Genomic DNA, 144,179 nt, shown 5'->3' on the forward strand with positions numbered 1-144,179 from the left:
GATTAGCGTGGCTAGTTGTTGTGCATAGTGCCACAGGCGTTAGGTGGCGCTGGCAGAGCAAGGAAGAGGAACAAGTTTTGGCTGGAGAAACGTGAAAATAAACATGAAACACTTTTGTCTAATTTGGAAACAATTCAAATATAATGTTGTGTTTTCCACAATGTGTTTGTCTATGAGGCGAATGCATTGTGGCTCAATGGAGCAGTGTCTGTAGCAACCAATTCTCTTGACCTACATCTACACCTTTATAACTTAGTCTGTTGGATGGTTGGGGCATCACACAAGATCTGTTGACCGTCTTTCTCTATACCTATCTTTGGACTTGTACCAATACATTCAGATTACTCCATTTTTTGTCACGCACTCAATTTGTCGTATTGTGGGGAGGGGGGACCAACCGAAATATTCTTGACCCATGGGTGCCTTGCTACTCTACTGGCTCTCTCTCTATATAGTACATTCCCGATACCACTCTACTTATGACACACACGTTTTAAGGAAATGACGATATCTGGTCAACAAGATTGGATAGTGGCGCTAGTACACCACCTAAAAGTCTCAGGAATCTATTTATCTGCATTCATTTTATTGGAAGAGTACTTTTGTTTCTACGATACAACGACAAGTTGTATCGATAGATAGGAGAGTATCGATATGTGTGTGTGTGTATGATAGTGTGTGTATGTATGTGTAAAGCAAAAGTCTTGCATGATAGGGAAAAAAATGACGTCGTTTTCCTCTGAAGTATCCAGAAGGCGTATGGGGTACACTTATATTATTATTTCAAAGACTCTCCAAAACTGATTTGTTTAAGGATGTTCTTTTGGTTGATGTTTCGTTGAATAGACCACACACAAAATGTTCTATTTTCGTTCTGATGTTTGTTATTATCGTTTTCTATTACCACATCAAATCTAAGCTTGAGGTTCTGGCGACCAAGAGAAATCCAACAATCATGTCTAAATAGTTCACTCCTCGTCCCTCTGACGACAATCTAATCGAATCGATCCGAGACAAGAAATGATTTGCAGCGCTATTAAGTGACTAAAAAGCTTTACCTTTGGGAGCAGTTACACGTCTGGATATTATTCTTCAGACATACGCAAAAGAATAAAATTACCATTAGAGTAAGAATCGCTTTTAAGTCGTGGCCAAACGTTAAAGTATTTGGATCAAAATAAACACGGAGTAGGTCTCGATACAATGCAAGAATACAATGCAGCATGACACAAATAGTTTTCTGCATTTAAATTTGTACTTTGTTATATATAAACAAAATTTCCTAAACATGAATTTTATCACTCCCAGGGCTGTTCAGTCAGGGATCTGACCTCTCTTAATAACAATCATGCAAGCTTTAGAAGCAATATACACCAACCTAATCAAATCTTTAAAAACACTACGGTGTTAACTAAGAACAATGTCTGGAATATTATTTCCTTTTTTATTTCTGTATTTCATCATCTTGTTAATTAGTTTTGAAATTTTTCTCAGTGTCACATTGAAAACTTTCTCGGCGTTTTCGTCACGACAAAAATAACTACAAACACAATGAACAGGATAATTACTAAACATGAGGCATTAATTAGGATTTTAAAAGGAACACTCTATTCCTCGTGTATTATCATCTAGCAATCAAAGGTAATGACCTACTCACCATTTTTGTGTCAAGATCTTGTGCACTTTAAGAAGAATCAATACTTCGCATAACAAGTTCCTCTTCCAGTGCTTGACTTTGATGGCATCCCCAATGGTCTTGTGTTTATGTAAACGTTATAATCCTACTCATGGAAATGTCTGTAACAAGAGGCAAGGTAAAGGAAATGTTACTACAAGAAACGTTCCGTAACAGTTTTGCATTCTATGCATTGCCTACCCTGCATTGCCTACCCTGCATTGCCTACTTATTTTACATTGAACGTCGTCAAAGAGGCAAGAATCTGATTGTACCCACTCACAATTTGGTCCGTTGACAGATTTTAGTTAGTGGAGGCCCTGGTCATGATTTATAAGGAGATGCCTTCCCTCTTTCAGCTTCAGGATCTATGCATTTACATAATATTAATAAATCTAAAAGCATGTGATCTATGTTTTATTAAAGAAATCATGAAATCTACTATTAAATTTCATCTTTAAAAAAATAATTTTCTTTTATTTTGTAATAAGATTACAAGGAGAGTTTGTGTTATCACACAAACTCGAGAACCATATAGATCTAGAATACTGGGAATACTTAAGCCAGGTTGTTTTGATTGATATAAATGATATCTAGTTCTGCATTATTTGCTATCAGAGTAATTGCCGACATTCATTAAGGGACCAGGCCAACTATTATGACCTCGATTGTCACAAACATGCTTTCTTCTAACACATATATAGGAACCTTTAAATATCGCTTAAAATAAAGGGTAAAAATATGTATAATCAATCTGTGTTACCAGCTTTATTTGATAGAAATACATGTTTGCTGTTAACTGTTAGTAACTGACACACCAGAAGACATGCACATACATATAATATATATATATATATATATATATATAACGACATACATTTATAACTGTATATTGACAAAGGATAAAATCGTTTGCATAGATGTCACCAAAAATACACTATACACTCTTTGATAATATAAATATAGTATCCTTTACATTTAAGTATATTTTTAAAAGATGTGAAAATTATATAAAAAAAAAAGACAATAATTAGACGTTGTATTGAAACTTTGCAGGCCACATAAGAAATGATAAACGTGAAAGATGGACAGAAGTACTGCACAAAACCAATAGCTGCTTTTCCTTTTTCGAAGATTGCTAATAAAAGTAATAGCCTAAACTCTACATGTTACAATATCTCATATAATAATGAGAAGCTAGAATTCTTGCGTTCATTAAACCAGTTTGTATTTATGCTTTTTCTGGTTACTGAAGTATAAATATGGTTTATCCTATGTGGGGTTAACAGGGGTAATCACCTAAGGCACTTCTCCTGCTGTTTCTTTTGACACCTTCAGACTATTATGCAAGTACGCGAGGTCTTTGCCACGCAATACGATGAAGATGTGATGAATTAATTTCAAAACGGTTCCCCTTTTCTAGGACTTGTTATTCGATCCTGTTTAAACTTTCAAGCTTATATAGAACTACCAATGACCAAGACAGCTTTTAGCATGATATTTTACAGTTCATGTTAGGCCCCACATAAGACACTCACCCAGCGCACTGCCAAGGCCGTCTCAGATCCTTCTTAGCACTTGTTTTGACAGGCCATTACAGATGGCCGCTATCTTCTGAGTAATCAAGCCAGAACAAGAGAACAATTGCAAGACAAGCAAAGTCTCAGCGCTGTTAAACCTGCTATTACCAGTCGATCATGATCTCCGTCACAATCTTCTATCCCGAAGCTTCTCAAATGATAGACCCTTCACTATTATTGACAGTGATTATTTGTCTTGTAGTTTGTGGAAACAGTTTCTTTATGCCATGATATTTTACTTGGTGGCTGATGCATGCAACTTCTGTGCTGATCCAAAAATCGTGGCTCTTGTCATTTCATTGGTTTACCATTTTGAAAAGATTGAGAACCGTTCCTAGGACTGATCAATCAAACACCACGATTTTTTTTTACCGCCCCCTGTTTCTCAGTTCAACGAGTCAAGGACAAGGTTAAAGAGAATTTCATTATATGAGTTGTCATTGAGTCTCTAGAGCTACCAAGTCAATCGTTTTTGTTTTATTTAACCTTGAGGACGGGCGAGTTTCTGAGAACAGATTTCTGTAGTGCTACAAAGTCAAAAATTCTTTTCTTTCAGTGCTTTACTAGTCACAGATTTTATAAATCAGTGCTTTTCTATTGGCAGATTATATATTTCTTTGCTTTTCTAGTCACAGATTTTATATTTCATTGCTTTTCTAGTCATAGATTTTATATTTCTTTGCTTTTCTAGTCACAGATTTTATATTTCATTGCTTTTCTAGTCACAGATTCTTATTTTAAATGCTTTTCTAGTAATAGATTCATATTTTCATTGCTTCCAAAACTTATCCGAAATAGGCCCACTGAATAGATATGTGCTCTGTAGATTACATAGGAATAATGTTAATTCCATAATAAATGTTATACAAAAAATATTTAGAAAAGTTATTCAACAAATCTTTAAAAAAAAAAGAAAAAGATTTTCCTTATAGCTTTATTCCAAGGTAGGATGTTTGCAATTGCTTAATTGGGGGGGGGGGGAATTAATAAATAAATTTCCAAAACTTCGATGCGCTTTATAAATTTTGCATAACCGAAATAAAAGGTAAATCCCTTTATGAGAAACGATATAGTCACTAAATGTACGTCCCCTTCTACAGGTACTGCAAGCTACTAGTAATGTACTAAATAGTTAGGCACTGTGTCTTGTGCAGATTAATCAAATGGAGGTAGTCGACGCTGATATATGATGTCAAAAGTACTTATATACTTCATGAAGGGAACTGTCGAATGTCGTATTATCCATCTACTTCAGTTACTAAAGCCAAACTTATTTTGTGGCTCCCAAAAGTCTTCTGTTCACTTCGTAAATCTGAGTTTTTTTAAAAGTACTTTTATTCAAGACAGAACTTCGTAAATTATGGATCCGGGAACCTGGACAACTGATCTCAAAAACGGCTCTAACGATTTTCCTAGACATTTCACAGTTCATGTATATTACCGAGAAAAGAATTACTAGCTAGTTGGCCACTTATTTTCTCTCTTGGCTATTTTAGTCCTATTGGAAATTTACTGTTGTTTCTCAAAATGTAAACATGTTGTTTATGGTTTTGACAATTAAAACAATCTTTATTTATAGAAACGGATTCAATTATTGTGTTTATTTTCTAAAGAGATATAAAGTGAATGTCTCAATTTAACACAAAAACAAACAAACAGTAAATTTTAAAATCCATTTCATTCCATTAATTCTTTTTTTTTCTTCACTAACCTTGAAATAAACATTTAGATGGCGTGGCGGCGACACTTCTTAAGTTAACATCTTTATGTAGCAGGAATAAAATAATGTTAATTTTCGTTTCATTTTGTCTAAAACCGTTTTAAGCGTGAACTACTAGATATGGAAAAACGCGCTGCTGCTCTCAAATAAAACTTGGAGAACTGAATTCACTACAGACAATTCCAAACAGTAAAACTAATGATAAGACACGGTACTAGAAACCTAAAATGTATTTTTAGCTTTTGTGGCTGCTCACTGCGTAGTGTTAAAATTGTTTTAGTTTTTAAAATGTGTTTCTTCTTTTACAAAGCGTCCCTTTTTTATGTCCCGAAAAAGAGTCCAACTTGATGGCCGTGTGGCCTACGCTTTTATTGATCGACACGAGGGTATGGGATTGAATCCTATTCCCATCAACCTTTACCTCTTTTACATCCTGCAAGAAGAATGACAAAGGAAAGCAGTACTATTCTTTACTCACAAACAATACAGTACAATCGAAAACTTGAAGAAGATTGATCTTAATGCTCTCTTTTTAATCTGAGTGTGATAGTTGGCGAGTGCCAAAGTCCAGGTTCAAGGGTCAGACGTGGTGGCTGAGTTATAAAGCGTTTGGTTTACGAACCAAGTATCAAGGTCGAATCCAGTTGAAAACTTGGAATTTGAACCTCGGAGTATTAGGACACACCTCAATTCCCCTGTCTCTAATGGTCTGGGGAAGTAAAGGTCATTGTACTTTGTGTTGGCCACATGACACCCTCGTTTACCGTCGGCCTAAGACGCCCTAAGTCATAGATGAGCTTTACATCGACCGCCCTCATAGATCGTAAGGTCTACAGGGGGATCTTAAAAAGAGTTTATTTTCATTGAACAATCTTTAACAAATGTCAACAATTAGTAAAACATAACAATGTCTTGCTTTCAAAACGTCATTATTTAAGTCCTACTATAAATTAGGTTACATGTAATATTTCAAGAGGATTTTATTGAACGAACTATCTCATTAACTAACAGCTGTTGTTGTTTTTTTTTAATGAGTTGAAAATAACTAAAATGTCAATTATACTGTTTGTTATCGACTCCGAAGTTTATGGAGTTGAGTATCTCACATAACGGATGTAATAAATAAATAGTTAGATTCTTAGAAGTTGCGACAAATCGGGGATTTCTTTAGTGACGCGACGGTTCTTTAAAATCTCAAAACGGAAATAGATGGAAGACACAATAACGGACAGCACAGACCTCATGTAGTAGTGCTTAGGAAAGGAGGTGTTTGTGTTTTTTTTCTAGATCTGACGACGACGACTGTGTCCTTATTTTGTTAAGAAACAATTATATTATTTCAAATCTTATTCTATTTATTCTGTTGTAAGTGTTATTTATGCATTGGACTCGCAGCTAAATATATTTAAAACTAACAACATTTTAAATCACAGCAGACTCACAGTCTTCCAAACAGAATTGACAATACCTCTTAACACTACGCATGGCTATGATTTGCTCATTTAAAATGTAAGCTATATATTAAATCTATTTGACTAATACATTATTTTATTTCGTTGAATCGAATTTCAAACAATTGTAACTTTTAGCTGATATCAACTCGCTCTTTCAGTGGGTCTAGTCAAAATACTTTATTTCTCCCACTTCCTCTTGTTAAGTTGAAACTGCACAATTAATCATTGTCAATGACAACACTTAAACCAATCAAAAAATTAAAATTTAAGATTTAATTAGTTAATCAATTAGTCGTAATTAATTTATTTTGTTTTATATGGAGATATGGCAGCAATTGAACGGTGCTCTCCTCCCAAAGTACGAAGGGAACTCTTGTCAATATACAAGATAGCAGACGCATAAAAGCTACAAAACAAGGGGATTAACTTACGTAATTGTGTACAGTTCTGATAGATTCAAAATAATTGATGGTTTTTAAAATAGTATTTTTTTTTAAATTCAGCTTGTATTTTTTTTTTCGAAAACACTGCATGCATGGTTAAAAAAAAATGAACCATCACATAAAATCAATAAAATTTAATACTGTCGAGAGACATCTAGGCCTACATTAAAACTTTACAAACAATCGTTTACATCTTGTTCAAAGAAAATCCCTAGATAGATACACTACTTCGGCAATATGGAAATAATGTGGTAGGGGAAAAAGGAGATCGTAAACTTGAGCGATACCCAGCCCTAATAAGCTGCCTTCTCAGAAGACAGTTGACTCTAGATTGGACTACAAATTGAGTCTACTGGCTTTGGATTCGCCACTGATAAATGGTTAGAGATACTGGTCAGTAAGAAACGGCAAAGTACATTCTTGACACTCCTTCCCCGGTTCATTCTTGAATTGTCGAGATGACATATCAACAGGATGTCATTTTTCCTTGTCCGAATCCGCCCTGGCGCCCCGGACTGAACTGCGTGTTTTACAAGCTCTAATGCTATAAGAAGCCTGGCTATTTGACAGACTATAGTGATTGGACTACTGATTGGAAAAGATATAATCAATCACTCCTTTGTTGATTATTTTAGGTTTTTGGTTTGGAAAGAATTGTTAACCTCTTTTTATTTGATATACGCATTCTGACCAATTCTCAAAATGAACATTTTGGGATTTGTGATTGTAACACCAAGTGAATTGTATCAATATGACTTTGTACACAATTTCTTAAACTGACTTATAGATATTGTAAAACTTGACTCAAACTGACATTTTTACATCTGTATTGTACTTCTATTCAAACTCGCCCTTAGATCTATACATTAGTTTAAGTTTTTTGTTGTTTTTTTAAATTCGTTTTTGAGAAAAAAAAACTCAATATGGAAATATCTGTAAACGTTTAAATATAAGACTGCGTCAGAACTAGAGTCATAAAAAATAACATGTGTGATCGGAAAGCAGAGTAGTTAATATTGTCTGAAGCAGATGTCTACATTCTTGCCACATAAACCTTGCCCTGAATCCAAATGTGTTGGATAAACTCGGCAACAATACGTTTAAGACATGATAACTTATTACAAAGCTTATATCAACTCACTCTGTCTGTCTGTCTGGTACTTTTTTTTTTTTTTTGCAAATCTTGGCGGATAGAAGTAGATCGATCATTTTATACTTTCTCAATGCGTTCAGAGCAAAACGATCAATCTCCAGACATACATTTACAAAGCAATAACCAGTCTTATTCCAAGATGATTTTAAAAATGTACATTCTCAGATACAAATAATAAATCATAAACTCCTCAAAGAAATAAGGCTAATTACGTTTGTTAGAGTCTCCGGTGTGACCAGACGTAATGATACAAACTTATTGAGGCGTGTTACTTACTTGTAGTACATTTTTATAGGAAAACAACAGGAAAATAAAAACAGTGGAAAGATGTAGGAATAAGTTTACATTAGCGTTAACCCACACCCACACAACAAAGTATTATTGCAAGCGTCTTGAGACAAAGGTAAAATGTACAAAAATTGAGACAAAGGAAAAATGTATATACATAAAGCCAGGCACAATAAGATCATCACACCAAATCCAGACACATAAAAATCATCACACCAAATCCAGAAACATAAAAATCATCACACCAAATCCAGACACATAAAAATCATCACACCAAATCCAGATACATAAAAATCATCACACCAAATCCAGACACATAAAAATCATCACACCAAATCCAGACACATAAAAATCATCACACCAAATCCAGACACATAAAAATCATCACACCAAATCCAGACACATAAAAATCATCACACCAAATCCAGACACATAAAAATCATCACACCAAATCCAGAAACATAAAAATCATTACACCAAATCCAGACACATAAAAGTCATCACACCAAAGCAAGATACACAAAGATCATTACACCAAATCAAGACACACGAAGATTATCACTTAAAACGCAAGACACACAAAGATCTTCATACCAAATCCAGACAAACAAAGTTCATCACACCGAAATCCCGATATACAAAGATCACCACTTAAAACGTCTAAAACACAAAAATCAGACTCACAAAGATCATCATAATAAAGCCAAAAACACAAAGATTATCCCACAAAAAGCCAGACATACATAGATCATCAAACCACAAGTCAGACACACAAAGATCATCATATCAAAAAAATCAAGCCCACTAAAGTTCAGCAAATATAAAAATATGGCGCACACAGATCGTCAGGCCAAAAGTATGACAGTCAAAGAGTATTGTATTAAAAAACACACAAAAATAATCACATCAAAATTCAGTCACAAAAATCAGAACATCAAAAGGCAGACTCAAAGATCAGCACATCCAAAGTCAAGCTCACCAACATTATCAGAACAAAAGCCAGACACACAAAGATCATTAAAATACAAGGGAAGACACACACAAATCATCGCATTGGAAGACGGGATGGTGCTACTACGTGAAATCACAAACAGACACACACAGACCAGCTCACCAAATAAAGTCCAAAAATTGTTGGACCTACTATAGTATCTGTCGTTGCCTTATAGGACTATCACCAACTTGCAGTTCTATTTCGACTAGCCAGAGGTTCTAGAGCAATATGGTCCCTTTTATTAGTTACATTACATCAGAGAGCACCTAGACGCTATTGTTACTCGGCCGCTGTCAGATATTGACAACTCCCATTAGAGACGACTGGTATTAATGTCCCTGTATTCACCAAGGTTCACCGTGTCCCTTCTTTTCTTTCTGCCATGTATTTCTCTGATATTGATGCAAATCTCTCTCTCTCTCTCTCTCTCTCTCTCTCTCTCATGCTTTTTACACTTCAGTTAGGATAAATACATTGTTAAAGTTGTAATATTGTAGAAAAAAACACACGAAAAACATTTTTAAAAAAATAATGTAAAATAAACAAACTTAAACGAAGTGTAATTGTATCAATTTGTTTGGATAAGTCATCGAATTGAATTTGTAATAGATCTAGACCAACAACACTAAATGTACCAATATTTTTGTAATAGATCTAGACCAACAACACTAAATGTACCAATATTTTTGTAATAGATCTAGACCAACAACACTAAATGTACCAATATTTTTGTAATAGATCTAGACCAACAACACTAAATGTACCAATATTTTTGTAATAGATCAGGACCAACAACACTAAATGTACCAATATTTTTGTAATGCGCTATTTCATTCTTTTAGCTTTCTCAATAGCCTAGGATCCTATCACCTATGATCCTATCACCTATGATCCTATCACCTATGATCCTATCACCTATGATCCTATCACCTATGATCCTATCACCTATGATCCTATCACCTATGATCCTATCACCTATGATCCTATCACCTATGATCCTATCACCTAGGATCCTATCACCTAGGATCCTATCGCCTATGATCCTATCACCTATGATCCTATCACCTATGATCCTATCACCTATGATCCTATCACCTATGATCCTATCACCTATGATCCTATCGCCTATGATCCTATCGCCTATGATCCTATCACTTATCTTCACAAGTTGCAAAAATGCGGTGGGGTGGGGGGGGGGGAGAAAGGGCATATCAGGGTGAATTTCAAGTAATCGGTTTTTAAAAGCATTTTTTAAAAAAAGGGAACGACCTGAATTCGAACTCATGGCTCACACGTCCTCAAGCCGACATCTAACCACTCTGCTAGTGAGTTGCTTATGACTTTAGAAGATTCCATAGTTATGTATTGTTTGTTTCAAACTTACTTTAAAGCGGCGACCTATGAATCGGACTAATTTAGCGTATACCACCACTTCAGTCAAATACAAATTCTTTCCCTTGTTTGAAATACTACACAAAATGATAATTTATCAAAAGTAAATTTACTTATTGGTCATATTTTTAAATTGATTCTTGTTTAGTCAGGTCAAAGAAATAGTTGTGCAAAATTTCAACTTGATCCGAGATTGGGTGTCTGGGAAATAACGTGTACAAACTATTTAACAGACAGACAGACAGAAAGAATGAGTTAATATACGCTTTATAAAAAAGACATATTTCACTATATTGATGAAAGAAGGAGAGGAGGTAACTGCATTAGGTAGATAACATTCATTATTTCCCTTTGTGTTGTTTATAGATCTTATTTAATGCGATAAAAACATTTGTGGCGAATAAATATAAAAAAAAATTTAAAAAAAATATATATATATATAGATATAGATAGATAGATAGATAGATAGATAGATAGATAGATAGATAGATAGATAGATAGATAGATAGATAGATAGATAGATAGATAGATAGATAGATAGATAGATATTGACAAAGACAAAAGTGTCCTGCCTATGTCCCTATCTATGTATTTTATTCTCACCACTCCCATACCAACATTTGACCAGCTCCTACACTTAGGTTTTCAAACTCAAAGTACCATACTCAGCTACTCTTAAAATGATCTGATCCACGCCCCTGTGCCGTGCAGTCCGTCAGTAAACACAGAGGTCTAACTCCGAGACTCAGGGGACCATTAACTGGCTTAGTTTTAATCAATTCTAGGGTGTCGGTGTGAGCAATGCAATGTTGGTCTGGCTCTTCCCTGTGACACGAGAGCGCCATTAGACAACTGTTGTTACATGGTCAGGTCAATAGGTACCTATAATTAATACAACAGTAACTTTAAAAGAGAATATAACTCAAGTCTGAGTCTTACTTCATCAATCTCCCTTTTTGATTAAAAAATAATGTCATATAAATGTTTTGTTATGTTGAATTATTTTATTGCCAAGTATTTCAAACTGAATACATTTCTGGGTGCATTACTACTAAACACATCGATGGACTCACTACTGGACACGTTAGTAGAAACACTTCTGGACATAATATTGAACACTTTTGTGAACGCAGTACTAGACACACAGCTTGACAGACTGATAGACAAACTATTTAACTATTGGGTACATTACTAAATACACTATTGGTCACAGCACTGGACACACTTCTGGACACATTGTTAGACAAACTATTGGACACACTACTAAACACATTGCTGGACAATAGTGGACTCATTGCTGTACTCAATACTGAATATACTATTGCGAGCACTAGTCAATACATTTCTTGTCACATCACTGGACACACTACTGGAAACACTATTGGACACACTACTGGGCTCACTACTTGGCACACTCCTGGACATAGCGCATGTAAATCTTTATCTGCTGAATGCTTGAGAGAGATTTGTACAAAGTTTATATCAAGTCACGTTATTTCTCCCACACCCATTCTCGGATCAAGTTGAAACTTTGCACAATTATTCGTTGGCATCGACATGACATGAATCAATAAAATCAAGGTTACAAAGACAGTTTGTGTGGAAACACAAACTCAAAATCGGCCCCCAAAGTGGTCTACACTTCTAGAGTCTTCACCAGGATTCGAACACGGGACTTCTGGTTCCAAGTGCTTTACCACTCAGCCACAGCATTTTCATACATATATTTAGCGTACACTTATATTTTTTAAAATAATAATAATTAACCTTATTCATGCATTCAAAATTAATAACATGTAACATGTAATAAAGAGAAACTAAAAAAGATTTATTTCTTACAAAATTAGATAAATTGGCAACACGAAAAAAAAAATTCTTGACCTATTTTAGTTTGGTAGTGAGCTAGCTAGAAATGACTTGAAAGACTTGGAGTAGGTCTACTTGGACCAGAGAATCCCCCCTCAAAATAAAAATTAATATCTCCATTGTCATTTGTCATACAAACTAGACATAGATCTAGCTAGATCTAGACCTAGTTTAAGATCTAAATCTAGATTCAAGATCAAAGTCTAGATCTAGAACTAGATCTAAGTCTAGACCTAGAAATAGATCTAAGTGTAGTCTAGAATGGTATAGAATCTACAATATCTAGCATGGGCGTAGCCAGAATTTTTTTGCGGGGGGAGGTGGATTTTTTTCTCTCCCCGCCGACCCCCCCCCTCCCACCGAGAAAAAAAATGTATTTATGTGTGTGTCTGTACATAATCTTTATTACATTCTGACCCTTCATTCTTTCGGTAGACGTTTATTGTGCCCTAGAATAGTTTCTTCCATGAGTTAGTGGGAAAATTGTAGATTACCGACATTACTAGCAATGGGGTCTGAGGGAGCGCTAGGAGCTCCTCCAGCGCGGGGCGAAGCCCCGCCGCCAAGCACTATTTCTGGTATTGAAAGCCAACAAAATGCATATTCTGAGGTATCTAAACTGCATTTTCCCTGCTATTAAAAAGTTTTATTTCAAAAACCTAATGTGCTATTCTTACTGACTTAGACCCTCCCGCGCCGTTCGGAGCATTTGACGTTAAGCTGTTTCCATAAAAATCTGTCACTGGTAATGCCTCTTCCCACCTACCATGAGGACCTCCATGAATAAGTGGCGTCAAGTTGTACTAGGATATCATGGCAACTCTTCTTATGCGTAATTCATTTTGTCGGAGAACATACACACCTCATGCGTCGCTCTCTCACAATCTTACTAAGGGGTCGACTCCCAGTTCGGCATAGGATTTCCTTGATTTAGACCCGATCTCTATAACTGACTCCTAAAATCTGTCAGCCATCTTTGTTGAGCCACATTTAGTGTTTTTCAATTTCGGCAGATGACTATTCATTGCAGTTTATTAATGGAGCCCTGCCACTTGTAAAAAATGTGTAACCTCTTATGAATACGCTCTTGGAATTATCGAAAAGAGAAGTTTTATCGTCAAAATCATCTGTTGGCAGTTTTCCACCTCAAAATGCTCTGTAGGGGGATCTTAAACTCAAAACCATCTGGAGGGGTTTTAAACTTTTAAGAAAGCCATCTGTAGAAGAGGGGTTTAAACTCAAAACCCCCAAATGGATTGGCTACGCTCAAATAATTTTAGTGTGTAATTTGCTTTTTTTTATATTGAAGAGGTATTTTTAGCATCAAACCCCTATAAATGGGGGTTTAAACTCAAAACCCCCTTTCGGCAACGCTCATAACATTTTGAGTGCGTAATTTGCTTTTTTTCTTACACTGAAGATTTATTTTTTAGCCTCAAACCTCCCTGCCGGGGGGGGGGGTTAAATTCAAAACCCCTTTGGCTACGCTCATAGATTTTAGAGTGAGTAATTTGCTTTTATTATATTGAAGAGGTACTTTTTAGCTTCAAACTCCACTGGAGAAGAGTTTAAACTCAAAACCCCTTTTGACTATACTCATAACATTCTGAGTGTATAATTTGCTTTGTTTTTATTATTAAAGAGGTATTTTTTTTAACTTCAAACCCCGCTGAAATGGGGTTTAAACTCAAAACTGAGTCAAAACCCATTTAGCTACGCTCATAACATTTTGAGTGCGTAATTAGCTTTTTATGTATATTGAATAGGGGGTTTATCGTAAATTTTAGAGGGGGTTTTAAAATCAAAATCTCCCTTAACTGTGCTCGTGGAATTAGGGGATTTTCGTTTGCATTTTTTTTTTGTTTTGTTTTATAGAAGTGGGGGAGTTACTGCAAAAACGCCAGGTAGGGGGTTTAAAACTCAAAACTCCTGGAAGGGGGTTTAAACTCAAAACCCCTGGTAGGGGTTTTTAAACTCAAAACCCCTTTGGTTGTGCTGGGGCAAGTGATGGTTTAGTATTAAAATCTAACTTAAAATAAACAAAATCAAAGCAAAAAATCAATCGCAAGGATTTCATTTGGGGGGGGGGTAAACCCCAACCCCTCCCCCCGGCTACGCCCATGAGATTAACTAGATTAGAACTCGTATAAATTTACACGTTTAATTTTAAAATTACTAGACCTAAGCCAATGTTATGATCATGAGTAGTAGGCCTTTTGTTACCGGGTATGCCATTAGGCCTACTAGTGGTGTACTATGCTGTTCGTATCCGATACTATTGTTTACATAATAAATAAATCTGCACCCCCTAGGCTGTCAGAAGATAAGTTATTGCCTTAATAATTCAAATTCTGTTCAAATTATTAATACGTTTATTATAAATATATATAGATCTGGGCTCTATTTAGTATTAGTTAGTCTGTGAAGAGTAGGTCCCTATAATGAGGATATGTCAAAAGTAGTTCGTTATGTTTTAAACTTATAACTAAAACGAAGTTCGTATCAAAGCTCTTTTTTAAAACAACATTATAATTAGTATTCTATTCAATGAGTTAGTTAATAAATGGAAAATATATTTTATAATGAACCATTGACACTTTTTACCATTGTGACTTTAGATGCAATTTTTTTTGTACCAATGCGCGCATCTATGAATAAAGCTTGAGTTATTAATGAAGAAGTCCATGACCTTTTAAAAAAAAGTTACCTCCCCTAAGGTTTTTCATTGAAATGTGGTGTAATTTTTTGAAAAATCTGCTTGCATATATAAATTTAAAAATTTGATGGTTCACTTTCGGAAAAAAGTAGCCGTTGCATCAGAACTTTGAAGGGTCTTAAATATCATGATGTCTGATTTTCATTTTCTTTTCTTGTTTCTGAGATATAAACGGGAGGGACTGACGGCAGACGGACAGACACGCCACACAAAACTAATAGCGTCTTTTCCCCTTTCGGGGGCCGCTAAAAAGCAATTAATCAATTAATTAATTACTGATAATTATTTTTAAAGTGTGATATCAACATGGGGAGTTAATCCTTCAGTATTCACATGTATGGCTAAATACATAGGGTTTTGTCCTCGAATACAATTGCACTCGTTATTTCTCCCACTTTCATTCTCGGAACAAGTTGAAATTTTATTATTAATTATTTTGTTTGATATAAAAAGGGATATAAGTTCTATATTATTGAGAAATATAAGTATACGAGTTCTTTCCCTTAGATCAGCTTTGTTGTTGCTTTTTTTTTAAGTTTGAATCTTTACTTAATAATGCTCTTTGTTCACAAATGTAGCAGTTTCAGGAACATGAAGAGTTCCAAATGAATAAAAAAAATTCCTACTGGAGAACGTCTATCGCAAAAGACTCTCTTTTCCCTGTTTATGATTGTGTTCTAGAATAATCAATACTATTTGTGCATACTTTACATTCAATGTAGAATCAAACAGTAAGAGTTTCCGGAAGAATAGTTGTGAAAAAGGTTCTTAGCACCGCGTAATCCTACTTCCGTTGACGCCTCTGTGCATTGGTCTACACTAATCTACATTCAATATCTTTGTCATAGAGTGCTGGTGTACGATAGTCAGTGGAGGATAGTTGTATAGCCAACTAACAGGGATTCATTCTTCGGTGTTGTAGACACGTGTGACCTTTATAAACTTCAAATATTAGGCTAACTTTTCTAATGGCGGCTGTTATAGACAACTTTTTTCTTCTTCTTCTGTTTTAGACTTCGTGAACAGCAAGTTATATATATATATATATATATTGTTATGACCCTATTGGCGGCGCAAAAGGGTTAACTATAGGCTCAGCTGACACACACGTAAATCACTCAGGTCAGCGGGGCCATGGACAAGGGACAGTACTACGATTACACGATTACACGCAAATATGATCAATGTTATGGTCATGTGATCGAAAGCCTGCGTGTACGAGGACACAGTGTGTAGGAAAGCGGCAGTTCAAGACCGGAGAGCGTCGAGACCGGGACTGTTAGTCGGCCATGAAGTCGGTCCTGGTTGAGTCCTCATGTGTTGATGTACAAGTCCAGAAAGAGACACAGTAGAGTTTTGTACGGTGATGTACAGAGTGACATTTTAGTTGTTGATGTGTTTGATGCCAATTGTCTAGTATTGGCTGTTATCTACTTATTCACTCATTATTAAAGTTACCAGATTATTTGGAGCCTTGTTGTCAAGTTCTTGTTGATGTGTTGTGTTGTGTCTAACAGTGTTTACAGAAGGCCTGATTTGGAGAGAGAGAATCGTAACAATATATATATATATATATATATATATATATATATATATATATATATATATATATATATATATATATATATATATATATATATATCAAACACATACACATTTAGGTTTAAATATCTTAGGCTGTTGCTTGCCCTTGAGCAAGCAAATAAAACAGATTTATAGCCCCTAAGCCCACGGTGTTATCTATTGCATATAAAAACGTCTGTGGCATACCTGAAGGCGGTCTAGCGTTACGTCAGGTGGACACAAGGCACTCTTTTAGATCATTTCTTAAGACACCAGTGAGAAACGATCTGTATTTCTTAGTTCAAATATGTCAACGTAATAAAGTATAGACATATATAGTACAGTTTAGAGGTGCTGAAACTACTTCCCGCGGGTTGAATGAGGCCCCAGATACTGTGCTTTCAAGTCACAGGAAATGTCTGCCCACAGTGCACAATGAAGCTACAGTGGTCAGGTTCAATGAGACTCATAAGATAGTGTGCTGGGATGAAGCCTGTGCGAGATATATCGAGAATGTGTATGCTTCCCTCCCCACAGGCCAAAAAGAAAGGCCGAACAATACTAACATTGTAGTAGATCTTCTCATTTTTTAAAGAGACTAACTTACAAATAAACAAAACCACTTTTATCTTTGTACATGAAAGTTATTCCAGCAGGTCAACAAACTTTATAACGACCGTCCAAAGATAGGCTTACATATAGGCTTACAGATAGGCTGACATATAGACTGACAGATAGGCTTACAGACTACAGATAGGCTGACAGGCTTACAGATAGGCTTTCAGATAGACATACACATAGGTTTACAGATAGGATAACAGCTATATATTTATCTTTAGTGCAAAAATGTTACTATCAACTTTATTTTACCTGTATGGAGAAACGTCAATGGCATATGTCGCAGTATAGAGGCTGAGAAAGGCGATTTTTAGCTCTGTTCATTCTTGTATAAACAAACATAACAGACATTATTCTGTGAGACCTTGGCTGCTCCCATGTTTGGAGGAAACCACAGTATAAAAAAGATCATAGAAGTTGTGATTTCGGACATAACTGTGAAGTAGGGACTGGGGAGGAGGAGGAGGTAGTAGGGGGTAGAAGGCTGAGTTTGACACTACTGGGTCTCTCAGAGAACGTGCCTTGAATCTTTGCTTCTTTCTTATGACAGATTTAGTATTAAGTAAAGTCAAGGAGATCGTGAGTCTCGGGTTCGAATCTGATTCTACACTACTAAAGAAACGGTGAAAAGCAGCTGGCGGAAACCGCCAAGAAAGGGGAGACCTGAAGCTTCTTCCGTCTAACTTTCCTCTATTACAAGATCACTGTCCACCAGTGGCACCGTACGGTTAATAAAATATAAAAGAGAGAGAGAGAGAGAACGACCTCATTTTGTCTTCATCATAAAAGAGCAATATAGTGCGACTCAATCCTCCCCATCTCATCAACCCCCCCCCCCTTTTTTTTTTGCATTATTTCTCCCCCCCCCCTTTTTTTTGTTTAGAGATTCTGGGCCAATCCCTAAAATCATAAACTGAAGATGTCTGAGAAAAAAATGTCTTCAAAAGCACTTACAGGTCTGTGTTAGTAAAGTAGAACAGAGATAAACAGACTGATGACAGCACTCACTGGTCAGTGACCAGCAGGATTAGTTTCACCTAGTTGTTGATACGGTACCAAGGTTTAAGACCGTTAAGTCATTGCAAGGGCAATCGCTTCCATCAACTTTACTAAAAGGTGGCCAGTGACTAAGGTTTTGGATTTAACTTGACCAAAGTATTTCCAAGTCAATAAGTACAGTGAAGTAACAGGCTACTTCTTTACCTTTTTCAGAAAGGGTTTAAAAGACACGGTTTATATATACATCAATGACATCCCTCATTTCTGCTGTCTGCTGTTTCCACTTATAGGCGTCATCGGATTTAATGTTCTGGTTAGCGCTATATAGAATAACTGACCGAGTATAGCTAAATTTATTCTGTTTAACTGATATTTAACTGTAAGAAAACAAAATCACTTCTCTTATAAAAGTGACCTTGAAATAGGAAGACAATTTTAATATTTACATTGCGCTAATCCAGTGTTTCCAAACATTTTTTTCCTTAACAGAACACTTTGCGCATTCTGAGTATTTAGCGGAACACTTCGCGCATTCTGAGTATTTAGCGGAACACTTTGCGCATTCTGAGTATTTAGCGGAACACTTCGCGCATTCTGAGTATTTAGCGGAACACTTTGCGCATTCTGAGTATTTAGCGGAACACTTTGCGCATTCTGAGTATTTAGCGGAACACTTTGCTTATTATTTATTAGAAGGGTTAATTACTTCACGTGGCTGCCTACTAGTTAGTTATTCCAGTAGTTCATGGAACACCTATTCAGGCCTGGCGGAACACTAGGGTTCTGCGGAACACAGTTTGAGAAACACTGCGCTAATCTAAAGCAAGACTTGATACTTCTTTTTCCTACTATTTGACATAATTGTTTTATAACTCATAATGCCAGTTCTACTCTCTTGAGTAGGGCTCTATGTAGGCACCAGCCTTGATTATATATTTCAACAGTCTTAGAATTAGACTTACGCTAGTAGGGCAGTTTGGGAGAGTTTTTGAAATAAATAGACAACCCAAACAATGTCAAGGACGCAACATTGAAAGGTCACTGCTACCAACTAAAAAGTTAAAATGAGTTTGTTCAACAAGCAAAAGAGTTCAGAAAATATATTTTAGAATGCTCAATAATACACACAATTCTCGTAAATCTTTTCAAATACATCTCCAATGGCATATAGTCCCATGTGTTCATTAGCGCGCTCTTTGTCTGCTGTGTGCATGTGTCGGTGTGTGCGTGTGTTAGTGTGTGCGTGTGTCGTGTTCCTCCGTCAATCCATCTACATTATTTATTACATCTCACTCTCGGGCGGCGGCACAGGGAGTGACCCCTGGTCACTTGATTGATACAACCATTGGACTGGGGAGAGATGGACGAGAGATAGAAACAGGGGACTGAATGGGATTGTGGGAGTGGGATTTGACGTCGCCTCCCTACCAATATGATAATCTCCCCTGCGAGATAAAACCAGAGATTGAGAAGAGATATATTGTCCCAGGACCAAAATTAATTGTGTATTTGTTTTGTTTAGAACAGCGCTCTGTTCATTGATTGATATGTTCCTAGTGGATAGAAAAGTGACAAGTTTATGGAAGTAATGTGCACTTTAAAATAGAGTCGACAAATGTAAATCCTTTGCAATGTCCGGTAAATTGTCTATTAACGTAAAGTAAAATTCCCCTTTCAGACGTTGTGTTCTATAGGGTGGATGATGTAAAGGTCATTTGTTTCTGTGAACTACGGTTAACGAGGGTGTCATGTGGCCAGCACAACGACCAACCACCTTTGCTTTTCCCCAACTAATGTCAGCTGGTTGAACTCAGAGGCGCCCAAAGATCCCGAAATTAAAAATCCCAGTCTTCACCAGGATTGTCTATTGGTTCTATATATTTATATTCACTCTAAATGTATTGGTTTAATCCAGGCTCCACATTTAAATGCTTACTATTACCCAACACTTTCGTCATGTTCCCATTCAACAATTTGAATCCTTTATTTTGACAACCTATCGTTATCCTATCGGGCTTTAGTTTCGCACATCAACTCAACGCTCTGCATACTAGTGAACACACAGAGATGATGACATTCATTCCATGCGAGACTAGTTTATATAGAGACAGTTGATGCTAGTCTTGAGGTAACACCTAAAACGTTAATGACTTAGAATGGACCGTTCCCATTCTGAATTAAAACATTATATTGTAGCTTCTAAAGTTGACTTGGTCTAGGTGAGGGTTTAGTTATTTAAATCTTGTGTATGTCTAGTTCGTCTGTTGGGCAATACGAACATAACACTAGTATTAGCATACGTGCACACACATACACATGCAATCTTTTGATCATCAACAATTCAGCAGACTCATTTTGGACATTTTACACACACTTATCATTAATGTATCAACTATCATTGTATCAATTATTAATTTTAACTTTATGCAGAAAAGAAAAGGAGTATTAAGAAGTATGTAAATATTACCGGATATGACGTCACCTCGAAGACATGACAAGGTTGTTTGTAGTTTGTTTTGTTTGAAACGTTTGTGGTGTTCCTTTAGAATACAAGCTTAATACATTGTAGGCGGCGGGGGATTGTGGCGAGCGCGGTGAGATCCGAGGAATATCGAAATTCCAAACGACAGTCCAGAGCGCATATCATTCGACCAGGCAGCCATCCCATAACGTATAACACTCTCATTTTTTTTTATTAAAAAGTTAAAGCTCGCAGAGAATAAAAAATAACTTATTTCAACAGAGAGAGAGAGAGAGGGAGGGAGAGAAAGAGCTAAAAGAACAGAAAGAGTGCGAGACAGAGAGATAGAGTCAAAGAAAGAGAAAGAGACATAGAGAGAAAACAGACAAAAAGAGAGTGAAACATAGAGAAAAACGGAGACATAGTTAAAAGAGAAGGAGGAAGAGAAAGGAGGACATGGAAAGTATGTCAGAGAGAAAAAGAGAGAAAGACTGGAATGAAAAGAAAGAAACATTCATGCGGTATACTGTGAACGCTTTTCCATGTAATATATTAGTTTGATTTGCCTTATTTCAAATGTTAATATAGCACACATTTCATTGAAACTCTTTCCAAGCTCAACCAAATCTATTTTCATTGGTAAATATGCGACGTCATTAGAAGACAAAACAAAGGGGGAAAACTCATTTTTCTTAAGTCAAAATAGGAACAGACGACAAAGAAATTCTTAAGAAAGAAACCGGAAGTCCTTTTAGAGTTGAAGGCGACAGAAACTTCAAACGTTGACGCTCAGTACTAATCACTTTAGACTCAAAACTTTTAAAGGTTTTCTCCACTTTCTTCTTCTCTCTCTCTCTCTCTCTCTCTCTCTCTCTCTCTCTGTGTCTGACTCTCTCTCTTCATTTCTATTGTTCTGTTACTTCTTGCTCTCCACCTCTCTCTCCCCATCTTTCAAACTCATTAACTCTCTCTTGATAATTCTATTTCCCTCATTAAGACTAATGACATCAGCAATATAGTGAACGCAAGTCTTTGTTCAGCTTTAACTTAAGTTCCTTAGTTCCTTGTATTTTTATTTTGACGCAGCTAGTGCCGCTGAAACAGAGCAATGAATGCGGGTTTTAGTCTATAAACACATTTTTTTTTGTTTTTCAAATTGCGTTATTTCTATTTAAAATGCTATTACGTTTCTCTCCACCTCTCTCTGACATTGAGGTGATGGTAAACGTGACTGAACAATGATTTTGATATTTGAAGTACAGTTCGACTACAACATTACAGTAACATAAACTTTAACATTAGATTTGTAAACACTTTCAACTTTGACACTATCCGAAAGGAAAACTAAACGCTTTATTATAAAAACACGTAATTCTTCTTCCGTTCTAGATAGACATGTGCGCACCACGTGATGCAAAGTTGTGTAAAATCATTCAGTGAAGTCAGTCTACATGTTTGTCTTTCTGAACACTCCTTAACTCTTTATCTCCGTCATTTGTTTCCACGTTCTGACAGAATAGTTCTTTTTTCACATTTTTACATTCTACCCTGTTATGATAAAACTTCAATAACATTTTTGTTTTCAATAAAAAAAAAACGTTACTTTTTGGTCTAGAATTTTAGGAGAATGCATACTCTTTTTATAAAACACAAAACTAAAGTTTATAGAAATCAAAAATTGATTTAATTTAATGGCGTCAAATCAACGATGGTATCGTCAATTAGGAGAGAAAGAGTTAAAACTTTTAGACAGAATTTATATTCCATTCATTTCAATGTACACCCTTTATAGAGTCGAGTTTAAAAGTATTGCGTTGAATTTACAAACTAAAATTACAAGTACAGATAGACAACAAAAAAATCTTTATAGATATTTTGTATTTTCAAACTATATAGAGATAAGATTGGTTTGTAAAATGTTTGACATGTTTCGGATGTTCCTTCAGAGTTAAAGATTATCTTTATCCTAGCCCCAACCTCCCGCAGGACGACGGGGAAGGCATCAGGCAAGGTGTGAACCTGAGACCATTGAAACAACCGAACGACAGTCCAGCGCGCATACCGCACGACCAGGCAGCCAATCAAACACTGGATTGAATTGACACACTCTATAGAGATAAGACTAAAGATACCATATTGAATAATTAAGTCTAGAGAAGTTAAATTACAACACAGTGTCGAATTAAAAGCCTGGAGAAACAAACATGGGTATATAAGGAGACAATTGTTGAGGAACAAAATATTTGAAATACACTACCTTTGTGAATAGTGTATAAGCCATTGTGAGTGACGTGGTGACCATTCTAGAAGATATAGAGTTCATTGTTATCCATCCTTCGTCTGTAAGTCCCCACAGTCAATTATGTTCACTGTGCCACCGGCATTATTTCATTGCTATTCAACATAATTAGATTTAATTTTAAATTTGGCAAAGAAACTTTATTTCAAATAAATTTTCGATATCAACAAGTGAAATGACTTGCGGAAACTCACACAAAACATTTCTTTGGCACCTCAAACGTCGCCAACTTTTTGAGTTAGCTTCTTTTTGGTAATGTGTTTTTAATACTTGTATTCTCTATGCTCGTCCAAGGGCTAGAATCACAACCAGTATGTAGGGGAGACAATTCTGGCACTGACTGGTCCGTGGGCTATCTTGACGTGGTATTTACATGGCGCGGAGATGCCATTGGCGGAGAAAGGGGGTGGGGACGGGTCAGCGTAATGAAAACAAATGTGAAGGGACAGGCAGACGGGAGTAGATGAGTACACTCGATTGTGCCTCGATGTCTGTGTGGTAGCTGCAAGTTCCGCGGGGTTAGCATTCAACATTATTAAAAGGACAATACTTCAACTTAAAGTCACTTAGCTAAAGCTTTTATTATACATTTCAAACACAACTATCTTTCAATTATTTAAAAACTAAAATTACAGTTACAGAGAAAAAGCGATACGAAAAAATTGAAAGATCACTGTAGGCAGACTGTAGGCTGACTGTAGGCAGACTGTAGGCAGACTGTAGGCAGACTGTAGGCTGACTGTAGGCAGACTGTAGGCAGACTGTAGGCAGACTGTAGGCTGACTGTAGGCAGACTGTAGGCAGACTGTATGCAGACTGTAGGGAAACTGTAGGCAGACTGTAGGCTGACTGTAGGCTGACTGTTGGCAGACTGTAGGCAGACTGTAGGCAGACTGTAGGAAGACTGTAGGCTGACTGTAGGCTGACTGTAGGCAGACTGTAGGCAGACTGTAGGCAGACTGTAGGCTGACTGTAGGCAGACTGTAGGCAGACTGTAGGCTGACTGTAGGCAGACTGTAGGCTGACTGTAGGCAGACTGTAGGCAGACTGTATGCAGACTGTAGGCAGACTGTAGGCAGACTGTAGGCAGACTGTAGGCAGACTGTAGGCAGACTGTAGGCAGACTGTAGGCAGACTGTAGGCTGACTGTAGGCAGACTGTAGGCTGACTGTAGGCAGACTGTGGGCAGACTGTAGGCAGACTGTAGGCTGACTGTAGGCAGGCTGTAGGCAGACTGTAGGCAGACTGTAGCCAAAAGAGAATACAAATTATTTTGTGCTGCAAGCGAGAAGCTTAGAAATTTGATTTGACAAACTTGCAGAATATCATAGACAAAGTTTTTTAACATTTCTTATGCCATGTGAAAGTGCTACAGCGTCTGGTGATTACAGATGTCCAGCATTTGACCGCAGCTCTGTATCAAGGATTGGCCTCTTTAGTCACATGACAAGTTGCAAAGGGTACAAAATATATCTCTAGAGGTATATAATGCCACAGATATTCTGTACACAAGATTCACAGGTACAGCTGGCTGTTTGTAACTATTCGACCCAAGTCAAAGGTATATGACAGAGTAATTAAAGCATCATTTACAAAAAAAAAAAAAAGCTGTATTGAGTTATACTGTGAAGAGACTGTCTTTACAATGTTTTTTCTTTACCTCGCTCTTCTTTCAATGACCAGTAAGAACAGCGTCTCTGCTTTACAAACTGAGGGAATGAAAAGGTTGTCTTTTCACTTGATATGCTGCTAAGAACTATTGACTGGGGAAAGTGGACAGCTATAGCTGTAGGCTCCTTTAATATGTAATTCAAAGATCATTGAATACGTTGGATTAGGGCAATTTAAAGTACTCTTGAATGATTTATTAAACTTTCTCGTATAATTTTTTTTTAGTGTATTTCTTTTCTTTAGTAACAAAAAAAATGTAAGTACAAAAAAGTGCCTGTTGCTATGGATTCTTTGAGCTGCGTCGTTTTAGACTTCATTTTGTTTTTTTACTTGAGCACATAGAAACAAAAAAAGACGAAATAGTCACAAATACGCAGCATTTACATCTCACATACTTCCATACCATGACGCCACACACAAACACTACACACAGACGCCACACAGAGACACCCAATACCAGTGCCGGAGTTAGGCCACTGCAACCTATGCGAACGCAGTGGGCCCCGCATTTTCATAGGCCCCGCGCTAATTGTATGTGTAAATTATTAAATTAAACAATTTTATAGCTTATAACAGATTTCGCGCGGCCTCCTGATTTACCAGGAGCTTCTGGAAATCTCTTAAAAATTGCAAAATATACGAAAAGGTTATGGAAATCTACGGAAATTATTAAAATCTTTTTAAAACTCATAAAAGTTCATGAAATATATATACAAAACTGCCATTTTGGGGTGTCATTCAATATGGAAAACGCCAATCCTACACGCAACTAAAAACGGAATTATACAAAACCTGTAACAGTGGAATCAGTTGAAAGAAGCTTCTCATGCCTCAAACTAATGAAGAATTATCTGAGGTCAACAATTCTCGAAGATAGATTGAAACATTTGGTAATTCTTGCTACTGAGAGTGATCTATATAGGAAACAGATTTTTTATGATATACTGTATGACTTCGCTAAACGCAAGTCTCGTAAAGTAATTCTGTACGTAGTAAAGAATGATTTCACAAACACTACGAACACACCATATTTCCATATGACACACACATTTATTGAAATCACTTGTTTTCTACTTGGCAGTCCAAATTTCAATTAAAAATTATCCTTACCATGATTATTGCCTGACTAGAATTGGTCATCCGAAATGGACTTTAATCAAAACCTAACAAACGTTGGGAAAAATATGGGTTAGGGTTTCTGTCTGTCTCTCTAACTCTCTCTAATCCTAACCCTAACCCTGACTAAATGCATGACGCGTAGGACGTAATCATCTTCTTTTTTGAAGTAACGTCTGTATTATATAAGATAAGATAAGATAAAAAATATTACATTAAGAAACCTATTCCCGATAAAATGTCTGCTCTCCCCTCCGTGGCAGTACAAGGTAGCATGCGTTGCTTAGATCAGGATAGAAAACTTATTAACTTAATCAACTCTTGAAATAACATTTATGAATAAGTTAACACATTATCTCTACGTAAGATGTAATTATATGTTTCAAAGAACGTCAGTGATTGATATGATACGATAACATTATATATGTACATTTTTGGGGTGTGTCTTCTCTCTAATAGGCTCCCAGTCTCTTCCTTTTTCTCTGTCTCTCTAACTCTCTCTAATCCTTACTTTACCAAGTAATTGCTCCACTCAGACGCTGAACAAAAAAAAAAAAGGAAATGAAGGCTGATATAAAAAATCACATAATAGAAAGCTAGCTCGCACACTGAATACAAAAAGATCACACAAACTCTTCAGTTCAATTGGGGCAGTGTATTAGCCTATTAGGGTAGGGAGGATTTTTTTTGAAAATAAAAATGCTCCCCCTCCCATCTTCTCACTCACTCACACACACACACAATACACACACACACACATACATAAACATCAACACAAACATTGGCCTACAAGAGCTTCCTGTATTCCTCCCTCTCTATAACTCACGTTTTTTTAGAAAGACAATTAATTGTCAATTGAAATAAGAAAATCGTTTATGCTCGTCTCCTACATCTTAATCCTACTTTTTGATTGGTTGATGCCAAAATAATCTTCCGAAAAATCAAGTTTTAAGCTAAAAAAAAAATAGAAAATGAAATTGAGAGAACCAAGGAAAAGATGGCGGGGGGGGGGTGGAATGGGGCCTCGACTGGAGCTGAGTCATAGTAAGAAAAAATTATAATTGGACGATGATGTCTACAATTTAACCCTTTCAATCCCCTAAACACACATACACATCCTTCCGCGAAATACAAAGAAATAAATACAATTATGGAAAGAGCTACGTAGATATAAAAGGGAGAAGACTCAAGATAAGATTGTGTAAATAAAAGCGTGCCCAGAGTGTGCGGACGACCACAAGTTTCAATCAATCTCCAGATCTCCGCGATGGAAAATATTGATGTCGTAAAATATGACGTTATTAGATTTCATTTTTTTTTTAAATTCTGAAACTGGTCACGGCTCTATTCAGAATATTCACACAAAGTTAGACCAAAATTTTATTAGAAAATGTAGATTGTAGTTTATTTTATTGGATTTGGAACTATGTCACCATCACACATACTGCAATACATCTTGATCCTATTAGGTTGCCCTAGTCCTACGAACCGCGATTACATCTCGTCGTCATGTGGAGGGTTGTAATAATTTTCAATTCTGAACGAACATTTGAAACATGTAGATAACAAACCTCTGAACTCAAAAGAAAAAGTTTTGTTTCAAATCAGAATAAACCCAATACAGAAATCTTTCACATTTAATTCACCATTTACAGATATCCTGGCTAAATTCACCTTCTACAGATATCCTCAGTCTTAATTTATCATCTACAGATATCCCCAGTCTAAATTCACCATCAACAGATACCCCACTCTAAATTCACCATCTACAGATTTCCCCAGTCTAAATTCGACATCTACAGATATTATCAGTCTGAATTTACCAACTTGAAAATATATTCGCCACCTAAGGATATCCCCATTCTGAGTTAGCCACCTAAGGATAGTCCCAGACTGAATTCGGCACCTAAGGATATGCCCAATCTGATTTCATCACCTAAGGATATTCCCAGTCAGAATTCACCACCTAAGGATATTCCCAGTCAGAATTCACCACCTAAGGATATGTCCAGTCTGAGTTCACCACCTAAGAATATCTCCAGTCTGAGTTCGCCACCTAAAGACAACTTAGTCTAATGTTACCTCCAGTCTTGACTATTAGTTTCAGGACTTGCTAAGTCTATAGCTATAAAACTCATCATTGTATCTCCTCATATCATACCAATGTAAGAGATGGTCTTACATCGCTAGCCATTTCATTGGCTCGAGGGTTACTTGCGAGTGTCACATCGGCTGCATGTGTGTGTGTTGGTATGTAATAAGTTGTAAGAATGTAGGCTAATTTTTAAATACGCTTTAAATGTCATCACGCTCACGGCGGGAAACTGCAAGGTTGTAACATTACAGGCAACCGGGTTTAAGCTATTACCTTAGCCAAATGAGTTACAGGTCCCGTGGGGCCATCCTGTCTTATGTCTGGTGTTGTATGAACTTTTTTTTTCATCTTTGTCCATCCTCAAGGAATTTTTTCTCTCTATCACTCTCAATCTCCCTCTCTCTCTCTTTCTTTCTCTGTCTGTCTCTCTCTCTCTCTGTATATCTCTCACTCTCAATCTCTCTCTCTTTCTATCTCTCTCTATCTCTCTCTCTCTCTCTCTCTCTCTGTCTCTCTCTCCCTCTCAGTCTCTCTCTCTCTTTCTCTCTTACTCTTTCTATCTCTCTATCTCTCTCTCTTCTTATTATATCTTTCTTCCTCTTTCCTCGTGTTCTTCACATTCCTTTGTCTCCCACGAACCTCTCTGTCCGTTTGCTCACATGGTCTAACAGACTTCTCCTTAACACTTTTAATGACTAAATATAAAGGTTCAATGCAACTAAATAGTATCAATAGGTTCTCTATTTTTACCAACACTATTAGCATGCAAATATACTTCAAAGTCTTGCCTGTAAACAAAGTATTTCAATATATTTAAGGTAACAGAGAGAGACATTATATTGAGTATAGATAAAATGTGTACAATCTATTTAGTTGAAAAGAATTTACGTCTCAATTTGTCCTGGACATTAGTTACGCTCAGGGCAAACAATTCATAGTGACTTCATTGGCAATCGAAGTAAGTGGTCAGTTACTGTTTTTCATGAAAAGGACCAGAGATTTTTATTCCACCATGTTCTAGTGTCATTCAGACTACATCAATGTATTTCTTATTCTTCGAAAAGTATACATTCACAACTTGTTTTTTTTTTAATAATTATGTCTAATTTGCAAGGAATGTGTGCAGTACTTTATATTTATGCTTGTAAGACCTTATGTAACAGGCCAAATTATGCTAAAGAAATTAATTAACAACCAAGCTAAATTTTCTTCATATTTTTCATTAATAAAATGACAATATAAATTGTACTGTTGTATATAATAAGGGCTTGAGGCTCTTTGAGAACAAAGCAGATATAATCATTGTAAAACGTCAACCTAAACTAACTAAGTTTCTAGCGGACGCATCTTAACTCTTCCTCTCCTAATCGACGATACCATCGTTGATTTGACCATCATTAAATTAAATTAATATTTAATTTTAAAAACTCTTCTTTATGTTATATAGAAGGAGCTTGCATTCCCCTTTAACTCTATACCAAATAAAACATTTTCTGATCACAACGAACAAAGCTACTGAAACTTAATCATAATATGGTCGTGAAATAGTAATGAGCAAAAGGAAGAATTCCGTCTGAATGTGCTAAAATAATTACGGAGGGAAAGAGTTAATGATGTTCTAATTCTAGAATATTGCCAAACTAATCTAAATAAGTTTTGAACAGATGGAACTTAACGATCTTCTAGATTCTAGAATATTGTGAAATAAAACTATACAACTTTGGAACAGATAACTTGAGATAAGTCTTAATGATCTTCTAGAATAGAGTGAAGCATGCGGCTGGTTTGAGCTCAGTGGGAACTAACTTTCAAATCTTCAGTCCTCGTATTTAAAGGGCCCGCAAACCTTAAGTTTTAAGTTTTAATCAACTCAACACAGCTATAAGAGTCCATAGAGCGTAGGGCACTCTAAAGACATAGAACGTAGGGCACTCTTGGGACGTAGAATGTAGGGCACTCTGAGGACATAGAACGTAGGGCACTCTGAGGACATAGAACGTAGGGCACTCTAAAGACATAGAACGTAAGGCACTCTGAGGACATAAAACGTAGGGCACTCTGAGGACATAGAACATAGGGCAGTCTGAGGACATAGAACGTAGGGCGCTCTTAGGACATAGAACGTAGGGCACTCTTGGGACATAGAGCGTAGGGCACTCTTGGGACATAGAGCGTAGGGCACTCTGAGGACATAGAACGTAGGGCACTCTTGGGACATAGAGCGTAGGGCACTCTGAAGACATAGAACGTAGATCACGCTGAGGACATTTTAAGTGATATTTATGTGTGTCTTTCATTGACATATATTTCTGACATAGTCATTAGTGATATGATCAACTTTGTAAGGCTTTTGTATTTGCCAACCATCATTTCAATCTCTAGCCACATAACTGTTAATCATCAGCTAATAATTATTAGTAGACAAAGTCAGTGTACACTGTACTGCATTATGTTGCGTGCATTTAAAAGTACCAATGAGATAACGGTTAGAGTAATACTTGTTATTAACATTTTAACATTCATAGTTTTATCAAGAGTTATGCACCATTGTTTACCATAAGTAGTGTCCCTTATCCAAAATAGTCATATTATGCATTTTCCGTTTAAAGTTTAAGCCGAGGCCTAACGATTTTTCATAATTATAATAGCAACTTTACAATGTTCCTGGTAATTGATGACAAATACATACGTAATATCGCAGATCAATGTTTAACAGAGAAACAAAAATGTTCCCATTTTGGGACTTATCTGATAAAGCAATTCTGCTTCCTGAGCTAACATACTTAAGTGTGTTTTTTTTTCTATTTCCAATGTCCCCCTGGCGTTGCTCGATTGCTCATGTTGGTCAAGTCTGAACCCATCAAGGAATCACAAAAGGGAAACAAATAGTGGCATTCAAACCATATCTGCTGAGATGGATGTTTTAGAAGTTATCTACCCTGCGCGATGCTAGTCACGGACTCGACAAGCAATAGTCTGATGGTGTAAACAGGAAGAGGGGGGGGGAGGTAAATATAGCAGTTCTCCCCCCCCTCCCCAATACTTTATTGCTAGAGGGGATGAACACAAGATGAGAAACTGTGGTGGTAGACCCTGCCAGCCTTTGCAGCCTTTTTGGAGGGAAAAAAAAAGCAATCTTGTGTTCGTGGTTGTTTTGTGTTTTGGTGTGTTCGTACTGATGAGTTTGATGCAGAAACCAAATATTCTAATTGAACATCTGTGGTACGAGTTTCGTGTGTAGCTGAGAATTTAAATATATCATTTTTTTTACTGACGTTCAATTTTTTACGGTTGAGGGACGAAAATGATAGAAACATTTTTTTTAAAAATCCCAACTCACTGTCTGGGTCTAATTTTTGTATGTTTCATTCTTCTCCTGCTTCCCATTCTTGGATCAATATATGAAACTTTGCACAATTATTCATTGTCCCTAACAAAAAATGAATAAATTAAAAAGCACTTGATTAATTAATTTGTGGTAAATTGATTTAGTATTGATAGATATGGCAAGAGTGGTACAGTTCTTTCCCTTAGATAAAGAATATTTTTAAAGTATCTTTTTCTTTTAATTTTGCTTGTTTACATTTATCAGTAAATAGTTGGCTGCACTTCTAAGCCGTTACCCTAAAGACCCGTTCTTATCACGTTGCTATGAAACCTACTTGTGAGGACCAAACAGTGTTTCTTTTTACCATGTTCAATGAATAAGCTAGGCCCGCCGACAGAGATATTAGGAGCCCCAGACAACTGGGTACGTGTATGCCCTTTGCTTTACGTACCCAAAACCTTCATTTACGTTTACAAGATGCATAGAAAAGGGTGAAGACCCCTCTTCTTAATTTTGGGTCCCCGGACTACAGTCCTGTTCGTCCCCCCCCCCTTCCAAAAAAAAAAAAAAAACTCTAGAGGTGGGCCTAAATACGTTCAAGCCAATTCTTATTAAGGCGGTACCATGTTGGCGGATCAAGATATAGTACATGTGAAGTTAACTGTCTAATCCATGAAGTGATGGATGTTTACATAGATACCTAACGAATAAGTCCATTAAGCTAGCTAAACAATGAGCTGATATATGTAAGTAGTCTCATGTTTACACCTTTGATTATTAGAAACTGGATCCTCTAGATAGTCTAGATAGTCCAGATCTCCCTGATTAGCGAGGAAAAAAACAAATACAGTTGTGGTTTTTTAAATTCACACTGACATCAATATGGTTAGTTTTATTTGTTTCGTTCAATTTTAGAGCTTTGAAATTAAACAATGTTTTTATATTTCCCCCTGTCATTGAGGTAGCCCGGATTTATTTCGAGAGAACGGGAATCAACCCCATTCCCCTTCCCACCGACCTCGGCTAAACCCAATAGTCGTAGCATTTATTGCTTAACCATATGATTACAATATAAACTAATACCCTTATTCGTACGGAAACAATTGAAAACTGAGACTTGTTATCTGTATTGCTTACCAAGCAAATGCCCATGGGTTAACATTTCGGGGGGGGGGGGGGGCGGGGGCGCCCCTTCACAATATTTTGACGACTTGTCAAAAGGTCTCTTTTATCAAGCTTATTAGGTTAGGCCTATTTAGAAAGTAAAAAAAAAATTCTCTAAATTGTTGGTATGCTTAGTCCCTAACGCCTCCTATATTAAATTAGCCTAATTTAATTCTTTATATGGTAACTGGTTTTTGGTTTAGTCCTAGTAGTGGTTTAATTTATTTTGGTTACTTTTGACTGCTTCTCGAAGAAGGATTGGACATTTTAAGGGATCTTCTATTTTTGGTGTTCTGCTAATTTTCTCAATTTATTTATCGATCAATTCGAAGCTTTACGAAAACAATTTAATGATGAAAAAAGTACTTTTATTATGTCTTGGTCAACTTAGATCTAGATCAGTTTTTTGCTTTGGTAATTTTTTTAAATGTCATAATGTTTTTGACACTTTAGCATCCGACAGTGAACTAAACCAGATAGTCAGCCGTATTTGAAAAAAAGGCATTTTTATTTATTTGTGACTCTAGCTGGCTGATCAAATGTGATTAAATATTATATGTCCAACATTTTAAAAGAAAAACAAATCTTTTTTTTTTCAAATAAGGATCGTTACAACAGTGTTTATCAGTAGGCTACTGAAGCACCGTAGACTTGTGTTCAATTACAGTTTGTGATAAAGTTCATTGCAATGAAAAGTTTAGAAACACTGACTAGATGAAATGAAAAGTTTAGAAACACTGAGTAGATGAAATGAAAAGCTTACAAACACTGACTAGATGAAATGAAAAGACCATTTCTCCTTTATGACTTGGGTGATTTTTTGTAAACGCGACTTCTTCGCTCTTAATAAGTAAGCCTATGATTTGTAAGTATATTGCCTTAGATTAACTCTATCAGTCCAGCTAATGATTTGTAAGAATATTGTCACAGATTAACTCTATCAGTCCAGCTAATTATTTGTAAGAATATTGTCACAGATTAACTCTATCAGTCCAGCCAATGATTTGTAAGAATATTGTCACAGATTAACTCTATCAGTCCAGCTAATTATTTGTAAGAATATTGTCACAGATTAACTCTATCAGTCCAGCTAATTATTTGTAAGAATATTGTCACAGATTAACTCTATCAGTCCAGCCAATGATTTGTAAGAATATTGTCACAGATTAACTCAGCTAATCATTTCTACCAAGACGAGTGTAAAGTGTTCCTGAACGTCTATTTAGTTTACTCTGGAAGAAATACCTGCGGGAATACCTGCGGGAATACCTGCGGAAATACCTGCGGAAATACCTGCGCGAATACCCGCACTGACGTACGTGTGTGAAAAAAAAAAGAATCTGGCCAAATTTAATTTTAAGATGATTATATTTTTAAAAAATGATACAGGTCAAACTAGTGTTTTTCCTATGTGGCCAATTAGCTAGTATTTTTCCCCCAAAATATGCATAAACTGCCAACTTTCTAGGAAAATAGTTTAAAGCCGTTTTGGAGATTCGTGTCCAGGTTTAACTTCAACTCAAACAGAACACCCCCAACGAATTTCTTTCTCTTTATTTTCTACGTGTTAGTGCGTTTTAATGTAAGCGTTGTTTAAAAATAAAGTTATCACTAGTCGACTGCGTCCTCTAAGACATTTAGGTTGAATATAGCTCGGGTACGCTATTCTGCCTCAACGTGGCACCCGGTTGGAAACGATTACTTGAGGAAGTGATTAGGCTAAATGAATAGTAAAACAAAACTCCTGTGGAAGTGTCTAAGGGAATGCGAGAGCTTTCCGATTGCACGGTGCGGAGTTGAAAGAGAGCTTCCACGTCCCTGTCGATAATCCATGCGCCGTTCCTTAAGGAACCGTTACATTAATGGCGAGTCCTGCACGGCTAGCTTGGTACAACATAGGAAAATGGCGGAGGTTCCCGGTGTACTCGGCCTTCGGCCATGCATTCTAGTCCATGCGCCCGAAATGCCAGATTCATCGGAAATAGCAATGTCTTACATAGGCATTGACTTGGACCTCTTCCAGACCGAACGGTTGTTCAAGCAGGCTTACATAGGCATTGACTTGGACCTCTTCCAGACAGAACGGTTGTTCAAGCAGGCTTACACGCATAGAGTTCGAAGAGCCTTCGGCTCAGCTCTTTTGACAATCACATGGTTGTATATAGAAATGAAGTTTTCACTACTGTTGATCTCCTTCAATCAATAGACCCGGACACGAGGCTTTGTTTGAATAGACATTTTAATGTGAAAGTTGTAAAAAACTTAGAATACATGTATGCAATGAGATATCAAAACACCAAGTCTTAAGTGGAGATAAACCAAATATTGCCTTTATTTCAGGCCTTCAAGGCACCATAGAGTATGCATAAAATATAGATAGATACTGCAGTAGTGTAGACGTTAGAATTATAATCAGGTATCTAAGGCTGAAATAAAAATAAAAAGAAGCTAAGCACACAATGACTTTGATGATTCAGTGAGCTCAAGTTTGGTAACAGAAGCCACGGTGGAAAACCTGAGAGCTATTACCTAGTCTCCATACAGTCTTTATTGTCATTATACAAAAAAATATTTGTAACCTGACTTTCAAAACTTCCCCTTCATTTGTGAGTTCCATATTGAACAAGTTACATTGAATTAGAATAGAGACGATGGATAACTATGTTCATGTTGTGGGTGGTTTACAATAAAACTAGCAAACTCCATTAATTCAAAATATGTACTTTTGTATGCCTTCGAAATGAGCAGCTACTTTATACGCTACTGTGATTTACATTGCGGAATAACTATAGCCAAATAGGAACAACAGAATTCAAAGAAGTATATTGATAATGCAATACTTATGTATCATATATATGATTAGCTTCGATTTAAAAGAATGACATCACATGTAACTACCAATTCATTTTTCTGCATTGTTCAATGTTCAAATTTTGGAGACGAGATGCTCATTGTGAGTTCATTAAATGCAATATTATATTCACTACGTTTATTCAAATATGTCTATAAATTAAATGTAAATAAATCAAAACACGTCCAATAGTAATCAATTATTTTACTTATAAAAGATAATGATCTTGTATCTAAACTAATTGAATTCATTGACAAAAAGTAATACACATTCTGAACACTTAAAACTAATTTGACTTCTCTTTGCCAGTAACGAACACTAAGCTTGCATACGTTACCGATACAGGCATTTAGTTCTCGTTAGTTATCGAACAATTATTGCAAATACATTGACATGTTTATACACTAATATGCTCAGATGATTAAAAAAAAAGTCTACAAGAAATAAAACATCCTAAAAATTAAAAATGTTTAACATTCAACTATGTCACCTAAAATAATCAAGACCTTTGAAGGTGCGCTCACTCTGTGCAAAAAAGGGGTCAGCAGGTGATGGGTTAAAACCTACTATCTAAATTCTACGATCCTGTTCAGTTAATGAAAAAAAAAAGGTGAAATATTAGCAAGTAAATGAATTAGTAAAATCGAAGAACAGACAGTGTTTAGCCTGCTTGCTAAACACGTTTAAGAAATCACAAAAAAAAAATATTACAGTAATGTAATTACAAGGTCAAGCTATAATTCATATAGTGTAATAAATAGATTTCGTGTTAAATAAAGAATACTGTAATTATCTTAATATTATGCTACATATTATTTTTTTAATGAAGTTCACAAAGCGAGTATTGAATGATAAATTGATGCAATATAAAATGATGTAGTTGTTGAATAAAAATATTTTAAAAAAATACAGTGAACTGAAAGTACAATGGAATGAAAATGAGGAACATAAAAAGTGTAATTTAAATTAAAAAACTAGAAATAGAAAAATAATAATTATAATAATAATATCAGAAGAGTGCGAAACAAAACATGAGTTCAAAAATATCGTGGTAATGCATAAACAAAATAAAAACAAACCAAAAATGTTTTTGGGATTTGCTACCTAAATAAAGTAGAAACAAAAATTACTTGTTTGATGTATTTATGTAATTTAATACGCTAGAACGATAATAATAAATATTTCTTTTCAAACTGGCACTCGGTTCAGTTCTGTCCAATCAAAACAACTGATACAAAGTTACCCAATCAAAACAAAAGTTGATAATAATCACATGACACACTAAATTAAAAAGTGCAACGACAAATAAAAAATTAGAACACGTTTACAAAACAAAAATGTTTTTCTGACTATAAATATGACCATTATAGTTTCATGTGCAGTCCATCGTTAAAAGTAACGTTATAAAATAGATCTTTGTTAAAAGTGTGTCCATATTGAAACAAATAAAAAATATAGTTCTGTTCATGTTTCCCATTCCTGCCTTGAAATCAATTTTTTTTTCTCTTCTTTTTGATATTGTACCTAAGTGTAGAATTAGTTGGTTTAATATTTGTATTTTATTTTTTTATTTCAGAAGCTCTTGTTTGGTTATGGTAGAGGTATGTCCATCTGAACTCTCACACACAATAGAGATGACCATGTCGTGTATTAATTGTTTCTATCAAACTAGCTAAAATGTAAAAAGAAGAAAAAAAATTCTTAGATGACCTATTTCAATTTTTATTCTATTTCTGACTTAAGCCTTGGCCTCGTCACCACGAAGCTCATCTCCACTTCCGGCTCCGGGGTCCTCAGCATCCTCCAAGGGGACGCTCTCAAGGCCGTCAGAAGAGGGCCCTGCTTCTTCTCCAAGCTCTACGTCGGTGGGTCCAGCTTTGGCCGCCTTGGTCTTGGGTCTGAAGATCTTGGGTGGGTTCTTCAGAATCTTTGGCCTTTCAATCTTCTTGCCCTAAAGAAGAAACATTCAACTATGACTAGGATGTACAATCATTGGAACGCTGGTTGAAATATTGAAAGTTTAGAAATGAATTTGAAAAAAACAAACAAGCGTACGTGCTGAAAAATAATAAAGATCAATTTACAGTTTCTTCCTCTAGTTTCATGAATTACACTACTTTACAAGAACAACATATCTTTTCTTAGCCACAAATTCTAGGTGGAAAAAAAGGCAAAAAAAAAAAATGATTTTCATGCTGTAGTTTTGTAGTAATGAAAGAGCAAACTAATCGTCAAATGTTTTGGCTGAAAACTAGCAGACGCAAAAAAAAAAAAAAAAAAAAAAAAAACAACAGCAGCTAAATCTAAAGTTTTAAAATTGTTTTGAATTTCTTGAAGCAAGGAAAAAATAGAAAAGAAAGACATCTAATTATACATTATACGAATCTAGCTAAATATAATCACAAACCACAGAATTAACTATAGCTTGTTTATATATAGCGCTACTTTCATGCTTATAGCATGCTCATATAGTCCAATCTCATTTGTGGGCCAGTGTGGAAGGAGGGGGGGGGAATGGGGTATCTGGGAGGAGGTTTTCCGTGCTTCCTTTAGGTGACCAGTAAACACAACTCTGCTTGAGTCGGGTATCAAACCTCGAGCCCCCTTCATAGGTAGCTAAGCTAAGTTCAAGCGTACTTAGCCTCTCGACCACGCTTCCCACTCAGAATAATAAATAATAAATGACACATACATATTCCTAAGAAGACAATCGAATGGTAAATCCTTCTAGGCAAGCCATGTACCCTACACACAAATCAACCTTGAAGGCAACTTAAGAATCCTAAGCACACAATCTTATCGTAAATCCATGAAGACAATGAAAGTATCCAACACACAATCAAGTGGTACATTTTGGAAGGCAAACACAGTGTACTACGTACAATCAAATGGTAAATCCATGACAGCAAAGACAGTATCCAATACATACTGAATGGTAAATCCATGAAAGCGAATTTGATTTCTTGCATAAATTAATCACACTGCATGTTCTTGCTGGCAAGCCAAATGTCCTACAAACTCCGGTACTCACCCAAATACATACCTTCTTGGTGACCGCATAGTGGACTATCTCGATGACCAGGAAGATCATTGCAGCAATGAAACCAAGGAAGAGCAGCAGGATAGCCACAGCCATGTCCTTCAGAGTAATCGGATAGATGGGCAGAGAGCTGAGGTGTCCACCTGAAAGAAGATAGACATTCATTACGTTATTTAAAACACATATGAACAGACATAGCACAGAGAACTCTAGCTATGTGTGAAATGAATCAATTTGTCTGTGAAGTAGTCTCCAATACTCGTGTTGAAACAAAATAGTCAAATACGTTTACTTGATAGTTCACTATTAACATATCAGCGCATGACAAAAACGTTTCATCTGTTGATATATTTATTTCTCTGTACAATTTATGATGGTAGAATCTACATAGGTAACATTTGAGACATCTTGATATAATGAACACACGAATAAACATTGATGGTGTCTATTACTAGAAAGTAAGATGTGAACACTTTGTATATGAACAATATGTTGGAAAATAGTCAACACGCCTTTAAAACCTCGGAATGAAATGTTTAACTATTTTAAAAAAAATAGATTTTGTGTTTGTTTTTTTTTTGTTTTTTATTGGGGGTGGGGGGTGGGATGCTAGGAATTTCATTAATTTTTGGTGTGTTGCCGAATAAAGTCCTATCTTTGTATTTATTTGTATTCCTATACTTAAATGCCTAGTAAGAAGATTCCATGAATATAATTTGTTGTAAGAAAATGCGTTTGAGTCCTACCATGCTGACCACATTTTGTAGTCTCATTATTACCATTTCATAACCATAAAATGAGAATTGGGCAGAGCTCCTGATTAAGCATTTCTCGCTTAAAAATTGTAAAGAAAATCAAATTGTTTTGTTTGTTTTTTTTTAAATTGAGCTTAAATGTGTGTATGCTGGACAACTCTACAATCTTGCACTCAGCAACAGAAATATGTATTTACTTCCCTTTCTTTTTCTTTTTTTTTTCCGCATAGGGAGTTAGCAAGCTTGTTACTTTGTCATAGCGATCCTTTGGCTACTGAATCCACCTGTCTCAATAAACTTTCTTCCATCACTAAGGCCACTCGACTTACCTGTCTCAATAAACTTTCGTCCATCACTAAGACCACTCGACTTACCTGTCTCAATAAACTTTCTTCCATCACTAAGACCACTCGACTTACCTGTCTCAACATACTTGCGTCCGTTACTAAGACCACTCGACTTACCTGTCTCAACATACTTGCGTCCATCACTAAGACCACTGGACTTACCTGTCTCAACATACTTGCGTCCGTTACTAAGACCACTCGACTTACCTGTCTCAACATACTTGCGTCCATCACTATAACCACTCGACTTACCTGTCTCAACATACTTGCGTCCATCAATGTTGGTGCAGTCGCCAGAAAAGTGCCAGTATTTGTCCTTGAGTTGTTCCAGGTAGCCATTGTCCTTGAGGTCCTCGATGATAGTATTGAAAATACCCCTGGAAGATAAACAACTCAACATCAATATTATACAACAAATATATATTTTTAACAGGACATTATAATTCCCGAATATATGTAAGAAAATTGATTACTTTGTACAAATATAAAAATTTGATTAAAAAATCAAACTTGAAACAGTCACATTGAAACCTACATAGGAAATAAAACTAAGTACAAATTCTACATATATATCCTCACTAGTTTTGGTCTTCAAAAAAGCTGACCACTTCTAAGTCACATTAACATTAACCTACTTCCAGACGGAACCTTTCCTGACAGCAAAGGCCAAATTGGATGGGAAGATGGTATCTCCGTAGATCATCAGGTTGCAGTTCTTCCTGGCGTAATACTCGGCGCTGTCTGTTTCCATAAACATTACGAAGTTACCATTGGAAGTCTTGACCCGTTTAGCACCCTACAACAAGACAGTAAAGTTACCATTGGAAGTCTTGACCCGTTTAGCACCCTACAACAAGACAGTAAAGTTACCATTGGAAGTCTTGACCCGTTTAGCACCCTACAACAAGACAGTAAAGTTACCATTGGAAGTCTTGACCCGTTTAGCACCCTACAACAAGACAGTAAAGTTACCATTGGAAGTCTTGACCCGTTTAGCACCCTACAACAAGGCAATAAAGCTACCATTGACCAGTTTGGCCACCTACAATAACACATCGTTTTAGAATCTGCATCATTCTTATCAACTCACGTGTTATTTTAAAAAGTGCATTTACAGAAAGCAGAAAGTTGTCCTAAATAATAAAAAACATATATTATTTTAAAAATTATATCCAGAGTTGTAAGACTTACAGGACAGAGTAGTCTGCGTGCACTCTTTTGATTTCTTTTCATGTATATATACATAAATATATATATATATATACAGTGCTTTGTTTTGTTTGTTTTTTTTAAATAGGTGATGGATTGCCTTTTAACTACTATTAAATGAATAAATTAAACGTTAAAATACAAGAGAAGTAATCATGTTTTTCCTACATTGAAAAAGGTGCCGGTACCCCGACTTCTTGTAACAAGAGAAGAAAAGGTTGTATGTAAGAAATGCTTTTGCTCTATGCTCTGATTTCAACTTAATTGATATTCTCTGAAAGGAATCTAATATCTAGCCTTGACAGACATAATGTTTAACAAATGATTGAGAATTGATAACAAAAGCTAATATCGGCAGGTCAAAGTATTTTGTTGACTACCTGTTGTTGTTTTTTTGTAGTTGTGCCCAAAATATTTTGTCCACAGTTCTAAATCTGTGATTTTGTCATTATAATATTTAGCAATATTCTGTTAGGATTAAAAAAGACTATAAAATAATATCTTTAGAATGGTACGTTTCTTTTGGGTCCAACATCAAATATGTTGTTTGTTCTTACCAGCATGTCCCCAAATGCTAGCAAGAAGTAATCATGTGTTTAGGATCTCACCTCACTGTAGCTGCCAACAAATGTGTTCTGTGCGTTGATCTTGCTGTAGATAGATCTCAGAGTCTCAGAGCGGCTGTTTCTCAACAGACTCTGTAGGGCAACAAAAGGAACTCGTTATAGGAACTCAGAAATTACAATTAGTAATAAACATCATAATGTTTAGCAGTCTAGAAACGTTCGTCTATGTCATTTTTCTTTACTCCCTTTTTGCTCACCAGTAAACGATAAAAATGTTTATTAATATGTTATTCCTCTTCGGTTTTCATCTATAATTCTCTTCGTCGCCCAAACATGAAGGACACGCACGCACGCCGACTCTTTAACCCTCGATGAAAAAGTCATGGAAAGATAACTCTTTTATTTCTGCAAGTCGGACTAGAGTTATCCCACATAACTTTCGCGGTGACAGATAGCGAGGCTCAGAAAAAAAAGAGGGGGGGGGGGAGAACAAGTAATCTTCTCTGTGTATATATAATTTTCTACGTCGCCCAACCATGCAGGACACCACGCACTCACGCCAACTCTCTTACCCTTTTCCGGCCCTCTCCCGCAGCCGCGCCTTCCTCGCTATCCAGGCATACGCACACAGTCGTTTGCCCAAACCTACCCTATTAGGACAACTGTGTTTTTCAGGAAGTATTCATACGTCACTAAACAGCGGCGTATTCTACGCATCGGGTCGCTTGCTTAATGTAGTTCTCAAAATGTGTGTGTCGGCCTCCTTCAGTCGTAGAACGACTATGGTTCATCTTGTAGAAAAGCGATATGAAAGCCTGGGCATTATTTATAGTCATAATGATGTTACTGCAGTTCCCCCCCTTTCTCCACGCAGCTGACGTGACCAAAGGAACAACAATTATCCGATGCAGTTTAGGATCAGTAGCGTAGCAGGTTCTCATAACTAATGTGCATAGACGATTATAATTATATATCTATATAACATGGCACCCTAAAACTAGTTTGTCTTTTAATTACATTATCACTGACAATTATTACATTGAAAGATATTATGGCTCTTAAATTTACTATGCTAACGTCTAGTCATACCAGTTTAAAAACGAAAAGACACTTACCTCTGTAGATCCAGACAGTAACACACCAACACGTATGTTGGTGTCTGCAAGGAGGTCCTCATAAGTTTTAAACGGCATCTTGGGGATTTGTTCAGGCCTGTAGAGTTTCCATTTTTTTGTTGAGAGAAGAAAAAGGATCATTTGAGAGATTCGGAGATTTAGAATCAAAGGTTATGTGTGTGTGTGTGTCAATGAATGATGTAAATGCACAGAGGTCACGTGCATGTCTTAATCGTTAATGCCACACAAAAACACACGCACACACACACACAAACACACCCACACCAGGTAGGCTACTGCTTTTAATGCAGGGACAAAGATAGTCAAATATATAAAGTAAACTATTAACTAATGAATCATAATAAATTACAATCTCAAAATAACTTAACTGGTAACAGAATTACATTGCTGACAATGAAATAATTATATAAAAAAAATAGTTCTGGCCCGTAAAGATGATTCGATATACATTGTATTAACATCGTTTCGTAATCAAGAACATTAGGACAAATAGGATTTAGTATCCCTTGTACTCTGACACGCAGGTATCCATAGTCTTTTTTCATTTTTGAGCACGATTTTAAACAATTTGCTCAAAATCAAAGTAAATTCAACTCATGGAGGTATCTCTGTTTGAGACCCAAAGAAAATCCCTTATTGAAGACCTTAGATAGATCGACGGCGGACAACAGCTTTGTCTGCGCAAGATGCTGAAAAAATATGCAAGTCGCGACTGGGTTTGCGTAGTCATGTGAAACACTTTACTCATCCTTAATCTTCAGAATCGAAGACATTGCGTTATTGACTTGGGCCTGTCTCATTGGTTTGTTTCAATGGGACAATGTGAACCACATTTCATCAGTGTGGAGCATACATATTCGACTTGAACTAAGAAATTTGGAGGAATGCTGGTTTCACTTTGACCTCAGATAACCCCAAGAGCAATAACCATAAAAGAATCGTAACTTCACAAGGGAGCGAGAAATGCACACCAAATAATTATATACATAAGCATCTTCTCCAGAGGTTAAATTTCGCGATGTATTCACTATGTGACTAATATTTTATGGGAAGCTTTTATGGCCAGCACGGGTACCAACAGCCTTCACTTTCCAAGTCTAAACCTGATTACTCTATCATTCCTCTCTAAAGTAATTAAGTCCAATGGTGGTGGTGTTTGATACACCTTGATATACTAATTATTGCCTCACCTAGCCAGGAAGTACGCCGTCAGGTTGGCGGTGTAGGCGATTAGGCTGAACAGAATAAACATCCACCAGAAGGCAGCCATGATACGTCCTGACAGGGAGTGGGGTGCCTCTCTGAAACCTGTAATTCAAAGGTAATAGTTTCTATGGCAATAGCTCCATTCTTTAAGATGATTTAGAACTATAATTGTAAAGTTTTAATTTTAATTTAAATGTACAAATCGTTTGAACAGTGACATTGAGTTGCCAGTGTTGCGCTAAAAAAATTGTTTCAGAAGATTTGGCTCACCTTGCCAGGTAATCGTGCTAAGAGCGAACAGGTAACTGTTTCTTAGTGTGAAGCTGTTCTTGGCGCCTCTGGGATCTCGGTCTGCCGCCACATTGCCCCATTCGTAAGGACTAAACTTACCAATGACAAAGAAGACAATGCCGATGAGCAACAAGACCACCAGAAGCATAATCCAATAATCTGAGAATCAGAAAGAGACTAACTTTAATCTGATCATCTGGAAGACATAAACTGTAATGTCTTTTAACGTTACATATATATGACATATATCTACTCCTATGTTGTCGAAGATGAACACATTTCTCAATTCATATGAACTCGAAGATGGCTTTTCTCACTTCTCACTTGTGTCTCTTTAAATGTGGTATATAAGGCTAATGCACGCTGCGTGTTGCTCGATACTTGAATGAATAAAATGACCAACTATAGCTACTACTGTAGTATCAATTATCGATGTCCGCACTCAGCTACACTGTAAAAATGTTATACCTGCTGAGAATGGTCGAACCAGGTAGCCAAGGCCAAGGTCTTCCCATGTTGGTTTTTGAACCAGCAGGTTCACACTGTTGGAGAGGTAAGGTTTAGTAAAGTCTACAGCCTCCTCACGCTTGGTGGTCACGGTCAGGGCCCCACCACCGATCTGAGCTTCCTGCAATCGACATTAAAAACATTGAATCCACGTTAGTTTGTTAATAACATGAGTACATGTATTTATTTTAGTACATGCAGTTCTATTTTACACAGGGCGCGAGAATTTATAAAGCAAAAAGTTATTTTGCACTATCAAGGGAGCTAACACGGAAATCTGCAGTGAAAAAAGATTTTTTGCAGGCTGTCTCCCTTTCTTTGATCTAAAGTTTATCAATTGATCAAAGATTTAAAAAACAAATTGTTTTATTTACAATCATAACTGTTCCATTGTAACTAGATCTTAATGTCTTTTAAACTTAATGTTAAATGCAATGCAAAACATCTATAGTCTGTAAACAGTTAATCGGTCTAATCCTAGAAATAAAAATATATCAAAGAAGAACTGGTTTTCTAATTACAAACACAATTTAAATAATTAGTAGCCTATTAAGAGTTTTTAGATGCTAATGGGAGTCAATTGCTAATTTTGATTTGACCAACCAGAGGAACAAGGACAAAATATGTGAAGCCTATATAGCGCTCTGATCAAGCTAATAAAGAGTGCTATGGTATTACGAGTCCGTAGGAGTGCTAGAATATTATGAGACCATGGGAGTGCTATGGTATTATGAGACCATGGGAGTACTACCATATTATGAGACCATGGGAATGATACAATATTATGAGACCATGGGGGTGCTATAATATTATGAGACCATGGGAGTACTATAATATGAGACCATGGGAGTGCTACAATATTATGAGATCATGGGAGTGCTACAAATTTATGAGACCATGGGAGTGCTACAATATTATGAGACAATGGGAGTGCTACAATATTATGAGACCATGGGAGTGCTACCATATTATGAGACCATGGGAGTGCTACAATATTATGAGACCATGGGAGTGCTACCATATTATGAGACCATGGGTAAAGAAAGAGGCGTCTACCTACCCCCTTAACGACATCACCGATGATCCCCGTCCATCCAGTGGACAGATATCGCCCATGCTCATCGGCTTGTTTAAATGTGTAGGTGAAGTTGGCCCTTCGGCTGATCTCATTTATTAGATCTACCAAGTAGCCACTGTAATAGTCACCACTGGGTCTTGGCTCTCTTGTGATGAAAGGTTCCTGTAGATAAGTGAAGTGATTGTAATATCAAATATAAAAAAGAAATCTTCTTAACGAAATAAAATACTTTCCTTCTCCAAGTAGAAATCATGAAAAGATTAAATACCCAATTAACACTAAATAGGACTTGTCGTTAATAACTGATTCACGAAAGTATTTAACATAAAGCTTAAAACTTAGAACTGAATAACCAAGATATTAGCTGGCCTCTTATTATTATCAAAAGTTCCCCCTTCTTACGGTAAAAGAAACCAATTATCTCCCCTTATATGCTTAAATTTTTATGATAAGAATCGAATTTTTTTAGGCTCCCTATTTATAACTAAACTTCCTGTTCACACTTCTCTTGGGACCCTGAGGCGTGCAGTACATGACAGTTGACCGAGATTGAATTTAAAAGGATGAAATTGTAGTCTACAATTTAACATAAAAAAATATATTTATATAAGATTTACTATTGTAACAATTATTTGAAGAACGTAGAACCGCTTTATAAAATATCAGTTTACATACACAAGTTCAGTGGCATTTTAGGTTATATGACACGATCTTTTCTCTTTGCAACTTCTCATATGACGAAAGAAACCTTGCTACACAGCTGCGGTCACAGGTTGGACATCTGTAATCACCAGGCGCTGTTTGTACTTTCACCCTTCTTTCTACTTCTGATGTGTATGCCATCTGCCATCCTGGACCCTTTCTTTATGCTTGACCTTCAAGTGGATCTACCCAGTGCATATTCTTCCCGACTGTTGGTGTCGATCATTAAGAGCTTCATGTCTTGTTTGCATACATCAGTATACCTTAAAAGTTGGCAACCAGCGGCTCATCTCTCTCCTATTAGATCCCCGCATAGAAATATTGTGGGAGTCGACCTTGTGGAATTTGTAACCATGACCAAGCCAGACAAGGCGTCTACTGCTTTTCGCAGCACTTCTTCATTGGTTATTTTATATTGCCACATTTATTTTAAAAAATCTGCCTTAAGCATTGGAGGTGGAAGATATTCAGCTATTTTTTTTCCTGCCAAGAATATGTGGACCATGATTCATTACCATATAGTAGAGTGCTCATTACATAGGTCCAGTATTTAGAGCTTTGGTATTTGGAAATCAGTAAGGTATTGTCCAATACTCTTTTCTGCAGCAGTGACATGGTGCACATTACCAAATGTAAAGTTTGCCTTTCAGACTTTTAAGGCAGAGAATGTAAAGCTCATCTATAACTGAGACCAATGGTTATCAAGGGTGCCATGTGGAAAGCACAACGATTAACGCAAAGTTAAAAACGACACATCCTCAACTGTCGGCTCGGAAGCCATGTGCTTTAACACTCGGCCAAAACATAATTATTGGTTAAAAAAACACTTTCGTCTGGAAGCTAGAAGCGATTATTTATTTATTATTATTATTATTTTGCAGAAGAGGTAGACCTTTGTAAGTGGAACAGCCTAAATCTTGACAATATATATATATATTCACGTTTTTCAACTATTGAAAGATATTTAAAAAAGAACTAATTTATTAGCAATGTCTAGTCTAGCCCGGTGTAGTTCCCCTCAGACATTTCAGTCTGGAGACAATCTAGTAACAGATGTACGTTCTGTGGTTAATTCAAGGAACAACGAAGGATAGATCTATAATTCTTTATGAACTTCCTTGACAAAAGATTAAAAATTATGTTTATCAAAGTTATCAGGATAAAAAAAAACTCTCTCCCTCTCTCTTTTTTTTTCTCTCTCTCTCTGTCGCTCTCTTCCTCTCTCTGTATATATACTTTGTCTTATGTCTCCAAAGAATGACAGATATTATATTTTGCACAGAGATGAACACGCATGTAAACACAGAGATAACTACGGACTGACTTACCTGGTCAACCACACTGATGACCAGGTGGTTGGCTGCTGGGGCTAGGGTGGTCTGAAAAAAGAAAAACGAATAAATTAATTAATCTTCAATATAAAAATAAAACTAATCATAGATTATAACTATCAGTACATAAGCAATAATAGCATATAGCCAGAGAAAGACAGAGAGAAATGGAGAAAGATAATCGACAGATCATGTGTGGTGACCCAAGAGTCCAAACAAACTATGGAACAGTTAAAAAGTGAAGTTGAGATGAACGTATAGCCAAAATAAAATCAGTAAACAAAACTAGTGATTTCGTAAACCCTTTTTTTTTAACTAGTGATTTCGTAAACCCTTTTTTTTAACTAGTGATTTCGTAAACCCGCCAAATTTCAGTTAAAAAGACCATTTTTATACGACACGAACTGAAAAGAACAGCAGACTATTTTCCCTTGGCACAATCTACAAAAGAGCTCACAGCTCAGCGTCAAAAATCTGGCTAGAAGAAGAAGAAGAATACGAAATTAAAATAAAATCATGTTTCGTCTAAATGTATTATAATTTTTTTTTTCAGATTTGTCGATCTTCGCATTTGTATTGATCATTGTTGTTCATTCTAAGGCTTTATACAAACTATTTGTTAATTCTGGTTATAATTAAACACATTTGAACCAGTGTGATCAAACGATCTCTCTCTCTCTCCCTCTCTCTCTCTCTCTCGCTCTCTCTCTCTCTCTCTCTCTTATTAAATATGTTCTGTTCTGTGTTCAAACCAAGGACAAGCGATAAGCTGTGATGAGTTACTTTTTGATGCAAATGTTACAAAACTATCTGGGTCATGGGTCTGTCTGGCAGTCATCTAGTTCGAGGTGTCTGTCAGTTAGTACTGGCCCGTGACATACTCTTTTGTACCTATCAGCAGGACTGTTCAGACATTCTTTTACTTAACTTCGCCGCTGCACGCTACCACACACTTACACACTAACATACCTAAACAAATACACACACAATAACTTCAAAACATTTTATCTTATTCGAGACCTTCACTATACTACGTATAGTATAGAAAAGTGTGGTAAAAAAAGAAATGTTTATTTAAAAAAAGATTTGTGTTATATAAATTAACATCAGAACCTCTCGCACAAAAACGCAGCTCCAAAATGCCGCGTTAGGAAATATAGCAAGACTACATGGTTTATAAGCACTAACACAATAAATTATACTACATTTACAGTTGCTTGGTCTGAAAATCTCGGATTGCATACAAAATGTTTTATAAAAAGAGTTTGGTTTTTAGAAGATTAAAATAACCGTCTCAATTAATTTAGCAAGCAACAAAATATTTTAAGATCGATGTTTCAAAGGCTTTTCTGTTTTGATATCTTAACGTAACAGACGGACGGACGGACTCACCACGTAAAATAAGTTTTTTTTTTCGCTCTATTCGGATGCCATTAAAAAAAAAACAGTACCTACAAGTAAGTGAAGTTACAGCAGAACACTTTGTGAACAAATACCAGAAAGTGACAAGACACCCAGATAAGCAAACAATGGCCCTGGCAGAAGGTCATGGATCTCCAGACGCCATTTAGTCAAGCAGATGGTGTATTGTTCTCAACACTCCAAGACCTATCGCACATGTTGGCGTTCTGGCACTATTTTATTGGGGGGGGGGGGGGGGGGTCCTCACGTAAAGTACACACTACTCCAAACACGAGATGTAGATCTACACATTTGTTTCCCTTTGATGACGTATTGCATGAACTAAATAGATGTACGTAGATGACGTGGAATCTAGACATCTGGGCAATTTGTAGACAGTATCGTTAAAGTGGATCAATATATTAATTTCGATTCAATATGAATTTTAGACTGCAATTTGATCAATAACCACTGCTTTTACGACAATCAATAACCACTGCTTTTACGACAATCAATCAATAAATTAATTATATAAAATTTTTTAAAGGTTAAATGTTAATTAACTAAATGACAACATTCTAAGTTACTTTGGTAAAGGTATGACATTGTGTGTATATCTATAAAAAAAATTCTAGCTATTTAAATTTAGATACTAATTGACATTTAATCATTATCAGTAGCAACTAACTAATATTCCCTGATCAATTTGTTTGTTGTTTTCGATGATACAGTTTAGCTCTCTCTCTCTCTCTCTTGATAAAAGAAAACAGCTTTGGACTAGTATTTGATTTCCCAAGGCCTACGATGGACTAGTCAAAGCTATGTCCAAATAAAATGGATATGTCAGAGTAATGTTCAAATAAGAGACATTTTAAATGTATGCTGCAGGGTATTAGACAAAGTCGTTCCAAATTTCAAAATCAACAAGGATTGTTTCCTATTCACCGAATAAGACAATAATCTCTCCCTCTCTCCCTTTCTTTTCCTCTCTCTCTCCCTCTCTCTCCCTCCTTCCCAAGATTTCATTTCCCCTTTCCAGGGCCGGTCTTAGGCCACTGCAACCTATGCGGTCGCAGTGGGCCCCGCGCTTTCATAGGTCCAGCGCTAATTGCAAAATATATACGAAAAACGCCTGGAGATCTCCTGAATTTATTAAAATCTCCTGAAAGCTCTCTAAAATCTCCAGAAAAATAGACAAAATTGTCATTTGTGGGTGTCATTCATTGCGGAAAACGCCAATCCTACGCGTGATAAAAGGAAAAAAGGCATTGTCACCTTTCATGTAATAATCGGGCGAATTTATACCTTAATCGAAAGTTCCAATACTTTATTTACTTTTATAGTCACTAGCGTAAAAATATGCCATTGGTTACAAGGTTTGTAAAGTACAGATCGCAATTTTTAACTTAGTAAAGAATGAATTTTGTTTCTTATATAAAATCTTAATTTTCACTTATTATCCTTATTCCCACACAGACTAGGCACCGCGCAATCAGTTTCTCATAGGGCCCCGCAATTGCTAGGACCGGCCCTGCCCCTCTCCCTTTCTACCTCCCTCCTTCACTGTCTCCCTCCCTCCCTCTCTGTTTCTCTCTCTCTCTCTCATTCTTTTTATTTTTCTTAGCTTTACTGATATTATCATTCGTTGTGTTGTGCACCACTACAAGCCTGACTGTCCCACTGTTGTGTACAAGTACAAGGCTGACTGTCCCACTGTTGTGTACAAGTACAAGCCTGACTGTCCCATTGTTGTGTACAAGTACAAGCCTGACTGTCCCACTGTTGTGTACAACTACAAGCCTGACTGTCCCACTGTTGTGTACAAGTACAAGCCTGACTGTCCCATTGTTGTGTACAAGTACAAGCCTGACTGTCCCACTGTTGTGTACAACTACAAGCCTGACTGTCCCACTGTTGTGTACAAGTACAAGCCTGACTGTCCCATTGTTGTGTACAAGTACAAGCCTGACTGTCCCACTGTTGTGTACAAGTACAAGCCTGACTGTCCCACTGTTGTGTGCAAGTACAAGCCTGACTGTCCCACTGTTGTGCACAAGTACAAGCCTGACTGTCCCACTGTTGTGTACAAGTACAAGCCTGACTGTCCCATTGTTGTGTACAAGTACAAGCCTGACTGTACCACTGTTGTGTACAAGTACAAGCCTGACTGTCCCACTGTTGTGTACAACTACAAGCCTGACTGTCCTACTGTTGTGTACAACCACAAGCCTGACTGTCCTACTGTTGTGTACAACCACAAGCCTGACTGTCCTACTGTTGTGTACAACCACAAGCCTGACTGTCCCCCTGTTGTGTACAACCACAAGCCTGACTGTCCTACTGTTGTGTACAACCACAAGCCTGACTGTCCTACTGTTGTGTACAACCACAAGCCTGACTGTCCTACTGTTGTGTACAACCACAAGCCTGACTGTCCTACTGTTGTGTACAACCACAAGCCTGACTGTCCTACTGTTGTGTACAACTACAAGCCTGACTGTCCCACTGTTGTGTACAAGTACAAGCCTGACTGTCCCACTGTTGTGTACAACCACAAGCCTGACTGTCCCACTGTTGTGTACAACCACAAGCCTGACTGTCCTACTGTTGTGTACAACCACAAGCCTGACTGTCCCACTGTTGTGTACAACCACAAGCCTGACTGTCCCATTGTTGTGTACAACCACTAGCCTGACTGTCCTACTGTTGTGTACAACCACAAGCCTGACTGTCCCACTGTTGTGTACAACCACAAGCCTGACTGTCCCACTGTTGTGTACAACCACAAGCCTGACTGTCCCACTGTTTTGTACAACCACAAGCCTGACTGTCCCATTGTTGTGTACAACCACAAGCCTGACTGTCCTACTGTTGTGTACAAGTACAAGCCTGACTGTACTACTGTTGTGTACAACCACAAGCCTGACTGTCCCACTGTTGTGTACAACCACAAGCCTGACTGTCCCACTGTTGTGTACAACCACAAGCCTGACTGTCCTACTGTTGTGTACAACCACAAGCCTGACTGTCCTACTGTTGTGTACAACCACAAGCCTGACTGTCCCATTGTTGTGTACAACCACAAGCCTGACTGTCCTACTGTTGTGTACAACCACAAGCCTGACTGTCCTACTGTTGTGTACAACCACAAGCCTGACTGTCCTACTGTTGTGTACAACCACAAGCCTGACTGTCCTACTGTTGTGTACAACCACAAGCCTGACTGTCCCACTGTTGTGTACAAGTACAAGACTGACTGTCCCACTGTTGTGTACAAGTACAAGACTGACTGTCCTACTGTTGTGTACAACCACAAGCCTGACTGTCCCACTGTTGTGTACAACCACAAGCCTGACTGTCCCACTGTTGTGTACAACCACAAGCCTGACTGTCCTACTGTTGTGTACAACCACAAGCCTGACTGTCCCACTGTTGTGTACAACCACAAGCCTGACTGTCCTACTGTTGTGTACAACCACAAGCCTGACTGTCCTACTGTTGTGTACAACCACAAGCCTGACTGTCCTACTGTTGTGTACAACCACAAGCCTGACTGTCCAACTGTCTAAGCATTATTTTGTACTTTTGAATCTGTTAATCAATAGATAACAAACAATTCCTGTAAAAAGTCAGTTAAGACTCCCTGATTCAATTCATTCATCAGTTTTTATTCCTTTTAACTTATGGTGCCCTGGTTTATTGCCCACAGCCACTGGGTTTCGCGTGAACGACTGTAATCCCAAACTGTTGCAGGACCAGGCTTGTGATAAAATATTTAAAATGTGCAGATATAACAATGGATTTAATCAATAAAAGCATTGGCTCATTAATTATTGATGTCGGAAATATGGATGGGAAAAAAAATGTGGAAATTATTTTTAATCACTTGTACTTAATGGATAACAGCATAGCTTACATCACCATGGCAACCAATTTGTAAACAGTTTATATATACATATATATATATATATATATATATATATATATATATATATACATATATATATATATATAGAGAGAGAGAGAGAGAAAGAGATAGATAGATAGATAGATAGATAGATAGATAGATAGATAGATAGATAGATAGATAGATAGATAGACAGATAGATAGATAGATAGATAGATAGATAGATAGTTAGATAGATAGATAGATAGATAGATAGATAGATAGATAGATAGATAGATAGATAGATAGATAGATAGATAGATAGATAGATAGATAGACAGACAGATAGATAGATAGATAGATAGATAGATAGATAGATAGATAGATAGATAGATAGATAGATAGATAGATAGATAGACATTGTCCTGTGTGTGAGCCTAATGCTAGTATATATGTTAGCATTTTCGTATGTATCATTTAATTTTGGGATTAGAAATTTAAGTAGCTTGAGAAAAGAAAATGTGATCACACGAAGTAAAAGGGTTGTTTTGTGCTCCGAAGATTGGGGTGTGCTGTACTTCACGGGGCTACGCAGTCCTAGCTGCGACCTACATATTTTGCAACATTCAGACAAGACAAAAAAAAAAGATTTAAAAAAAATGCATGAAAAAAAATACTTAAAAAAACAACAACAACACACAAACGCACACACACACACAAAAGGATTATCTAAAGTGAAGAACTCCACATTTACAACCGTGTGTGTATCAATACTGTAAGTTGTTTTTTTTTCTTTTTTCAACAATAAACAAAATTAATTAAGTACCACTATTTAATTAACTTATTGCTTCTATTATTTAATGTTTTTATAGAAGCAATGAACACTTGTGCAAAGTTTCAACTTGATCCGAGAATGGGAAGTGGGAGAAATAACGTGTGCAAGATTTGTACCAGACTGACAAAGTGAATTAATATACGTTTAGTGAAAGCGAACAAGTCCAAAATAAAATGTGATTTCATCAGCGTTGATGCAACGCTCTTATCATGTCTTTAATATAAAGCTTTTTTTTTTAACTAAAACAAAACAAAAAAAAAAAACAAATTTAAAAAAAAAAGATGTAAACCATCAGCTCTTACCGTCATATTATCCGCGCTATCTGTCTGATCAACCATGTTTTCGAACTCACCTGCGAACACACTCAAGCACACTAATGGCTCCTCTCTAATACGAGACAGATTACGCACACACCATTCCGATATGCTACATAAAGTGGGTCAAATCTCCTCAGAACTCGGCCCCTAATCCGGCAGTACCTTCCCTAAAGGTTCCTTTAAATATCAAACATCGAGTGTAAAGACTTGAAAGATGGTAACTTTTCTTCAAGTGGCAACGCTAGAACACATGCTGACGTCAGCACATAGAGGCCGGCGTAGACAATAGGGTTTCGCATTTACTGTTGACCTCTATCATTATAGTCTGGCACTGTTGAAAACTTCTTTGACGTTACTTTGGCTCAATAAAATGGAGGCTACTCATTATCGTTAATAACAAAAAAAAAAGTTTAGAGTGTGCGTGTTTTATTAAGTGTGTGTGTGTGTGCATTAGGAACTTCTTTTTCTTACAGAAAATATTTCAGCTATTAATTTATTATGGACATTTGTTAAAATAATTAGTATTAATAAGAAACGGTAGTCTATGTATAGTAAGTGGCCAATGGAGGGTTAGAAGGAAATGTTGTAATAGTTAAAATCATTTCATGTCATAAAACTGTTTCTAGCCTCGTTTAGTTGGCCTTAGGCCACTGGATCCTATGCGGCCGCATTATACTTATTCCTACCCAGACTGGGCCCCGCGCAATCCCTTTCGCATAGGGCTCCGCAATTGTTAGGGCCGGCCCTGTTTGTAAATGTTTATTAATATATCAATTTCTATTTATCTATTTATCTATTTATCTCCGTAATTATTTTCCTCGTTTTGACGAATCTTCATTGAGCTTCAATAAAGTTTTCGTTTGTTATCATGAAATGTTTTATTTGGTCTCGACTTAAAGGGGACTGCAGGCTCTTTGGATACAAAGTAGGCTAACGTTTATAAAATCAAACATCAATTTAATTTAATGAGTTTAAATCAGCAATGCTATCGTCAATTAGGAAAGAGTTAAAAAAACGCATTATCAGCTATGAGGGGAAGAAATATTCTTTTATTCTTCTTATCTTTTATGTCTTTTTATGCTAATGGATAGTACTTTGTTATATTTCTATCTTTGTGTGTAACGAACTCTTAATATTGTAAATAAAGTAATTATCTTACAGTTCAACATTTTATAAGTTCGTTTGCCAGCTCTTTAACGTATGCATTAGATCATTGACCAAAGTTATCAAACCTTTTTTATATTATATTAAGTAGATAAAATGTATTTAACACGCTACATGCACACACCGCTTCAACTGTATGACCTCTGTAACACATACATTTCTAGTAAATGATTTAAACTAACGCAATACCATAGATAGTTACACTTTTGTTTTTTCTTCTTGTGTGTTACTTAACACCCACGTTTGTAATGTAATATTAGTGTTATTACTAGTGTAACAAAATGCTTGTAATGAAATATGAATCCCTAGCCAGGTGGTAAGTTAACAGAAACATTGTAGATACATGTAAGTGAACCTAACAAATGACACGCCTCTACCAGGCTGAAATCCAAGAAAACTTATCCTTCCATTGTTGACAGCATTCTAAACAATAGGCACGCTACAGGCATTCCGTGCATTAAATTGGATTATACAATGGATGACAGCGGATTATGGACAAAATGAAACCACTCTTACGATCTAGAATAAACTGTGCAACATTCAAAACACGTCAACAAATCAAAGTGGAGAACACTTTTAACTAATTAATGCCCTTGTATCAATTTAGATCCCCTTCTGTTTGGGAAGGGAGCTAGGGGGTTTGGACGTGTAACTGAATAAAGTTAATAAAAGAGTAGTAGATGAAATAAAGATCGACGATACCAGAAATGATAGGATCGATTCCTTAATGTCAGCAATAAATCGGTGGAAATTAATGACGATTCTGATTAGCGTTTAAGGATTAATTAGTTTTATTTGAAGTAATTATATCAATATACACTTCATTATATCAAACAGTTAGGCTGCATCTCTAAATATTTTAAAAGAGATAAAATGTATTAGCTTTAGAGGAGTGGCATTTTAAAAGTCGATTAACTCATCTCCAAGTCACGATTATGAAAGCATTCTAAATATGGTGGCCACAATTAAGTTTGGTTAACGCGGTGAAGGAGTTGATCAGCCTTCCAAGTGAAGGAAAGGCGGTGGCGGTGGTAAGAATACCGGGGCGGGGGGGGGGGGGGGAGGCTGCCACTCCAAAACGCCGCTTCTGGTGACAGTCTTCGAGGAAACAATAAACCTGGTGCATGCAGAGGCTTTCTTTTGTCGGAAATCAATGCTACGTAATGTATGTTTGACAACCACGAATTGCGAGATTATCCTTGATGGTGCAATTGTTCGAGCACTTCCCCCCCCCCCTAATGAAAACGTGGTTTAAATAGTTGAAGGACTGCAAGGTCACATGACACAGCTTTGAACTGTAGCAGAAAGATCCCCAGCCCCACAACTCACAAACGACGACAAGAAAGTCAAGAAAGACGTGAATTTTAAGAGAATTTACAGACGTGACCCCCAATTACAATGTCTGAGCATAGCATCAGAAAAAAAAATAGAAGATAGGAATAGTGATATTTGGAATTTTTAAAAAAATCTTTCTTTCTTTACAATAAAGCTATAAGTTCTAAGACTAAGTCAATTCTTTCTTTTTTTTTTAACAATGTTTTAAACTTAAGTAAAGATTTACTTTTATAGTTTTATTTACACTATTTGTATATCACTATATGCTTGAAACCTATACTAGACCTCCTGTTGATTGAGGCTATTTATAGACACGCCTGGCTTACCCTGCAATGGATCGGTCCTGTACATATATATAATGTAGATGCGTGCATTCATTTACTGCTAAACTGACGGCTTATAAACGATACACAAAAATCGCATGTCTAAGCCTGTACCATATTGTCCAGACGTTAACTCAAGGTAGAGGTTACAGGAACAAAACGAAGAGAAAAATGAATTTTAATATCCGAGTGTGCCACATATTTATATTCAGATGCATGGAACAAAAAAGCAACCATCAATTGCCTTCACAACGAGTGCCTCCATTTATTTGTATATATATATAAATTCTGTCATTGAAGTTAAACATAAGTACAAACATTTGTATGTTTCAATTAATTTTATAACTTGAGTTCTCGTATATGATTCTCAATATGTAAAGTATGATTCATTATTTGTCCATGCACGGAAACTATTCTCCGTGTTTGAAAGTTTCAAGTGCAATACTATCCACAGACTCCCGGTGAATTGAGAGATTAAATGGTGCATTGAAAAACTGAAGTGACAGTGTGGCTAGACTTTAAAAAAAATATTTTTAAAAGAGGAGAAAGGAAATAATTTCAATAAGCGAAATGTCACAATGTCACAATGTCATGTTTTGTTTTAAAATAGAAGCTTTGAAGACTATGCGATAAATGAAAGCACATTTCAATATATTCTTATGTGGGATTTAAAGGGGGATATATTCAAAAGTTTTGACACTATCCTAAATATTTAAAATTTTGCTATATAAATAAAAGATAAAATGTTCGATTGTGAGAGTGGCCCACTAAGGCAGATAAAAAGGCAGGTTTCAATATTTTCAGAAAGAATATCAGAATGAAATTCCATAAAAGACAAATGACAGAGAAGAATGGAGAAAGAAGGTTGACGGATCTTGTGTGGTGCCCCAGCGGTCCACAGACCAAGGGATAGGTGAAAGTGAATGTGAAGTTAGATGTGAACCTGGCCTAATTAATGTCTTATAAAGAATATATTATTGCTCAATTTATTTTGTAAAGGGACAATTTCTTATTCCTCAAGAAAAAAGACATTTCCTTTAAAAAAAAAATCCTTTAGTTCAGTGTTTCATCTCTATACCGTGGTGCTGCAGTTCACATGATGATTGAAAAACTACGTATTAATTGTTGTTTTAAATTATATCCAACTTATATGCATGCTAAATAGTTATTTTTCTCTTAATAAAAAAGTAAACATTTTTTTGGATTAAAAGTAGTAGTAAGTATAACAGAACTTACTTAACTTAGCAATACAAATGTAAAAACGAAATATTTTTTTTTTTGACCCAAATTCTAAAACCGTTTGCATAAATGTGTTAAAAATATGATATTGAGATTTTGCCCCTATTAAGAAGCTTCCCGTGTTTGTTACTATTAATAGTGAATAGTTTTAAAAGTGGTGTATGTTTTGAAAAAAAAAACTGCTTGTATAAGTGATTTAAAAAATTAGAGTTTTCGCTTTCAGAAAAAAAAAGAGTAGCCGTTGCATCAGAACTTTGAAGGGTCTTAAATATTATGATCTCAGATTTTCACTATCTTTTGTAGTTTACGAGATTTAAACGGGACGGACGGACAGACATTCAACACAAAACTAATAGCGTCTTTTACCCTTTCGGGGGCCGCTAATAAAATAATCAGAAAGACATAAATATAAAGGTACATTCCTTGTTCCATATGCTAGTATGCATTCATACAAATGCTCCTTCTTCTTTAGTGCTATTGGAGCATGGATATGGTTGCCTGAGTCAGCCAGGATAACCAATGATTTGGCATTCATTAACATGCATGACTCGATTGAACTGTATTGTATAAGATAAGATAAGAAAAGAAAACTTCAAGGATGTGTTCATTTCTACAATTATTAACAGAGCTTTAAACTTGTCAAGTGTGTACACTAATGAGACTAAAACACCATTCCTCTGCTATTCAGTTCATAATGGATTGAAATCTTAAAGAGACAAAACTTAGTCATGTTCTCACAGGTGTGTACTCTTAGGTTGCTCTCGATCTATCGATGAAAATTCCCATACTTATAGAGCCTACACACTTTAGAATTAGCACACCAATGTGTTGCTATCACACTGAAACAACCTCGGAACACTTGTGTCCTGTGTCATATATACAGTGTGTTCCTGTATATACACATGCGGGCAACAACTGCTGCAGCCACATTCACCACCTCCCCCTTTTTAAGTCTATGTAGTTTCTGCCTGTCTCCGCTGTTTACATAATGATGCGAGGCGTGTCGCCACGTGCCTTGAATCAATGACCAACATCTGGCTTTCATCTCCTGACACAAGCAGTGGACCGCTGACAGCTATAGGTTTTGACTTAGTAGGACCCCGGCATCTTACTGGTTCAGTGAGTAATGCAGCGGATCCCAAGCTGTAGTTAAATAGCAGCACGATACACATCCAGACACGCAAGAAAGCAACCTGGGAAACTCCTCTCAGCCTCAACAAGGCTCTCGGGTGGAAACGGTCGTTAGAAGAGACGATTAATCCGGTAGGGAAGATAAACAGGACCCCAGTCGGGTTGCTTATGAATTTATTCCATTGCACTGGGGGGGGGGGATGAACCCAAACAATCATGTCACTATCTACAAACCATTTCTCAAGGGGACGTTTTTTTTATGGCATGATACCTACTCGCCTGATGTAGTATAAAGAATCACTATAAGGTAGTTTCCTAGGTGTGCTTAGCATTCGGCCTCGCTTCTAACACGAGCATCTTTGGCTACGAGCCACATGGGTAATAGAAATGTAAAAATTAGCATCTGCTTGGATCTTTCCCAGACAGAAGTTTGTTCAGACAGGCAAGCTTTGGTGGGCCTAGAATTCTAAGAATCTTTTAATCAACTCATAGTATAATTACGAAGCAAGTAAGCGAATCATTTGGCATTGGTGGTTGTTGATGAGACTTCACCTAGATGTTCCACGTGATACTTTTAACTATTCTCCTACCATCTCTACCCTATGGAATATGCGCAGGGTCCAGCAATTAGGTCGTGTTGAGGGACAGTGCGGCTAATTGGGCAGCGTACTACAGGCCCATATCTCACAATCAAACTCTAGTAGCAAAGTAAATAAGACTTCAAACGCTAATTATAATTAATATGCAAATTATGATCAGCCTTAACCTCTCGTTCTGTATATGCATTCCACAATATAGAACCTTGACCTAGTTTAAACGTTTAACTATTCAGGGAGTTCACTTATAATTGATAAACTGGTTTTACTGTCTAGATATTGAAGCTTTGCTTATATACTTGTATTATATCCTCTGAGATTAGTTCTTCACCCCATCCCCAATCCGGAAAAAAAATATTATTACAATGAAATAGTTCTGTTCACATTTTAACTAAGACGGGAAGAAAATATAATATAACTATTTCGTGTACTTTGTGATAGTTTAGGTTGAGAATTTTTATAAAAATTCTTACAAGTCGTTTTTTTTTCTTTAAGGGAGTGATTATATAACTATGTAATCTTCTTCGATAAGGAAAAAAAAACAACAACATATATTTAAAAGAATAGAGTGTTTTAATGTACAAGTAAAAATGAAATGAAATACAAATAATGTGTTTGATAATATTTACCATTTTGGAAGTTCACTAAAGTGTCCAACCTGGCACAATTGTGTGGAAATAATTTATTTCTAGTTTAAGTTTTGTTCTATAAACACCTCTACAAAGTGAAATATACTCCCTTAAAAATCTGGTATAAAATTCTAGCAGCAAACGAAATGTGTTTCTAAATAAAGCCTCGGATAAACAAATAGGGAGGCTTCACGTGTATTTCTTTTGTCACATTCAGCGAATTTTTTTTTCTTTTTGTGCCATATTATCCCCCGCGACCTGTTGCCCCAAGAAACATTGCCTTTTATTGTTAAACCGGTTATAGGCAACATAGTTTTCTCCATAGCTTCCAGGATCCTTTTTTTTTTTTAAATTCTTCCGTTGACATTCTTGTACCGTCTAAAAGCAATCTTTTCTTATTATGCATGTAAAACAAAATGACGTCATCAGATTTTGACGCGTTCACCGACAAGATACATGAGTTCTTTGGGCTGTGTAAACTAATACTTGTGCGCGATGTTTTGAGGTTGACAGGCCCTATATATCTATATTGAGTTACATACAAATTATTATAAGACCTTTGTTGTCCTACATTCGTGTACCACACATAGATATCGGAGTTAAATTTGTTTTATGGAGATATTTTCTTTGTTCAAACCGTACCCTTGGACACAATAAATAAGTGCTTACAAAATAATTATAATCTGCTTAGGATTGGAAATACATGACTATAATTACAATATTGAAATGAAAAAGTCCGAAGATTTAGGAGGAATACAGTATTTCATGTTTTATGTAGCCCTCGCTGTAACCTATATATTTTTCCAATACAAACACAGAAAAAGCAGATGTCTACCAGTGGTCGATTAAAATTCATGCCGTATACGCCTTTTGGCGTGTCATTCTTATAGAATTTTTTAATAGCGGAAAACTATTCATAGCTAGCTATTTGGTGTATCCGGTGGACAAACTAAAGGAAGTGCTCATAAACTATGTTTTTATTTAAAGGTATATGATAATCGTAAACAAACAACATTTAGTCACGTGATAATATTGATAAAACAATGGAAAAAAACTGTCACGTGATAGCCATTGTGTATTAAAGATCGTAATTTTTATTTAAAGGTATATGATAATGGGCCTCATTCACCAATCGTAAACAAACAAACATTTAGACACGTGAAAATATTGATAAAAATAATGAAAAAAAAACTGTCACATGATAGCCATTGTGTATTAAAGATCGTAATTTGTATAGAAGAGTTAGAGAATCACGTGGCTAAATGTTGTTTATTTACGATTGGTGAATGAGGTCCAGTGTTGTGCACTATTTAGCACTGCAGAATCCAACTCAATTTGTAACTATAGTCGGCACAATTTAGTTCAATTGTTTAGCTAGTAATAGTTTAGTTTATCGTGAAAATGTCCAATACAAGTAAATAGCAAAGCATTTTTAAACAAATAAAAATAAATAGAAACAAATTTTCTAATTTAGTCTAAGGTACTATGACAAATTATATAACATAAATCTTAAAGGTTTATAAAGCTCTAAATTTATTTTTTTAGATTGTTTGTACAGAAACAGACTTTAATATCAATTAACGAATTGCTTCGTTGATATCACAGCGTCCTTTATGAGATTTAACTGACAAGCGAGGTTTGTATAGCCCATAAAGTAACAAACTTCGTCTTCTTTCTCTGTTGCATTAACATTGGACTATATTCGTTTATAGAATGATTTAGAGCAGTGATTCCCAAAGTGGTCTATATAGACCCCCAGGGGTCTACGAAAGTGAAAAAGTAAATTGGGGGTCTATGACTTTAATGTTCACACCCCATTAATGTAACTATTTCAAACACTTATAAATGATTTGTACCTTAGTTATAAATATATATATGTTTATACAAAAGTAAGATAGTTGTATTAAATTTCAATAATTATTTAAATAGTTAATTTTGTCTACATATAACTAATGTTTAACAAAAAGAAATCTTGATTTTAAAGCGTTGATTATTTATTTCCTTGTTCAATAAGCGATTGTCTATAATAAAAGCTTTTTTATGACCATTTGAAACCAATTACACTCGAGGATTATTTGAGACAATGCCACCCTGATAAAAAGAGAAAAATGAGAAAAAAGTTCAGAATAGACTCACAAAATCTTTCTTCAACATCATATAGAAAAGATGGTGGTTTGTCAGCGTTTTACAAGATCTCTTTACATATAGCCAAATACGGAAAACACTGTAGACAAAACATTGATTTTACCAGCCCTTGAAGTAGTTTTAAAAACTGTTTTACACAAACCTTCATCTGATATTATGAAACGAATTTTCTTTAGTAACACTACAGTTCAAGGGCACATCGGTGTGATGAGCATTAAAGCTGCAAACTGTCTAATGGTTCAGCTCCATATTCTCCCCCAGGGCTGACCCACGAAGCCTTTCCCGTGTTTGGGTGTATAGCTGCAAAGCAGCAGAGGTTTGAATTCTATTTTCCTTCGGCTAGATGGGCTGCAAGCCAAGGCTAATGAGTCCCTCCTGCCCGAAGCTTACTGGTTTAGGCGCCAGTAACTCACCTTTGCCCTTTCTCCTGTTATTGAAAACAGCTCCGCAGGCTCAATATTTGAGCCAAACGTGAAAGATCAAGAAATACACGAGAAACTCTTTGCGAAAACTTTTACGATAATACATGAGGCAAATTAATAAATTAATATTTAATGTTTGAAGGACTACTTCATAGAACAACGAATTCCTATATGAAACAATATCCGTAGAAACAGATGATGAACATACGAAAAAAAAAAAACATTTCCAATGTGCATGGTGATTCCATCAATACATATTAATTGTTATTTTAATAGGTTTAAATTTGAATTTTATCTGTAAAAAAAGATAGATCTCTCTAACTTATGATGTAGCTTTACATTACTTTTCACTCTTTGACTCACTGCAGTTAGAAATTAGTTTAAAAAATTAGTTTGTGAATGTGCTAAAATGCAATATAAGTTAAGGCGGGGGTCTACCGAAAATCAGAAAACATGGCAAGGGGTCTTCGAGACAAAAAAGATTGGGAACCACTGATTTAGAGTAAATAGTGTAGAACATTATTAAAAAGTAAAAACCAAATTGGTGTAAACGTCTGAAAATTTAACAACAAATTATCAACAAAAACAATAAATCAACAACAACAAAAAATCAATCACATTAACAGCAACCACATGTACACTAGCGACACATCTCTCATGAATCTTTGCATTGCAAAGAGAACTGATATAAATCATACATGGTAGCGGGAAGCAAAGGAGACAAGGGGTGGGGTAAGCCCAAGATAGGTACAAGGAGTTAACAAGGGCAGTTAGGTGCTCAAGTGGTGTTGAAAAAAGTTCAGTTGCTTCTATTGTTCACAGCTATCAAGTGTATTAACTAACGCTTTCAATAGTAAGATAATAATAATAATAAAATAACAATATACCCTGTTTGTCATATAAACTGAGGGGATAATGACAACTGACTTTACAGACATCTTCAAGGCCTTTAACATCCCCAAGAAGGTTCTCATTGCTTGTCAGAAGGTGGTACTGCTGCAGACCTGCCACATCAGCAGAAAATTTCTCAGTGGACACTGTTAAAGGGACTTCAATGAACTTTGTATTTCTTGACCCTGGCAGTGCCAGAGGATGACTATTAGTTAGTTTTTAACATAATAATGATAATGTTTTTATTATCCTTAAGGGAACTTGTTTTACATATGTGCATTGAACATAAACAAAACATTATAACGAAAGCATACACTATCTATGTACATTATAACGACACTAAACACTCTCTATGTACATTATAACGATACTAAACACTCTCTATGTACATTATAACGATACTAAACACTCTCTATGTACATTATAACGATACTAAACACTCTCTATGTACATTATAACGATACTAAACACTCTCTATGTACATTATAACGATACTAAACACTCTCTATGTACATTATAACGATACTAAACACTCTCTATGTACATTATAACGATACTAAACACTCTCTATGTACATTATAACGATACTAAACACTCTCTATGTACATTATAACGATACTAAACACTCTCTATGTACATTATAACGATACTAAACACTCTCTATGTACATTATAACGATACTAAACACTCTCTATGTACATTATAACGATACTAAACACTCTCTATGTACATTATAACGATACTAAACACTCTCTATGTACATTATAACGATACTAAACACTCTCTATGTACATTATAACGATACTAAACACTCTCTATGTACATTATAACGATACTAAACACTCTCTATGTACATTATAACGATACTAAACACTCTCTATGTACATTATAACGATACTAAACACTCTCTATGTACATTATAACGATACTAAACACTCTCTATGTACATTATAACGATACTAAACACTCTCTATGTACATTATAACGATACTAAACACTCTCTATGTACATTATAACGATACTAAACACTCTCTATGTACATTATAACGATACTAAACACTCTCTATGTACATTATAACGATACTAAACACTCTCTATGTACATTATAACGATACTAAACACTCTCTATGTACATTATAACGATACTAAACACTGGTTCTTCCTTTTGCCAGCCAGAGTATTGACTTGTAAATAAACAAAGTCATTTGTCTTATTTGTCCTGGTATCTGATAGCCAACATTTTCCTGTAGCTTTTATTCTCAAAGGCTTGAATTCTTCTTTCCGTCTCAGCGTCCAGTGTCCAACTTTCACAATCATATGTAAAGAGACCACTAGCGAAAAATTCAGTTTAAATTTTAATTTTACTTGGAAGCTGATGTTACTCTTCGTGATGTATAACACTGTGGTCATGGTTTTTATTGACCCTCCATCTCTTGTTATGTTTGACCATAGGTATTTAAATGAATCAACAGTATACAACATCTCGTATTATCTCCACCACAAACTAGTATTTTGCATTTTTTTACCACTGACCACTGATTCCCATGCCAACTGCTTTAGCTGCAGCATTCAAATTGTAAGTAAGATCTAGTCTACATTTTCTCCAGTTACGTCCATATAACCTGCAAACCTGAGATTGGAAATGGGCCGCCCATTTATGGACAAGCAGGAAGAGAGTTAAATTGTATTCAATGAGCTCATCAGGTAAAGAATATAGTTTTTGTGTGTTATCTTCTGAACAGTGTCTTCAATCTTCTCTGTGACGATAAAATGTTAAAATCATACCAAAAGCTTGTTTCTGTAAGTCTAAAATATTTGTAGCTTTCTTAAGAATGGTTTTCTTGAACAGATGTGAAAGTTTGTCTGTTGCCAATGATCTTACTAACAGCATTTAGGTATTTGTATATTTAATTTCAATGTTCAGAATATGAATTTAAATGCCATTAAATTGACTAATAAATGGTGTCTCGGTATCGTCACAGTGGTTCTACACGTTTAGCACATTTCTAAGTCATGAGCAGCATTGAGATTACAATGTAAAGGTTTAACTAAGTCATGAGCAGCATTGAGATTACAATGTAAAGGTTTAACTAAGTCATGAGCAGCATTGAGATTACAATGTAAAGGTTTAACTAAGTCATGAGCAGCATTGAGATTAATGTAAAGGTTTAACTAAGTCATGAGCAGCATTGAGATTACAATGTAAAGGTTTAACTAAGTCAAGAGCAGCATTGAGATTAATGTAAAGGTTTAACTAAGTCATGAGCAGCATTGAGATTAATGTAAAGGTTTAACTAAGTCATGAGCAGCATTGAGATTAATGTAAAGGTTTAACTAAGTCATGAGCAGCATTGAGATTAATGTAAAGGTTTAACTAAGTCATGAGCAGCATTGAGATTAATGTAAAGGTTTAACTAAGTCATGAGCAGCATTGAGATTAATGTAAAGGTTTAAATAAGTCATGAGCAGCATTGAGATTACAATGTAAAGATTTAACCAAGCTATGTTTAACCAGTAGTCCCCCACCTCCCACAGGAAAGATTGAGGGCTTTATTCCACCTGTGTTGCGACTAGAACAAAAAAAAATCCCTAACGGCTCTCAAACTTCTCCATTCATTCTCAATTCCCTAACAAAATGTTCTTCGCAATCCATTGGAGCAGCGCTACAAAAATTAAAGGGCTAAAAATTCAGAAATTCAAATCTCAATATTCAAACTCCAAATACATGATATTTTATCCCCAAGTCAATTACGCTTGCATTATTAGATTATTTTACCAAAATGAGTATGAATTTAGATAGAAAAAAAAGTCAGATTATTTTAATTTAGACTAGAATACAGTGTATACACTTTGAGATGAGATGCATTTATCCCCATTTAATACTAAATACTGCAGGTGTTTTATAGCGCATGGGGTAAAGATGTATATTTTCTTTTCTAAATAATAATATAGTTACTTTTTAATTTGATTTTGATTAACACTGAAAAGTCCATAATTGATAGCAAAAAAAATTATTTCTTTTAATATTTTCTACTTTAAAAAAGTCATTTTCAGCGCAACATTTTGAACCGTTTCGAATTTCCAATCACGACAAAACAAAACAAAAAAAAACCTGCCAAAGAAAGCATCTTCCCATACGTCTGCAAATATTATCATTTTGTCGGGAGTTTCTTCCCTTCCGTGCTATAAAGCAAAAAAGAGACCATGACCTTCATAAATACATATAGTTACATAAGAATAAAAGTGCATAGCATCTTTTCAATATATGAGCGGATTACATAGACCAACGTGTTCAACACTAAGCATTTATTTGAGAGGCTCTGACGTTATTGCTTTCAACTAGATCTATATTTCACAATGTTAGATACACTCAATACCGCTTGCAAATGACGAGCCTTTTGGACACATGGCTAAAATTGAATATATTGCAGTGTTTCCCTAATTGTGTTCCACGGAACCCTAGTGTTTCGCTATGCAATAAAAGGTGTTCCACGAACCACTGGAATTATTAACTAGTAGGCTAACACGTGAATTAATCTCTCTAAAAATAAGCAAAGTGCTCCGCTGAGTACTCAGAATGTGTGAAGTGTTCCGCTGAGTACTCAGAATGTGTGAAGTGTTCCGTTAAGGTAAAAGTCTGGGAAACACTGATATTTAGTCATATACATATTAAGCAACGGACAACATCCAGTAAAGTTAACATATTGGTCTAGGTGTATTTATTTGAAACTAGTTCACTAAATGAGCTAATTAAACAAGCAAATTTAAAAAACATAAAGGTGATATAATGGAAAGAACTTCACAATTTCAACCATATTTCTCAATATTGTAAGATTATTTTCCTTTTTGGATATTAAACAAAATTATTGATTACCACTATTTCATTAACTACTACTGAGTGCGCGGAAGAAGTCATGGGAAGGAGGCGAGGTTCATACAAGGAACGGTGGCTACAAGACAGAACATGGAAATTGATAGATGAGAGGAAAGAGGCCAAACGTAGACGAGATCAGAAAAATGAAACACACGATCGCAGCTTAGCCGAAGAAGCCTTTAGGGAAGTAGATCTGAAAGTAAAGAGAAGCTGTCGGTGGATCTCAGAGCAGTGGACACCAGGTGGGAAGAGGCTTCAGACATTGCCAGTGAGGAGACAGCTTGTCGCCCAGTGCACCGAAAGGCGCGGGAGGATCTAAGTCTTATGAAGTAATTAACTAATTGCTTGATTTTTTTTTCATTGATAAATGTTTTGTAGGAACAATGAATAAAAAAAGTTTCAACTTGACCTGAGACTGGAAAGTGGGAGAACTAACGTGTTCCAAATGTGTCCTAGACAGAGACAGAGTTGAGATAAGCTTTGTTGAAAATAATGTTTTGTCAATTCATTGTACAGGTCTTACAAAAGTCTGTCTTATAAACACAGTGCATTTAATGTGATTTCACGGGATGGCCCAGATTATCTAAGGCAGTGCTTTCTCATTACTTAGAACATATATCTAAGGTGTCTTGGACTATTTATACCAAACACCAATTGATAAGTATATAATAGAAGTATAGTTTAACTAACAAAATTAGTGTGTGTACTTTTACATTAAATTAACGCAGCGACTGTGATTGCACTAATTGCTAAATTATTAAGAACAACGTTACTCAAGCTCACAGTCCATATATTATCCTTATCGTTGCATACCTGAGCTTTAATGAAACACGCCCATCCTAACACCTGCCTCCTCCCCCCCTCTCTCTCTCTCTCTCTCACTTTCTCCAGAGTTACAGACTATTACTCCCGTACAGTTTTTTTTTTACAAAGCTTTGATCAATTCACTCTTTCTGTCTGTCTGTCCGTCTGGTAAAAAAAATTTGAACACGTTATTTCTCCCACCTCCTTTTCTCGATTCAAGTTGAAGCTTTACACAATTATTTGTTGTACCTAGCAAAACTTGAATCAATAAAACAAAATAGCCAGTTAGTCAATGAAGTATTGGTCATTTTTAGCGCTATCTCATGCTTTTAGCTTTTTAAATATTTCTTGACCAGTTGGGGTGACGGAAAAAGAAGGGGTATCTGTGTGAATGTTACCGTAATCACTTTATATTTGGATTTATAAAAATTAGGGGGGGGGAGGACCTGTATTCGAACACAGGGCTCAAGTCTCCCCTTGCCGACATACTAACCACTATACTAGTGACGTGCTTATGAAAATAGAAGGTTTTATAGTTTTCTATAGTTAGTTTCAAACTTTTAAACCCAATTCATAAAGGTGATTAATTCAGTTTACACCATCACACCAGTCAAGTACCATTTCTTTCCCTTGTTCGACCCCCCCCCCCCCCCAAATACCAATAATTAGTTAATTAATTTTTTATTGATTGATGTGTTGTCAGGTAAAAGAAAAAAGAAATGAGCAAAATTTCGGCTAGATCCGACATGGGTGTCACAGAAATAACGTGTAGAAACTTTTTACCAGACAGACAGACAGAGTGAGTTAATATAACTTTGTAAAAAAAGAAACGCTTATGTTATCCCTGTTGAAATGTAAACATAGCACGTGAAATTCGGTTCACATTCAAAGTCTACAACTATTTTATGACTAACATTTAGGTCGTTGAGCGTATTCAATGAACTAGAAACTGCTGAGTTTACATCTGAGGCATATTTAACCCATGACTAATGGTTACACCCGATGCAAGCTGTGCCAGTCCAGAGGGTGGGTTAGTGCGGGGGAAAATACATGTAACTATGTAACATTGTGATCAGAACTTAGACTCCAGTTGGGTGCCAGGGTGCCAGAAGGAAAGAAATGATGTATGACCTTCACACTGCACAGCATGCATGGATGGATATATATTAAAAATAAAATGTGTTTGTGGGATTAAATCATTATGAAATAAGAAACATTACTTATACCATTGTTTTTAAAATTGTATATCTAATAAATAACTATGTATACAGTAGATACATCTGCCAGTGTCACTGTTTCTTATCAAAACAAATTCTGTGATCTCTACATCACTATTCCAACGATTTGTTTTACAACTGGAGATCATAAATGTAGACCGGTGGGCTAATTAATACATCGTTATGTTAAAAAAAAAATACGATGCCGCCTTAACATCCAAAGGCATAGGAGAATAAAAAGATCTAAAATTAAGTGTACTTTATTTATAGCTTCATGATAATTAAGTGCTAGTTCAAGATCTCATCACGTCAGCGCAAGATGCATTTTTGTTTATCAACCAATCGTTTTGTGCTGTATTTCTCTCCCTTCGAATTACAATACGTTTCTGGATTTGTTTAGCTGCAACAGTCGGTGCTAGAGTAGATTGTGATGTAAAGTAGATTGTGGTGTAGAGTAGATTGTGATGTAAAGTAGATTGTGTTGTAGAGTAGGTTGTGATGTAGAGTAGATTGTGATGTAAAGTAGATTGTGGTATAGAGTAGATTGTGATGTAAAGTAGATTGTGGTGTAGAGTAGATTGTGATGTAAAGTAGATTGTGATGTAAAGTAGATTGTGATGTAAAGTAGATTGTGGTGTAGAGTAGATTGTGATGTAAAGTGGATTGTGGTGTAGAGTAGATTGTGGTGTAGAGTAGATTGTGGTGTAAAGTAGATTGTGATGTAGAATAGATTGTGGTGTAGAGTAGATTGTGGTGTAGAGTTGATTGTGATGTAAAGTAGATTGTGGTGTAGAGTAGATTGTGATGTAAAGTAGATTGTGGTGTAGAGTAGATTGTGATGTAAAGTAGATTGTGGTGTAGAGTAGATTGTGATGTAAAGTAGATTGTGGTGTAGAGTAGATTGTGATTTAAAGTAGATTGTGGTGTAGAGTAGATTGTGATGTAAAGTAGATTGTGATTTAAAGTAGATTGTGGTGTAGAGTAGATTGTGATGTAAAGTAGATTGTGGTGTAGAGTAGATTGTGATTTAAAGTAGATTGTGGTGTAGAGTAGATTGTGATTTAAAGTAGATTGTGGTGTAGAGTAGATTGTGATGTAGAGTAGATTGTGGTGTAAAGTAGATTGTGGTGTAGAGTAGATTGTGGTGTAGAGTAGATTGTGGTGTAGAGTAGATTGTGGTGTAAAGTAGATTGTGGTGTAGAGTAGATTGTGATGTAGAGTAGATTGTGGTGTAGAGTAGATTGTGGTGTAGAGTTGATTGTGATGTAAAGTAGATTGTGGTGTAGAGTAGATTGTGATGTAAAGTAGATTGTGGTGTAGAGTAGATTGTGATGTAAAGTAGATTGTGGTGTAGAGTAGATTGTGATGTAAAGTAGATTGTGGTGTAGAGTAGATTGTGATGTAAAGTAGATTGTGGTGTAGAGTAGATTGTGATGTAAAGTAGATTGTGGTGTAGAGTAGATTGTGATTTAAAGTAGATTGTGGTGTAGAGTAGATTGTGATGTAAAGTAGATTGTGATTTAAAGTAGATTGTGGTGTAGAGTAGATTGTGATGTAAAGTAGATTGTGGTGTAGAGTAGATTGTGGTGTAGAGTAGATTGTGATGTAAAGTAGATTGTGGTGTAGAGTAGATTGTGATGTAAAGTAGATTGTGATGTAGAGTAGATTGTGATGTAAAGTAGATTGTGGTGTAGAGTAGATTGTGATGTAAAGTAGATTGTGGTGTAGAGTAGATTGTGATGTAAAGTAGATTGTGATGTAAAGTAGATTGTGATGTAAAGCAGATTGTGATGTAGAGTAGATTGTGATTTAAAGTAGATTGTGGTGTAGAGTAGATTGTGATGTAAAGTAGATTGTGGTGTAGAGTAGATTGTGGTGTAGAGTAGATTGTGATGTACAGTAGATTGTGGTGTAGAGTAGATTGTGATGTAAAGTAGATTGTGGTGTAGAGTAGATTGTGATGTAAAGTAGATTGTGGTGTAGAGTAGATTGTGATGTAAAGTAGATTGTGGTGTAGATTGTGATGTAGAGTACGGTGGAAGAGGAAAAAAAGACAACAAGAAAAGAGCATGAGAGAAAGAGTAAGAGAAAGATAAAAAAAGAGACAGAGAGTGACAGAGTTCAAGAAAAGAGAAGCATGGGCAAGAGAGAAAAAAAGGCAAGACAGAGGGGGAGAGTGAAAGGGCCAAAGAGAGAAAAAGAGAGATATAGATCGTGAGAGAGAGAAAAATAAAGAAACAGATAGAGGGATAGAGACAGATTTATATACATGTATAGCTTTTATATATATATCTGTTACGCTTACAATATCATAACAACGTCTTTGCTATTTATAAACTGTTTGATGTTTATACGTATTTGAAAAACAGTAAGAGCCAAGACTCAACAAAATGTTTCAAAGCTTAAAAAAACACAAAGTTTTTTCTTTTAATATACTTCAGATTGTAGATCAACTCCTCTATCAGAGATCCACTTGTAATGCGATATATGAACTCTATAAATAAACAGAAGCCTGTGCTAATGCACAAGGTAAGACATTCTAAACAACTGGAAAAGTGCACATTCTTATATACACATGAGGCAGATAAAGAAGAATGTAGAGAAGGACTGGATTCATAGACTTTAACAAACTGTGATCATGTAACCTTTATTTCTTAAATTTCTGCTAGTCTTCCAACTGATACAGAACATATGAGACATTGCGATGGGTTAAAACCTTTTAGTCTCCAGAGATAAGTTCATTGGTAAACGATTTGTTATTTTGAAAACTGGATAAGTCGTCAATTGGTAACTGGTACATCCAGTAAATACACATTCATAATCCGGTTGTAAAGATCTTTCTTTCACTGAACGTCAAAATATTTGTTGGTATCATATTTCACATAGATGTGTGAGAAATGTTTCTTACAATACAGTTTTATAAACAAAATCCGTTCCACTTCTTGTGGAATATTTAAGCTGTCAAGTACCAACTCTCAGGCACTGGAGAACCGGCAACATGCTTGTACATACTTCGACCTTGAACTCTAGCGAACTTTTGTGTACTAACGATCGAAAGTGTTGTTTTGTTTACCTTGTTGAGTAAATCTAGTCCACGTTGTGACACGGCGCCCCACTGATATGTGCTAGCTATTTAAATAGAGGATTGAACTGTCTAAGGAGCATTTCTTTTTCTCTCTCCTAGACTTCCAGCACCCAGACTAAGCTCCTGCTGATGTCACGTGACTAGGAGTTGGCTGAGCGCGTGTTATGAGCGAAGTTTTCCAAAGTCCTGGTTGACCCACCGTGGCTGTTGAAGTCGTGCATCAACTTAAGATGTTCTGGCGTTGTGCATCAAAGACACATCGCATTCTTTAGTAATGGCAGGGTGTAGATCTAGTTCTCTCACAAGTTTGCTACAAATGCAAGTTGTTTTTAAATTATACTTTTTAAAAACGCAAATTTAATTTGAGGGTACCATTCCTCTTAATGTGAATCATAGCTTTATATGCATAGGACTAACTAACAGAGACTGTAGGATATATATTTAAACCTATATCAACTTAAATCTCTTTCGATGTCCATGTTGGTCCTCAGTCGTTAGTAAGTAACTCGAAACAGCCAATATAACTAAACCGATGTAGGTGTATTAACAATTTCATTTATAACTCAAAAAAAAAAAAAAAACATGAACAAGTTTCTTTTAAACAAAGCTGAATAAAAATGTACTTTTAAATATGCAAAGATTTAACTTACGTAGATGTATGTAGAAACACTAGTGAAATAATAATTTAAACACTATAAATGTGCGTCTTTTCTGTTAGGTCTTTTTTGTCAGGTCTTTTCAGTCAGGTCTTTTCTATCACGTCTGTCGCTTGTACTTTCTTCAACTTTCACACAAATATTTATAAACTTGAACTACGACAGACCAGCTCGTGATTTCACCAGAATCTATTCAGCACACACAACCAAACCATCCGGCCACCTTTTTCTTGATTATATCAGAAATAAGTAGATGTGATAGATTATACTCCTCGATTAACAGCATGATTGATAAAAATAGGAGTACAGGTAACTTTGTTAATTGCAGATTACATAAATTAAGAAAATATTCAAGGCTTTTCTATCAGAAGAAAAAAGTGTATATTCATCCAGCCGCCCTTTCATAATTTCATGTTCTCTTATTTTCAACCATCGTTTAAGACATGGGAAGATCAGTCTTAGACGGTCGCACATTAGGGGAGTGCCGAGTAAGCAAAGGAAGAACTTTGGCATAATCTGCCCTTGACAAGATGGAAACAAAACTGTTAAATACCAAAGGATGTTTTTGTAAAAGGACCGGATTTTTAAAAAAACAAAACAAACAACAACATATATAGAGTTATTTCCCCTTGCTCTCACAATTTAATTCATTTTTTTCTGTTTCTTTTTCGTTACTTTGTTTACCGTTCTTTCATTTCTATTTCTCTTTCGTTACTTTGTTTACCGTTCTTTCATTGCTGTTTCTCTATTTCGTTACTTTGTTTACCGTTCTTTCATTTCTATTTCTCTTTCGTTACTTTGTTTACCGTTCTTTCATTGCTGTTTCTCTATTTCGTTACTTTGTTTACCGTTCTTTCATTGCTGTTTCTCTATTTCGTTACTTTGTTTACCGTTCTTTCATTGCTGTTTCTCTATTTCGTTACTTTGTTTACCGTTCTTTCATTGCTGTTTCTCTATTTCGTTACTTTGTTTACCGTTCTTTCATTGCTGTTTCTCTATTTCGTTACTTTGTTTACCGTTCTTTCATTTCTGTTTCTCTATTTGACTTTCTTGGCTCTCCATTCTTCGCCATGCTCTTAAAATTCTTAGAAATTCTTTTAGTTTCTTTATGTTTTGCTCTCTTGCACTTTTTTTTCACCATTCTCTCTCTCTCTCTCTCTCTCTCTCTCTCTCGTTCACTTCTCTATTGGAAAGTCTATAGAACCAGTGTACTTTCAAACGCATTGATAAAAAAAATGTGCTATTAATAGACAAAAGAGCTACATTGCTTTCTTTACCTACAACATGATACAGCAGCTACACTCTGGCTCAGTAAATCTTGTATTGAGTGTTTTTACTTAAAACTTGATTAACTTTTTTAGACAAAGAATCTATCATAAAAAAATAATCCTTTGAGTATGACATTAAACTATTTCCTTTGTATTTCCCTTTGTATACTAGATCTAAGTCCATATTTCAAGCCAGTCGGGCAGGTTCTATAAACCTTTTTGATAATAAAACCCGCTAAATTAAATAAACAACAACATTAACTTGGAACTAACTAAGCTTTCTAGTAGAACTTTCTGTAAGACAATTATATAACTGCAGAATCTAAAACTGATCTTTTTATTGAGCTGCTAATTAAAGTCGGTGCAGTCGGAGAAGGATAAAGACACTCAGGCGAGCACCTGTCCGTCTAGTCACTCTAGTCTCGTGCATAGATTCCTGTATGCTGTTCAATGTTCAAACCAATTTCCTTCTATTTAAAAGTGAGTTTTGTGAACAAAAATAAGTCTTGAAGTGAGCAGGGGGGGGGGAACGAAGTAAGGAACGAGAGACAGGAGCATATATATACAGCGAGAGAGAGAGAGAGAGAGAGACTCAACCATTCACACACACAAACAGAGAAAAAGAAAGGTACCCATATATTATTAGTAAATAGAACAAAAATGTACTCAAGAAATTATCAAATTCACGGCTTACTGAGTTTGTTCCCTTTAACTCCGTGGTGACTTGTTTCATCTAGAAAACGCTTTTCGCTTATTTATGAACTATAATGACGTCATAAAGTGTAGCTTTTATGTTATACTAGCCATATATTATATTGACATTTTAATCAAATGTTTAAACTCAATACATTCAGTTTTGACAGAAAATAAAATATGTATCGGAAAAATGGCTAAAAATGGACGAAATTCTTCGTTATTTTGTTTGACTTCTCTAGAACGTACATAACTGTTCATACACACGTCTGATAGACGAAGTGAAGTCTTGTGAGTGACATTATAGAATGTAGAGCTGGGACTGCACGAGAGGTCTGAATTAGGCAACCAGTTCAATGAGAGCAACATTTTTTATATACATTTTTGCTGATATGGTTGCATTAACACGTGCTAGACCAGGGTGCCTCAGGTCACTGGAGGCCCTAGACGAAGTGCATAGGGTGGCCCCAAATGAAATAGAAAAGCAAAAAAAAAAAACCAAAAAATACGCAATGAGCTAACAACCTTCCTGTATCTATATCGAATTCAACAAATAAGTTATAAACTCATATAGCGCCGAACGAACTAATATCCTTCATGGACGATTCATGATCACCAGGCTAGAACTAACGTTTCGACACTTCACCAAAACGTAGAAACAATGGTCCTGTAGCATACGCTGTCTAACCAGCAGATCTAAACATATAAATAAATAAACCTTGACTAATAGTACAGGCAGGCTGGTAGACATAGAGCCAGAGATTTGATCTTGTTTCGCAAGGCCCCCACCGATTAGAGGCCTAAAGCCGGCCCTGGCAAGACATAATAGTACCCCCCCCCAAAAAAAAGGGGGGGGGAAGAAGAATCACAACTAATAAATAAAAAACATCCACTGAAAATGAAAAAATAACCAAGTATGAAAACCGTATATTGGACATTAAGTGACTATGTAGGTTGATTAAAATTACGAAATATCCGAAGAAATGATCACAACTGAACGTAACTATGAATTTGTTACCTGTTAAAGGGAGGTAATGCTGCAGAGTTACCACACCATAAGAGAATTCTACCATGGACTATGGACTTAGAAAATAGTTTTATTACCAATAAGTAGCCTCAATGCCGAAAGATAACAAATAGATCATAGTTACAATATTCAAAAATATACTTATACAGTAACACGTTAAAATTTATACCATAATTTTTGTGCAAGCTAGCTGCCTGTGGCTATAAACGATAGTGAACCAGATGGCTTGAAATAAAAAGGTGATAGAGCAATGCATTAGTATATAAACTAATTATCTAAGCCTATTTATCAATTGCAGATGTTCCTTCTAAATTGAAGATAATTACGTTCTATGTGTATTAATGGTTAATTTAAACTTGTATGATAGAGTTTTAAAATCATTGATTTTTCGGGATGAAACCCGCTCTCCGGCTCCAAGCTATGTTGAGAAGAGGAAGAGGAAGCCCTTGTAAGAATGTGTCCAAGCATATTGAATGAGAAATGTAACTTTAATTAATGATGACAGCGGGTAAAGAAATAACATCATCAGCTTCTCTTACCAGATTATTTTTTTCTTACCTAAAACCTTTCCTGGAAGTTTTGCTCTTAGATAATGTAGTCTGGTTGCTTAGAAAATTATTGTCACGCTACGCTCTAATTAGAAGCCATCAAGGAACCATAACTCCCATCTATTTATTATCGTTTGGCTGGATTTAGCTGACTAGGGGTATATTTTCACACATACACACTACCATTTTGTACATTGGGAGTATTTTTGGCAAAAGTTCTACCAAACAGAAAAATAACTTTTTTTTTCTCGAGGTTGTCGACCTTTTATAAAGAGAATTTTTTTTATGTTGTGTTATCTCCCTTCATGCCTACCTGAGTTCACCAATAGTGTGGATTGTTATACCATGTTTTGCTAGAGGCTGCACAGTTGCTGAGTTGTCTACCTTGAGTTTTTTAAGTCCCTTTTTAATAAAAAAAACAAACTTATATGTGTTTGAGAAAATCTGTATATGCCAGATCTGACAACACGTGGTTCGCGCTCTGCATGTGGCTCTTTATTCAATTTTGCAAGTCAACATACATTAAATACCACGAGGAAAAAAAAAAGGATATCTTCTGTGTAAACCCACGTAGGATGAACTATTTTATGCTATATGTGATAGAGAGAGAGAGAGAGAGAGAGAGAGAGAGAGGGAGAGAGAGAGAGAAAGAGTTTGAGTATGACGTTCAGAGCTAGGTCTCCCTTGCAATGTAAAATACTGCAATAAAATGACTTGAAGCCTGTGCTGGATTTTACCTATAGGCAACATATAGCTTAGGACCATCAACTACATGGGGTCCCTCTCAAAAATAGTTCTATGCATTTTAAAAATTATTTTGAATAAATAGCAAAGTTATGTTTATTGCAATGGACTTCGTATGTCTAAAATAAATTAAGGCCTTATCGACTCTAAATCTAGACCTGCTGTTAGGTACTAACATATGACCACTAGCTCAAAACATTTTTATTCAGATTGACAACAAAGTGAAACATTTGTTTCATAAGGAAGATTTAAATAGTGAAGATTTTTAGACAGATACATAATTAGAATAACTTTGCATTGTCACTTCCTTGTCACATTTACTTAAGAATATTTGTCACATTTAGTCTCGAGTCACATCTTGTGTCAAATCTACTTCTCATCCTCTCTAGATTCTACGTCACAATCACTCCGGATGTTACGTCACAATCAGCCCGGATGTTACGTCACATTCTGTCTTGTTTCTATGTCACATTGTGTCTGGAGTCTGTATCACATGAATGACTAAAGTGTGTCACGTTCCAAAGCTCAGTACTTAGAGTTGATGTAGCTAATAGTAAATGCCATCTGTTCCTGTGGCCCACGGTTAACGAGGGTGTCATGTGGCCAGCACAATGACCAACCCCCTTTAGTTTTCCCCAACTAATGTCAGGTACCCATTATAGCTGGGTGGACTCAGGGATCCTCCTAAAGATCCCGAAATTCAAAATCCCAGCCAATCACTTTGCCACTCAACCACTGTACCCCCAAAGTACGGCACTAGGAGTACAAGGTATTGGACAAAAGATATTGTGTAGATGTTTCAACATTTCTATTTGTCAATACAAAACTTAATGTCGGCAGAGAATTCTTTAAATATCCAGAATGATACAAATATATTTGCTAAAGTAATTAACCTGTGATCTACGTTTGAATGGAATAGCTTTAACAACTGTTACGAGAAAGAAGAAAGATAGGCGAAGATAAAACTGGATAAATGTGGATATGGATATATTGCTCGCCGGTATGGAGACAAGCCGTCTGCTCTTTAGGGAAAGTGCACAGTTTGGCGCCAGATGTACTTTTCGTGTCCCTGATCTGAGTGTACTTTATTTGAACTTGTCGAAAACATTTGACCTTCGAGTTGGAGACTCCTCAATGCTAGCACTGCTTGCTTTAAGAAGACATCTCTACCTCGAGGTCACCAGCTCGCACAGAGAAATGTACTCCTACACTGAGAACACGTGAGAGAGAGAGAGAAGGAGAGAGTGGGAGACAGAGCGTGAGAGAGGCTGAGATTGAGAGAGAAAGAATGAAAGAGAGTTAGACCGTTAAATAATAAGAGAGATCGAAAGAGGGACAGAGATAAAGAAAGGAAAGAGAAAGAGAGTAAGCGACATAGAAGTGAGTAAGATAGAAAGAGTGGGAAAGAAAGGAAGTCAGAGAGTGTGAAAGAAAGAGACTAAGAGAAAGTAAAAAAGAGAAGGAGAGTGAGAGTAAAATTAACAGAGAGAGTGATAGAGTGTGCGAGAGAGATTTAATGAGAAACTAAGGACTGCACAGACAGACAGACAAACAAATTGGAAGAAATAAAGTTTCAACAAAAACCTGCGATATTTTTACACGTTAAGAAACTAAACTTCAATAATTTGCGCAGTCATCACAGAGAATTTAAAGACCAAAAATAAAAAAAAATAATAAAAAACTCCAGGAACTTCAGCCATCATAATCTTCTCAGTTACAGGCTTTCACATTGCAAATGATTTCAAAGCCCAGTGTTCTTATTAGCTACTTCAACTCTAATACCAAGTAAAAACTTTGATGTAAGTCTTCTCTTTTTTTTTTTATCTTTTAGAACCATCGAAAAAATCCAAGTTATGAATGCAACTACATTAATCCAGATCTGTTCAATGAGAATATTGCCTTCTCTTGTCTTGCAGATTAAGTACGTTCCTTGATAACGTTAGGCTTATATGTCTGTAATATGCAGATCTAGTGCATTGATAGTTGGTAATGGTGATAGTACACATTTATGCTGATACATAATATTAGCTCTAAAAGTATTCAATATAAGATTATGGTTTTTATATAATCTTACACATATGTAATACACGACACACTAAAAACCTTACATCTGCAAACATTCTCTTTTTTTTTTATCATTACTCTTTGCTCTGAAAACCAAAATATGATAAAAGAAATGAACTCACCATTGTTGTATCCTGTATGTGTTTCAATAGGTCAGCGCTTTACTTTTATCTCCCTTGTACTAAATATAGATCTATCACCACCAAAGCCTTATTCTCTCCCTTTAAAAGCAGGATTGACAATGCCGCACACACCAGTAGGTCTAGGTCTTTTCCCTTTCAACATGTACCCAAGTAGAAAAAAAGTCCCAGGCGAACATTTGCGTCCCAAATGAGTTGCACAGCTTGCAGCTGGTAATGTCCCGCTGAGGCTTCAAACAGGCAAGGAGTTATCCTCCCCATACCCTGATAAATTTGTATCATACTTCAACACACTAATAATTCATATGCATTCACGTCATACGAAAATATTTTTTTTTAAAAATCGTTTATTCATAATATACAGTTCATTCCATTAATTAGTAGCGAAAGAGTAACTTCAGTGGAGATATGCAGGTAGAGGATATTGGTATACACTGACAATAGATATAGATATATAGAGCTGTTTTAATTATTGAACTTCTTTATTTGATGGGGAAAATGGGGTGGTATTTAGGAAAGATGAACAGAGCAGGTGAGATAGCTATTTGACAAAGGACTTTATTTTGACTTTCTTCATTTTATAGTTGATTCTTTTTCTTTTAATCCTGCTAGTTTTTAATGTTTCTCTTTTGTTTCGCATAGACCCAAATGTTACGAGCACAACATATTACAGATTTTCATCTAGGGCGGAAAAACTATAAATAACTAGCTTTTCGGTGTATCCGGCGTACATAATAAGGGCGTGTCAGTTTCCCTTTTATTAAATAAAGGTCTATAATTTGTGTGTAGCACTGCTGCATTATTACAAGTTGGAAGCTCTTTCGTTTACAGCTTCTTATTTTGTGTCAAATAGTTGGCAGCATTGAAGTTCACTTGGAAGTCCTTGACATTGATTAATTGATCGTGTAAAGCAAGTGTTCTCAAAGTGTGGTCCGTGAACCCGTGGGGGTCCACTGCACGACCGTAGTGGGTGAAAATTGTATACAATTAAAATAACGTACTTCTTAGATAAAGTATGTCCGATCGGATAATTTGAATAATAACCAACTCGCCCCTCATTACTGTTTAATAACTCTTTTACCAACTAATCTATGACATTTGTTGACGAAGCTTGACAAAATAACCATTATCGTTAACAATCCTTGGGAAAACAAAAAAATGTTGCACATGACAATGAAGTTCTATACTTAGTGTACAAACAAACCGTTCTTTCTGTTTCTTTGCTTTTCTAACCAATCAAAGTGAGGTTTTCAATTATTCTACTTTATCACGCCATTCAAAGAACTAGTCCAGGCTTCTTTTTAAAGTTTCCAAACTGACGAGCCTGATACTCCAGGAGACACCGACATCGATCTGGTGTTATTTATCACGCCATTCAAAGAACTAGTCCAGGCTTCTTTTTAAAGTTTCCAAACTGACGAGCCTGATACTCCAGGAGACACCGACATCGATCTGGTGTTATTTATCACGCCATTCAAAGAACTAGTCCAGGCTTCTTTTTAAAGTTTCCAAACTGACGAGCCTGATACTCCAGGAGACACCGACATCGATCTGGTGTTATTTATCACGCCATTCAAAGAACTAGTCCAGGCTTCTTTTTAAAGTTTCCAAACTGACGAGCCTGATACTCCAGGAGACACCGACATCGATCTGGTGTTATTTATCGTCCACCGTTTAGGATGAATTTTGTTTTAAGTTTTACAAGTGGAGGTAATTCGTGTTTGTGAAATTATTTTTCGAACGCCCATCAAACCGTTAGATCATGGACAATATTTGAAACATGTGAGAATTATTGTAATGGAGATGGTGGCAATGAACAGAGACCTAGAGCCGTGAAAAATGGCCACACCACGTAATGCTAAATTTGCTTCAATATGCTGCTGAGTACTTACAGATCGGATTTTTACCATACAAATCTCAAGTGATTACCTACAATGTGTCATTAGTTTGAGTGTGTTATCGAACGACAGTTTGACACCTATTAAACTGAAGCGTCATCTTGTAACAAATCCTAATGAACTAAAAGACAAACCCATATAATTCTTCAAATGTCCAATAATAGCGTATGCATATCAGAAGAAGATAATTATTAGCAATGAGACAACAGTGAATAATAAAGGTTTTAAGACTTCGTATATTACTGCATTGAGAATATTACGGAACAAATAGCACACTGTTGAAGAGAGTTTTATAATTCCATCAGCCTGCGGCTTTTAAAATTTGCTATTCGGGCAGACAAATCAGGCTGCGTCGGGGGTCCACTAATATCGTATGGCTTGTAAAGGGGTCTTGAACCGAAAAAGTTTGAGAATCTGTGATGTAAAGTCCAGGGGCGGACTGGGTGTCAAAATCGGCCCGGGCATTTCTACAAAATTCGGCACACAAATTCTCTATCATGTGATGGGCATCCATTTCTAGGTCTATCGGTCCTTAAAAATCATTGTTAAGTTTGATAATGTATCGATATGCATGCATACAGTGAACTCTATATCTTAATAAGCAATATAGCGTCTTTTTAAATCAGCAATTTTGTAGGCCCTAAAAAGTTGAAGCCTACTAGTAGCACTATCTACATTCTACATTTTATTTTCGAAAAATGTGTTTGATTAAAAGATTACACTGTAATGTCTGTGAAAGACTTTTTGTTTAAACACGACGCTCAGAGGGCCTTGTAAAGGCCCCTGGTAAAGTCCCTAACAATTGGGATATTATTATACAACACTTACATCAGCTGTAATTGGACAGATTTGTACCTAAACTTCTCCATCCATCTCTTCTCACAATGCCCAGCCCAAATACTTTTTTAAATTTATTAAATAAACGTTAAAACTTTATTTTCCAGTTACCATGGTGACACACACTGGTCTAATGTGTATGATGTGTTCAATCTACTCAACCAATAAAAAAAAAACGTTTTAATTGCAGCTCCCAGCCAGACTCTTCCATCTGAATGAAGACAGCAGATGGTGTGGTCCATTATTTGAATGGACATACGCTTCAATGTTAAGCTCACACATACAGAAGTGAAATAGAACAAAACGATACAAGCTACTACTGGAGCAGCGGTTAGATGGTTTCTCAATGCGTCATCAGGCCAACTTCAAAGAGTTACAAAATGAATCGATAAATAACCTTAAACAATTTGTTTCCACGGCATGACATGTAACCATGGGCGTACCTAGCATGTCAACCGATGGTCTCTCTGATATTACCCTCTAATATTTATCCCAGGGTATCGCCACTGCTATATGGTCTACACATTAAGTTGGTGTGTGTGTGTGTGTTGTAGCGATCCTTCCTTTGAAAACCTTAAATACCAGAATAGAATACAACGTCTCCTGGTATAAAGGTTAAAGTTCACATTTAGACGAGCACTGTGTGCCAGAGAAACTCGAGGTATGCGCATGGTAAGGAAGGAAAGAGAAGCCTTCAATCGAACCCTCCCACAAGATTTTGAACCTAATCCGTTCATTATTTTATTGTTATAAAAAAAAATATTATTCTCTACTAATAAGAAGCTTATTATACTGGTTCTTAGCAACGTAACATAGTGCCTCCAATTTGTCCACCCGGGTTAAAGTTGTTGTCTTTTGTTTTATAGCTATGACATACTAAGACCGCATCATAGATGGGGAAATTTGAAACAAAATCACAGTGGCGATTGTTGACATTCTGACCACTTTCCAAAAAAAGACCCATCACGTGATTACTGAGAGGTCTCAGAGAACAGTGCCAGGAAAGAGAGGCAGACAAAGAAAGTGATAGGAGATCAACGTTAAAGAATCGAGGAGCCGAAAGAGAATCATACTCTAGCTATAGACACAGAGAGAAAAATGGAGAGGGATGATCTACAGGGCATTTGTGTTACAACAGAGTAAGGGGCAAGTGAACTTGAACCCAGTGAAGGTCAGCATAACTCTCATTTGATAGTCTTAAAGTATGCACTACCTAGAAAGGCCTTAACTCGTAGAGCTAATACTTTGTGAGTGTCATTGAATTAGCTTCCCGTTTTTTTTGTTAAGTAATAAAAACAATACAGGTATTGGTATACAACACATCAATACAAGCGCAGCAGTAGGGGTGAAATAAGGATGAACGGGATAAAAGGAGGATCAATTAATACATTTTATAATGGCATCTAAGGACCCTAACTCCAATTCCTTTGTCCCTTTTCCTCATTTATGTCCCCTTTGCTTATCGGCCCTACGCATTTAGGCAGAAAATGTTAATGACCACTGAGATAGACTGTAAATACGCCACAGGGGTACACAACTCTTGAAGCACATCCACCTCTAAAATTAAACACAATTCTCCACTCCATTTTTTTAAGTTCCACATTTAAAAAAAAAATTCCATTGTATTAGTCTCAGTTGCAGGTAAAGTGATTAGTGTGCAGGCTATGAAATATGAGCATGCACGTGCACTCAGAGAGCATGCGCGGCTAGTTCTAGAGCGTCTCATTATGGTTCCTCTCACAACCTCCCCTTTATTAACATGATATTATCAACATCTTGAAACATAACGAATGCCTTGATTTCTTCTTTTACCATAGTGTGTGTGTTAGTACAATACCAGGTTTGTATATTATTTACTTTTGTGTATTTATCATTTCATCAGGTATTACATTTGTGAAAACTTTCAGTAAAATGCAAGGGAATTCGTTGCTATAGTCCTGTTCCTAAATCAGGCCGGCCTTAGTCATAGGTCATGATATTTTTGAAGGACACGAGGTTTTTAACCAGTTGCGTAATTTTTTATTTTTTTTTACAGATAATTTCTTTGGGGCCTCCATATTCACGTTGCCCAGGGCCTCCAATTATCTAAGCCCGGCCCTGCATATATTATCAATACAAATCAACTTTAAAAAAAAAGTTAATTACAAAATGTCACCAATCTTCACTTTCGTTCTATTTCTATAAATCTACTAGTTAGTATAAACTGTACGCGGGTAAAATGAATTAAACAATTAACTAGGGTAGCCCACACAATGGCCAAGCATTTTTATAGTCAGCTTCTTGTGTCTCTAAACGTAGCTATAATGGGATTAAAGCTGATTGGACTAAACCCAACATCGTACAAATCATTTGATAAGAATCCAAGCGTTCACCAGAAACGTAATTCAAAACTGAGGTTCGGGTGGCGTGTGTCCGGATCTGTCCGTCTCGTGATTTGTATAAATAGATAGAACAGCCATTAATCTTGGATTAAGAAATAATACTGAACTATTTCACTCTATCTGTATTTAGGAGAGCAAAGAGAAAGCGAAGAGAAAGTTAATGTTGATAAGAGAAGAGAGAAGAGGAAAACAGGCCACTAAGAGAGTGCAACACTTGAGAGAACCAAGTCAATGTAAAGTGAGAAAAAAGTCTTAGACGGCCCCTGTGGGTCTACTATTATAATCACTTATAATTGAACACACAAGCTCACACCAAATGTTGAATTAACAGTTGCAGATAAATTAGAACTAATAAACTGTATAGGGTTCCGCCATTTTGATGTTAAATAATGCGAAATATTTCCAGTCCATTGAGCTATATTTTAAAATGTTGTATATATATATATTATATATATATATATATATATATATATATATATATATATATATATATATATATATTTCTCTCTCTCTCTCTCTCTCTCTGTCTCTCTCTCTCTCTCTTTTTCTCAATATATATATATGCATATAGAATGTTTCCCTATCTTAACAGCTAAGGGTTCGCATTTAGAAGACGCCCATGTATCTATTTCCAGCATGGAGAATTCCATTGAGGATATCAGATTTTCAAAAGCATTTTTTTTGTTCTTGAGATATAATTATGACAACCTGACGGACAGACAGACAGCAAAAAGAAAGGAAACCTCTAAAAAAAACAAAATGTAAGTAATATAGGTAGCACGCGAGTGAAGTTCCAATCTTCAGGTAGGAATACTTCGTAAATTTCTTTGTTTTTTCCTCCTCAACAAAGCAAATCACGCAAACGTTTGAAGTGAAAGATGATGGTCTTTGTATGAGACACAGTTCTTTGACCAAGACGATAATTAAATGTAAAGCAACAATCTCTAGTATACTTGAATCAAATAGACCTATAATTTTATTTGATAACTTATACTTTTGAGATCAATAGGTTTTCAAAGTGACCAGGATAAGTTTTTATTTTCATCTATAAACATCAAAATAAATTGGAATTTTTTAATTTGATTTTAAAAATAACTAAAAAATATTTTCGGCTTAGAACAACACAACAAGATTTCTAGGTGCATATCTAACAGTGGGGACACTCATTACAATGGGTGCACATTTAGCTATGAATACGTCCCTTTCTTTGCAGCGACAATATTATGTTTGTTTCTTTACATCACATCGCAGTTTTCAATATGAAATACTAGTTTGATCACGACTACTGATTTATCTACAACTTGGGTTATTTTAACTATCAATATTGATACTAGACTGGCCCCAAAAATAAATTAGGGAGCTTATCACTGCATAAGTAGTACTTACAAAATAAAAATAACAGTATTAATAGTAATATGTGTTAAAGTTGTGTGATAATTATGGAGGAAGACAAGCAATAGAAAAAAGTATACTTTATAAAGCTAAAAGTTTATCTCAGTGGAAACAACCGCTAATTACATTCATTTATCTGAAAATTACAATGTTTAGCTCATTTTGTGCTTTATAAAAAAAAACTAATTAATTAGTACTTAATGATTAACTAATTTTGGATTGATTCGTGTATTGTGATCTACTATAAATAATTATGCAAAATTTCAACTTAATCCGAGAATAAGAAATAGGAGAAAAATCGTGTCAAAAGGTAATAAGGGGACTAAATCCATATATATATATATATATATACCCTAATATACCATATGTACCCTAACCCCCCAAAAAATAATTAATCACCAACAATGAATTAACTAATTGTTTTTTTTTTATTAATTCATGTTTTGTCAGGTTCAGTTAATAATGGGAAATAGGAGAAAAAAACATGTTCAAACTTTTTAATAGACAGAATAGACAGAGTTGATTTAAGCTTTGTAGAAACAGTTATTGACTAATCTTAAATTTTTTGTTGGACTGTTCCACTACTACCATCCTCTTCTTTCTCTCTCTCTCTCTCTGTCTTTCTATCCTTTGCTGATTTCATTTATACTTGTTTTTTCTTTATTTCTTTTTTGTAATGTTAGAAATAGGTGAAGGACAAATAACTTTTCTCTTTCTCTCTCTCTCTCTCTAACGGCCATGAATTATTTCGATAAGATAAAACAGCAACAAACTCTACATAGACATACAATGATCGTATAGTAAATGCAGTCTGCACCACACATACACATAACAATAGTCTACATCTGTTAGGAGGCGTCAAGATACCTGAGTCAGGCCTTCCACTCCTGATAACAAGTCCATTAGACGCCATAACCTCCTACTATCCCACGCAACATTGCGCAACATTCTATTTGCAGCGCCCTCTTATTTGAGATACGCCTCTGATATGCCAGGACTACTTAGGAGGATGTAGCGTAGAAGTTTACTTAAAGATTATTTAATATGTATATAGTCATTTTGAAAATCTAATGAAGGAGCTCATCTTATTTTATTTCATGAATCTATGAATCTCTGTATAAACCCATGAAATATTCAAATTCTGGGTAGTCTCTAAGTGTGAGATAAAACTCCAATCCAACATGGTTTAGATCTGTACATATTAAATATTGTCAACTACGGCGGAAAAACTATAAATGGCTAGCTTTGTGTGCGTGTGTGTATCTGGTGTACAGACAAATGGTGTTCGTATTCTGTTTTTTAAAGGCCTAAAATATTTTATTTTGCACTTTGTAGCTCTGCAGAATTGAAAGTTCTAAGCAGTTCCATTCGTAGATCATTTTGTTTTCATTTCGCCAGTTTGACGTCCTTGACATTGTTTAGTCTAATGTGACAATCTCCATTGAGGTACGTTTTGGATGCGTCCCACGGTTACATTTAGAAGAGAGAATAAATCAATGGTATCATATGGACTACAACCCTGCATTGTATAATCAGTATAAGCAATCCTATCTACATCTATAATAAATAGACAAAATATCAAAACTTTTTAGTCTGATAGTAAGTACTCTGCAATGGCCTATAGTATATATTAATGTCCATTGGAGAGTTCAACGCCCTCGTTTTATGTGTAACCGTGTCTAGATTAAGGCTCTTGTGCAGAAGTATAAACCTGACTAGGTTTAAATCTTTATGCTAAGGTATAGCCCTGACTAGGTTTACGTCTCTATGCATAAGTATAATCCTAACTAAATTTAAGTGTCTTATAAATTATAACCATGTCTAAGTTGAAGTCTCTAAGGTATAACCATGTCTAAGTTGAAGTCTCTAAGGTATAACCATGTCTAAGTTGAAGTCTCTAAGGTATAACCATGTCTAAGTTGAAGTCTCTAAGGTATAACCATGTCTAAGTTGAAGTCTCTAAGGTATAATCATGTCTAAGTTGAAGTCTCTAAGGTATAACCATGTCTAAGTTGAAGTCTCTAAGGTATAACCATGTCTCAGTTGAAATCTCTAAGGTATAACCATGTCTAAGTTGAAGTCTCTCTACACACTTTGCTACCTTTCCTTCTTTCGTTTCCACTTCGGAATTTTCCACGTTACTTTTATTTTTATTTTCTCTAGTAGATCAAACGAGCTGAATGTTTGGCAGAGACCCAAGTATTGAGAGAATATTGATGTCTAAAACTGGCATGTCGGGAGACTTCCGTCCTAACTACTAACAAACTAGTTTTTAGAAGAAAACAAAATTTAACTCACTAATTACGTTACAAAAAAAACAAAACCTCCTTGAGCAATTTTCTTTAAGAGCGCCACGGAGGAATTGGTTTGAGTACAGAGGGAAGGTAAAAGCTGAGACGGCACTAAACTGTACGCATGTGTATTTGTAGTCTAGAGCTCAGACCATAATAAAGTTACAAAATAAAATTAAAAAAAAAAGAACAAAGATCAAGTCGTGTGTAGCAAGCAAGAGCACTCTAACTACAAAATATACAAGAAAACAAATCTGCAAATTAAAGTAAATATAAAGATTAGTCGTTCAAATTTAAAGAAACTTTCAAACGTATAGTTTTTCGCTATTCAATCCGTATATTTGATAAATTTTTTTAACCCTGTCGAATTCCACCAACCTGATTTGAACAAGACTAAAGGCATTGTTTTTTTTTATCTATGATCTATCTTCTTCGTACGCTTGTGTACATTATCAAACAAAAAGATATACAAATAGAGATCTTAATGCTACGTGCAAATAAACAATAAATGTAATTTTAAATGTGTATCTAGTGTTGCCATTATAGATGTGACTTGTATACATCATTGTCGTAAAAATAGCGTCTCTCTCTCTCACTATATATATATATATATATTTCTGTTGGTTAGCAAACTGTAATTCATTTTACAGTTTATTCTATTTAATTTGTATACCTTTTTTCCCCCGAAAAAAATTTTTCCTAAATTTATAATTTTATATGTTGGTGCTTCATGGCTGGTGTAATTATAACTTCTTTCACGTTTCTTGGTTATCGGTTGCTTTGTACGCATGGCAATAGAAACGAAGTTCTGAGTCGGATCAAAAACAACTGAGGAGCTGTACTGAAGACCATCGTCAAAAATGTTGCACTCTATACCCGCAAGAAATAAATGGAACAACTTACAAGGAGTTGAAGCTCATGGTGAAAAAGACCACCATAAGGCAAAATGGACGATGTATGCTAAAGAAACAGAAGGCCTATATTCTTCCTTAGTTGAAGCCACAAGTTAGTTCCTAAATTAAAGCGGTATGTACAGGTACCAAAATGAAGTAATATACATCAAGATATAGTCTCAATTGCTATTACAATCACTGATCCTCTACATCACTTATGGCGTATACACCATAGATTTGGAAAACCTTGAACACTAATGAAGGGAGATAATTATGCTTTATGAACTTTATTTTTCACCACTGGATTATGCAGCTTGAATAAAAACGAACGGGGGAACTTGATGCGGTCCTGGGTCTAATATTAGCACAAGTGTCAAACCGACTAGCTCTGAACAGTTTGGGGTGGGAAACGTCGAGACTAAATTGGTGAGAGTTGACGGATGTTTAGGCAGACGATAACTGTTTCATGCGCAAACATACAATCACACATCTTCACACACACACACACACACATGTGCGCGCTAGTGCTCCATGCTAGATATAGTAGGTCTAAATGTTAAGACTAACAGATATTGATTAAACATGGAGAGGGGAGAATTCTTTTTTTTTTATTTTGTGCACTCAACTTGAGCAGAAACGAAACATTTAAAACTTCTAGAAGCACTTTACTTGGTTGGTAATTACAATCTTTTGTTGATAGAGTTTAGTTCGACAATTATTATTTCTTTTTTTTAGTTTTCCCATTACATCACCTTTATATTTCTTCTGCTGGTCATCAGGATAATTATGTGAACCCCACAAGTAATCTAATGATTATTATTAACACATGAACTTTTTACCTTTGTGACTAAAAAAACTAACACTCCAACTAATATCTCTTGGAAAGTTCGTGGTAATTCTGTAACAACTATTCACCATTCTATTTTGTATGAGTTCTCCGCTATCCTCACTTATTATTATTCATTTATTTGGTATTGAAAAGTCTTCTAGTGCAAGCTCTGGTCCAAGACCATGTTTGGATAGGTGACAATTGAGGTGTTAGTGAAATGATACCGTGATATGTTAAGATGCATCACAAACCAAATCTCCAGACTCTTCTCATTGTTAGCCTCCAAAGACATTGCATTCAAGACTTTCAGTTGGGCAACTGGGAAACTTAGCAAGGTTTTATTTCGCATTGGGATATCTCTCACAGACACTGAGCTCTATAAGTGAGAACTCTATTAGTGCATCAGTGGTCTATATCACACGTTTCTGACAGTAATTTTATTTTATAAAAAGAAGGTACATTAATGAAGATTTATATTGGAACAAAATCCATTCTGCTGTCTTCAATGTGTCATTATTTAACCTTCACCTTTTATTCTTCACTTCTTAATGTTCACTCTTTTTGTTAACTTTTCAATCTTCACATTTCATTCCTCACTCCTTAATGCTCACTCTTTTTGTTAAATTTTCAATCTTCACCTTTTATTCTTCACTCCTTAATGTTCACTCTTTTTGTTAATTTTTCAATCTTCACATTTCATTCTTAACAGACAGCTACATTTTAACTTAGTATTTTTTTAAAGTAAAAGCTGGTAGTTGGACTACTTGACTTGAACAGTACTTAGGTAATGCCTCATCTATTACAGCCACCTGCTCATCATTGGCGCGTGCTCGCACGTGCTACCTAAGCCAAAGCCCACGAGGATTCTTAAGTTGAGAAAATAAAAAGAAACCCCTTAGGAACTGTTACACAACAGTGAGCAAGAAAGATTTAAAGACCGAAGTTTTGCAAAGGTTTTTATAGAACTTTAATCAAAAGTCTTGGAGTGATGGAGTCGTTCAGCTTAAGAATTTCTCTCCAGAACGAGGATAGTAAAAATATCTATCCCATAATTGTAGTCGACATAGAATTATTGAAAATGATATAAAAACATGGTGACTGTCTTCATAAGTCAATTACATCAAATAGAAAAACGTTAGACTAATATCGAACTAAACAAACAAACTAATATCAGTGAAGTGTTCGAAGTATTTGTTGAAAATGTGTATTATGCATGTGATTTAATATAATGGTTTCATTTATTTATACTCAGGCATAACCTACTTACAGGAGGGTGAGGAGGCGCACTGGCTGAGCGGTAAAGCGCTTAGCTTCCGAACCTGGGTCCGGAGTTCGAATCCTGGTGAAGACATGGATTTTTAATTTCGGGATATTCGGGCACCTTTGAGTCCACCCAACTTTAATGGGTACCTGACATAAGTTGGGGAAAGTAAAGGCATGACATCCTTGTTAACCGTAGGCCACAAAAAAATATGAGCTTTACATCATCTGCATTATAGACCACAGGGTCTGAAAAATGAAACTTTTTTTTATAGCCTACTCAGTTTTATATGATGTTTACTTGATGTTTACTTGACAGATTCTAGAAAAACCAATTTTCTATTGATTATTGTTTTTGTTTTATTAACTGATTGTTGCGTTTTGTCATTGTCTTCGTGTGATTTTTTAAAAAGTTCTATTTAGTTTGGCTCAATTTGCTATTAGTTTTATCTATATTCGTACCGAGCAACATGTTCAGCAATGATAAAACTAGACTTTCTTTAATACATATAGTAGAAATTGTTTAAAGACTATAATATTTCACACCCTTATTTAATAGTCAATAGGTTGTTATCTTAATGTGTAGGTCACAGTCTGGGTAGTTTTTTTTTTAATAATAGTACGTTTTTGTTTCAAATAGATGGCAAAGCTAAACAATATAAAGACTATCAATCTCCTTCCACGTAAAAGAGCCACTGAGAACAGAACACACAATATTAAATTATCATCTAACTAAAATAGACCCGAAGCAGCTTAAACTAATGCAGCCACTCCTGACACCTGTGTGACATTGTTAGATATGTCCTTTTAGAAATGTCCTTACATACTCTTCCACCTCAGACACAACGTTTTATTCAGTAACGTGAGGCAACCAACACTGTGTGTGACAATGGGAAGCAGCTTGGGAAGAACATCACGTTACTTTATCATGGTGTAGACTGCAAGCGTCTCTCAGCATCAAAAACATGGCTAGAACAAGAGGAAAGGAAAAACGTCTATATTTTCTACTTATGACGCTTATATCCACTCACTCTGACTGTCGCTTTGACGTATATACATTTTGAACCCATTCTTTCTTTCATTTCCCATTCTGGGATCATGTTGAAACTTTGCACAATTATTCATTGTTTCTAATAAAACTTGTATCAATCGAAAAATTAACCAGTTAGTTTATTAAGTAGTGATAGTTTTTTTTATATTGATATCGAAAAAGAGAAATATATCTTACAATATTGCGATACATATGGCTGTAAATATGAAGTTCTTCCCCTTACAGAACCATTTCTTTTTTTGCTTGTTTTGTGAGTACTTTTTATATTTCGCTTGTTCACTTTATGTATACTTTAAAACCCAGGCTAGAATTTAGCAGAAACTAAAGCACACATACATGAAGCAATAGTCCAGCCAACTCACAAATTCCATTTCTAAGTTGTAGCACGCCCGTGAGTGACTCATACATTCTTTCAGATCAGAACAATAGTTCATGAACCACAGAGTCACACCAGAGTGTTGAAGCATTGAATCATGATCAGATCTAGCTATTGTTTCAATGGTGTTAACATTAAGTGTAAACGCATGTTCTAAACAATTGTTTGTTAAAGTTTGTTTGCCATAACGAGATAAATAGTTTGCGTGTGTGTGAGAGAGAGTGTGCGTGTGTGTGCAGACATAGCAATAAGAGAGCACTGCTGAGAGGGTGAGTCCTGAAGGTAAATGTTGTATCTTGGTGTTAGGTTTTTGTTGTCACTTGGCCAACTCTTCATGAACTACATTCCGGGAAAAAATCAGAAGGATGTGTCCTTGATGAGGCCACATTGTAGAATTGGTCAGCATATTGCATGTATATTTTCAGAAATTTGCCATATCTATCATCTATCTGTCTAGCTATCTCTCTCTCTCTCTCTCTCTCTCTCTTATATATATATATGTATTTAATTATTTATTCTTATTTATGTAAAAAAAAAAAAACAACGTTAGAAATCGCCCATTGATTCATTGAACTAGACTCCCTACAAATGTTGAGGCTTCCCTAGCTACTTAGTACTGTAGTGGAATACAGCCAGTATTAGTTTAGAGTGTGGATAAAAATAGCTTCTCAAGGTGGGTAAAACTATTGAACCACAGTAGCTCTATTCAAATCTCGGCAATGCCAGGTCTAGGCAGTAATGGAAACGTTTACCTGACACTAAGTTCAACCGCATATTTTAATAAAGACATTTTATCTAAGAGTCATGTCCATGATCAGCTTCAAATGTTCTAGTTTATACAAAGTAACAAAACCTCAAAATGTACCGGATACTTTGAATCAGGGCCTGATTTACGCTAGCATAGACAATGCAACCACGCAGACGATCACACTCAAGGAGGCCTCCCAATAACATGTAAACATAGAGGAGTAAAATATAAATGCCATTAAGGTCGAAAATTATGAAATTATCTAGCTTGACTAAATTACAAAACAATTATCTAGCTTGACTAAATTACAAAAAAAAAATTGTTAATGTCTTTTCTTTTTGTTTATTTTGAGACCTTACGTTATGTAAGATGTTGACTTCTCCTTTATTTTGAAATGTCGTAGATCTATTAAATTTTATAAGGCACTGATATCTAATTTAAAAAAAAAAGATAATGTCTTTAAATACATTTTCTACCGAAGCGCACTGCTGGAGTTCCCCTGTCTATTATACATAGATATGAAGACTGTATTTCTTGCAAAGAACGCTGTCTGTGTTTGCTATCTATATATTTGTGAATGTATTTTAACCAAAACACGCTGGGCTGTATCACTGTGTAAATGGCCTGAAAATCCCCTGCGCCAAAAAAATAAATAAATAAATAAATTGAAATAATAATCACAAAGTTATTTTAAATATTGTTTTAAACACTGGTAAAAGTGATATTAAAATTTGTGCGCTTTCGTGCTTAAATGCACTACCATATTTTAAACACATTTATGCAAATGGTTTTAGACTTTTTATTAATTTTTTTTTTGCATTTGTATTTCTATGTTATGTAAGTTCTGTCCTACTAACTACTACATTTACACAAAAATAATGTTTACTTTTTTAAAGTAGGTTTTCATTTTATCTCACTGCAGTGGTAGAACGCTGCAACTAAGGTCTTTTTTTTTCTTTTTAATGAAATGTTTTATTGACCCTTTACAAAACAATTAGATCAATTAGGTATTCATTACAAGACATCAGTTAGGCCAGGTTCGCATTTAACTTCACATTCAGTTTCACATATCCTTAGGTCTGCTGGACCGCTGGGGCACCACACAAGATCTGTCAACCTTCTTTCTCCATTCTTCTCTGTCATTTGTCTTTGATAGAATTTAATTCTGATGTTCTTTCTCAATAATATTAATACCTGCCTTTTTAACTGCCTGGTTGGACCACTTCGAGGGCCGATTTTGAGTTTCTGTTTCCACACAAACTGTCTTTGTTACCATTGTTTTAGTCCCATTGTCCGTCAAGCTTTTCTTCTAGCAACCAGTTTTTCATAGTCTAGACTTGCGTTTAGTTATAGTCACATCCATATTGATTCTATATGGTAGTCGATTACTAACCAGCATTTGTGACTCATTCAGATAAAGGTAAATTTTTCATCTTACTGGCGCCCTATATTTCTACAATCTGGTGCTGTAAAGTTGAGCCAATTACCTTTCACTCTTAAGACACTCAAACTGACATTCAAACACACACACACACTACTAGATACAAACACAGATCCTTGCCTTCATTGAAAACTAACGTCATTGATGTCTTCCTGTAATTTCACCTCTAGACACGCCCCCGACATTTTTATGGCTTCCATTGTTTCAAGGTAAATAGCTCCCCTTGACTTCAGTGAAATGAAAGGTTACTGGAAATTTAGATAAGAACCAAATCGATGGTGACTTTATCGTTGTTAAAAAATCTACCATCATTACAATTTTAAAAAATATGTGCACAAAATATCTCGAGCTACCTTCAGCCGAGTGTAGTATATAAATTCGTTAAAGATTGTTAATGTAGATTAAAAGTTGTGCTGTTAAACTGGAGTCCCCTTGATGTACTTATGTTAAGGCAGCTTGGCGAAGTGTAGTGTATATTTCTTTCAATGGATACCATAACGTGAACAGAGGAATGATACCATAGACGAAGTAGACAGCATGAATACCATCCACATTTTTGTTTATATCGTTGTATGAACTACAAAGGCTGCTCTATTTTTATCCATTTCGATATTTGTAATGTAACTTGATATTGTAGGGACAAAAATCTTACATATAGATTGAAATCAAAGTATAAATTACCCTACCCAATGGCACAAAGATTCTAATTATAGTGCGAATGCCAGAAAATGCCAACTTGCATTTAGATCTAAAGTATAAAAACCAAAACGTATCCACGGAAAATAACTCTAGCCGCAAACTTTTGGGGAAAAAAACTAATTTAAACATCTTTAGCATGCATAATTGAACAATTGAGCTCATTACGTGTTTCCTAGTGATGCTTTAAGTCTCGACTCTACACTGGATAGATAATGACTTGAAAAACTTTCCTGCACAACTTTGAAGGACGATTTCAAAGTCAGGGGATTTTCCAGTCAAACTTATTTATCAACAAACTTTAGTACCAGCACGATAATCTGTTGTTAATTTAAACTATATTTCATAGATTAGGGTTAGATTCGCCATTAGAAATTGTCATCAAATTCAAAAATAGCGATTTTGTTGTTTAGTGTATCCGTAGTACAGACAAATAAAAAGAAGCAATTGATAAAATAGTTGGGGATTTGTTCCCTACTATAAACTAAACCAGCTCAAAGAGGCTGAAATTGAACTTCGACACTGCCAACAAAATGTTTTTTAAACATTTAGCTACAAAAGGAGGAGTTTAAAAACTTGATTCTGCAGAGCTAAACACTGCACAGAAACTAAAAAAACCCAGCAACACTTTATTAATTCTGTACACCGGATACATCCAAAAACGAGCTATTTATAGTTTCTCCGCAATACATGAACATCTCTAAAACATATTTAAAGCCAAAAAAAATGTGTGCACTTTTTATCACTGTAGAATCAAAGTAGAAATCAAAATGTACACAAAGAGCAGATTACCGTAAATAACCTTTAGTATGAACATCTCCGCTAAGTTAACTGCACATTAACCCATGTCAACGAGGTAAAACGGAGAAAGAGATGTCGTGGAGAAGGATATGGATTGTCTCTAATACATTTAGTAGCTACCACAAAACTATCGAGTTTAAGTCTCATAAAGATGAAGTGTTCATTTTTCCCTTATCATACAATGGTCAGATCTATATTCCAGTCTCCTCCCATTCCCCCACACACTTGACTGGCTAACTGAATCATACAAGCGATCGTTTGTCATTTCCAGACCACGAAGTGATTATCTCAGATAAAAGCTTCCCACCTGATGCGACTCATAATTCATTGGTCACCTGGTACGCCTGTCGACACAAATGGCCAGTAGGATGGTCAGAGGTTAGTTGGGTATTCCACTTTCTCATAGAGTCCTGGCTTTGTTATCGAAGAATAAAAAAACGAGTATATTTAAAAATAATGTTTCTTACGAAATAGAAGAAGCGTGTAGAGTCCAATTGTGAAATGATGGTATAAGCAAGGTTAACCTAAAGTTTGTCAACATTCTCTGTAGAATGTGTGTGTGTTGTATTATGATAAACTTTGTCGGCAGGTGTCTATCTAACTTTTTACGCATCGAATAATTTAAAATTTAACATCGTTCTAACTGGTTACAAAAAGAGTTTCCGATCAAATAAAATCTATCACAATAAATTAAATAGTTTTAAGCAAGTCTATTCCAGGGCATGAGCAGTTTTTTGTTTGATATTTCATGGCCAATAAAAGTCACCATATGAATTTTCGTTAGGGCTCTTATGAGAATATAAACGTGAAAGACATAGTGAAAAACAGACGAACAAATAAAATAACTTTTTTTTGTAGGGACCAGCTGACAGTGAAAAAAAAATACTTTAGTTAGGGTGCAATAAAGAAGGAAACTAAATGTATGTACTATGTATCTTTATGTTTCATAACATCTCCCATTTCACGACCTCAATGAATGTATGTACTATGTATCTTTATGTTTCATAACATCTCCCATTTCACGACCTCAATAAATGTATGTACTATGTATCTTTATGTTTCATAACATCTCCCATTTCACGACCTCAGTGAATGTATGTACTATGTATCTTTATGTTTCATAACACCTCCCATTTCACGACCTCAGTGAATGTATGTACTATGTATCTTTATGTTTCATAACATCTCCCATTTCACGACCTCAATGAATGTATGTACTATGTATCTTTATGTTTCATAACATCTCCCATTTCACGACCTCAGTGAATGTATGTACTATGTATCTTTATGTTTCATAACATCTCCCATTTCACGACCTCAGTGAATGTATGTACTATGTATCTTTATGTTTCATAACATCTCCCATTTCACGACCTCCGTGAATGTAATGGTCTAGCCACATCAAAAACTCTTATTTATTATTGAATCAATACTTTCAAGTAACTTTTCTTTACATTTAGAAATATTTAGCTAAGACTGTACTATAAATTGTCATTCTTCTTGTGGGCGACTCAAACATTTAATTTTAAAATTTTTGAAATACGTATTGATTATACAATTACCCATATTACAAGGCAGTAACTGAGACTATCTGTGACCTATGTTTAAGTGGCAATAGTCATTAGCAAGTCAAGTCATTGCTACAGACAAGTTGAAGGTAACATTTATAACTTTGTATTTTGAAGAGTTCAATATGTTTGAGAAGAATGAATGATTGTATACAGTATACCTAGGCAAGGGATGGGATACCTGGGGCAAGGATATGAATTAAAATATTTAAAGAATGAATAGGGTATCTATGCTGAGGGTATCTAAGGGGAAGAGTAATAGGGACCCTAGTGTCGGTGGATTACCTAAGCGATCAGTACTTAAGGAGGGTTGAGATACCTGGAAATAAAAAAATATCCAGACGAGAGGCTTCTGAAAAAAATGGTGGAAAAGCACTGATCCGATTCTGGCAATATATTAAGCCTACCAAAGTGCACTGTATGAATAAGCTGTGTTCAAGATGTAGTCTTTATATGCGTTTGCTTCCAATGTTCTTAGCTAAATTGATAAGACTGAGAACCACTGTCTTGGCTTAATTTAATTTTCCGAATTTATTTTTAGTTTTCCTTCTTGTACTTTTTAAAGAACTCGAGTCTAAACATCTACACCCCCATTCCTGAACATTTGCCCCCCCCCCCACCACCAAGTACCTCAAAAAAAGTAAAGGAGGTGGGGGTGGGGTGGGGGGTTGCACGTTAAAAAGTTGCTAGGAGTGAAAGATGGAGGAGGATACAGGTATGTGCAGGGGAGCGGCGGAGTATTGGCTGGGGACGTAATGTCACTGTGACCCCCACAGCCAACAAGACGATTCAAAACTAGATTGAAATTTCACATGAAACTTAATTTCCATTGGGGCGTTTCAGCCACAGGTCACTTCCGTCAAGTGTCGGGACGATCGAGCTTGGCAGTCTAAGACTTCAAAGATCTATACCTTAAAATGTGTGGACCATTGAAAACGTTTTGTTACATAGCATAACACAGGATTGGACACATGATTAATCACATGGTAAGTCACAAGACTGGCCACATGATTAGTCACATGACTGGTTTCATGATTATGTATAGGATTGGTTACATAGTTAGACATACATTTACCATTTGTCAAAAGACAGAATGTCCTTAGAAAATAAGTCTTATGAAATCTTAAATTTCTGACTGACGTATATTTTATCTTTCAGCCAAATTTCACTCCTTCGTATCCTATCTTATCTTATCTTATAAAATACAGACGTTACTTCAAAAAAGAAGATGATTACGTCCTACGCGTCTTACAGATGTGCAGCTCAGGAATAATAGAGAACAGACGTAAGTGGAAAAAAAAAGATGTGATGCTTAAACGTGAATTAAAAAAACAACATTAGATACATTTGACTGTAAAACCATTAGATACATTTGACTGTAAAACCATTAGATACATTTGACTGTAAAACCATTAGATACATTTGACTGTAAAACCATTAGATACATTTGACTGTAAAACCATTAGATACATTTGACTGTAAAACCATTAGATACATTTGACTGTAAAACCATTAGATACATTTGACTGTAAAACCATTAGATACATTTGACTGTAAAACCATTAGATACATTTGACTGTAAAACCATTAGATACATTAGACTGTAAAACCATTAGATACATTTGACTGTAAAACCATTAGATACATTTGACTGTAAAACCATTAGATACATTTGACTGTAAAACCATTAGATACATTTGACTGTAAAACCATTAGATACATTTCGACTGTAAAACCATTAGAGACATTTCGACTGTAAAACCATTAGAGACATTTGGACTGTAAAACCCAACTCTAGTTACTGTTTAATCGATTTAGACTCAGTAATCTTAAACACTAACACTGTGTTCGTATATGTGTTAATGTGTTGGAAATTATGTACGGGTGTGATGCATATAACACATGCTTCCAATTATGTATATCAAAAGACAATTCTGGTGGTCATCTCCTAAAACAAATTCCTTTATGTTTGTATTAAGAAGCAATTGTTGTAACAAATTTACGAGATTTTTTTTAGAGTATTAGGACTTTGTTATTTGTTATTTGTCATTGTCTAGTGTTTTGTAACATTTGTATTTCCAGCTTTTCCACCAAAATAAAAAGATTACTAGCTAGTTTGAGCATAAAAGCAAGACTTTGAAAAGCATATCATATATTATCTAAATATCAAATGTACGTAGCTCTAAAATACTACTGGATTTAAGTATTTATATTTTTTATCAAAAATACACCTGTCTCCAGGGATTTCAATTTCAAATTAGCATTTGGAGTTTCATTTGTAAGGAACTAAACCATAAAAATGAGAGAGAAAACAGTATTTGAAACAGTTTTGAATTGATTTGCCCTCATTTATAAAGCACAATAACAAATGTAGAAGAAGTGAAACATAAGGTAGTGACTGTAGATGCAGAGAACAACTGTAGAAAAATTGTAAAAAAAAAACAGTCAATGGTTGTAAATAGAAACAATCAATGATTGTAAAAATATATATATAAGATAAGATAAAAATGTAAAGATTATCAAAAGAAAGTCAATGATTGTAGGACAGTTATACAACAGACTAGAGTTTTCATTGTTTAATAATATAGAATTCAGAAAGTGTGATATGTGTTGATTTTGGCTACATGGGGTGATACATGGTTAGACGTAGAGATGTGTGATTGTATGTAGTGGTATCTCTAACTGTGTATCCAAATTTGTAAGCAGAATGCATGCAGCTACCGGTTGATGTGTTGAATGCTCAGTAAAACCTCAAGAGAGGGCGCAAGAGAAAACAAAAAAAACTGCAATAAGATGCAAGTGTCAATCATCAAACGGGACTTCTAGAACAAAACGTTTTACCAGTTGATAGATGTTAAAACAGTGAGAAAGTGGCAATCAGTTGAGATATGTTAAAACAGTGAGAAAGTGGCAATCAGTTGAGATATGTTAAAACAGTGAGAAAGTGGCAATCAGTTGAGAGATGTTAAAACAGTGAGAAAGTGGCAATCAGTTGAGAGATGTTAAAACAGTGAGAAAGTGGCAATCAGTTGAGAGATGTTAAAACAGTGAGGAAGTGGCAATCAGTTGAGAGATGTTAAAACAGTGAGGAAGTGGCAATCAGTTGAGAGATGTTAAGACAGTGAGAAAGTGGCAATCAGTTGAGAGATGTTAAGACAGTGAGAAAGTGGCAATCAGTTGAGAGATGTTAAGACAGTGAGAAAGTGGCAATCAGTTGAGAGATGTTAAGACAGTGAGAAAGTGGCAATCAGTTGAGAGATGTTAAGACAGTGAGAAAGTGGCAATCAGTTGAGAGATGTTAAGACAGTGAGAAAGTGGCAATCAGTTGAGAGATGTTAAGACAGTGAGAAAGTGGCAATCAGTTGAGAGATGTTAAAACAGTGAGGAAGTGGCAATCAGTTGAGAGATGTTAAAACAGTGAGGAAGTGGCAATCAGTTGAGAGATGTTAAGACAGTGAGAAAGTGGCAATCAGTTGAGAGATGTTAAGACAGTGAGAAAGTGGCAATCAGTTGAGAGATGTTAAGACAGTGAGAAAGTGGCAATCAGTTGAGAGATGTTAAGACAGTGAGAAAGTGGCAATCAGTTGAGAGATGTTAAGACAGTGAGAAAGTGGCAATCAGTTGAGAGATGTTAAAACAGTGAGGAAGTGGCAATCAGTTGAGAGATGTTAAAACAGTGAGGAAGTGGCAATCAGTTGAGAGATGTTAAAACAGTGAGGAAGTGGCAATCAGTTGAGAGATGTTAAAACAGTGAGGAAGTGGCAATCAGTTGAGAGATGTTAAAACAGTGAGGAAGTGGCAATCAGTTGAGAGATGTTAAAACAGTGAGAAAGTGGCCAATCAGGGCCGGATTTAAGTATGTGGAGGACCCGGGCATTATTTTTTCGAAAGCTTTAATACAGATCCATTTATGAATGAAAATACGTATATCTAAAAGCATGTTATATTTTAGGGGAAATAAATAAAGTTCTTGTACATTTAATTCCCTCTTCCTTTAGAAAACAATATTTAATGTGCATATTTTTAAAAAGTGCATACGTTTTAAAAAGTGCATATTTTTTTTAGCTTGTTAAGGGTAAGGCTCTTGCTAGACGCCCTGTCGTAAATCCGAAGCTGTATTTATTTATTCCGAACATGCTACAACGGACACCTCTTAATTAATCAAGACAGTTTTGCCAGCAGTAAAAAGGCAAAAAAAAAAAAAATACTCGGATATATTTGTATCTCTTCTGTGGAAGCCCCTTTCATGTGGAGTCTCCATGGCCGTAACCCCGCCTGCCCTTCCTTAGACCTACTCTGAGTACCATGCAAGGTAACCATTGAGCCATGTAGTAAGGATTAGTGAAACGTATTGGCTAGACTTCCTCGATTGAGGTGTCGACTAGAGGATGGCGACATCACGTGATCCTTTAGGTTTACACAAAAACAATTCTGCAAGGTACAGAACTAGGAGAAAAAAATAAGAGAGGCTGACAACAGAAAAGATGAAGACGATTTCTTGGAAGGGACCGCCATTACTCTGGATGACTAGCTAAAGTTAATAGGAAAACAACAAGTAGAGCCAGGGAGGACTCGGAGGACTGGTCAGCAGATCACGTTAGGTTTCCCAAAGGAACAACAGACTGGTCAGGGGATCACGTTTGATTTCCCAAAGGACAACAGACTGGTCAGAGGATCATGTTTGGTTTCCCAAAGGACCAAAAGACTGGTCAGGGGATCACGTTTGATTTCCCCAAAAGGACCAACAGACTGGTCAGGGGATCACGTTAGGTTTCCCCAAAAGGATCAACAGACTTGAGGACGTTAAGTTAAAGAGATCTAGTAGCCTGTATATCTATTTAGCGAGTCTTCTTTAAAGGAAGCTTTATTTTGCAAAGGGCAGATGTTATCTTTGGAAGGACATAATCTATACTTAGACCCAAAAATATGTAGTTTTTAAAATTATGTTTTGTAACATGTAAATATTTGGGCAGGTGTTCTGTTTTGAGTTTTGTTCTACTGCAGGTATTCTATATTAGGCAGCCAACCTGTATTGCTCTTCAATTCAAAATACACAAGCAGGTGTGCTGTAAACGAAATGGTTATAGCTGAACAGGTACAACAGGTAAATAAGGTGGTTGTAGTCGTCAGAACTTGTCAATGATTATGTATCACTAAATACGATTGAGCCAATGATGACATTGGAACTTAATTAGAAATCCATTGAGAATGAATAACTGATTACATATAATTTTTAAACAAATAGCATAAAATAATTTTTTAAAGACTATACATCCTTAATGAAGCTGATGAATTTTCGTAAGAACAATTAATAATAATAATAATCTTATTATCCATAAGGAAATGTGTCTTACTATCTGTGCCTTACACCAAACAAAACATTATGACTATTCATCCCAGTGGCGCTATGGCCTTGGCCTGCTTTAGCACATCTCTCCATTCTGATCTATCCTGGGCTTTACATTTCCAAGCCCGGACTTTTAGTTGTTGTAGATCTGCCTCTACGTCATCAAGCCACTGTACTAGTGGTCTGCCATTTGGACCGCCGGCCTTTTGGTTTTTGCTACCCAAAATATATCAAGATTTATCTACGTATTAAACGCATTAATTGACATCGTTCATCAATGCCGAGTATGTTTTCATTGTTGGCCTTGCATTAGTTGGTTACTTAACTGTTACCTCTGTTTAGACTTATTTGCACAAGCCAAAGCGCGGGTACACCTAACACAAACCAATGAAACTCAGCCAATGTGAATGTATTTGCTTTTTTTGGCATTGCTTTTGTGTGAGGTATCTTTCATGCTTTAGTATGCTTTGTGCTCTAATGTCTAATCTATTTTGGAACCTAGTTGTATCCTTCAGTAGGATTCGAACCCAATCTACCTTATTAGGTAACCAGCGGTTTATACAATTCTGCTACACATTCCACACGTATGCAATTTGAGCAAACTTTTTAGGGGCATCGACCGTTGGGCTGAATGTGACCGGCAAGCCAAACGTTATCACTGGATTGCGATAAACTTGTTTGATTTTTCTTATTTCCTAGTCATCAATTTTTACCATTGCCAGCTTCAAAATTTTCCCTGTCATCGCGTCCTTTAAATCTTAGCCATTTTTTCTTAGTCTGCCTTAACAATTTAATCCTTTCTATCATCAGAGGAAATATCGCAGCGCGTGCGATATAGGTAAGTGCTTCATATGTAATAGGAAGGAAAAAAAACAACATTGTATCTCTAAACACACACAGACTTAATCACCGGCCCCCCTCTAATGCACTAATGCGAAGCTAAGGGAAATAATCAGAGAGTCTGTAATCAGAGACTCGAGTTGCTTCCCCCACTGCCAACTCTTCGGCTGCCAAGTATTGTCTGGCAAAGAGCTTGGTGAATATGCAGTTCAAAGACAAGAGTCTAGTGTGGGACAAGTATAATTCAAATGAAGAAGCAGTGTACTTAAATCACTTCTTGCTCGTTGTTTTTGGTTTTCTGTTTGTTGTTTTGTTTTGTCTGGATTGTTTTTAACCTCGTCTCCGAAGTCTGTTTGTTTTCTAAGTATTCTTGAGTTACCTGAAGTCGAGGACAGCACGGTGCGAAGCCTCGGATATACAGTGTAGGCTACGTGGGACAGCACGCTGCGAAGCCTCGGATATACAGGGTAGGCTACGTGGGACAGCACGCTGCGAAGCCTCGGATATACAGGGTAGGCTACGTGGGACAGCACGCTGCGAAGCCTCGGATATACAGGGTAGGCTACGTGGGACAGCACGCTGCGAAGCCTCGGATATACAGGGTAGGCTACGTGGGACAGCACGCTGCGAAGCCTCGGATATACAGGGTAGGCTACGTGGGACAGCACGCTGCGAAGCCTCGGATATACAGGGTAGGCTACGTGGGACAGCACGCTGCGAAGCCTCGGATATACAGGGTAGGCTACGTGGGACAGCACGGTGCGAAGCCTCGGATATACAGGGTAGGCTACGTGGGACAGCACGGTGCGAAGCCTCGGATACACAGGGTAGGCTACGTGGTACCCTTTTATCTTTGTTTATTGAAAAAAAAATATCACTTACAAATGAGCATTTTTTTAATATTATTTTTAGATTGTTTTTTTTTTCGGCGACGAGCCTCAAAGCCTTAATCTAAATATGTGGGGGTATCTTCAAATCGTTTTATTTACAATGTAGTAATGGCCGATAAATTCCTATTAGAATATATTTCCACGAAAACCATAATTCGAAAGATCCTTTTTAATAAGATGAATAATGAGCTGTAGATGTCAGGAGAATACGTTTCTGCAGTGAAAAATGCAAGCACAGACCCTCCCCCCACCCCCCCCCCCCACCCTAAAGCTATAAAGAGAAAGGCCATAACATGACTGTTTTTTCATTTTTATTTTTTCTTTCGCCAAATTAAATTCTCACGTTTATGCATCGGGTTAGGGTTTACTGGGCGTTGGTGTAAGGGTTTGGAGAAAAATCGCCCCCCCCACTCCAAAGTTCTGGATCCGCTATTGAGAACAGCAGAGTGGTTGACATGCAATACATTCTTCAACCATCCATAGACTACTAACAAGCCGTCAATTGCATAGAAATGTAGTATTTAGTCAGCTGCTCTGAATTGAAATGAAGAGTAGATTTTAAGAAATTAATTTTCTTAACTAAATAAGTTTGTTGTTTGTGGGGATCTTTTTTTCATTATTTCTTGATGTTAAGATTGCAAGCTGCATAAACAAAGCAGCTATTTCAAACGTTGGCTTAGCAAGACAAATCTATATGCTAATGAAAATATCTTCCAAACAGAGAATGCTGTGTGTTAAAGATTAAGTCAAAAATGTTATTTTAAAGCAGAATCCTCTCCCATCTCAATAGCTGTAGTATGCGTTGTAAGCTGAACTAATAAAATAGGACGATCAGAGAGATAAGGAATCAGCACCTTGAACAACATTCAAATATGGCATGTCCATTTAGCCGCATTCAAGAAATGAATGATTAAAATGTGTGAATATTTTTTCTGTAATTAATAAAAGATTTTCGTTGAACTGAATGTTTGTAATCAGACAAGCTAACTGGTCAATGCGAAAGTGATTGTAATGGATTTCAACGTTGTTGTTGACTTGCGTGAAGTTTAGATCACAGAGTCTCACTTTGGTTAAGTCAAAATGTAAAGGGAGAACTAAATCGAAACGAAAAATGATGTAACAAAAAGTTTTATCGGAAAGGGTACCAAATGATAGAAAAAGATTACTTTTTTAAAGCAAAGCTTATTTAAGGGAAAGAACCGCTAATTACAGTCATCTATCTTGTGACAAGTCAAAAACTCGCTGTCAGAGTCACTCAAATTTATCACAGCATTAATTATTATTTTTCATTATTTATTTATTTTATTTTAATTATTTGTCCATCCTACCCCTAAATCATTCACCCGCCACACCTTTTCCGCTCCAGGCTAGACTTAGTTGACCACCTTGGAGATAGCTAAGGCGCGTCCTTTCATTTATCTGCCCTTGATCGGGGAAAGGTAGACACACAATCTCTCTTGTCTTCCCGCCGGATGTCTGAAGGACGGTCGCAGTGGACACCACCTTGTGTGGGATGCAAGTCGCTCCCCCTCCCACTTTCCCACTTCTCTCTTTGATCTAGGAGACCACAAAGGACTAAACACGCCCATTGACCTTCCAAGGTGCGACTCCCACCTCGAGTCAAATCCACCCACGTGTAAGATAAATCTTAGCCTAGGGCATTTCCTGTGTCCGCCCGCACTTTCCAGGCTTATATAAAGTAAACCAACTCAAATCAGACTCTCTTTCATTCTCATTCGAGCTGAGCTATCGAGTCTGGACCGCTTCATTTATTCTTTCTTCTAGAGGAATACCTGGTGGTAAGCCGAACTTAATTACAAGTTCCATCTTAATTACTCTGCGTATTTTTCCATTGGATTTTATCATGTGTATTTTGCCTAGTTCATTTATATTTAATTAGTGCATTGTGTATTTCTCACTGGCGTAAGTAGAAAACATAAACATGTCCTATGTATTTATTTATGTATTACATTAATCTATTAATGCTACGTTGCTCAATTGATCGTTGATGCAACCATGTATATATTTGTACATCTTATTCTATTTCCTTTATCTCGGTTGACCGCCTTGATAATTTTACTAGCGCACTAATACTGCGTCTAGAAAAGAGACATGAGTTATCTCCCCTGTATTGAATTATCTCCCCTGTAGTCATTTTACTCTAACGAGAGTTGTGCCGAGTGGACACCCTCTCCATTCAAGCGCGCTCCATTGTTCTCGACCCACGGTCATATGTAAACAAACCGTCTGGGTCGCTGACCACCGCCCATTTCACCCCCCCCCCTCTTCCTCTATCCACCTGTGTTGTTTATTTGAGATTATTATTTCCCCTTCTATGTATAATTTTATATTATTACTTTCCCTTCTATGTACATTTTTATATTGCTACTATCAGCCATCTATTATTCCAAATCCCATTTGTCATCATCTCCCCTTTTGTGCTCAAAAGCAATTTTACCAATCTGACGAATGCACCTCAGTCGAGGGCATCGATAAGATGCATGAGAGACATGTCCTAACTTGTCTTTATTTATCCGCAGCCTCCCTCAGGTGTCTGCCTATTTAGGTGCTTAGTGCTATTCAGCACTGTATTTGCTATCGAGAATCACCTACTGCCTATTTATTCATTGGATCAACGATCTATTTACCTGCATCTGTGCTTAGTGCTATTCAGCACTGCACTTGCCTACTGAGATCTACTCAACTCTACCACTTGGCGCTATCGGCATTGCCCGCCTATTCGACAGCCCACCTGTCAAGCTATTAGGTGCGACGTCCCTATAGATTCAGATCTGTGTGAGACGTCATAGCTACGCCAACCCTCTGCAACTCACTGGACATATCCTGTCAATTACGCTGCCCACGGCAGATCAGCTCTGCCCGCAGTAACCTTGTGCCCACGGTAGCCGGCCACCCGCCCTACTGTGCCCACTACCGATATTAGATTTTGGGATTGAAACTCCACAAGAACTATATCACCGGCGTCCCTCTATCCGCTAGAGCGCCACCTCCAGCTGCAGAACCTCAAGCCAGGACACCGCCAGCTGCGACATCAACAGGAAAAACCAGCTAAGTCAGAGGACAAAGTGACATACTCTCTTATTAGGTGCAAGAGTGATGATTAAATCTAATATTATTCAGAGTTAGATGCAAACCCTCCCCCCTTTTATTCTTATATGTATATTTATGTAAATAAATATTCTTTATTCTAACTTTTGTATCTATCTTTCATTGCTTTGTCTCGTTGCGTGTCTGCTCCCGATTCATATGCTGATAGGTTGGTGTGTGATAGCTTTAAAAATAATCATCCCCTAGACATTAAACGCGCCAAACACACATCACATTTCCCCACCTGTCACATATCTAAAAATGGCAGAATTTAGCTCCTTTGCCATATAAAACAAAGTGAATTACTTAGTACTAATTGATTAACTAATTGGTTAATTTTTTGGATATATGTGTGTATTGTCAATAGTCAACGACTATTAATAATTATGTAAATGGGAAGTGGGAGATAAAAACGTGTAGAAACGTAATAAGTGGAATAAATCCATACATACATTGAAATAGCTCATTAAGTAGCAGGTATTTCCCTTATTTTGATGTAAAACAAAATAATTAATCACCAATAATTAATTAAATAATTGGTTAACTTCTTTGATTGATTCGTGTCTTGTCAGATACATTGAATAGCTGTGCAAAGCTTCAACTTGATCAGAGAATCGGTAATGAGAGAAAAAAATATGTTCAAATTTTTTATCAGACAGATAGACAGACAGATAGACAGAGTGAGTTGATGCAAAAAAAAAGACACAGATCCCTAAGTACAACTTTTATTTGTATTGACATACAGGTAATTGAAGCAGCTGATGATGCTATTTAAAGTGTGAGGAAAAACAAAAGTATTTGAATGAAAACTAATGACGCTATCATGTTGCTATTTCGAAAGTGCTCATGTCAACTCTTGACCTCGAGGAGTACATTTTAATGGTGATTTAGAAACATCAGTACAATTTTTTTCTCTCTTCCGTACTTGATCCCACGTAGGCCTATATCATTATAGTGTTATGTATTGTCAATATTATAGTGTTATGTATTGTCAATCTTAATTTTATTTCTGTTTTATAAGTCAAGTAAAAGTAAAGTTACTCTCTCAGATCTTGCCATCTATGGGGCAGGTGATGTAAAGGTCATCTGTTTCTGTGGCCCATGGTTTAGGAGGATTTCATATGGCCAGCACAATGACCAAGCGCCTTTACTTTTCGCCAACTATTGTCAGGTACTCATTAGAGAGGTATCCATCAGAGATGGGTGGACGTAGAGGTGCCCTAAGGTTTCCGAATTCCCATTCTTCATCAGAATTCAAATCCAGGACCCTTCGGTTTGGAAGTCAAGCGTTTTACCACTCAACCACAGCGCATGTTTTAGAATGCCACAAATTGTTCTTTTGTTATTTAATCTCTCTCTCTCTCTCTCTCTCTCTCTCTCTCTCTCTCTCTAGACAGAGCCACCAGGAAAATTTCCACCAAAGACAGAGATTCCTGATGTAATGTGCATTAGTGCAAGACAGTGGAAACATCAGACGGTTGGAAGAAAAACGAAAACAAAAATTGGAACGTGCCCCCCCACACACACACCTGCTCCCTAAACTTGAGCTTGAACGTAGTGCAACAGAAACTTCCAAGCAGCCACGTGACTAGTTTGGTTACACATACTGCAGTGTCTGACCCCCAACCCGAAGGAAGACATTAAGAGGGTCCTAGATAGTCATCTCAATACCAGATCCATAGCCCACCCCCAATATAATTTAATTGACAAAAGAGGTCCTCATTAGCAGAGGTGTAGCAACCCTAACGAGTCCATTGCGCCCATGACTAATTTAATAATGGACCCAGAGGCCTTCAAAGGAAAAACAAATTTGTCTGCACATATTTAATGCCATATACGACTTCTTACAAGTCGTTATTGAATTCACTGTGATGACACTATTACTTGGTAAAGAAAGAAACTACATTCATATGAAAACCTTTTTACAAATGCATTGATATAATATACTCGATTTGGGAAACCCTCATCACATTTTTTTGAACCCGGGATTATAGGACCTTACTACGCCAATGATCATGAGTCATGTATAAAAAAAAAGGGATGTACTATCAGGCTTCAAATGAAATATCAATGTGACTATTAAAAATTTTAAGGGTATGGGGTCGACAAGGTGTAGGCAGGTACGTTGAGGCAGGTTCGTTGAGAACAATGATCTGTTTGACATTAACACGGCCTCTTTCATTTTTTTTTCTTCTGTCCAAGCCCACGTGAGACATCGCCAATGAAAGGGACATTACTGTCCCAGCTCGTCTAAAAATAGCCACGTATACGAGAGATATCTATCTACCTGCCTTAACTTTTCTCTCACCTCGGGGAATCTTGCAGAAAAATATATGTCTGAGTCAACCTGCTGGGGTGGATCGGGCACGCTAATGGATGGAAGGTGTGTTTTATCTTTACTCTCTCTCTCTATCTATCTCTCTCTCTCTCTCTCTCATTCTTCTTATTATTATCTGTCTGTATAACTATGTCGCTCTCTGTCTCTCGATTCCTGACTTTATTTTTATTTTGTTTTACAATATGTGCTTAATCCAACGTTACCATATCATATTAGAGAATTCATAAACCCTGCTGTGGATAGATCCACACAGCCTTTCAGCAGATGTAAATCTAGATATAACATAAGAAAATTATTTTGTTTATACTTGTATTTCGTCACCTGGGCTTTACAGATTTACGTTGAAAGGGTGGAAGGCACCCTGAGCAGTTCACTCAATAGCATCTCATAAACCATCATAGTTCATTTTTTTTTACATTTTAATTGCCTAAATAAATTTTGCTAATTGTTTATTTATTTTGATTGACTAGGAGCAAGTGCTGAGAAGTTGTTTGGTGAAGGCAAGTTCTAATGATTAAGACTTGTCTTTTCTTCTTCATCCGATATACGCACTGCTTGGCTGTTATAAGAAACTGTTAGGTTTAGCCTAATTGCGTTTGATGTGTACACAACAATCCAATCCTATCTTAAGATACCTGACTCACTATTGATGAAAATTAACAGCCGTCAATGTTTGATTGCTTTGATCCCTTTTTATGCTGAGCATCAACTTTAGCTAGACGATAACACAGAAGTAGTAAATACATTTGAACTAACTCGATAAGAAAAAAAAAAATTTTCAGCAACTGCAGTGAATTTATAACAATAATAATAGCAACACAAAACTCTAAGACATATCGTCATACTTCTTTTTGTCTGCAGTTCGAATATTCTCGATCAAACTCGATCAAAGTCAAGAGTCGGTCAGACGGACACATGTACAGAACAAGCCAATGAGGCAAGCTTAAAACAGAACGGCTTAGTTCGAATCCCTATGAATAAATGATTTGAGGACAGTCAACTCGTGCTAGTAGCACAGAGACCTAATTGCTGATTTTCTAACAAAACTATTCATAAAATTGCACTGAACATGCCAACGTACGAAATAGATGCGCTATGAAATAAAATAATATGCTATGTATAGAATGTGTGGCTGAGAGGTGAAAACCACTTGGCTACCTATCTAGGGGGCTTAAGCTCAAACCCCAACTTGTTTTTTGCTGAGCGCCTAAAGGAAGCACGGGAACCATAAGGTAGCACGGGAACCATTAGGTAGCACGGGAACCATCTTCCAGATACCCCCCTGCCCCCACTGGTCATCAAAAGAGATTCGACCATAGCGGTCTGAGCTTGCTATAAGCAAGAAAGTTACGCTATATATAAAATCAATAAAATAATAATCGCTAAGGAATTTGATTCTGAAAATTAGTTAATCAATATCAATCCTGACATGTTTATAGCCAATGCACATTTCATTATATGTAACTGTTCATATAGTAAGTTCTAGATTTTACACGGTGTAAGTACTTTATTGCTGAATCATCAAAAGACAAGATTTATTTCCAGAGCTCTGCATCTATTACCTGTTCTCTGCTAAACAATGACTTAATAGATCTTCTTCTTAAGCTAGACGTTCCATCTTGTCAGGGGAAATGAATGCGCAGCATGAACTTTAAACCACAGTTAGTTGTTTCTACAAAAATTGTTCTGACAATTCGAAACAAAAGATTTCCTTTGTCTGTTATGTCTGATTATGCTTCGGTATACGCTAAATAGATTTTTTTCTCTTGAGTGTAAATAAAAGAACTTACTTAACTTAGCAATACAAATGTAAAAAAAAATTAAAATTTTTCACCAAAATTCTAAAACCGTTTGCATAAATGTGTTAAAAATATGGTAAATAGTTATCTACCCTACTAAGGAGCCTCCAGTGTTTGTTACTATTAATAGTGGAAAAAATTAGAGTTTTCGCTTTCAGAAAAGAAAAAAGGTAGACGTTGTATCAGAACTTTGAAGGGTCTAAAATATTATCATGTCGGATTTTGACTATCTTTTCTAGTTTACGTGATCTAAACGGGACGGACGGACAGACGGACAGACATTCCACACAAAACTAATAGCGTCTTTTCCCCTTTCGGGGTCCGCTAAAAAAGAACGAGGCACCAAGTGCACACACATTTGATTCTGAGGCATCGAGTGCACTCACATTTGATTCTGAGGCATCAAGTGCACTTACATTTGATTCTGAGGCATCGAGTGCACATACATTTGATTCTGCCTAGAACACAAAGACTGGTTTTCTCTCCAGAAACTGACTCTGAGTTTTTAAAAAAGCAGTACGCTTTAAAATAAATTCCTGTTCTGGACTTGGTACAACAGCTAGTTTCCCTACTTTATAATTATAATAAGTCAGATCTCAAATCAATCTAATTGTGTTTGCAGTTTATTTCATTACCTGGAAATATATTTTTTCTATTAATTAATTGTGGTAAAATACTGGCTCCTCTAACACCCAGACGATACTTTAAATTTGATGTATGAGGCATTCACTGAAAATATGGGCTTTAAGTAATGATCTTCAAGACAGGTCAAAGCCATTTTACGAGTGAAGCGCTCTGGCTTCGAAACTAAATTGTTTGTTTATATAAGTATGTGCTATTATAAATCAGTGTTTAAGTTATGTACATTTGGTATCTATTTTTAGTAACACTTGAATGTATGTACATCGAGAATGTGTGAGTCTCTTCATCTAGGGAATGCTTATATAAACACGCACACACGCACAGTCGAGCATTTTCGTACTCGTGTGGACCTGAGTCAAGAGCCCTCCGATACCAGGGCAAAGTACACCTAGTGCCTGGAGCCTTCATTTCTGGAATCCCCACGCCTTTGTTTTGCAATTGGTATCATATGGAGACACTCATTGAAACACGCTAAGGTGTAAAAAAAAAAAAATCCTAACATAGAGAGACGTTCTTTAATTTATTTTAAATTATAAATTATAAAAAAAAACAATAAGATAATCATTTTCATACATTTCATTATTTCTACTTTATAATTCCGTCCTCTAAAATGCTTTTTTTTTAAGCCATGCCCCGTATGGGCGCTTTTTATGTTGAACTGATCAAAGTAGCGAAAAAAAAACTAGACAAATGTTCCAATGTTTATTTATCTTAACATCATTTAAAAGTTACACAGTTACCAAAGTAAACATGTAGGCCTACTAGTTGACCCATGGCGTAACATACGCAGCTATATTGCAGGGCCGGCCTTAGGCCACTGCAACCAATGCGAACGCATTGGGCCCCGCACTTTCATAGGACCCGCGGTAATTCTAACTGTAAATTATTAAATTTAACCATTTTATAACTTCTAACAGATTTCCCGCGGCCTTCGTATTTACCAGGAGCTCCTGAAAATCTCCTGAAATTCCAAAATGTACGAAAAAGTCCTGGAAATCTCCGGAAATTATTAAAATCTTTTGAAAACTCATACAAATCTCCTGAAATATATAGACCAAAATTATCATTTTGGGTTGTCATTCAATATGGAAAATGCCAATCCTACGCGCGATTAATAAAACGGCATTACTCAATACCCGTAAATGTGGAATGTGGCGAAAGAAGCTTCTTGCTAAGTTAACTATTTTTTTCCCTAAGTTATACATAAACTGTCACATTTCTAGGAAAATCATTCGAGCCGTTTTCGAGAACCGTGTACACCCAAGTTTATTTCTTGTTTTTACAGTTAAAGAATTTGCAAAGTGAAAAGAGGAATCGTAATATAATATAAAACAACTTTTTTCTCTAGATATGAAAGTTTCACGACACCATTATTTTAATCATTTTTATCATTGTCACTACAATATGATGGTAGACTTTGGCGCTTCATCTATTATATCTCTGTCCAGGCTTCATCTATTGTATCTCTGTCCCGGCTTCATCTATTGTATCTCTGTCCCGGCTTCATCTATTGTATCTCTTTCCCGGCTTCATCTATTATATCTCTGTCCCGGCTTCATCTATTGTATCTCTTTCCCGGCTTCATCTATTATATCTCTGTCCCCTTTATCTTATCTTTCTTATGTAATAAATTACAGACGTTCCTGTAAGGAAGAAGATAATCACGTCTTACGTGTATTCAAATGTTATCTACTCAATCGTGTTAATTATAGACATAAACTGTCAAATTTCAAGGAAAATCATTGGTTTACCTGGCTGATTCAGGCAACCCGTTCCATGATCTTATTTCACTGAGGAAGAAGGAGCATTTGTACAACTTTGTCCTTGCAATTGGAATAAGAAATGTGCCTTTATCTGTGTGTTTATAGTGCTACTCCGACACCACTTTAAAGCACTGGCGATATTTTCTTATTTTAAATCAAAGATGAATCCATATTTTTCTACTACGGTTTTATAAGAATATAAATTCCGTTAGAAGGACTTTGTTTACAAGACTAATGAATCTACGGTTCAACATTATTTAACAATGAGTCAAAGAAAAGAATGTCTCACTTTTCAAATTTGGTTTCTCCTTAAATTAGCCTGTGCAATTTTCTTGAAGAACGAATAAGCCAAACTTCCTCTTCCGGTAGCGTGATTCTGGCATCGCTTGAATTTAAAAATAGGTTTGTACTCATTGGCACCGGTGCGTGCTGGTTCCAAATGTGTTTTCCATTTAGAAGTGGGCCTAACGATAACACTGACATACAAACACACGTAAAGACACACACACACACACACACAAACCAAGTGAAACGAAAAGCCAAAAAAATGAAGGGAAAAAAAAAGGGGGGGGGGTCTAGGTGGATGTGAATGATGTGGGGATAGGTATCTGTGTGTGGGTGGAGTCAAATTGATGACGTATGTACTGCGAATAGGTTCAAAGGTTACCGATGAAGAGGAAAAAAATAGAGGAACAGAAACTTGAGTTTGGAATTTGTAAAAATGTATTTTACTTTCAATATAGCCTTCTACAGCGGCCTGAGTAGGAACATCAATAAATATAATAGGCCAGAACATAAGGTCTCTGTCCCTCTCACATACGTACACATACGCACACACACACACACATTCACTCGCACATACTCACACGGACAAACACAAACAATGAAAAGCAGCCAATTGTAGGCAGAATGTTGGCCAAAAGTTGACTCTGCACGAGACAGTAAATAGATATAAAGCGTGGGTACACAGGAGCCATGGAGCGTTTGAAAAATATGTTCATTAAATGACAAGTTCTAAGTTGGTTTTTTTTTTTCAAAATTATCTCCCTTCGTTCGTGTTCGATGTTGATGAGTCGGTGATTATATTCTGTCTTTTGTATTTTATTCCTCGCTTTGATCTGTCTTGTTACAAGAGACAGAGAGGAAATGATTTCAATTTGTTATTTGTAAAGCTGGTTGACTTTATAAGACTATGAGATGAATGGCCATAGGAATCCTAACATTTATATCAGAGACATGAAATACACCACGCTCATGTCTTAGTAAATAGATACTTTAACAAATCGTTAGATAATGTACTTTTATTATTCAATAGATCAATAAAAATGGAAGTTTTAAAATAATAGGCCTATGTTAGTGTCTTTTCTCAACAATACGTCCTACGGGTGTTCCTATGTAAATCTAGTCACTCTGTTAATCAATTACTTAAATTCTGCCAAGTCATTGGTTTTCCTGGCTGACTCAGGCAGCCCATTCCATGCTCTAATAGCACTAGGGAAGAAGGAGAATTTGTACAAATGTGTCCTAGAATATGGAACAAGGAATGTGCCTTTCTAATTGACGCACATTAAACAAAAATAGCAATTAGAAGATGAAACAATACTTTAAAACAAAAGAGGTTTACACTGATTATTTCATGCACGAGTTACGTGTTAGCAAAGGAGGCCAAGTGATTGGATAATATGAGCACATGGGTAAAGCATGCATGGGGTGGAGTCATTCAAGGCATTGTGCTAGATAGCCTTGTATGTTCTATTTGAAACATATGGCAAAAACCAAAAGAGGAGGGTGGGGTGGAGTAAGGGTGGCGATCTAATGTCAAGTTGTGGTTTTCACGTCATAGGCATGACGGTGATCTAGTGCAACCATGAGCACATTCCTACTAGATCACTATGACCAGTACATTTTGATATGATGTTGTTCAGGAGTTAACATTCACAATTAATAAGTAAATATTTATTTGTTTAATAAAAGACAAAACGAGCCTTATTGGAAATGTTATTTGTCATAATCTATAATATGCGGTCTTCATTTAAATTTTCACACAAATACATACATATATATTTTACATACATACATACATATATATTTTACATACATACATACATATATATTTTACATACATACATATATATATATTTTACATACATACATACATATATATTTTACATACATACATACATACATACATACATACATACATACATACATACATACATACATACATACATACATACTCTGTCTCGTTCTCTTTTTTTCTCACTTTCTTTCTCTTTCTTTCTCTCTCTTTCTTTTTCTCTATTTTTATATAGCTTATATCAACTCACTCTGACTATCCAGTAAAACGTTTGTACACATTATTTCTCACACACCCATTCTCGGATCAAGTTGAAACTTTGCACAATTATTCATTGGCATAGACAATAAATGAATCAGTAAAGCAAATAACCAATTAGTCGATTATTGACTGGTTAATAATTTTTTTTATATCAACAAGGGAAATGAACTCTTCAGAATTACCCAATATGGTTAAATATGTCGGTTATTTTGTTTAATATTGAAAAGGGAAATAACTTCTACATTATTGACAAATATAGTTGTAACTGTGGAGTTCTTCCCCTTAGATAAGCCTTTTTTTTTTTTTTTTTTAAGTTTCTTTCGTCTCAACATCCTTCCTACAGTTTACTGGGGAGAGATGGTGGGGGCAGCTGCTCCATGATGAATGTATAAACAGGACTTGAAAATATATATTTATATCACTACAAATTGTTCGTTTGTAAACTTTAGTTACATTACATTATATGTATTTTTGTATTGCTTACTAGTGGCAGTTCTTATGTTGATACGTACACTGTTGGGAGGTGGGGTGGTGGGATGCAGACAGGCCTAGTTGCCCCGGGAGTCTGGCACCCTAGGTAGGCCACTGCCTTCACAACGCTTTCTATAAATATAGTTTTCATAGTTATGTAGATGATATTCTCTCTCTTTCTATGTCACTCTCTCTCATTCTATCTCTTTCTCTTTCTCAGTCACTCTTTTTTTTTCTCTCTCTCCAGACCTGCTGTGGATTATGACATTAAACCTTTGCCAAACATGACATCCAGTGATGTCAGTACGCCAACCAGTGGGCCGCTATGTGACACACAGACGTATCCAATAGGAATGTGACTTTTGTTTACTTTCAGAACTACGTCGAGCTACAACAAAATTAAACCGTTAAAATTCTGTCTCTGTTCAGTGGAACTCATGCAACCTTCTCTGGTGTCGGTACATTGTAGACATGATTTTATTTTTGTCCTGTGACACAAAATCCATGCAAATCGTTTGTGCTTACACAATAGACAAGATAGACAACTAACCAAAATATCTCCACCCAAGGAATATAAGGGACATAAGTTCATCATTGGTTATGCGTGCAATCTATACATCTATAAAATCAAGTCAATTGACACAAGCTGCAGATGGAATAGCCTGCCCAGTGTGCAGACAAATTGTCAATATGTCTTAACCAGCCACAAGAGGAAGCCCAAAAAGTTAGTGCAAAGCCCTCAGCCCCCAGAATGACATAAGTGGTCATCGTCAATCACTTTATCAGAAATCAAAATGTGAATAGACCAATCCATATATAGAGGTAGATAATATGTGGTATAAATCGGAATTTATTTAGCAGTATGTACATGATTAACCCAGGTTCTAACACACAAACAATCTTCATGCCTTTCCATTAATTTGTAGTTAACTTAATATGTGGTTAATATAAATTCAGAAAAAAAAAAGGTAAATATATGGATGACTCCACCAGAAAGGATAATATTGCTGTATAAAAGCTAATCACAGTTTTAGTGCATATTTTAAAATTAGATGACATCGAGTGTGACTTACCGCCATGTCACTGGACTAGCTGGTCAGAAGATGGATGGTTGAATCAGTCTACTTTTCCTGAAGAAAAATAATTTGATTGAAAATTCTCTAACAATAGTCGAACAGCTGTTAGTTTTCTACTGCTGTTTCCTGTTTATTTTTGTTCATCTATTACACTATTAATTTTTAAAAGATAAACTGCGAAAAAAAAATAATGTAATAGTTTTCCAAAATAGAAAATTTGATTTGTGCAGACGATGCACAAACTCTCTAGCAACCGAAATGAAAAAGACGAACAGGAAAATGTGGCGGATTTGGCAACTCTTGTGTTCAGGTAAAATCTTGGGTGGAGCGTGGGGGTGTGGGGAGGGGGGAGCCAAGGGTGGATTTCAAGGAGATGGAAATAGTCTATAGCTTGGAAAAAAGGGCGTGGTTCAGAGGGGTGCCAAACGTAATGTTGCCTCACTTGCAGATTTGTTTGGTAGAAATGTGACGTTTTTGGGATCGATGCTTCGACGGAAGGTATTCGCAGCTCATTGGTATTCGCATGTCTTTTTTTTTCTTCCCGACATCGTTACCTGGTGGAGTTAGAAGCAGACGTCTGCATGAAATTGGTATTGTCAGTATCGATACTAATGAGCACATGCACATTTTGCACCAGGGAGTCTCAATCTATCTATGTGTGAAACGTGCATTTACGCTAAACGACCAGAAGAGGATCATATTTTATATTTGTAGACATATTGACAAATACATGAAATCCAAATCAATAACTTTTTAAAAGGCGAGTTGAAATAACTCGGATCAAAAGACAGAGAGAAAAGGTAGACAGACGGACATATAGATAGATAGATAGATAGATAGATAGATAGATAGATAGATAGATAGATAGATAGATAGATAAATAGATAGATAGATAGATAGATAGATAGATAGATAGATAGATAGATAGATAGATAGATAGATAAAGACAGAGACAAATAGATAGATAGATAAATAGATAGATAGATAGATAGATAGATAGATAGATAGATAGATAGATAGATAGATAGATAGATAGATAGATAGATAGATGTTGTAATAAAACTCTCTTATAATGGAGTTTCAATTTGTATCTGCATTATGTTAGCTAGCCTATGACCCTAAAATACAAAAGATGATAATGATTATCGCCCTTTGGGTTATCCTTGACAGTATACCACAACATAAAAAGAATGCCCAGTCTGAGCTCACTCAATGCCGTTCCAATCAGACTCACCCACGCATGTCTTCAAGTAGGATACACCTCGCGAAGCCTAAGAGATAGTCTGTGTGAGACTGTGAGATGAATGTTTACCAGGCCCCATCATCTTCTTGGGCTTTGTGCCAGGAAATGTCTCTGTGAAATCCCGTAGTTCTTTTGTTTCTTCTTCATACTTCTGTCTCTCTGCGTGCTGTTTTTTTTTTTTTTACAAAGCTTACATCAATTTACTCACTCTGTCTGTCTGTCTATCTGTTTGTCTAGTGAATCTTTTTTTAGCTTGGATCAGTCGTGTAATAATTTGTAATAGATCTAGACTATTCTAGACTAACAAGACTAAATATGTGCGATTAGAAATATTTTTACCAATTGCTTTTGTTTAGCGCAATTGTATACTTTATCTGTATCAACGCGCTGTGATCCTATCATTTGTTTGGACAAGTTTGGAAGGGTAGGGTAGAGAATGAATGGGGTAAAGTGTGAATGTTGCCGTGATCACTTTTTAAATGCATTTTTTAAAAGTTTTATGACTTGAATTCGAACTCAAAGGCCCAAGCCCCCTTAAAGGGAACTAATTCAACTTATACCACCACATCAGTCAAGTACAAATTATTTCACGTGTTTGATACCAAACAAAATAGTAATAACCAATATTTAATTAACTAATTGGTCATTTTTTAAAATTGATTACTGTTTTGCCAGGTACAAGAAATAAGTGTGCAAAATTTCAACTCGATTTGAGATTGGGTGTGGAAGAAATAACGTGTGCAAACATTTTACCAGACAGACAGATTTATTGAAAGCTTTGTAAAAAATATATTATTCCTTACGGTTACTGTGATAGCTTTTTAAATGTATTTTATAAAAAAAAACAAGTTATACGACTTGAATTAGAACTCGAGGGTTCAAGTGTCAATGTCAGGTTTAATGGCGTAAGTTTGCAGAATGCGAATGTCGTGTAATACCGAGTTCTTGCTTCCAGAGGTGCTCTTGACACGTGACGAGACAAATGGTATAAACTGACCCAAGTCCGTTTCAGCAGAAAAACATGAAGTTTATTTCACTAGAATAATAATAATAATAATACACTGCACTCCTTGTCAGTGATACAAGTCAAGAAATAATAAACAATCCTATCCGCATAACAGCGGTATCAAAAGTATCCAATATATGTTAGTTACAAATCACGTCCGCATCTCAGCAGGTAACACTGTGTAGAAATATAGATTAAATAATACACGTCTCAAAAGACCACTGGCAACAACTGCCCACAAGTTACTTTCTAACTGAAATTACTACAGACTTTTTTAAGTCGCTACTGTCCGTTGCGGACTAAAATATTACTTGACCACACGGTCCCAAGAATAACACTTGACTTCTAACTTGACTTCACTTGTCTGCTTGACTTGACTGACTGACCTCTAAGTCTAACTTTATTCATTCTACTTCCTGTTTTCTACATCAGGAATTCCACGTGTCTTTTAAACTCTTAACATGACGTGAACTTAAGATCATGCAATGTCAACTAAGACTGTGACATCAAGCCTCCTCAAGCCGATACACTAGCCACTGTGCCAGTGAATTGCTTATGAAAGTAGAGGGCTTCATAGCTATCTATTGTTAGTTTCAAACCTTTAAGCGTCGACGTAATTATCTTCACAAAGTTTACATGGGACTAATTCAACTTATACCGCCACTATCGCCACGGCGCAACCTCAGTCAAGTACAATTTCTTTCCCTTGTTCAATAACAAACAAAAAAGTTAATTATTTAATAGATTGATTCATTTTATTGAGTCTTGTTTTATCTGGTACAAGAAATAATTGTGTAAACTTTCAACTTGATCTGAGAATGGATGTTTGAGAAAAAAAATGTTCAAAGTTTTTAATAGACAGACAGACAGACAGAGTGAGTTGATAGAAGCTTTGTACCAGACAGACAGAGTGAGTTGATAGAAGCTTTGTACCAGACAGACACAGTGAGTTGATAGAAGCTTTGTACCAGAAAGACACAGTGAGTTGGTAGAAGCTTTGTACCAGACTGACAGAGTGAGTTAATAGAATCTTTGTACCAGACAGATAGAGTGAATTGATAGAAGCTTTGTACCAGACAGACAGAGTGAGTTAATAGAAGCTTTGTACCAGAGAGTGTGAGTTGATAAAAGCTTTGTACCAGACAGAGTGAGTTGATAAAAGCTTTGTACCAGACAGAAAGAGTTGATAGAAGCTTTGTACCAGACAGACAGAGTGAGTTGATAGAAGCTTTTTACCAGACAGACAGAATGAGTTGATAGAAGCTTTTTACCAGACAGACAGAGTGGGTTGATATAAGCTTTGTAACAGACAGAGTGAGTTAATAGAAGCTTTGTACCAGACAGAGTGAGTTGATAGAAGCTTTTTACCAGACAGACAGAATGAGTTGATAGAAGCTTTTTACCAGAAAGACAGAGTGGGTTGATATAAGCTTTGTACCAGACAAAGTGAGTTGATAGAAGCTTTGTACCAGACAGAGTGAGTTGATAGAAGCTTTGTACCAGACAGACAGAATGAGTTGATAGAAGCTTTTTACCAGACAGACAGAGTGAGTTGATAGAAGCTTTGTACCAGACAGACACATTGAGTTGATAGAAGCTTTGTACCACACAGACAAAGTGAGTTGATAGAAGCTTTGTACCAGACAAATTGAGTGAGTTGATAGAAGCTTTGTACCAGACAGATTGAGTTGATAGAAGCTTTGTACCAGACAGACAGAGAGTTGATAGAAGCTTTGTACCAGACAGACAAAGTGAGTTGATAGAAGCTTTGTACCAGACAGAGAGTTGATAGAAGCTTTGTACCAGACAGAGAGTTGATAGAAGCTTTGTACCAGACAGAGAGTTGATAGAAGCTTTGTACCAGAAAGAGAGTTGATAGAAGCTTTGTACCAGACAGAGAGTTGATAGAAGCTTTGTACCAGACAGAGAGTTGATAGAAGCTTTGTACCAGACAGAGAGTTGATAGAAGCTTTAACCCAGACAGAGAGTTGATAGAAGCTTTGTACCAGACAGAGAGTTGATAGAAGCTTTGTACCAGACAGAGATTTGATAGAAGCTTTGTACCAGACAGAGAGTTGATAGAAGCTTAGTACTAGACAGAGAGTTGATAGAAGCTTTGTACCAGACAGAGAGTTGATAGAAGCTTTGTACCAGACAGAGATTTGATAGAAGCTTTGTACCAGACAGAGAGTTGATAGAAGCTTTGTACCAGACGGAGAGTTGATAGAAGCCTTGTACCAGACAGAGAGTTGATAGAAGCTTTATACCAGACAGAGTTGATAGAAGCTTTGTACCAGACAGACAGAGGTAGTTGATAGAAGCTTTGTACCAGACAGACAGAGAGAGTTGATAGAAGCTGTGTACCAGACAGACAGAGGTAGTTGATAGAAGCTGTGTACCAGACAGAGTTGATAGAAGCTTTGTATCAGACAGACAGAGTGAGTTGATAGAAGCTTTGTACCAGACAGACAGAGAGAATTGATAGAAGCTTTGTACCAGACAGACAGAGTGAGTTGATAGAAGCTTTGTACCAGATAGAGTGAGTTGATAAAAGCTTTGTATCAGACAGACAGAATGAGTTGATAGAACCTTTGTACCAGACAGACAGAGTGAGTTGATATAAGCTTTGTACCAGACAGACAAAGTAAGTTGATAGAAGCTTTGTACCAGACAGACAAAGTGAGTTGATAGAAGCTCTGTACCAGACAGACAAAGTGAGTTGATAGAAGCTTTGTACCAGACAGACAGAGAGAGTTGATAGAAGCTTTGTACCAGACAGACAAAGTGAGTTGATAGAAGCTTTGTACCAGACATAGTGAGTTGATAGAACCTTTGTACCAGACAGACAGAGTGAGTTGATATAAGCTTTGTACCAGACAGACAAAGTAAGTTGATAGAAGCTTTGTACCAGACAGACAAAGTGAGTTGATAGAAGCTCTGTACCAGACAGACAAAGTGAGTTGATAGAAGCTTTGTACCAGACAGACAGAGAGAGTTAATAGAAGCTTTGTACCAGACAGACAAAGTGAGTTGATAGAAGCTTTGTACCAGACAGAGTGAGTTGATAGAAGCTTTGTACCAGACAGAGTGAGTTGATAGAAGCTTTGTACCAGACAGACAGAGAGTTGATAGAATCTTTGTACCAGACAGAGTGAGTTGATAGAAGCTTTGTACCAGACAGAGTGAGTTGATAGAAGCTTTGTACCAGACAGAGAGTTGATAGAAGCTTTGTACCAGACAGAGAATTGATAGAAGCTTTGTACCAGACAGAGAGTTGATAGAAGCTTTGTACTAGACAGAGAGTTGATAGAAGCTTTGTACCAGACAGAGAGTTGATAGAAGCTTTGTACCAGACAGAGAGTTGATAGAAGCTTTGTACCAGACAGAGAGTTGATAGAAGCTTTGTACCAGACAGAGAGTTGATAGAAGCCTTGTACCAGACAGAGAGTTGTTAGAAGCTTTGTACCAGACAGAGTTGATAGAAGCTTTGTACCAGACAGACAGAGGTAGTTGATAGAAGCTTTGTACCAGACAGACAGAGAGAGTTGATAGAAGCTGTGTACCAGACAGAAAAAGGTAGTTGATAGAAGCTTTGTACCAGACAGAGTTGATAGAAGCTTTGTACCAGACAGACAGAGTGAGTTGATAGAAGCTTTGTAACAGACAGACAGAGAGAATTGATAGAAGCTTTGTACCAGACAGACAGAGTGAGTTGATAGAAGAATTGTACCAGATAGAGTGAGTTGATAAAAACTTTGTATCAGACAGACAGAATGAGTTGATAGAACCTTTGTACCAGACAGACATAGTGAGTTGATAGAAGATCTGTACCAGACAGACACAGTGAGTTGATATAAGCTTTGTACCAGACAGACAAAGTGAGTTGATAGAAGCTTTGTACCAGACAGACAGAGTGAGTTGATAGAAGCTCTGTACCAGACAGACATAGTGAGTTGATAGAAGCTTTGTACCAGACAGACAAAGTAAGTTGATAGAAGCTTTGTACCAGACAGACAAAGTGAGTTGATAGAAGCTCTGTACCAGACAAAGTGAGTTGATAGAAGCTTTGTACCAGACAGACAGAGTGAGTTGATAGAAGCTTTGTACCAGACAAACAGAATGAGCTGATAGAAGATTTGTACCAGACAGAAAGAGTGAGTTGATAGAAGCTTTGTACCAGACAGATTAAGTTGATAGAAGATTTGTACCAGACAGACAAAGTGAGTTGATAGAAGCTCTGTACCAGACAGACAAAGTGAGTTGATAGAAGCTTTTTACCAGACAGACAGAGTGAGTTGATAGAAGCTTTGTACCAGACAGACAAAGTGAGTTCATAAAAGCTTTGTACCAGAAAGACATAGTGAGTTGATAGAAGCTTTGTATCAGACAGACATAGTGAGTTGATATAAGCTTTGTACCAGACAGACAGAGTGAGTTGATAGAAGCTTTGTACCAGACAAAGTGAGTTGATAGAAGCTTTGTACCAGATAGAGTGAGTTGATAAAAGCTTTGTATCAGACAGACAGAATGAGTTGATAGAACCTTTGTACCAGACAGACAGAGTGAGTTGATATAAGCTTTGTACCAGACAGACAAAGTAAGTTGATAGAAGCTTTGTACCAGACAGACAAAGTGAGTTGATAGAAGCTCTGTACCAGACAGACAAAGTGAGTTGATAGAAGCTTTGTACCAGACAGACAGAGAGAGTTGATAGAAGCTTTGTACCAGACAGACAAAGTAAGTTGATAGAAGCTTTGTACCAGACAGACAAAGTGAGTTGATAGAAGCTCTGTACCAGACAGACAAAGTGAGTTAATAGAAGCTTTGTACAAGAAAGACAGAGAGAGTTGATAGAAGCTTTGTACCAGACAGACAAAGTGAGTTGATAGAAGCTTTGTACCAGACAGAGTGAGTTGATAGAAGCTTTGTACCAGACAGAGTGAGTTGATAGAAGCTTTGTACCAGACAGACAGAGAGTTGATAGAAGCTTTGTACCAGACAGAGTGAGTTGATAGAAGCTTTGTACCAGACAGAGTGAGTTGATAGAAGCTTTGTACCAGACAGACATAGTGAGTTGATAGAAGCTTTGTACCAGACAGTGAGTTGATAGAAGCTTTGTACCAGACAGAGAGTTAATAGAAGCTTTGTACCAGACAAAGAGTTGATAGAAGCTTTGTACCAGACAGAGAGTTGATAGAAGCTTTGTACCAGACAGAGAGTTGATAGAAGCTTTGTACCAGACAGAGAGTTGAAAGAAGCTTTGTACCAGACAGAGATTTTAAGGAGCGTTGTACCAGACAGAGAGTTGATAGAAGCTTTGTACTAGACAGAGAGTTGATAGAAGCTTTGTACCAGACAGAGAGTTGATAGAAGCTTTGTACCAGACAGAGAGTTGATAGAAGCTTTGTACCAGACAGAGAGTTGATAGAAGCTTTGTACCAGACAGAGAGAGTTGATAGAAGCTTTGTACCAGACAGAGTGAGTTGATAGAAGCTTTGTACCAGACAGTGAGTTGATAGAAGCTTTGTACCAGACAGAGAGTTGATAGAAGCTTTGTACCAGACAGAGAATTGATAGAAGCTTTGTACCAGACAGAGAGTTGATAGAAGCTTTTTACCAGACAGACAGAATGAGTTGATAGAAGCTTTTTACCAGAAAGACAGAGTGGGTTGATATAAGCTTTGTACCAGACAAAGTGAGTTGATAGAAGCTTTGTACCAGACAGAGTGAGTTGATAGAAGCTTTGTACCAGACAGACAGAATGAGTTGATAGAAGCTTTTTACCAGACAGACAGAGTGAGTTGATAGAAGCTTTGTACCAGACAGACACATTGAGTTGATAGAAGCTTTGTACCACACAGACAAAGTGAGTTGATAGAAGCTTTGTACCAGACAAATTGAGTGAGTTGATAGAAGCTTTGTACCAGACAGATTGAGTTGATAGAAGCTTTCTACCAGACAGACAGAGAGTTGATAGAAGCTTTGTACCAGACAGACAAAGTGAGTTGATAGAACTTTGTACCAGACAGAGAGTTGATAGAAGCTTTGTACCAGACAGAGAGTTGATAGAAGCTTTGTACCAGACAGAGAGTTGATAGAAGCTTTGTACCAGAAAGAGAGTTGATAGAAGCTTTGTACCAGACAGAGAGTTGATAGAAGCTTTGTACCAGAAAGAGAGTTGATAGAAGCTTTGTACCAGACAGAGAGTTGATAGAAGCTTTGTACCAGACAGAGAGTTGATAGAAGCTTTGTACCAGATAGAGAGTTGATAGAAGCTTTGTACCAGAAAGAGATTTGATAGAAGCTTTGTACCAGACAGAGAGTTGATAGAAGCTTAGTACTAGACAGAGAGTTAATAGAAGCTTTGTACCAGACAGAGAGTTGATAGAAGCTTTGTACCAGACAGAGATTTGATAGAAGCTTTGTACCAGACAGAGAGTTGATAGAAGCTTTGTACCAGACGGAGAGTTGATAGAAGCCTTGTACCAGACAGAGAGTTGATAGAAGCTTTGTACCAGACAGAGAGAGGTAGTTGATAGAAGCTTTGTACCAGACAGACAGAGAGAGTTGATAGAAGCTGTGTACCAGACAGACAGAGAGAGTTGATAGAAGCTGTGTACCAGACAGACAGAGGTAGTTGATAGAAGCTGTGTACCAGACACAGTTGATAGAAGCTTTGTATCAGACAGACAGAGTGAGTTGATAGAAGCTTTGTACCAGACAGACAGAGAGAATTGATAGAAGCTTTGTACCAGACAGACAGAGTGAGTTGATAGAAGCTTTGTACCAGATAGAGTGAGTTGATAAAAGCTTTGTATCAGACAGACAGAATGAGTTGATAGAACCTTTGTACCAGACAGACAGATTGAGTTGATATAAGCTTTGTACCAGACAGACAAAGTAAGTTGATAGAAGCTTTGTACCAGACAGACAAAGTGAGTTGATAGAAGCTCTGTACCAGACAGACAAAGTGAGTTGATAGAAGCTTTGTACCAGACAGACAGAGAGAGTTGATAGAAGCTTTGTACCAGACAGACAAAGTGAGTTGATAGAAGCTTTGTACCAGACAGAGTGAGTTGATAGAACCTTTGTACCAGACAGACAGAGTGAGTTGATATAAGCTTTGTACCAGACAGACAAAGTAAGTTGATAGAAGCTTTGTACCAGACAGACAAAGTGAGTTGATAGAAGCTCTGTACCAGACAGACAAAGTGAGTTGATAGAAGCTTTGTACCAGACAGACAGAGAGAGTTGATAGAAGCTTTGTACCAGATAGACAAAGTGAGTTGATAGAAGCTTTGTACCAGACAGAGTGAGTTGATAGAAGCTTTGTACCAGACAGAGTGAGTTGATAGAAGCTTTGTACCAGACAGACAGAGAGTTGATAGAATCTTTGTACCAGACAGAGTGAGTTGATAGAAGCTTTGTACCAGACAGAGTGAGTTGATAGAAGCTTTGTACCAGACAGACATAATGAGTTGATAGAAGCTTTGTACCAGACAGAGAGTTGATAGAAGCTTTGTACCAGACAGAGAATTGATAGAAGCTTTTTACCAGACAGAGAGTTGATAGAAGCTTTGTACTAGACAGAGAGTTGATAGAAGCTTTGTACCAGACAGAGAGTTGATAGAAGCTTTGTACCAGACAGAGAGTTGATAGAAGCTTTGTACCAGACAGAGAGTTGATAGAAGCTTTGTACCAGACAGAGAGTTGATAGAAGCCTTGTACCAGACAGAGAAATGTTAGAAGCTTTGTACCAGACAGAGTTGATAGAAGCTTTGTACCAGACAGACAGAGGTAGTTGATAGAAGCTTTGTACCAGACAGACAGAGAGAGTTGATAGAAGCTGTGTACCAGACAGACAGAGGTAGTTGATAGAAGCTTTGTACCAGACAGAGTTGATAGAAGCTTTGTACCAAACAGACAGAGTGAGTTGATAGAAGCTTTGTAACAGACAGACAGAGAGAATTGATAGAAGCTTTGTACCAGACAGACAGAGTGAGTTGATAGAAGAATTGTACCAGATAGAGTGAGTTGATAAAAACTTTGTATCAGACAGACAGAATGAGTTGATAGAACCTTTGTACCAGACAGACATAGTGAGTTGATAGAAGATCTGTACCAGACAGACACAGTGAGTTGATATAAGCTTTGTACCAGACAGACAAAGTGAGTTGATAGAAGCTTTGTACCAGACAGACAGAGTGAGTTGATAGAAGCTCTGTACCAGACAGACATAGTGAGTTGATAGAAGCTTTGTACCAGACAGACAAAGTAAGTTGATAGAAGCTTTGTACCAGACAGACAAAGTGAGTTGATAGAAGCTCTGTACCAGACAGACAAAGTGAGTTGATAGAAGCTTTGTACCAGACAGACAGAGTGAGTTGATAGAAGCTTTGTACCAGACAAACAGAATGAGCTGATAGAAGATTTGTACCAGACAGAAAGAGTGAGTTGATAGAAGCTTTGTACCAGACAGATTAAGTTGATAGAAGATTTGTACCAGACAGACAAAGTGAGTTGATAGAAGCTCTGTACCAGACAGACAAAGTGAGTTGATAGAAGCTTTTTACCAGACAGAGTGAGTTGATAGAAGCTTTGTACCAGACAGACAAAGTGAGTTCATAAAAGCTTTGTACCAGACAGACATAGTGAGTTGATAGAAGCTTTGTATCAGACAGACATAGTGAGTTGATATAAGCTTTGTACCAGACAGACAGAGTGAGTTGATAGAAGCTTTGTACCAGACAAAGTGAGTTGATAGAAGCTTTGTACCAGATAGAGTGAGTTGATAAAAGCTTTGTATCAGACAGACAGAATGAGTTGATAGAACCTTTGTACCAGACAGACAGAGTGAGTTGATATAAGCTTTGTACCAGACAGACAAAGTAAGTTGATAGAAGCTTTGTACCAGACAGACAAAGTGAGTTGATAGAAGCTCTGTACGACACAGACAAAGTGAGTTGATAGAAGCTTTGTACCAGACAGACAGAGAGAGTTGATAGAAGCTTTGTACCAGACAGACAAAGTAAGTTGATAGAAGCTTTTTACCAGACAGACAAAGTGAGTTGATAGAAGCTCTGTACCAGACAGACAAAGTGAGTTGATAGAAGCTTTGTACCAGAAAGACAGAGAGAGTTGATAGAAGCTTTGTACCAGACAGACAAAGTGAGTTGTTAGAAGCTTTGTACCAGACAGAGTGAGTTGATAGAAGCTTTGTACCAGACAGAGTGAGTTGATAGAAGCTTTGTACCAGACAGACAGAGAGTTGATAGAAGCTTTGTACCAGACAGAGTGAGTTGATAGAAGCTTTGTACCAGACAGACATAGTGAGTTGATAGAAGCTTTGTACAAGACAGTGAGTTGATAGAAGCTTTGTACCAGACAGAGAGTTAATAGAAGCTTTGTACCAGACAAAGAGTTGATAGAAGCTTTGTACCAGACAGAGAGTTGATAGAAGCTTTGTACCAGACAGAGAGTTGATAGAAGCTTTGTACCAGACAGAGAGTTGAAAGAAGCTTTGTACCAGACAGAGATTTTAAGGAGCGTTGTACCAGACAGAGAGTTGATAGAAGCTTTGTACTAGACAGAGAGTTGATAGAAGCTTTGTACCAGACAGAGAGTTGATAGAAGCTTTGTACCAGACAGAGAGTTGATAGAAGCTTTGTACCAGACAGAGAGAGTTGATAGAAGCTTTGTACCAGACAGAGTGAGTTGATAGAAGCTTTGTACCAGACAGTGAGTTGATAGAAGCTTTGTACCAGACAGAGAGTTGATAGAAGCTTTGTACCAGACAGAGAGTTGATAGAAGCTTTGTACCAGACAGAGAGTTGATAGAAGCTTTGTACCAGACAGAGAGTTGATAGAAGCTTTGTACCAGACAGAGAGTTGATAGAAGCTTTGTACCAGACAGAGAGTTGATAGAAGCCTTGTACCAGACAGAGAGTTGATAGAAGCTTTGTACCAGACAGAGTTGATAGAAGCTTTGTACCAGAAAGACAGAGGTAGTTGATACAAGCTTTGTACCAGACAGACAAAGAGAGTTGATAGAAACTGTGTACCAGAAAGACAGAGGTAGTTGATAGAAGCTTTGTACCAGACAGAGTTGATAGAAGCTTTGTACCAGACAGACAGAGTGAGTTGATATAAGCTTTGTACCAGACAGACATAGTGAGTTGATATAAGCTTTGTACCAGCAGACACAGTGAGTTTATAGAAGCTTTGTACCAGACAGACAGAGTGAGTTGATATAAGCTTTGTACCAGACAGACAGAGTGAGTTGATATAAGCTTTGTACCAGACAGAGTGAGTTGATAGAAGCTTTGTACCAGACAGACAGAGTGAGTTGATAGAAGCTTTGTACCAGACAGACAGAGGTAGTTGATAGAAGCTTTGTACCAGACAGACAGAGAGTGTTGATAGAAGCTGTGTACCAGACAGACAGAGGTAGTTGATAGAAGCTTTGTACCAGACAGAGTTGATAGAAGCTTTGTACCAAACAGACAGAGTGAGTTGATAGAAGCTTTGTAACAGACAGACAGAGAGAATTGATAGAAGCTTTGTACCAGACAGACAGAGTGAGTTGATAGAAGAATTGTACCAGATAGAGTGAGTTGATAAAAACTTTGTATCAGACAGACAGAATGAGTTGATAGAACCTTTGTACCAGAAAGACATAGTGAGTTGATAGAAGATCTGTACCAGACAGACACAGTGAGTTGATATAAGCTTTGTACCAGACAGACAAAGTGAGTTGATAGAAGCTTTGTACCAGACAGACAGAGTGAGTTGATAGAAGCTCTGTACCAGACAGACATAGTGAGTTGATAGAAGCTTTGTACCAGACAGACAAAGTAAGTTGATAGAAGCTTTGTACCAGACAGACAAAGTGAGTTGATAGAAGCTCTGTACCAGACAGACAAAGTGAGTTGATAGAAGCTTTGTACCAGACAGACAGAGTGAGTTGATAGAAGCTTTGTACCAGACAAACAGAATGAGCTGATAGAAGATTTGTACCAGACAGAAAGAGTGAGTTGATAGAAGCTTTGTACCAGACAGATTAAGTTGATAGAAGATTTGTACCAGACAGACAAAGTGAGTTGATAGAAGCTCTGTACCAGACAGACAAAGTGAGTTGATAGAAGCTTTTTACCAGACAGACAGAGTGAGTTGATAGAAGCTTTGTACCAGACAGACAAAGTGAGTTTATAAAAGCTTTGTACCAGACAGACATAGTGAGTTGATAGAAGCTTTGTATCAGACAGACATAGTGAGTTGATATAAGCTTTGTACCAGACAGACAGAGTGAGTTGATAGAAGCTTTGTACCAGACAAAGTGAGTTGATAGAAGCTTTGTACCAGATAGAGTGAGTTGATAAAAGCTTTGTATCAGACAGACAGAATGAGTTGATAGAACCTTTGTACCAGACAGACAGAGTGAGTTGATATAAGCTTTGTACCAGACAGACAAAGTAAGTTGATAGAAGCTTTGTACCAGACAGACAAAGTGAGTTGATAGAAGCTCTGTACGAGACAGACAAAGTGAGTTGATAGAAGCTTTGTACCAGACAGACAGAGAGAGTTGATAGAAGCTTTGTACCAGACAGACAAAGTAAGTTGATAGAAGCTTTGTACCAGACAGACAAAGTGAGTTGATAGAAGCTCTGTACCAGACAGACAAAGTGAGTTGATAGAAGCTTTGTACCAGAAAGACAGAGAGAGTTGATAGAAGCTTTGTACCAGACAGACAAAGTGAGTTGTTAGAAGCTTTGTACCAGACAGAGTGAGTTGATAGAAGCTTTGTACCAGACAGAGTGAGTTGATAGAAGCTTTGTACCAGACAGACAGAGAGTTGATAGAAGCTTTGTACCAGACAGAGTGAGTTGATAGAAGCTTTGTACCAGACAGAGTGAGTTGATAGAAGCTTTGTACCAGACAGACATAGTGAGTTGATAGAAGCTTTGTACCAGACAGTGAGTTGATAGAAGCTTTGTACCAGACAGAGAGTTAATAGAAGCTTTGTACCAGACAAAGAGTTGATAGAAGCTTTGTACCAGACAGAGAGTTGATAGAAGCTTTGTACCAGACAGAGAGTTGATAGAAGCTTTGTACCAGACAGAGAGTTAAAAGAAGCTTTGTACCAGACAGAGATTTTAAGGAGCGTTGTACCAGACAGAGAGTTGATAGAAGCTTTGTACTAGACAGAGAGTTGATAGAAGCTTTGTACCAGACAGAGAGTTGATAGAAGCTTTGTACCAGACAGAGAGTTGATAGAAGCTTTGTACCAGACAGAGAGTTGATAGAAGCTTTGTACCAGACAGAGAGAGTTGATAGAAGCTTTGTACCAGACAGAGTGAGTTGATAGAAGCTTTGTACCAGACAGTGAGTTGATAGAAGCTTTGTACCAGACAGAGAGTTGATAGAAGCTTTGTACCAGACAGAGAGTTGATAGAAGCTTTGTACCAGACAGAGAGTTGATAGAAGCTTTGTACCAGACAGAGAGTTGATAGAAGCTTTGTACCAGACAGAGAGTTGATAGAAGCTTTGTACCAGACAGAGAGTTGATAGAAGCCTTGTACCAGGCAGAGAGTTGATAGAAGCTTTGTACCAGACAGAGTTGATAGAAGCTTTGTACCAGAAAGACAGAGGTAGTTGATAGAAGCTTTGTACCAGACAGACAAAAAGAGTTGATAGAAACTGTGTACCAGAAAGACAGAGGTAGTTGATAGAAGCTTTGTACCAGACAGAGTTGATAGAAGCTTTGTACCAGACAGACAGAGTGAGTTGATATAAGCTTTGTACCAGACAGACATAGTGAGTTGATATAAGCTTTGTACCAGCAGACACAGTGAGTTGATAGAAGCTTTGTACCAGACAGACAGAGTGAGTTGATATAAGCTTTGTACCAGACAGACAGAGTGAGTTGATATAAGCTTTGTACCAGAAAGAGTGAGTTGATAGAAGCTTTGTACCAGACAGACAGAGTGAGTTGATAGAAGCTTTGTACCAGACAGACAGAATGAGTTGATAGAAGCTCTGTACCAGACAGACAGAGTGAGTTAATATTAGCTCTTTACCAGACAGACAAAGTGAGTTGATAGAAGCTTTGTACCAGACAGACAAAGTTAGTTGATAGAAGCTTTGTATCAGACAGAGTGAGTTGATAAAACCTTCTTCCAGACAGACCGAGTGAATTGATAGAACCTTTGTACCAGACAGACAAATTGAATTGATAGAACCTTTGTACCAGACAGACAAAGTGAGTTGATAGAAGCTTTGTACCAGACAGACACAGAGAGTTGATTGAAGCTTTGTACCAGACAGACAATGTGAGTTGACATAAGCTTAGTACCAGACAGACACAGAGAGTTGATAGAAGCTTTGTACCAGACAGACATAGTGAGTTGATAGAAGCTCTGTACCAGACAGACACAGTGAGTTGATATAAGCTTTGTACCAGACAGACAAAGTGAGTTGATAGAAGCTTTGTACCAGACAGACAGAATGAGTTGATAGAAGCTCTGTACCAGACAGACAGAGTGAGTTAATAGAAGCTCTTTACCAGACAGACAAAGTGAGTTGATAGAAGCTTTGTACCAGACAGAGAATTGAAAGAAGCTTTGTACCAGACAGAGAGTTGATAGAAGCTTTGTACTAGACAGAGAGTTGATAGAAGCTTTGTACCAGACAGAGAGTTAATAGAAGCTTTGTACCAGACAGAGAGTTAATAGAAGCTTTGTACCAGACAGAGAGTGTATAGAAGCTTTGTACAAGACAGAGAATTGATAGAAGCCTTGTACCAGACAGAGAGTTGATAGAAGCTTTGTACCAGACAGAGTTGATAGAAGCTTTGTACCAGACAGACAGAGGTAGTTGATAGAAGCTTTGTACCAGACAGACAGAGAGAGTTGATAGAAGCTGTGTACCAGACAGACAGAGGTAGTTGATAGAAGCTTTGTACCAGACAGAGTTTATAGAAGCTTTGTACCAGACAGACAGAGTGAGTTGATAGAAGCTTTGTACCAGACAGAGTAAGTTGATAGAAGCTTTGTACCAGACAGACAGAGAGTTGATAGAAGCTTTGTACCAGACAGAGTGAGTTGATAGAAGCTTTGTACCAGACAGAGTGAGTTGATAGAAGCTTTGTACCAGACAGACATAGTGAGTTGATAGAAGCTTTGTACCAGACAGTGAGTTAATAGAAGTTTGTACCAGACAGAGAGTTAATAGAAGCTTTGTACCAGACAAAGAGTTGATAGAAGCTTTGTACCAGACAGAGAGTTGATAGAAGCTTTGTACCAGACAGAGAGTTGATAGAAGCTTTGTACCAGACAGAGAGTTGAAAGAAGCTTTGTACCAGACAGAGATTTTAAGGAGCGTTGTACCAGACAGAGAGTTGATAGAAGCTTTGTACTAGACAGAGAGTTGATAGAAGCTTTGTACTAGACAGAGAGTTGATAGAAGCTTTGTACCAGACAGAGAGTTGATAGAAGCTTTGTACCAGACAGAGAGTTGATAGAAGCTTTGTACCAGACAGAGAGAGTTAATAGAAGCTTTGTACCAGACAGAGTGAGTTGATAGAAGCTTTGTACCAGACAGTGAGTTAATAGAAGCTTTGTACCAGACAGAGAGTTGATAGAAGCTTTGTACCAGACAGAGAGTTGATAGAAGCTTTGTACCAGACAGAGAGTTGATAGAAGCTTTGTACCAGACAGAGAGTTGATAGAAGCTTTGTACCAGACAGAGAGTTGATAGAAGCTTTGTACCAGACAGAGAGTTGATAGAAGCCTTGTACCAGACAGAGAGTTGATAGAAGCTTTGTACCAGACAGAGTTGATAGAAGCTTTGTACCAGAAAGACAGAGGTAGTTGATAGAAGCTTTGTACCAGACAGACAAAGAGAGTTGATAGAAACTGTGTACCAGAAAGACAGAGGTAGTTGATAGAAGCTTTGTACCAGACAGAGTTGATAGAAGCTTTGTACCAGACAGACAGAGTGAGTTGATATAAGCTTTGTACCAGACAGACATAGTGAGTTGATATAAGCTTTGTACCAGCAGACACAGTGAGTTGATAGAAGCTTTGTACCAGACAGACAGAGTGAGTTGATATAAGCTTTGTACCAGACAGACAGAGTGAGTTGATATAAGCTTTGTACCAGACAGAGTGAGTTGATAGAAGCTTTGTACCAGACAGACAGAGTGAGTTGATAGAAGCTTTGTACCAGACAGACAGAATGAGTTGATAGAAGCTCTGTACCAGACAGACAGAGTGAGTTAATAGAAGCTCTTTACCAGACAGACAAAGTGAGTTGATAGAAGCTTTGTACCAGACAGACAAAGTTAGTTGATAGAAGCTTTGTATCAGACAGAGTGAGTTGATAAAACCTTCTTCCAGACAGACCGAGTGAATTGATAGAACCTTTGTACCAGACAGACAAATTGAATTGATAGAACCTTTGTACCAGACAGACAAAGTGAGTTGATAGAAGCTTTGTACCAGACAGACACAGAGAGTTGATTGAAGCTTTGTACCAGACAGACAATGTGAGTTGACATAAGCTTTGTACCAGACAGACACAGAGAGTTGATAGAAGCTTTGTACCAGACAGACATAGTGAGTTGATAGAAGCTCTGTACCAGACAGACACAGTGAGTTGATATAAGCTTTGTACCAGACAGACAAAGTGAGTTGATAGAAGCTTTGTACCAGACAGACAGAATGAGTTGATAGAAGCTCTGTACCAGACAGACAGAGTGAGTTAATAGAAGCTCTTTACCAGACAGACAAAGTGAGTTGATAGAAGCTTTGTACCAGACAGAGAATTGATAGAAGCTTTGTACCAGACAGAGAGTTGATAGAAGCTTTGTACTAGACAGAGAGTTGATAGAAGCTTTGTACCAGACAGAGAGTTAATAGAAGCTTTGTACCAGACAGAGAGTTAATAGAAGCTTTGTACCAGACAGAGAGTGTATAGAAGCTTTGTACAAGACAGAGAATTGATAGAAGCCTTGTACCAGACAGAGAGTTGATAGAAGCTTTGTACCAGACAGAGTTGATAGAAGCTTTGTACCAGACAGACAGAGGTAGTTGATAGAAGCTTTGTACCAGACAGACAGAGAGAGTTGATAGAAGCTGTGTACCAGACAGACAGAGGTAGTTGATAGAAGCTTTGTACTAGACAGAGTTTATAGAAGCTTTGTACCAGACAGACAGAGTGAGTTGATAGAAGCTTTGTACCAGACAGACAGAGAGAATTGATAGAAGCTTTGTACCAGACAGACAGAGTGAGTTGATAGAAGCTTTGTACCAGATAGAGTGAGTTGATAAAAGCTTTGTATCAGACAGACAGAATGAGTTGATAGAACCTTTGTACCAGACAGACAGAGTGAGTTGATATAAGCTTTGTACCAGACAAAGTGAGTTGATAGAAGCTCTGTACCAGACAGACAAAGTGAGTTGATAGAAGCTTTGTACCAGACAGAGTGAGTTGATAGAAGCTCTGTACCAGACAGACATAGTAAGTTGATAGAAGCTTTGTACCAGACAGACAAAGTAAGTTGATAGAAGCTTTGTACCAGACAGACAAAGTGACTTTATAGAAGCTCTGTACCAGACAGACATAGTGAGTTGATAGAAGCTTTGTACCAGACAGACAGAGTTAGTTGATAGAAGCTTTGTACCAGATAGACAGAATGAGCTGATAGATGATTTGTACCAGACAGAAAGAGTGAGTTGATAGAAGCTTTGTACCAGACAGATTAAGTTGATCGAAGATTTGTACCAGACAGACAAAGTGAGTTGATAGAAGCTCTGTACCAGACAGACAAAGTGAGTTGATAGAAGCTTTGTACCAGACAGACAGAATGAGTTGATAGAAGCTTTGTACCAGACAGACAAAGTGAGTTGATAAAAGCTTTGTACCCGACAGACAGAGTGAGTTGATAGAAGCTTTGTACCAGACAAAGTGAGTTGATAGAAGCTTTGTACCAGATAGAGTGAGTTGATAAAAGCTTTGTATCAGACAGACAGAATGAGTTGATAGAACCTTTGTACCAGACAGACAGAGTGAGTTGATATTAGCTTTGTACCATACAGAGAAAGTAAGTTGATAGAAGCTTTGTACCAGACAGACAAAGTAAGTTGATAAAAGCTCTGTACCAGACAGACAAAGTGAGTTGATAGAAGCTTTGTACCAGACAGACAGAGAGAGTTGATAGAAGCTTTGTACCAGACAGACAAAGTGAGTTGATAGAAGCTCTGTACCAGAAAGACAAAGTGAGTTGATAGAAGCTTTGTACCAGAAAGACAGAGAGAGTTGATAGAAGCTTTGTACCAGACAGACAAAGTGAGTTGATAGAAGCTTTGTACCAGACAGAGTGAGTTGATAGAAGCTTTGTACCAGACAAAGTGAGTTGATTGAAGCTTTGTACCAGACAGACAGAGAGTTGATAGAAGCTTTGTACCAGACAGAGTGAGTTGATAGAAGCTTTGTACCAGACAGAGTGAGTTGATAGAAGCTTTGTACCAGACAGACATAGTGAGTTGATAGAAGCTTTGTACCAGACAGTGAGTTGATAGAAGCTTTGTACCAGACAGAGAGTTGATAGAAGCTTTGTACCAGACAAAGAGTTGATAGAAGCTTTGTACTAGACAGAGAGTTGATAGAAGCTTTGTACCAGACAGAGAGTTGATAGAAGCTTTGTACCAGACAGAGAGTTGATAGAAGCTTTGTACCAGACAGAGATTTGATAGAAGCGTTGTACCAGACAGAGAGTTGATAGAAGCTTTGTACTAGACAGAGAGTTGATAGAAGCTTTGTACCAGACAGAGAGTTGATAGAAGCTTTGTACCAGACAGAGAGTGGATAGAAGCTTTGTACCAGACAGAAAGTTGATAGAAGCTTTGTATCAGACAGAGAGAGTTGATAGAAGCTTTGTACCAGACATAGTGAGTTGATAGAAGCTTTGTACCAGACAGTGAGTATATAGAAGCTTTGTACCAGACAGAGAGTTGATAGAAGCTTTGTACCAGACAGAGAGTTGATAGAAGCTTTGTACCAGACAGAGAGTTAATAGAAGCTTTGTACCAGACAGAGAGTTGATAGAAGCTTTGTACCAGACAGAGAGTTGATAGAAGCTTTGTACCAGACAGAGAGTTGATAGAAGCCTTGTACCAGACAGAGAGTTGATAGAAGCTTTGTACCAGACAGAAAGTTGATAGAAGCTTTGTATCAGACAGAGAGAGTTGAAAGAAGCTTTGTACCAGACAGAGAGTTGATAGAAGCTTTGTACCAGACAGAGAGTTGATAGAAGCTTTGTACCAGACAGAGAGTTGATAGAAGCTTTGTACCAGACAGAGAGTTGATAGAAGCTTTGTACCAGAAAGAGAGTTGATAGAAGCTTTGTACCAGACAGAGAGTTGATAGAAGCCTTGTACCAGACAGAGAGTTGATAGAAGCTTTGTACCAGAAAGAGTTGATAGAAGCTTTGTACCAGACAGACAGAGGTAGTTGATAGAAGCTTTGTACAAGACAGACAAAGAGAGTTGATAGAAACTGTGTACCAGACAGACAGAGGTAGTTGATAGAAGCTTTGTACCAGACAGATTTGATAGAAGCTTTGTACCAGACAGACAGAGTAAGTTGATATAAGCTTTGTACCAGACAGACATAGTGAGTTGACATAAGCTTTGTACCAGCAGACACAGTGAGTTGATAGAAGCTTTGTACCAGACAGACAGAGTGAGTTGATATAAGCTTTGTACCAGACAGACAGAGTGAGTTGATATAAGCTTTGTACCAGACAGAGTGAGTTGATAGAAGCTTTGTACCAGACAGACAGAGTGAGTTGATAGAAGCTTTGTACCAGACAGACAGAATGAGATGATAGAAGCTCTGTACCAGACAGACAGAGTGAGTTAATAGAAGCTCTTTACCAGACAGACAAAGTGAGTTGATAGAAGCTTTGTACCAGACAGAGTGAGTTGATAAAACCTTCTTCCAGACAGACCGAGTGAATTGATAGAACCTTTGTACCAGACAGACAAAGTGAGTTGATAGAAGCTTTGTACCAGACAGACACAGAGAGTTGATAGAAGCTTTGTACCAGACAGACAGAGTGAGTTGATATAAGCTTTGTACCAGACAGACAGAGTGAGTTGATATAAGCTTTGTACCAGACAGAGTGAGTTGATAGAAGCTTTGTACCAGACAGACAGAATGAGTTGATAGAAGCTCTGTACCAGACAGACAGAGTGAGTTGATAGAAGCTTTGTACCAGACAGACAGAGTTAGTTGATAGAAGCTTTGTACCAGACAGACAGAATGAGCTGATAGATGATTTGTACCAGACAGAAAGAGTGAGTTGATAGAAGCTTTGTACCAGACAGAGTGAGTTGATAGAAGCTCTGTACCAGACAGACATAGTGAGTTGATAGAAGCTTTGTACCAGACAGACAAAGTAAGTTGATAGAAGCTTTGTACCAGACAGACAAAGTGACTTTATAGAAGCTCTGTACCAGACAGACATAGTGAGTTGATAGAAGCTTTGTACCAGACAGACAGAGTTAGTTGATAGAAGCTTTGTACCAGACAGACAGAATGAGCTGATAGATGATTTGTACCAGACAGAAAGAGTGAGTTGATAGAAGCTTTGTACCAGACAGATTAAGTTGATCGAAGATTTGTACCAGACAGACAAAGTGAGTTGATAAAAGCTTTGTATCAGACAGACAGAGTTAGTTGATAGAAGCTTTGTACCAGACAGACAGAATGAGCTGATAGATGATTTGTACCAGACAGAAAGAGTGAGTTGATAGAAGCTTTGTACCAGACAGACAGAATGAGTTGATAGAAGCTTTGTACCAGACAGACAAAGTGAGTTGATAAAAGCTTTGTATCAGACAGACAGAGTGAGTTGATAGAAGCTTTGTACCAGACAAAGTGAGTTGATAGAAGCTTTGTACCAGATAGAGTGAGTTGATAAAAGCTTTGTATCAGACAGACAGAATGAGTTGATAGAACCTTTGTACCAGACAGACAAAGTGAGTTGATAGAAGCTTTGTACCAGACAGACAGAGAGAGTTGATAGAAGCTTTGTACCAGACAGACAAAGTGAGTTGATAGAAGCTCTGTACCAGAAAGACAAAGTGAGTTGATAGAAGCTTTGTACCAGAAAGACAGAGAGAGTTGATAGAAGCTTTGTACCAGACAGACAAAGTGAGTTGATAGAAGCTTTGTACCAGACAGAGTGAGTTGATAGAAGCTTTGTACCAGACAGAGTGAGTTGATTGAAGCTTTGTACCAGACAGACAGAGAGTTGATAGAAGCTTTGTACCAGACAGAGTGAGTTGATAGAAGCTTTGTACCAGACAGAGTGAGTTGATAGAAGCTTTGTACCAGACAGACATAGTGAGTTGATAGAAGCTTTGTACCAGACAGTGAGTTGATAGAAGCTTTGTACCAGACAGAGAGTTGATAGAAGCTTTGTACCAGACAAAGAGTTGATAGAAGCTTTGTACTAGACAGAGAGTTGATAGAAGCTTTGTACCAGACAGAGAGTTGATAGAAGCTTTGTACCAGACAGAGAGTTGATAGAAGCTTTGTACCAGACAGAGATTTGATAGAAGCGTTGTACCAGACAGAGAGTTGATAGAAGCTTTGTACTAGACAGAGAGTTGATAGAAGCTTTGTACCAGACAGAGAGTTGATAGAAGCTTTGTACCAGACAGAAAGTTGATAGAAGCTTTGTATCAGACAGAGAGAGTTGATAGAAGCTTTGTACCAGACATAGTGAGTTGATAGAAGCTTTGTACCAGACAGTGAGTTGATAGAAGCTTTGTACCAGACAGAGAGTTGATAGAAGCTTTGTACCAGACAGAGAGTTGATAGAAGCTTTGTACCAGACAGAGAGTTGATAGAAGCTTTGTACCAGACAGAGAGTTGATAGAAGCTTTGTACCAGACAGAGAGTTGATAGAAGCTTTGTACCAGACAGAGAGTTGATAGAAGCCTTGTACCAGACAGAGAGTTGATAGAAGCTTTGTACCAGACAGAAAGTTGATAGAAGCTTTGTATCAGACAGAGAGAGTTGATAGAAGCTTTGTACCAGACAGAGTGAGTTGATAGAAGCTTTGTACCAGACAGTGAGTTGATAGAAGCTTTGTACCAGACAGAGAGTTGATAGAAGCTTTGTACCAGACAGAGAGTTAATAGAAGCTTTGTACCAGACAGAGAGTTGATAGAAGCTTTGTACCAGACAGAGAGTTGATAGAAGCTTTGTACCAGACAGAGAGTTGATAAAAGCTTTGTACCAGACAGAGAGTTGATAGAAGCCTTGTACCAGACAGAGAGTTGATAGAAGCTTTGTACCAGAAAGAGTTGATAGAAGCTTTGTACCAGACAGACAGAGGTAGTTGATAGAAGCTTTGTACAAGACAGACAAAGAGAGTTGATAGAAACTGTGTACCAGACAGACAGAGGTAGTTGATAGAAGCTTTGTACCAGACAGATTTGATAGAAGCTTTGTACCAGACAGACAGAGTAAGTTGATATAAGCTTTGTACCAGACAGACATAGTGAGTTGATATAAGCTTTGTACCAGCAGACACAGTGAGTTGATAGAAGCTTTGTACCAGACAGACAGAGTGAGTTGATATAAGCTTTGTACCAGACAGACAGAGTGAGTTGATATAAGCTTTGTACCAGACAGAGTGAGTTGATAGAAGCTTTGTACTAGACAGACAGAGTGAGTTGATAGAAGCTCTGTACCAGACAGACAGAGTGAGTTAATAGAAGCTCTTTACCAGACAGACAAAGTGAGTTGATAGAAGCTTTGTACCAGACAGAGTGAGTTGATAAAACCTTCTTCCAGACAGACCGAGTGAATTGATAGAACCTTTGTACCAGACAGACAAAGTGAGTTGATAGAAGCTTTGTACCAGACAGACACAGAGAGTTGATAGAAGCTTTGTACCAGACAGACAGAGTGAGTTGATATAAGCTTTGTACCAGACAGACAGAGTGAGTTGATATAAGCTTTGTACCAGACAGAGTGAGTTGACAGAAGCTTTGTACCAGACAGACAGAATGAGTTGATAGAAGCTCTGTACCAGACAGACAGAGTGAGTTAATAGAAGCTCTTTACCAGACAGACAAAGTGAGTTGATAGAAGCTTTGTATCAGACAGAGTGAGTTGATAAAACCTTCTTCCAGACAGACCGAGTGAATTGATAGAACCTTTGTACCAGACAGACAAAGTGAGTTGATAGAAGCTTTGTACCAGACAGACAATGTGAGTTGACATAAGCTTTGTACCAGACAGACACAGAGAGTTGATAGAAGCTTTGTACCAGACAGACATAGTGAGTTGATAGAAGCTCTGTACCAGACAGACACAGTGAGTTGATATAAGCTTTGTACCAGACAGACAAAGTGAATTGATAGAATCTTTGTACCAGACAGACAGAATGAGTTGATATTAGCTCTGTACCACACAGACAGAGTGAGTTAATAGAAGCTCTTTACCAGACAGACAAAGTGAGTTGATAGAAGCTCTGTACCAGACAGACAAAGTGAGTTGATAGAAGCTTTGTACCAGACAGACAAAGTGAGTTGATAGAAGCTTTGTATCAGACAGAGTGAGTTGATAAAACCTTCTTCCAGACAGACAGAGTGAATTGATAGAAGCTTTGTACCAGACAGAGAGTTGATAGAAGCTTTGTACCAGACAGAGAGTTGATAGAAGCTTTGTAACAGACAGAGGGTTGATAGAAGCTTTGTACCAGACAGAGAGTTGATAGAAGCTTTGTA

At 36.7% G+C, this 144,179-nt stretch overlaps 2 protein-coding genes across 5 annotated transcripts in view; both read right to left on the bottom strand.

Annotated features, from left to right (window-relative positions):
* Positions 1-23,582, bottom strand: part of LOC106058340 (guanylate cyclase soluble subunit beta-2-like) — a 105,977-nt gene extending 82,395 nt beyond the window's left edge. Inside the window, exons 1-2 of the mRNA XM_056027211.1 lie at positions 23,180-23,582; positions 1,658-1,797 (exon numbers count right to left, since the gene is read on the bottom strand). Of these exons, the coding sequence (XP_055883186.1) occupies positions 1,658-1,660 (3 nt within the window). The 5' untranslated portion in view covers positions 1,661-1,797; positions 23,180-23,582. The remainder of the gene's footprint in view (positions 1-1,657; positions 1,798-23,179) is intronic.
* Positions 23,583-34,903: 11,321 nt separating this feature from the next.
* LOC106053823 (glutamate receptor 3-like) lies at positions 34,904-119,477 on the bottom strand. Of its 4 annotated transcripts, none has more exons than XM_056026022.1 (12): positions 119,120-119,477; positions 47,612-47,662; positions 45,564-45,743; positions 44,465-44,624; positions 43,976-44,155; positions 43,690-43,807; positions 42,479-42,575; positions 41,406-41,495; positions 40,224-40,384; positions 39,841-39,965; positions 38,490-38,629; positions 34,904-37,397 (listed from the first exon to the last, which is right to left on the bottom strand). In XM_056026022.1, exons 1-12 carry the CDS (start codon positions 119,123-119,125, stop codon positions 37,185-37,187), a joined length of 1,521 nt encoding a protein of 506 aa, XP_055881997.1. In that variant the 5' UTR covers positions 119,126-119,477; the 3' UTR covers positions 34,904-37,184. The 4 variants fall into 4 exon arrangements, with proteins under 4 accessions (XP_055881997.1, XP_055881998.1, XP_055882000.1 ...); XM_056026023.1 differs by lacking the exon at positions 119,120-119,477 and adding an exon at positions 80,031-80,193; XM_056026025.1 differs by lacking the exon at positions 119,120-119,477 and adding an exon at positions 60,471-60,635.
* Positions 119,478-144,179: the final 24,702 nt, after the last annotated feature.

This window comes from Biomphalaria glabrata, chromosome 4 (genome assembly GCF_947242115.1).
Source record: "Biomphalaria glabrata chromosome 4, xgBioGlab47.1, whole genome shotgun sequence".
NCBI classification, from domain to species: domain Eukaryota; kingdom Metazoa; phylum Mollusca; class Gastropoda; family Planorbidae; genus Biomphalaria; species Biomphalaria glabrata.

Bases quoted from the DNA above. Each gene is read 5' to 3' on its own strand.
- LOC106053823 (XM_056026021.1), bottom strand. From the start codon at position 54,074: ATGGTTGATCAGACAGATAGCGCGGATAATATGACG. The intron at 45,744-47,611 runs GTAAGTCAGTCC...ACTTATCTACAG, and splicing joins TCATCAGTGTGGTTGACCAG to GAACCTTTCATCACAAGAGA. The intron at 38,630-39,840 runs GTAAGTCGAGTG...ATCTTCTTTCAG, and splicing joins ACGCAAGTATGTTGAGACAG to GTGGACACCTCAGCTCTCTG.